We start from the raw sequence: 105517 nt of genomic DNA, 5'->3' as shown, positions 1-105517 counted from the left end.
AGAATTTACTTTAAGCTCGTGTGGCTTAAAGTGATTGAGCCCTTCAGTTTGCCTCCAGAGATAAAGTGATGGAACAGTCATCTGCTGGCGAAAACGGCAGATGCTGACCCCTCCCAAAATCCACCACTTCCCTTGTTCAGCTTATCTGATCCAAACCTGAGAGTTTAGAGAACTAAACAGGCAGAGAACCATGCACATCTCTTTGTACAGTTAGTTTTCTACAAATTTAGGTCACTGTTACAACAGCACCTCTGCTGGCAAGGAAGGGGACAGGAGTGCACAGCTATGATAAGCACAGAAAACCTTTTATTGGGAACCAGTCATTTAACCAAGTGGGCGTACAAGCACCACACCCTGAGTGAGGGGTACCACAGGAAACAAGCCCTTGTTTTCCTTGTACCAGCCACAGCCCTGAGAGAAAACAGATGTAGAAAACATCCTTACTAATTCACAGTTACTTGACTTTCTTGAAACCATTGAGTACGTTCCCACCCCTGTGTTTCGTCTTTACTTGTGCCAGAAGAAATTTCCATGGAGCCAGACTATTAACTATCTTACTATGCCCCAGCTAGTAAGCTGGCCTCATGAGTAATGCATACAAAACAAAACAAACAAAACTTGCATCTCACTCAGGTAGTGCCAGAAAAAGATTGAGATTGGACAACTTTTAAAAACAACAGAAATGTATTAAGGAAAACGTTCTAACAACTTAGATAGAACCTTATTCAATTTCATTTAAAACAGTGAAATATGAATACTATTAACTAATTAATTTTAACTGGTGATAATTATATTTAGTTAGTTAACTCAATTACATAGAAAGAGAGATGCATTCTAACAGTGTTGGTGTGCAGGATAGGACAAGGAACGTTCCAAGAACCCTGTCAGAAAAAATCCACATGATGAGAAACAGGAGACAAAGGAATTACCACAACAGATTTGATCTGTGGCCCAGTCTGCCTCAGATGACACAAGAACATAAAGCTTCGGAAGGTGAAAGAAATCCCAAAATAAACAAAACCACAAAGACATACTGGAGAATGAATTACCTCCATAAACTACAGTGTAATGTTTAAAAACACTCTCAAACAAAAAGATATCTTGTGTTCTTCATAGTATTTATTAGCAATAACTACTGGATGTGGGTAACAGATACAAACAGCTTCGTAACCTAACTAGCTGCTTGATTGATCGTGAACTCCTTCCTTAATCACTCTTGTGGCTGAGTTCCACTACATAACTATATACAGAAGTTTAACTGGCTTGAGCTGGCTAAAGAAGCAGTAGAAGACTTTTGATGCCGTTGTTAGAAAGGAATTTATCTAATACCATAAAGCTGGTTGCAAGGTCAGATGAAAAATCACTCCTTAAAAGAGCAACTATCAGCGTATTAGAAATGCATTTCAAGAGCAGTCAAATATTGGCTAAGAATGCATCAAATAAGATTAAGAAGTTCCCAAAATGTACTTTTTTTTTTTCCTCCAGTCAGATGAAAGCAAAAGGCTGGACTGCTTACCTCTCATTCTTGGACAACACAGCAGTCAGAAGAGTCATCACTGGGCAGTACAAGCCTAGGAAATTCCCAACCCATGAATATGTATGGACAACATTTGAAGAGTACTTCTTACATGTTTTATCAGCTGAATCAGTAGGGAAATCTGTATGTTTATCCTATGTGAAAGCTTCCATATGCATATATTTTCTTCTGAATATTGTTAAAAACTTCTTAGAAGATTCTCTGAAGCTAGGATTCCAAAGTTCCCATTTTCCCAACAAATGGAAACACTCAGTCCTCTGCACCACACCAGTTGTAGGGAAGCCATAAAAGGCCAGGTCTGTTCTCACATTCTTGGGCACAGTGTGAATCTCTGGGCTTTTTCCAGATCGTATCTTGTATCTGCATTTTCTGCCTCAGCCCATAATGCTAATCTGCAACTCATAGATGAAGGAAAAGTAGATTTCTGAGGGGAAGATAGCAGCCCTGTACAAAAACAAGAACCATATGCAGCTGTACGAAATTCATGCTGTCTGCCCTGCCTACTAGGCAGACTTTAGGGGGTCTTGGAGATGCTGAGAACCTTGAGGGAGGGTTCAGCACCTTCTGAATATAGACAGGTGAAGGTTTAAAGGTGAGGACAACACTATTAGAAGGAAGGTGGGAGGGTCCCCCAGTAAAACCCTTCTCTCCAAATTGGAAAGACAGGGATTTGATGGGTAGTCTGTATGATAAACAAGGAACTGGCTGCAAGATCATACCCAGACAATGAGGGTCAATGACTCAATGTCTAGATGGATATTAGTGACAAGTGGTATCTCTCAGAGGCCAGTATTAGGACCACTACCCTTTAATATCTTTATCAGTAACATCAACAGTGGGACCAAAGACAACCTCAGCAAGTTTGCAGATGACAACAAGCTGTGTAGTGTGGTTGACATGCCTGAGAGATGGAAGAGAGACCATCCAGAGAGACCTGCACAGGCTTTGAGAAGCCTAATGCAAGATCTTGCACCTGGGTTGAGGCAACCTTCACTACAAAAACAAGCTGAGGGATGAAAGGGTGAAGCCCAGTGCCCTGTCAAAAAGGACTTGGAGCAACCTACAAGTATCTAAAGGGGACGTAAGAAAGAAGGGGATGTACTCATTAGCAGAATCTGTTATGACAGGACAAGGGGAAATGGTTTTAGACTAAAAGAGGAAGATTTAGACTGGACGTAAGGGAGAGTTCTTTACAACAGGGGTGATGAGGCACAGGCACTGGTGGAGATGGTGGAGGATGCTCCATTCCTGGAAATATTTGAGGTCTCACAGCATGGGACTCTGATCCAACTGTAGGTGTCCCTGTTCATTGGGTGAGACGATCTTTGAAGTTCCCTTCCAACTCAAAGGATTCTGATTCCAGGGCATTGACAAAGCGGTCCTTACCCAAGAGGCATTGCTTCCAGCTTGCTGGGTGAGACTCAGGACTGTGTGTGAGCTCAGGTAGCTGGAGGGCACACAGTACAAACAGGTTCCCTGCACTTTCCACATGTTATTTATGACTAGGCAGGCCTGCCCCAGCACTTGATTTCGATTTCTTAAACACCTTTGACATCTTCACACTGTACCTCTCTGCGACTTTAATCACACAACGGCCACACCACCTGACACCGCCCGGTACAGCTCCCTGACCACACCGCGAAGCTCCGAGAAAGCGGCAGCCCGTGTCCCAAGACGTCCTCTGCCCTCCCAAACGGGAGCCTGCAGCCGTCCAACAGCCTGCCCCCACGCAGCTGTCACTGGGGCACCACCCTCCCTCCCCCTCCGTGTCCCACTCACGTGGCAGCTCCCGCACGCGGCCTCCGCCACCGCTCCGGGCTCCGGCGAAGGGCCCCGTCCTCAGGAGAGCGCAACCGGCGGCCAATCGCGGCGACCAATGGGAACACGCCGTGTTGGGAGGTACGCGGGCACACCAGCAACCGCCGACGCCGGTCGCCGTTGCTATGGAAACGAGGACGCCCGGCTGGAGCAGCGACCCGGCCCGGCGGCACAAAAACCACAAGGAGGCGAAATACTGTTCAGTCGATTTTTATTGCTTTTGCCAACATTCTGAAACGTTACAAAAGATAATTTTATTCTACCAAGTAATTAAAAACAACAAAGGCTGAATCTTTCACTTTGAAAACAAGTCTGAAGGTTGGCGTTTTATATACAAACTGAAGATGGGTTCATTTGGAACAACGTCTCGTTCGGGATTTCGTTACGAAGTAAGGGAGCGTCACTGCGATTAGAAAAAAAAGCAGTCATAAAAAGTGGAACTGCCGTACACAGAATGCGACAGCGCCTGCGAGCGTGGGCACTGAGATGGGAGCATGGTTCAGCTGCAGCTGGGTGCTGAACCCCGGAAGACAGGGGCCATATTGCAAAGGGTGTGCCTCGCCCCGACAGTCGGTGCGTACAAAAGTACTGGTTTTCAAGCTCGTTGTTCCAAATGGATGCCTACAGGTACTAAAAATCAGTATGAAAATGTCTTTTAGGTGAATGTCAATGCCAACTAAGAAGTTCCTGTAAGTTCTCCCCTAAGAAAAAAAGTTACGAAATAAAATGGACTTAAAACTCTAAGCAGTCTGCTTTGTATTCACAGCACTTGCATCGACTCAAAGCCGTATGCTTCTAGTCTTAAAATTTGCTGTAAAATAAATTACTGCTGGTATTAACAAAGTATCTCACATGGTCATACTGTACTTGATCGTGAGTTTTACCTACGTGAGTAATTAAAACATTACTAATCACATAAAGCAGAAAAGAAAAATAAAATCACTGTGATGCCCATCTAAGAGGCTATGCTGTGAATTGAAAATCATGAGCCATTTATCTTACGATTTATAGAACATATGTACAAGATAATCCTTAAAACTCTGCAGGCTCTGTGACATGACACCAGTTTGTCACAGGAGTATTTTACAGAAGCTGAACCCGCCTGACATGGGGCAGGAACTAGGAAACTACCACATAAAGACAAAGATGCAAGTGGAGCAAATGAAAAGTTATGAGAAAGCTTTCATTACATATAGAAAAAAAGGCCTATACATTTGGTTGAAAAACCCTAACAGGGCACCAAATTCTACACTAACAGCTTTACCACAACGAACTTGGCAATTTGGAACATTTCACTAAACAGCAATATATTCTGTTTCAGCTGCAAAATTAATGTAGGAAGGTATAATGAACTTGGGCATATGTAAACAGTATGAAAGCATGCCATTGTAACACGTGAGAAGTTACACCAAGTTTTGTAGAATTTAATTTAAACAAGACTGTATGTTAAGTGAAATATTTTAGATGATAATTTAAATGGAGCGGTCAAAATTAAGACCCACGCTTTATGTAAACATTCATATTTATAAATAAATTAGAAAAAGGGAAAATAAAAGACTGGGGACTTCCTGAGGTGGCTCTGCAGCCAGATACACAGTAGCACTAAGCTCCATTCCGGGAAACCAAGGCATCTAAAAATAAAAAAGTGCAGGACTGTTCATTTACCTCTAACTGCTGGAATGGAAATATATTGGCTTAATTTTTATAGGGCTTAGCCCCTATGAAAGAATCAGTGCACAGTTACTATCACTGCTCTTTTGCACCCATTAAGGCAAAACTTATCTACATACTGTCCACGATATCCCTAGCTTTACTTTAATACTATGCACAATTTTAAAGCAAAAGAGGTGTACAATGAGCAGTAAGTTACTTAACTCTAAGTTACCCATGGGTTTTTATGCACTCAATACCAAGTTGTCTTCTATTCACATGGGGAAAAAAATTGCAAGCAGAACATGCTACTAACAAAGAACACTGGAACTAAAGGTCACTGTAAACTGCTTTGCAAGTCATGGCATTTCTGGCACTGATAAAAATATCTACAGAACTAGAATTAAAGAAATACTGCAATTAGACTTGTGGGCTTGGGGTTTCCTTGCTGTTTTTAAAACTTCACAAGAAAAATGCCTACTTCCTGCAATAACAGCCATTCCTTAACCCTTCAGAAGCAGAAGCCAGATAAAAGTTGTATAGCACCAGGGAACCCTGATTTCTGGCACTGAAGAGTTAAAAACCTAAGAGGCTTATAATGAACTCCTGATGTTGGAAACAATCACAGGGCTCTGAATGTGATATATAAAATACTAAGTAGAACGGTACAAAAGGAGCGTAGTATTGTGGATAACACTATGTAAACTGCTCAAAATAGTATTTTCCTTCTCAGATTCCACCAGTAGCTAGCTAACAGCCAGTAACCCATGAGCAGATGTGCTGCTGTTTGTTTGTTTTTTTTCTTTTAGATAATGCTAACAGTTTTGGGCAACCATCTGCCATATTTTCACTGCATCTCACTTACACTAGAGGGAAAACAGCTATTTCCTGAAAGAGCACACATTCAAGCTAAGGCACGAGCTACGCTGTGATCTAAGGATAAACAGACATCATCCTATAGAGGTCATACACAGTATGAGTCAAATTAGCAATGCAGACCTCACTTTCTTTCCCAGTGACCTGAGAGCCTTTGTCATGAGAATTTGGGTAGGATCATTCATATCTGCTGTATGTTATTAAATATTTTTCAGTATACTGCCTTATCAATCCAGTCAAATGGAGAGAACAAAAAAAAATGAACTATTATTACATGATGTATAACGGGAGCAGTTAACAGCCCGTATAACTTAACTCTTACTCCAACTGATGGGTTTATTTTTGTAATATACAATTATCTTTTGTCCCATTGTCACTTGTCTGAAGAACACCAGGATCCCACCTCAGGTGGTACTTTCAGATGAACTCTATCTTCCTCCAAAATCTGCTCCTCATGCATTCATTGAAAATTTTTACCACATGGTCAACAGTAAAACTCAAAAGATTTACCAGAACAGAATTAAGCTAACAGCATGTTCTAGTTTGAACTGCGCACAGATTCTAATTAAAGCCTTTAAAATGCATCCAGAAAGGGCTGGTAGAATGTAAAAAAACATTTCAGAAATTAAAGCCAAAAAACACAGGCATAAGGCAAAAAAATATATATATTAGTAATGGAAACTGCAGCAGGTAAGTGATCAAGATTTTCATTTACACATAGAATTCTCATCATCTCAGATTTTACACTGCTAAACACTAAACCTCAAAAATGTAAGTACAATAAATGCACTTTTTAAATCAACGTATCTTTAATCAATGAGCTTCCAAAACCCCATTTACTTCAATAAACAAATATTTCCTTTTTCAATTATTCTAACACATTAAAATTTTATACTAATTAAAATAAATAAAATGCTTAAAATAAGTTGGTGTGCTATCATATATGCCCTTTACAATGAAGAGAATCAGAACTGTACACAGAAATATCACAATTTGTAATCTATAAAATAATACTGATCATAAACCTATTATTGAATTAAACTATGGCTAATTTAATCAAATATATAATAAATTTTAAAAACGAACTGAGTAAGAAAGATTATTTGGTAAGGACATGAAATACTTCCAAGTGTCAGTTTTAGAGGTGAGTAAATCAGTTTTTCAAAGTCATTGGAAAGTGTAAATAAAACAGGTGAAGAAATCAAGAGTACTAGTGTAGCAAGCGTAACTTCCTACAGAACAAATTGCTGCCTGTAAATTCAATTTATACTGTGTAAACATAGAGATTCCAGAATGGCAAATACTGACTTGGGACTGTAGAGTTACTAAAATCATATGGCTACTGGATGACCACGAAAAATCAGGGGCATATTTAAAAGCAGCAGAACAGGATATTTACATATATTTCAAATATTATTTAGCCATCTGACTTAGGGCTCTAGGCCTCCTCTGTAAAATATGAGTGACAGAATCCAAAACACATTAGCATGTAGTGGAGACAGAAAACACAGTAGTTCATGTTAACAGTACATTAATATTTGATCTGTGAAATCATAAAAATAAAAAAAGTATACCCTGCAAAAACAAGCAGTAATTTCCCGCATGGACAACAAACTTCTGTAGCACATTATAAACAGAGGTATTGCAAAATTCTAAGCAATGTGGACCAGTAATCATCAGCAAAAGCTGATTTAACTTTTATGCGTATATTGATTATTGAAGATAATATCCATTTATTGCAATATTCCTATTTAAAATGAAAATAAAATTCCCAATAAAATAAATAGCTGAAGTGTGATTCCCACTCATCTGATTTGTAGGAATATCTCCTAATGTGAGGATATCTACAGTTCCCTAAACAATGGCAAAATTAAATACATGCTACTCCTTAAATTGGAAATCACACTTCAATGGTATAGTAACCTACAGCGATATATATACACACACACAAATACACACAGTTCCCCTTGGTTCAATTCTATAAAGATGTTTCAGCATCCACGTATTTCACAACAGGTGAATCTTCCACATTTATTTTCACACTTTCTGGTTTCTCAGGGCTGTTGAAAGTAGAGATGATCATTGAAGATATTTTATTTAAGATATTGCTCATTTTACTCAAGGCTTGTTAACAAACATTTTACACTCAAGAGTTAAGACAGTACTTGCAAGTATATTTCATATCCAATAAAAATTGTATCTGAGCCAGTTTAATTTGTAAAAATCTATACTAAGTTGGGCAAAATTCTAAAACCACCAACTCAGTGGAAGATCCAAGCAGCACTGAAAATGCTGTACTTACCTTTTATTCCCACTGGCACTTGTAATATTCAGGACCAAACAATTCCCATGCTCAATTAGAGTGTATATAAGCTTATAGATGCCCTAAACCCATCAGAGCAGCATACAACTGCATTACACAAATTAAAAGCAGCATCAAAATAGCAATCATTATTGATTACTTAACAAAACAATACCTTTAGACATTGATTTCAGAGCAGAGAGCAAAACTAAGCTCAAAATCAAGTTCCTTGAAAGTGACTTATCAATTTATAAACAACATATACTCATTTTCTGATATATACTTCAATAAATACAGTAATTAGCTACCAAACACATTACAAAAGTTAGAAAACATGTGAGTAATTATAGCTACCTCAGGTTAGCTCTGGTTACTTTGGCATTCTCAGTACTCATGGAAAGAGCCTTCCACTGTGCAGTTTTGGCCATTTCATCTGATATGTTTACAATTGAGGGATCAACGCTAAAGAACAAACATACTTTGTCATTAGTATTCAATGCCTTTCAATGACACCATACTCGTCACTCATAAATTACATCAGTTGTGCCTTCTCTCAATATTTACACAGCCACAAGTTGAATTCATCACTTACCACAGTACTTCAACAAAAACTTCAAAGTGTAATAATTCACTGGTGCTACCTTAATCTCATAGTATCTTAAAACAGTTCGTCATGGATAGTCATACTCTGTTAGTGGTATCTCATTCCTAAATTATCACTTATTTCAGAAAATTATCTTGCATATTTATAAATAATAAAATGAATCATACAGCTCTGCTAGGGCAGTCATACATCAGAACTACTTTAAGCTGCTTCCAGTAAATAACCAATTGCAAAAAAGTAAACTTTAATAGAATTCTGGAATTAATAACTCAGTTTAGATTAAGAAGTAGCAAAAATTTAAGTGTCTTGAATTTCCCCTCCCCCTCCTTAAATCTCATAGGCAGTAAGCTTTCAAAATCTTTTTTTGGCCTTTGCCTTTCACACATTTACAGGTAAAACAGACTTAAACATCCCTACAGACAACACAAGCTTCAGAATCTACTGCAGATGTATAAGACTACATCAAATAACCACAGAAGCATTTCAAAGCCTACTTTTCACTGGGAATCCCCACGAGTTGCAATACAGTGAAATACGTACTAAAGATGCATGCAGATAATTGATGAATTTGTAGTTGAATTGATGAGAGCAATTAGTAATTGCTCCATTAAAAAGAAAAATCTTCAATATATTCTTCATTTGAGTTGCTGAAGATGGACTGAGCCTGCTTTTAGAGCAGACAACAGGACTCAGCGGGGATATATGTCTAAACTGAACATCCGTCTGTTCCCAAGCCAGTTTAGATGTTATACTAAAGGATATGGTTTAGTGGAAAAATACTGGTCATAGGTAGACAGTTGTACTAGGTGATTTTAGGAGGTCTTTTCCAACCTTGGTGATTCTATGATTGAATTAGGGTAGACCCAACACCTAATATTTAATCTAGGAATTTTTAGTATTAGACAGACAAAAACAAGTTGGCATGCTATTTGTCTGTCACAACTTACAGGTGTGTTGTTCAGCTGTAAAATACCCCACAACTAGCCAGAACACATCTCTCATAAAAGAGACACATACTGAGGCAGAACACCTTCCAGTGCTGTGAAATTCCAGTACTTTCTTTCCTGGAAGAGAGCTGATAACCCTGCTGCCCTCACATGTGCATTCAGAAAATAACCTTCTTCTTCAGAAAGACTGCCTGCAAAACAATTTTGTTTTTTAGGTCACAGAAATTAGCATTCTCTTAAATAAACCACTGAAGTACTACTGCACACTTTGGCTACTACTGAAAAATCCAAGTGGCTGGTAAACATGTGGCTCAACTGATGCTATTAGTTGCTTAATACTAAATATTTCATGCACAGGAGCACACAAGTATTCCACAAAAACTGACCAAGGAAGCTTCTTCACCTTGAGAACAGCTGGTCGAAATTGAGTCATCAGATCTGTTCAAGATGGTCATGTAAATTTGTAATTAAAGATGTTGCTTCGATCAAAAAAATAAAACCCAGAAAAACACTACCATAGCACCATAGGATATACCTTAGTACTTGCTAATCAAGGCTGAGTTACTAGCTTGGGGAAAAACATTAAGGCCATGCATGACCAATTGAATATGAAGTAATAGATAGAAACACTTCTTAGAAGAACAACATATTACTATACCTGTATTTTAGAGTTTTTACCGGAAAATTCAAAACATTTCCTTCTCCATACTGAAGGTGTACGCTTTCATTGTCCTCTGTCTGAAGCATTCTCTCTGCCTCCTGTAAATTTTAAGTAAACAGGAAATTTTTCATGCAGAAGAAGTTCTCACACTGACAATGTGCTTCCGCAGGGTTATAGGGCAAAACGCTTCCCTGTAGGTACTGCAGCTGAAAGCACAACATCTAGCTAAGATCATAACGTGTTTAAGATTAAGAAATTCAGCTAGTTGGTGTACAGCCAGTTGATACTTTTACTGAGAAGTTATATACCTACTGTGCAATTATACATTAATATATTATCATCAACTAGCAGGTGGTTTTAACTATCATTCTGAATACACACACAAGGAGAAGGTTCTTTGTACAGTGAAGTTTTGCTACTACTTTAATCAAAGATGCCTACTTCACTGTTTTTCCTTCCCAACCATCCATATCTACCTTCAGGCTGATGAATGACAAAGGTAATAACATGCTGTGCTAAGAACCACTTTGTTCTACTTTGCTTGCTGAATTTTCAAAGAAGAGTCACCATTCATAATAACATTGAAATAGTGACGTATCCTTAACAGCCCGTAACTGTTGCTCAATCAATAAGTTTTATTAGTAAAGGATATCAAAACACATATTTGGGTAAAAGAATTTTAAGTGCCACTAAATGTTTTCTATTAATTTACAACATCTTCAGTTTAAGCATTTTTATACTTACTGCTTTCTCTTTCTTCTTTTTGTCATCTTCTTTCTTCTTTTTACTTTCTGGCATAAGATCATCCAGCCAGCTAAGCTCTCTTTTGGTAAAACATAAATCCATGAGCTTGCGAATGAACACTAACGCTAAAACCTTAAGAGAACCATAAAAGAAATCACTGATATTAAACTACTGAAATAAATAAATACAATCACACACTTTCAGTGCATTCCGTCTTTTTATCTGTAGCCTTTTCTCCTAGTACCTGTTTTATCTTACTAACAAGTTAGATCATTTCCCCTTTTGTAGCTTTTCACAGCCAAATTGCTTACTTTCAAGAGCTATCATGTTTCAGAAGTGAACAGCTACTGAAGTTTGTTTCTTTTTCAGTCCCTTCCCTCATATGGTAGCAAACACATTCTGAAGAGATGTTGGGTGATGCAAACTCCCTTGATAAATGATTAACTTGTAGAGCAGGTCACTTACCATCATAGGGAAAACAACAGCAGCTGCAGAGGCTTTGATCACCCACAGAAGAACTAGACAAGTGAGTTGAATAACTGTAAAGATATGGACCTTCCAGAGTGGTACATAACGCAGATATATCAGGTCAGGTTGATGCTTGGCAGGCATTCCAAACAATTTTATACGGTCAAAAAACTGCATTGAAATATAAAATCATCTTTCAGTTAATGATTTTCTTCCTCTCCAGAAGGAAATATTTATAAAAAAAAACATTTCTAGGAGATTCTAGAAACAAATTAATTCTAATTAAAACACTAACAAAGATCCCTAAAAGTTCAAGAGGCTGAGGTCTCCATTGCTTGTTTTCCTCTAAAATATCAAACTGGTAATATTTGAGAGTATTTCAGAAAATTCACAATTCAGCTACACTACTGAAGGAATAAAAGCAAAATAACAGAAGACAGTGGTAAGAACAAATACTGAACATGCTATTTTCAAAACTATCCTACATCCTACTCAGACAATATTAGTTAACTTTATTGATTCTGATGTGAAATAACATCTTATGTTTTCCTTTTCATTTAAACAAACAAACAAAAAATTGTTCCACAAAGTCAGATTTTACCTGAATGCCTTTTAATGAAGACACTCCCATGTAAAGAAAGACACCATACAAAACTGGCATTGGAATGAACTGCAGAGAAAAAAGAACATCAGTCACTTGTAGATGTGACACATCTTAGCAGTTCATATTTGCAAAATTATTTTTAATATGTATTTTACTCACATGAAAATCTACAAAGGCTGAGGCTCTATTTATAGAGAGAATAAATGCAGCATTGAAAAGCAAAATAAGCTGGGAGCTGCAGAGGGACCTGTGTCATTTCCATTTCAGCTAATATAGCTGTCATCAGCATTTAAAAATAAGTTCAGACTTGACCATCTTGACATTAAATTACATTTTCTAGGTTGCATCCAGTCTTCCTATTAATACTAAAAACACTGGTTTAAGTTGCTACTTGATAGGAACTATACTGAGATCACCAACTTCAGGAAAATGTATTATGAAGTTTAATTTTTTTCCTTGCTAACACAGTATTTCCAGAGCATGTGAAACAAAATAAACCATAACTATCAATTTCCCCAGCGCTAAACTTTACTCCAGTGATATAAAAACCGATATCCAGTAATATAAAGATCAATATAAAACTTATTAAGCTAGTAAACTCGTCCACTGACAACTTTTTTCAGTGGCATCTGCATCAAACATCTGCAGCCTACACAAAGCAAATGAAGCTTACTTTGCTCCCAAATTGATTGAAATTCGGAGTAAAGGAACCTTAATAGAAACTGCTGCCATCAAGCCTGAACAAAAGCTGTCAGTGAAACATTTAAATACGGTGGAATAAAAATATGCCTTAGGGATTAATTACTGTGCGTACATGTATTAGATAGCATCATTACCATGAGCTATATAATTTGACATGCTAGTACTTCATTAGCATTAACTTCTACTGAATTAAATCAGCATACATTCACGCATGGAGCAAAAGTACAGCGGTCTGTAGTTCAAGGTATTGTCATCCTTTCTTCTTGTGAACAATAACAGTCACTCACAGTGAAAAAGAAAAGTTATTTCACTGAGTGAACTGTAGTAATCCCATTCATATTACCCTTGATCCCATAACAAATGCAAGTTTTACTTTCCAAGAATCAGCTGCTAAAAAGAGGGATAAACACTAGGGTTCAGCAAATAGCACCTTCAGCTTTTAAGCAATAATAAATCCATTTTAACATTCCCGATTTTGATTCTGATAAGTTTCCATTTTACAGCTGAGCTCCTAGAAGTTTTTCTACCAGAGATTGTTTGACCAAAATATTTGTTTATGAATATCACTTTTTTGTTTTCGACCCCCAGGGTCTTTAACTTGCACAAATGGCCAGCTATTATGTATAATTACAAATTGTAATTTGTGATTCTAATTAACTAAACTATAGCCATATGTTCACAGGTTTATTTCCTACCACCACCTGTTCTTAAACAGCTTAGAATCAACCTGTTTGTGAAATGAGTTGTGACCGGCCTTTGAAGAGACTTTTACAACACTCTCTAAAGATATTAGCAGTTCTGCACTTTATGGCATAACTGCTATTTTGTCATTAAAAAGGTAGTTGTGTTTACTTTTTTTTCCCTCTTCTAACTATTGGAGTTGGCACAATGGAAGCTAACTGAACTGATAATAATTTAGAGAAAGTGTACACTGAAGCCCTAACTTGACATGCAGAATCTCTATTTTACCTCTAATACACAATGCTCTATAAGATAGCCTTTACATTTTAGACCTCAAAAGCAGCTTAAAAAGGTAAAAAATAAAGAAAAGTAGGCAATGTCATTTCTGATTACTGTTCCTTATACTCGATTTCTGCTTCTTTGGCCACAGTATATTACTTCAGCTCAAGTAACTTTATCACACTCTTCTCTCCATTTTTACACTCAAATAAGAATTACTGAACTATTTTGGGTAACACAGACTTGGGAAACTAAAAAAAACCACTAGCAAGAAAATTACGCAACATGGACAAAGGCTGCTTTCTTCTCTGCTCACTATACTTCTAAGCTTGTTCCATTTTCCCACTTCTCCTTCCACTGGTTATTTCTATTCAATCAACACCTGATGTTAAAAACATAATTTGACAACAGCCCTAGACACATATTACTTGATGTAATAAGATCTGCTAATATTACAAAATGCTGTATCACAACAAGAAAATCAAAAGCACAAAGAAAATCAAAGCATTTGCATAAAACTCCTACCTTTAACACGGAAGTCATGAATACTGACAGCCCCATCAGGACAAAAATCATCAATCCTGTCACTCGCTGCTCCCGGATTCCCAAAAACTTTGGTTGCTCTCCTGGTGCAGAACACTCAGATTCAACTTTCAGGCTGTTGACATGACTTATAGACAGGACAGTTGCTGCGACAAACCACGGTAAACCCATGATGGAACACACTCCCAACATAATACCAACCATGAACAGATCAAGATGATAACCACAGCCTTTCTGTGAAACCAAGCAAAGAAATTTGATAAATTTTCTATTTATATCATGTGAGATATATAACTTACTTGGTAAATAGCATTTATGCAAAAGTTAGAGATTTTTTAAATTGCCTGCAAAATTATAATCACTCTACATTAGTCAATATGCCCATTTACTTAGTAGATGTTAGGTTTGTTTTGCAGACTTGCAGCATGAATCTAATTTTAAATAAAAGTGATTTATACAATACTAGAGTTTTCTGAAAATGGATAGACTTTCACCTTCAGCTTATGCTCTTTTCTGTTTATAATAACAGCTGTTATTTGTTGATCCATGAAAATGAGAATGGTACAGAGTAAAGCAGGAATAGCAGCTACCAGGAGCGTCCACCAAGGATTGCCTCCAAGAGGGTCTATGAACCATCCTCGGTCTTTATGCGTGGGCTGGAAAAAATAAACAAATATTCAGTAAAAAAAGGATGGATTTCATTGCTACTACAAACATTACCTGCAATGAACATGTAAACAGCCTCTTGAATATGAGCTTCAATATTTTTTTTTTGTTTTTTAACCCAGTGGCTTTGACCAGAAGACTGCCTAACTGTTAAATACAGACATGATATGGAAAAATAAGATTCCATTCATACCATTCCTTGTTTTCTGCACATTTGCAGTAAAGATTATATACTTTTCAATAATACTATAGCACAAAGCAGTGTTTTGTCAGGAGAGACGCTATTCAGAACAGAAAGGAGAGATTAGTTAAACTACAATGCAAGTCAAAAAGTTAAATTCCTGTTTCTGTTTAATACCACTGTTCTATTGTCTATGAAACTGAAAGCATTTAAAGGGTTGTTTTTTTTTTAAGGCTGTATTTCTTACTTCAAATTTCTCTGGAACGTGAAGCTTAGGAGATGGCACTCCTACAAGATAGTCAATCAAAACCATGATTACAATTGTCAGGAATACTGCGAAGTCACTGATGGTAGAACGAACCTATAAAGAAAAGGCCCACGTTAACACTTGTTGTTTCATCATTAAAATACACATCAACAGAAAATCTTCCCTAGGAATAATGAAAACTATTCATATTATACATGCAATGTTCTGTGACGTAGTATTTTAATTTTAAATTTAAGCTGCCAGCCAGCATAGCATGAATTTGAAAGTGGTAAGTATTGTATACAAACGTTCATCTGATAATCCCATTAAAGTTATCTATAACAAGAAGCAGATTGCTTCACATAAATTCCTTCCTCAATCTTTCTGTCCTCTCAGTCCAGTTGAGAGGAGGGATCATCACAGCTAGTTTCTCACAGCTTAATTTAGTAAAACTGGACTATTCTGAAATCAACAATAGTACATCTGACTTAATTTGTAGGGGAGGGATATTTTTAATGAATTCAGGTTATCGAAGGTGACTTCGTTGAGCATTAGGAACACACATTAGCTTGTACATTAGGTACAAGCTGTACATTAGCTTGTACATTAGGTACAAGCTTGTACATTAGGTACAAGCTGAAGTTCAAAGAGTATCTATCCACTTTATTTTGCCTAGTAGAAACATAATACTGTATAAATCTTTCCTTACCAATTCCCTTTTCTATCTTAGAGGAAATAAGTTACTCTCTCAAAACAAAGTTTTGAAGCAAAATAAACAAATTAAACCTTACTAAGCTATGTTAATGTATTCTATATTAATGTATTTATCACAAAATAACAGTCATCTCCATTAGGAATTACCTTAGTTGGAAAATAGCGTTTGGTCTTGAACTGCTTAAGGAAAGAGGAGAGGAAAAACGTTGTAAAGAATAGTATGACAGACCAGAAGAGAACATCGGGAATATATGGTCCATGATGTCCACAAGCTGACCCTTGAAACACACCATGAAATTCTAAACATTCCTGTAAAGAGAGAAAATCCTTCAATTTCTGAATCTTAAGTCATTTAATATACTCAAACTCGTAACCTGCCAAAAACTTAAAAACCTTCTTTTGGGGGTTGTGGTATTTCTTTTCTCCATCACTATCTCATCCTAAAATGACAAAAAAAATAGTCTATTCCAGCAGAGTCACAGTAACAATTACTCATTTTTTCAGGATCTCAGAAAGTCCCGTGTAACCTTTTTTCTTCTTTTTCTTCTTTTTTTTAAACAACATTCACCTCATTTCTGTTCTATTTTTCAGTGCATCAAGAGACTGAATATGTCAGTTAAGGCTGAGAACTACGTTTAAGAAAAGCAGACTATCCAACATCAACTTTAAGTTGCCAAACATAAAAATGAGATCTCCTCACAGTTTCTCCCACCTGTACTCTTGAGTTTCATCCTGATATGATTAAAGGAAAAATAGGTTCCTCAAAAATTAGATTAACTTGAATGACAAAAACAAAAAATATATATATAATATAGCGGAAAATAGCTTAAATAACAGAACTGAGTGAAAAACTCAAGTCATTCTTACCAAAAGGCTCACTGAAAGGCAAAGGGAAGAATTAAAAGCAGACACAGAGCACGAGGAAAGATCAAGCCATCAAAGAATACAGCTGGAAATAACATTTTGACAGCCTAGTTTTTAAAAAGACTTATTTATGAGAATAAATATTGTGTCTATGTAAAGATTCTAACAACTATTTTTGATTATGAGCACCACAACATTTTGGATCAGTTCTGACTCAATAAGAAAAATAAAATTCTTCAGGATAAAGCAAAATTTATTTTATATTTCATTTATTTATATAAGTTTTAAATACTACATTCATGAGTTACTGCCTTTCTGGGTAATCACAATAGACTCGTAGTCATTGGTAGCATGCAGAAAACACTACAGCTAAAATTCTAAGTATTAAAAGCCTCTGTTATACATTTTTTGCTGTGCAAAACACATCCTAGTTTCAGTGTAAGTTCAGACATCAGTAGATTTCAATTCAGACATCAGTAGAGCCCATACAAACATATTTACTGCCATTTTAAATATCTTGAGAAGGCCTAAAGAGGCATGCCAGGTAGTAAAGACAACACAAAACCTACAGCCAATGCAATTTATTCAAAATGTAGGAGTAGACCAGTTGCCAGGATATGAAAAGTGCCTGTAGACCTCTGTGTTTAGGTGACTGATTGCATCCAAGGGATTAATCCGATGCGGCTGTATGTAAAATATCCAGCTCAGAAAGTAACACTTTCAAGCTTATTCTTGCAAATGTGTTTTATTTTCACCTTCAATTTTCAAAGTTATTAGTTTCATCCAATAAAATTTTAAGTAGGTTCTCACACAATTCTATACCAACATCTAACATGAATTCAAGGCATGTATCTGCTAGCACATTTTAACTTCCAATTTCTACCTTTGCGTATTCTTAAAAATATTTATCCATCCTTTCCAAGAACTATAAGGAAATTAATTCCTGTTTATTCCGCTCATCATATTCATCTGCACTTCAGGAAGAAGTCTGCTCTGCCACCAGTATCCATGCAGCTATCTCAAGCAACTGTTTATGATAGTAGAAGTTACTGTCATGAAATCAATTATCCAGAACAGTATAATGACTGCTTAGCACTATGGGTACAATAAAAGAACTATGAATTTTTAAAGAAACCAATCGTTGCTGATAGTGAAAAGGTAACCAGACAAGAAATATTAATTAACATAAGTAATTATATATTGTGAGATTTAGTTTTTGTGTGTGCATGCATGTATAAAAACAAAGCGATAGATACAGTTACAGATATGTGCCTTTTAGATACTCACAGTTACTGTAAGGTTACTCCATGCAATAGTTTCCACAGATTTATTCATCTTCCCCCAAGCCTTCAAGGTTTCATTGCTGGGGTTCTGAGGCTCAGAACATATGCATCTGAAGGCAAAAAAGGGAAAAAATAAAAACTCACAGTGATATGCTTTTAAGTGCTGTCTCATTTTCAGCTGGGATGGAGTTCTTTTCTTCAGTGTCTGGTATGACGCTATGCTTTGGTTCTAGGAGAAAAACAACACTGACGACACTCTTACAGTTGCTGCTAAGCAGTGCTTACAGAGCTGAGGCCATTCACAGAAAAGAGCCCAAGGAGCTGGGGACAGAAGGGAGGCGGGAACAGAATTAGGACAGCTGACTTAAATCAGCCAAAAGGATATCCCATACCATACTGGATCATGTGGAAAGTTTTCAAGGCAGGGGAGGGAAAGAAAAAAAATGTGCCTCAATCGGAAGGACCTCGGCCCCTTGAGAGCAGCACTGGGGATGGGGGCTTTTGTATCACAATTCCTATGCCCACTGCAGGCACAGATTGAGTGCTGCACATAAATAACACATACACCAATAGCCAGAGTTTATCTAAATGTTTTATGACAGAAGCAAAGCACAAGTTTCCTTCTAATATGAAATGAATTATGATTACAGGTGGGGAGATGGTAAAGAGGTGTTGAGAGTCACAAAGAGGCAACTGCACAAGAGGTTTTACAGATTGGACAAAAACTCAATCTGTATCTTTTAAAGAATTAGAAGAAGCAAGACAGTGACTTAACTATACAGTTATGCCAGTTTTTAAACAGACTATCACCTGAAAAAGTGAACATTCATCATTCACGTACTGTGAAAGAGCCATCATTAGGACTTTTTATTTTAACATACTATTTAAAATACAATGAATGAAATAATTAAGAAAAATTCAAATATCACCTTACAGCAACTCTGGAACAAAATATACTGTTAGCTGACAATTAATTATGCGCTGACAGTGAATCAGCTTTGACTGTGATTTGGTTTAAACTATGTGAACTGTTTTGTTTTTTCCCAATGGTTAGCTGGATCTCCTTCTGTCAAGTGTTAGCTCTTGATTTTATCACATTTCATAAAACCATATTTTAGGCTTGAAAGACGTACAACAAAGCAGCAGATGATCAAAAATAAAAATAAGCTGCACATGGTATGACAGCTACTTAATGACGATTTCAACAGTGTAAGTGAACACTTTAATTCAGAAACAGGACAGCTGTACACTGAAAAGTAGATAAAATGCACAACTCCCACATCAATATAATATGAATAAAAAAGGTACATCTAAATAGCTGGCTCACTGTATTCCTTAAATAAATTGACAGCTTTACTTCTAATCATTAAGAAGAAATAGTAGCTCTACTAAGGCATGAAATTATATAAGTGGCTATATTTTTGCAATTTTTCTCCACTCCCTTATTAAAAAAAAAAAAGGCATTCAAAGACAGTCAAATATCCTTCATAATTGCAATAAAAAGCAATAGTGTTTAAATATGTTAACTCCACATTTTAGCACAGCTCCACGCCTCTGCCACCCAGAAACAATCCCCACCCAGGTGACGGAAGCCATCATGATTTCCTGAAGTGGCAAGGCAAAACTCCTGTCCAGGTAATGGAACCTAAACTGACCTTTAATCGAGTTGCAGATAAATCAGGCACTGTCACAGCTCCTCATTCCCTTTTAACCACCCATAGCTAACAGAAATTTCAATTCCACAGCACCCTGAATAGAATTTTTCCGAGATTTCTCATGCTCCTGCCACCCCCAGCATTCCTCTTACCCTACCACTAAGAGGCACACACTGCAGTTTCATAAATGATATGCCACTATACTATACACACTTTCCTTACATATTGTACCACCAGATATGAACTGATACTTACGAATACAAAGTCAGTCTGTCCAAATTATTGTGCATATTGAAGGCATACACTTCTCCCAAATGAAAAAGCTTTTCCAGTGCTTCATAAATAAATATGATGCATATAAGTGCTGCAAAAGCTTCCTCAGTAAATCGAGTGATGTAACAGACAAGGCTGCTGGCATCTGTTGCTACAAGCACTATGCATAAAAATGCAGTCCATAGACCAATGCTAGTACGTAGGGAGAGGTAGGAAAGCCCGTAATCCCTGTATAAAAGAAATTAAAATGATATAATTAACTGAATCTAAAATCACTTATCGTATTCTATTTGAAAATGGATACTGAGGCCAAGCTCTGCAGGTGTTCACAACTTTTCTCATCTCTGATGCTGGTTCTGAAGAAAGCTGAAACTTTTATCTTCCCCTGGTGCTGAACAACACTGCAGAGTATCTCTAAGACTGAGGGTACAACTACCTTTCCCAGGAAGCATCATGAGGATGTTCTCTCCAGAACTACTTGGACAGTTCTTCCCCAAGGGCAGATCAATCCCCATCTACCATTCCAGAATCTAAGCCAACATCCACATACACAAAAAAAAAAAAGTTCTGACAAAGTCCCACCCCCTTCACCACTGATTTTCTCACAAAGTGCCTCACAGCTTTGCCAAACCACATGCACTGCTCAGTTTTTTGCTGCTGCCTTTACACCTTCACGGTCACCTACTTTCAAAACACTTCCTTTCAGTTACAGCTATGCAACAGTCTCTTAAGTTACACAGTTCATCAAGGTAATGCCAATGTCACTACTTACCTGCAAAATTTAAATAATATTTTTTCAAATACTAGAACTGGTCCGGTACTCCCCAAAATAGTAAGAGGTTGCCCAGCAAAGAGTGAATAGGCAATCCCAGTTAACGAGGCTCCAAAGAGAGATTCTATTGCACTCTGTTCAGGGGAAAAGAAACCGCTTTAACTATGCTGCCTTTCAGGTTAGCATGTAGTATCACATCTGTATAAATACACTTTTAAGATGCATTTACATAGAAACAAGACATGATGTAAAAATATTACAATTAATATTAATGTTTGAGACACTGTTAACACTTTTTTGCAGTAACAATACCAAGGACAAAAGGTTTGGAAAGCTTCATTCTTGAGAAATATAAAGCCATCCAAAACCAGGAGAACAAGTTACTAGTCCTGCTTACTAAGGAGGAAAAACATAGCAACAAGTACTATCAACTGAAAAACAAAATTACTCAACATGTAGTGTATGGGAAAAGTTCTCTGTCTGTAAAAAAAAAATATATATATGAATGTAAATATATATACATATTAGAACACACCTGTACTAAAACATGACACAGTGTGCTGCATCAAACCTGCATCAGTCAGCCAAGCATTACAAAACAAAACAACAAAACAAAACTGACAAGGTGGTGCAGGGAAAATTACTGAGCGATATTGGTTTCTGTATACATGACACCATAAATAGATGAGCTGTAAACCAATGTCCCACCTGGTAATGCATTTCTTTTAACTGAAGAAAGATATGTATTTCAGTTCTTCATTTGCATGTTTTATCACAATATTCATTATTAGCAGAAAATGTTGTAATGCACCTCAAGAGAAGGGCAAGGCCTGCTAGCACCTAAAACAATGCTGTTTTAAAATATCTAACTCTTATCACTTAGAACTATTACAAGTCATTAATTACAAATTAAAGGCTTTATTGCGGAATTTCCATGCATTTGCTATTTTGTATGTACGTGAGTTTAAGAAAACAAAAATTATGCAGACTTCAGCCCAGTTCAGAAAAGCATCTAAACTAGGTCAAAGGAGTTTGCTGAACTAGGGCTATTAAAAATGAAAAAGCATGCATCCTTTTTTCATTACACTAGAAAAACATATATATAAATACAGTCTCTTATTTAGCTATTGCCTCTGAATTACTGCCTTTGGCATAGTCAATGCATTAACCTGGGGGCTGTCAGTCAAGGTGGCAGGGAGAGGAGTACTGTGGAGGTGATGACCTCTGGGAATGTGAGGAAAGGTTTCAAACACAAACTGTGTACCTTACAGTGTCAGCTACTGTGCTTGAACATGTGTGTGCAGTTACTAAGTTTTATATTCAGTGATGCACACCAAGTATCTGAAGGCAGGAACAAACCCGCAAACAATTCCAGTTAGCTAAAAGAAAGAAGGTATTTAAGAATCAAGTTTTAAAAGGAGAATATATTCATAACTATTATGAGGTACATTCATAAATTACATCAACATTTAGATAATCACAAGAAAATCCATCCCTACATTTACAGTGGCAGAAACAACAACTACAGAAGTAAATTACATTTTTTTTTCTGTGCACTATCAGCTTGGAGAAATACATCAATAAACAAACATTCAAGTAAGCAGCATTACTTGAAAGTTATAGAAGTTAACTAAATTTTAATCGAGTACAAGTTTGAAATTTGGTCTAAGTACTGTGAAGAATTTTATAGCATTGTAAGCTTTACCAGAATTTTAAATTTGTAAAGGGACATTTCTGAATTTATCCTTTCCTTTCCCCAAAAGGACAATCTTTGCAATAGATTTAGAAACAGAAAATACACTTCAGACTAGTTTACTCACATGCTGTTTAACATAAACTATAAGTTATTAACATTGCTGATTGAAGTACTCTTTCCTCATTTCAAAACCTAAAGTACAACCAGACACTTCAGTTAAAAAGGTGTTGGTGTTACTACCAAATGTATAATTTGGTATACTACCAAATGTAGCAGTACCAGAAATTTATGGTTAATATCCAAGTCACTTCCAGTAAAGAGTATTTTCCGCTCTTTGAAGTTCTCTCTTTTATTTTTATCGATAACATACCACAAGTGAAAGTAAACACATCCCCTGTCCGTTGCTTAAAAACAGAATTGACTGCTACCCATAATACTGTAGGCATTATCATCCTCATAGGCCTACTACTCAAGGCCAGTACAGATTCTGGGCTATCCACCTTGAGCCTCTAACTTTGCCTAAAGTAGGCCTAGTGGGATGGTGCACCTTTACTGCTATTCATTAATTTTATTGAAGTAGACAAAAAGAAGGCAATGCCTTTTCTCAATTCATGAAGATACTCATCCAATAAGGCAGGATAAACATTTTTTAATTTTATTTCATAATTTTATTTTACCTCCACTGTGCATCTTCTCCTGTTCACATGGGTTCCCCACATTTTCCACAGCAATTACCTTTTGGGGAAGATCTGCTTTGGGGCAGGCTAATCAAGTGCTGTGGGTAAATTCTTCAAATACAGGTGTAAGTAAACGAGACAAATGCACACAGTGACTTGCCTCTGAAGGTCTAAAAGCCTGGCCACTACCATTTTTTTTTGTACTCACTATTCTGCCTTGTGTAGCTTCTCCCAGGAGCCCTCCAAAAGTGATTACAGGAGACATACAGGCACAGTATAGGAAAAGAATCGAGGCCAGGCACTGCAGGCTTAATGCATCCTTGAAGTCACTCAAGAAAAAAGGTGCTTTCCTTTGGATGTCAAGTATCAAACCACCAAAAAGCCTAAATAGGTGAGATGAAACTCGTCAAACTGTACACTAAAGGATTCTAGCTAGTTCAAAGCTATGGGCTACACAAGACTGCCAGTGCCTATTGCCAGCACAAATTAGCACTTTCATAATCCAGATTAAATCATAATACAGATTAAATATACATGATAATCTTATCTATTCCAATTCAGTATTTTTCCAAAATATAATCAAACAGGTCATCCGCATTTTTAAAAGCTGGCTAGGTATGCATATAATGGGCTAGATACTGAAAAGTTATCTTTACAAATATCTTTACCTATGTAATGTTTAACGGTTAACCTGGTTTATGATCCTCAGAACAAGAAACAGGAATTAGATGCTAAATCTCAACCAAGACCACTGCATTGATACATTTCAATATCAATACTCCAATTGGTAGATGTAGCTGTTTTTGATCCAAATTCTCTACGTAAGTATGGTTAAGTTATAAAGATAATAAACCTGAATTTATTCAACAGCAAGAAATTTGGGAGTATGGAGGTATTTCTAGATGGTACAAATACAAAAACAAATTTAAAAACAAAACATTAGCGGAACTGAGAAAGTTAATAGCAAGAAATCAAAAGGGCATTTTGCTTTTTTTTTTTTTTTAATCCAAGAAAAAATAGTAAAATTTATATCCTCAAAAAACTGAACTTATTTTTCTTTTTTAGGAATTCTACTTTTTTTAAGGCTTTTGTAAATCACAATAGTTTTAACTAGAGATAATTCTGTGAATAGAAATCATTCAGCTCCATATACTGTACACAAAAAGGAAAGAAATGAGTATAATGAAGCCAAAATGGTTCTTCTTGCAATGGTAGGAGAAAGATGCAAATTATTGGGAAGTTTATCATTTTGAGGATAACGACTTTTCACATCTTTTCCAGATCATTTCAGTTAGTACAATTACTCATATGACATGAGGTGAAGTCTTATCCAGATGTATTTCCAGCATTCACAATTTTTGGGGGGAAGTACTTCCAAACTAATAGAGAATAGTAGAACCCAAAAATTTCTTCCATTTTATTTCAGATTTAAAAGAAACGTAATCAGAACAGTATCTTTTTCCACCACTTTAAATTTCTTGTTGTTTGACTTCACACATGTTCAATAAAACACATTTGCATTAATGGAAATTTTTAGTACCTAGCCCAATATTTAAAACTGTATATTCCTACTGTGATTATGATAATAGCATGCTCTCGATTATTTTAAGTTTAAAAAAAAAAAATCAATGCTTAAAATTCAGTTAAATTAGGCAGCATCTTATATGAAATCCTTCACAAACGTGTTGAGAAACATTGCCACAGGCTTGAAAAAGCTTCAAGCATATTTCCATTTATAGGCAAGAACGCAACACTTGAAAAGGAAAATGGATGCATACTATATTTTTTTCTGTCAAATCTCATCATTAAAGGCTGTGAAGATTTATCACTTCTATTTCTTTGTGGTAGCTAGTATTTAGGGAAGAGAACACACCTTCCAGTTCTCTCAAGTTCAGGTCCAGCATGATGACCTTCTTCTTTGAGAGTCTCTCCTGTAGGAGTAGATCCATTTGGAAACTTAGGTATCTTCCTTTTCTCCTACAACAACAAAACCCAACACAAACATACTTGAAGAAGACTGCCTTTGAAATAAAAGCATTTTAAATACAGTATTTTAAATACAGTATTGAGAAACTCCACATCTTCCAAATCTTTTTCCTATTTCCAGCTGGTCATCAGTTCTTCATTTGCCAAACCCACTATTTATTAAATACAGATGACCAGAGCTGTACACAAGTCCCAAAAAGATCTTACTAACGTCTTACACAATGGTGCAAATCTTCCCTTCCTACAACAATTATCTCCCCTGAGATATGATGAAACAAAGTCTGCCCTTTCAAAACACAGTAAAGGCTCAGCCATGTGGCCTAGAAATCACAGCTGCTTTCCCCTCAATCATTTCCAGAGCAGAAGCCTCCAGCTAGTATCAGAAACTGACCCTTTTTCCCCATTTTATTTATTTACTTGCCTGAGAAGGAACACTTTTTGGTGGCTCAATTCGTATAGATGGATCCCATTCTCCTGGAGGTAGTACTGTCACTTGGTCTAAAAATTCATCAATTCCTGATAATAAATCATTTCTGTCTTTAGCTTTATAGGCAACATCATGGAAAACCTACGGAGAGAAAGCATCCAACTATCATCTTTTATTTCTTTTACTCTCTGAATGAGAAGAAACACTTTTAAGGAACACTTAATAAAAAAAGAGGGGGAATTTCTAAAGCATCCTCAGTAGTAAGATGTGCATACTTTTACATTAAGGACAATGTTTCATCCTCAAAACAAAAATTTCTGATATTAAAATAATAACATTCAATATTCAGTACATCAAATTAGTGCCAAATTGCCCTAAAATTATGCCCTGCAGTCACTTCACTGTACTGAGCTAAATAAGGACAAAGCAAAAAAACCTAACAACCAAAAATGTATTAACAAGCTTTAAAACAAAACCACAAATTTTTCTTCAGAATTTTATTTGTAAATCTTCCAGCTTAATTCATCCTTAAAATCCTCCTCAGAGGCACAAGTAGCCAATTTTTTTACTGTTCTAAAAATAAACAACCAAACCTCACCTAATCTATACTGTTTCACAGGCTGCTAAAGACAAACTCCCTACTTTACATGGAGAAAAGAAATGCTAGTTTTGCTATTAAAAACTGTTTGCAGAAGACGATCCTAAATTGTATCCGCACATACTGAAGCACAGATTTATTTCCACAGACCAAACCATTAAGATTTCCAACAGTAAATTAGATATATTAAAGCCTTTTTAGGTGCTCTATGTCTTTTTTAGCTACTCAATATTTTTTCAGTGATCTACAATATTCCTGAATATCAGGCCACATAAAAATCAGAAGCTGCAACTAAAGCATGCTCAACAAACACTGTATTATGGACTAGTTGCCCACTGTAAAATGACCAGCCTGGCTTAAATTTCCAAACTTAATTTTTTTTGAAAGTGAAGAATTATTAGGAATATTTAGCTTTAATGTTGCTCAATTCAGTAGATGGCGCTCAATGCAAAATGAGAACTAAAACATCCTGATTTTGCTCAGTAAGATTGAGTCCTGACTCTCCTGTGCACTTTAAAACTGTCCATCAGGGCTCAAAGCATGTGGCTACAAATTCCTAGTAAAACTCTCATATTAATTATTCAATCTTGCTTTGAAAAAAAATACCCGTTATGACTCAAATGAATGCACTCAAATTTTGTCTTAAAGATTGGTAACAGCACTCTTATCAGATGTAGTTCTATTTAATAGCATTATTTTTAATATGAAAATAAAATACATTAATAAAACTGAAGACAACTTTCCTGAAACACATTAAGCAATTCTACAAGAAAAGCAGGAGGAAAAAAGCATTTTACTGCCGTTCACTGACACAATTTTTTACTATTCTTCATTTAACCAGTTTGACTTCCTCTCTTTAAAACTCCACCCCCTACTATGTTTATTGACAGTGCCTGAGTCTTTAACTACAGATGTTTAAAATACATCACCCACATCATCTGTCATAAGTGTTGCTATTGATCTTCCAATTTCATGATACTGTGGAGCTTTGCCTGCTGGTCCCAGCAATAAAAACAAAAACCTGTAGAGAAATCAGCCAACACAAATTGAGATGACTCATGTGAATATGCTCAGAGGTTTCGTTCAAACTAATGTTTCAAGAAAATCTGCTAGTGAAACAGAAATGTCTTCTTTACCATTTCAGATCTTATAGACTGCCACAAAACCAAGGAAAGACTACAAAGTCAATACTGAAACTCAAATATAGAACAAAATTTACTTTGAAGCCTCAATTATAAGCTTTCAACTTCTTACAATAAATAAATAAATAAATATTAATTGCAAAAGGTTGAATGTACATATTTACTGTAAGAAGATGAGTATATATATATATATATATTATATATATATATATATATATATATATATATATATATACATACACACATAAAAATAAGAGTAAAAATCCACAGACTACAGTCCAATGAATATTTATTCTGCCATTCCCACTGGCAAAGAGCCCACAGCCATGTCCTCAGAGCTTTAGTTCTAGCTTTCCTGATGATCTCCTCCTAAATGGGAGTCAAATTCCTCTCTATTTCTTAAAAGATGCACCATAAAATGGACTCTCAAATGTATTTCAAGCAACACTTGAGACATAACTCAGTCATATCCTGGGTCCTGAGTCAGTGGAAAGGAAGGGATTCTACATTTTGGACTACATCTACCTAAAAAGTTGAAAGTGACATTTTATGAGGGAAATCTAATCTGGGGGTGATACACACCACACATACCAAATAAGCTCCATTTCCAGTCACAGTAATCAGACCATCACTAGCAGGATTATTTATTTTAAACAGGGCTACTGCTTAAAAGTTCGAAAGGATATAAGAAAAAAAAACGGTAAGCTTCAGTAAATCTTTTTACTATATTCCATGAAAACAGTGAAGACAAACATGTACTTGGACAATTTTTAAAATAAATAAATAAATGAATAAACCTGTATACTTACAGATTTTTCTCAAACATTATACTGCTCTATGCAACAATGCATCAATATGCACAGAAAATGAGTACTTAATTTTTTTCCACTAGAGCTGCTAAAATCTTAAGTTAACAACTAGTTACAGTGTTAGAGATAAGACCAGATTCTCAAAAAGGATAGCCTGAGATTTTGTATGTATTCTACTCGATATCTTAAATGTTATTAACTTGTAGTGCAAGTTTACTCATGTAAAAAGTAAAGCCAGACTTTCCAGGTATTTATTTACCGTGTAGGTACCGGAACCTCTGTGAGGCCTGAGAGAAGCACAGCAGGAGAGAGCCTCACAAAAGCAATAATAGGTCTTTCTAAAAAATCCACTTCTCCCACTAACACATTTGATGCTTCTGCTCCTGAAGGAATTTTCCTCATGAAGTTCATATCAACCTAGTCACATGAAAATTAAACAGATGTTTACTTTCTTGCATTTATTAACATAAACTCTGTAACATAATTTTTAGCTTACCACTATTTACTAGACATATAAGCTACAAAGAAAAATACAAAAGCAAAAGAAATATTTTAAAATATGGAAAAGACAGACATATGCATATCAGCCCGCCAGCCATTAATAATGAATTGTTTTGTATTAATGAATTGTTTTGTATAAGGTACAATTACTACTTCCTACTATATTCTATAAGACTTCAGACTGCATAACCACCTTTCTAAGATTACTGATGAAAACATTTCCTGATAGGACATACTTAACAAATTAAGCATAATTAACTACAAGAGTTCATGTAATTACTCATAGTTTCTGGAATGCAGTTAGTTATTTCACAGTTACATATTTGAAATATATTAGGAAGTTGTAATTTTGAAAAAGTATTTGTATGTTTACATTTCATCCACAAAAAAATGACATTTGAAAGATCTAAGCTTTGATTTCTGCATATAATTTTAGAATAGCACATGAACTCTTTTGCCCACACTCATACATGCACAAGCACCAATTACACTGCCACCTAGAGAACTTACAGATGGCCTCTTGAGTCCCACACCAAGTGTGCCACAACTACAGTGCCAGGAGACTGACTCCTGCCCAACAGGAGACAAGGCAGGTGTACAGAAGGACAGGCCAAGCAAAAACACAAAAATTGTGACAGAGGAGCAGGAATAAATGGCACCTGCTTTGATCAGATGAGAACTACAGTGTAAGTTTCCTTTGCTTAAGCATAATTCTTTAACATGGCAAATCAGTTTTCTTACTGTTACACAATACAGATGACGTTACAGACTGACTTTTACAGTAATGGCCGTAAGGCAACTTACCCGGCAAATTTTAATTATCAAAGAGGCATGGAATGAATTTAAAGTAGTACAAAAGATTTGATTCAGAATGTGATATTATATACTTCTAGTGATTAATATGAACAGTAACTTCTCTATAGCAAACTCTAAACAAAGAATGAATTCGCTTTAAGAGCCCTGTGCCTGCCCCCAAATAAAAGCACCTAGGAGAACATACTTCCACATTATCTATTAAATTGTTTTTATAAACATTTATAGCAGACCTGAAAACACCACCTTCTACATGAGAAAGTACAGAGGCTGCATTTATTAATTATCAAAATATCAATCACCGACCACCAAAGTAAAAGTTGAGTTCCACAGAATTACAAAATATTTGACATATATAGTCTATGCCACATTCTGATACTACACACAACTTGCATATAACTAACACTGCAGTAAGAGCTAATGCATTCTTTTGCTACATAGCTCTTGGGCTAAAAGCAAACACATTTAATATGACTTACCTTACTAAAATCAACAGTGCTGTTTTCTCTGCTTCCACCCGTCCCAGTACCTTTAACATCTCCACTCTTCCCATTGTCCAAATTTCCAGGTGCTGACTGAGGAGATGCTAACAGCCCTAAATTCAAATAAAGGAGATAAGTTCAAAATGGCATTGAAAGAAAACCAAGAATGCAACGCTATTAAAACTAAATGTGCCAGCTCACTTAAAGCAAATGTGCAAGTTATTCACAGTGCTCTACATTAGTATCAAAAATGCAATATTAACAATTCACTATGCTCTCAAAATAACAATACAAATAAAATAAATAAAAAATAAACACTGCCTTAGGCAATATGATGGCCATTTGTAGAGCCGTCATTAGAAAGTAAGAGAGACTCTGAGTATAGAAAAGTGTAACAAATGTTGACATTGTAACTGTAACCACCCAGTAGTTGTTAGACAGCATCTCCGCTATATTTAGAAGTCCATAAATACCAAACAAACACCTGTTACCTACAACCTTGCTGTGGAGTAGGTATTCCAATTGTAAAAAGATAGGCAAGCCTCAGGCTACAACTTTAAGAAGCAGTACCCCATTTGTTAACTAAACCTGTACAAGCAATTAGCACACTACATACAAACCCTGACTTCAATCTGCACAGCAAAGCTCTTAGTATTAACCCAACCAGATGACTACTGTACTAAATTGTCTCTCTAGCACATTAGCTGAAGAGTCATGTACAGTGAAAATAATTGTACAGCATCCCTCTGATACCTACACCAAGACACAACAATTTTGCACAGATGCTAAGCTAACACCAAATTGCATGTTCAGTGAAGGGTGCAAAAATAAAGTGACCCAAGCGTTCTAATATACATTTCACATTACCATGGTCAACCCCACATAAGTAGCACTTAAACTGGTCTGAGGATGCACAACTAAACCTAAATCCTATCTTTTGGATTACAGTTTTCCTTTGTTCAGATTAATGTGCATTAGAAGCACATTCTGCATTAACTATCTAAACTAGACGTTTCAGATGTGTGTTACGCTTGCTTTAACATGCTTCCAAAACAATAAGTCAACAAAGCCTAAAGCCTAAGGCTTGTATTTTATACAGAAAGTTTGTATTTAGATCAATCATCACTCCAGTCAAAATAAAGCCAAAGTCCTCACTGGCTACCTTCTGGCTAATGCACAGTTGCTTCCCTCCACGCTTACTATTTAGCAACTTAACGATACTTAACATTTCAATTTACAACTGAATTCGTTTTATTAGCTCCCCAAATTTATTTCTGAAAAACTCTTTCAAAGTGCCATCATCAATCAAAAACATGCAAGTCCAAGCCTTCAGCACTAATTTTCAATTCCATATCTTATATAAGTTTAAGTGGTGTGGTCAGTTTTTCCTGAAGCAAAAAAGCAAATGAAGTTAATAAGCTATAATTTCCTTTGTGAAATCTAACCATGCACAAGTAATTAGTTAACATTATAAATACTACATTCAGTTAGCTCAACTGATAATAATCACTTACTACCCTTATTCTCTGAGTTCAACACCTAAGCATGACTATTCCAACATGATTATGCCTGTACAGATGACAGTTAATAAGCAGTGGGTTAAAAAATAAAGGTAAATAGGTAAAAGCCTTCTTAATTATTTTCATTGAGCAGACTTCTGTAAAAGATGTTCTGAACATTATTTTATAAAGTCTTACAACAATTGGCAGTGAATTAAGAGATCTCATGTAACAAGCTCCTTTGCTGTTACTCACAGAGATTTAAAAAGTTTAATGACGCTAGTGAATTAAGTGCTCATCTTTAGCTCTGACACAGTTGCCCTCCCAGCTCATCCTACATAATTCATTATGTGAGTGTTCCAAAGACTGAAAAAATAAAGCTGTTCTTGATAGAAGACAAAAAAAAAAAAGGAATTTTAAAGAGAACCTTTTCCCTGGTTCGTTTTCTATAAACTGATGACTGGTTGATAAAAATCAAGTGTCAGTTTGAAAGTGTGCCTACCTTCCTGCCTTTTACAGTAAATTGCATGAATTTCAGCATCCTTCCAGCTATTTACAAATGAGTAAAGAAATTAAAACTGACTACCACAAGGACAGAAGAATGCTGAAAAGAAGAAAGCCATCTATTAGAAAATTAAAGCACTTTATTGAGAGGACGCAAACTCAAGTTAATCATCAAAATGTGGAAAAAATATGCAGGCTGCAGAATTACAGACCATGATCCCTAATGGAATGAACTTACAGAACTAGAGAAGTGTTTTTTTCTGACAAGGAAGATTATTTTCTCTTCAAAGTTCCCTTCTGAGCCTGTCTCACAGGACAGTTCAGTTACAGGCCAGAAATCATAGTCTGAGAATGTCTTCAAAAGCATCTGAAAGGAAAACATCTCTGTGTGCTCAGATGATGTCTCAATTTACAAACTGGGGGCAGGAAGAAAACCAAACAAAAGCAAAAATATTCCATCATTACTGGTCTTCATCTTTCTCTGGAAAGACACTTTATTTATGGACTAACTGGGAAATCATCCCTTTCAGATTTTTCAATTATGAGAAACAACCCCTTGTGGGACAAAAAAGCAACCTGAATGTGACTTGGATATTCTGGTGGAAAGCTTCAATAGTGATAGTAATAGCATCAAGTATTCAATCTTCATTTCTTTTCCTCCTCTTGGGTTCTTGAGATCTTGGGTCTGACATTCCTGTCAGATGAGCAGAAAATAAGAGAACTGAAAACTAATTACATCTGTTACTTTACTTCTGTTTTTTAATTATCTTAGAAAGGTCATCCATAAGAGAGGTTGGTCTTCGTGTGAATTCTCTTTATTTCCCTTAAGGGAGGCAGAGAGAGGTTTTTGTTCACGGTTCTGAACTGAAGTAAGGTTAGAAGTCTCTACCCAAGATTGTATGTCTGCAAAATAGCCTACTCTATCTGAATGATACTTAGACTAAATATATCCAAACAATGAAACAAATCGTATTTTTCAAATATAGTTTCTGCACAGCAGCAGAACAGGTGGAACGAAGTCCCAATAATTTTTCAATCTAATTACTAAATAAGAAAAGAAAGCAAGAAAAACTTCCCTGATGAAAGACTTGGGTGAAATCAGCTTTTGTTATTGTTTGTTTTAAATACACATAGAAACAAAGCAGAAAAACCTTAAAGCTAGATTATGGCAGGAAAAAATTCTTGATGGAACAAAAAAAATGCAGCAGAAGCTTGAAAGCTTAAATGCAAGGTCATGCCTCTAAAAAACAAGATTTATCCAAGAGAATGCTGAAGTCTCTATGTAGATGACAATTTTGCCAAAAGCAAAGCAAGTATTATATTAAGCAGAGAAAGATAATAGTAAGCTAATAAATTACTGAGCTCTGCCCTACAAATGTTCTGAACTAACATTACCTTATTGTTGCATATCAAACAACAAAACAATGTCGGATGTTGAAACACTTCACTATTGGAAAGCTACCTGGAAGCAGGTATGGATGAACTGAATCTGCCAGTTAGTTCAAACTACTACCATTTATAACGGTTCTGTTTTTTAAAAGCATAAAAGGAAAGATAAACCTGCTCAAAGATTTCATGACAGAACTAACCCATGAGTAAGATTCACTATTGCATTCTTCCTAATCATTTTTCTCTAATAATTCACTATGACTTAGGCTGTAGCTAGATCTGGATATCAATCACTTGTGTAAGTAAAACATTATCCGCTGACAAAAATACAATAAAAACAAAATCTGGCATGGTCTGTAAGTGAGTGAAAGAAAAAGGCCACTATTTTATGATATTTTGCTTACATGTTATATTTTAAAATCATCTTCCTTTTCAACTATACCAGTGAAGGTTAAACAATTTTTTTGCGAGCTTTCATTGAAAAGCTAAAAAGTTAGAAGTGCTGAATAAGAAAACAGTCACAAGTGAGAAGAAATAAAACATGCAGGTAGGAGTAACCGTTATCACAATCGCTTGTGCCCAAGTTAGGTGCCAAAAACATCACAATGCGAGTGATCCTGATGCAGAAAGCATCACACGTGGACAGCTTAAACTTTGACAGTTGCCTGGTGTTTTGCCAACATTCTCCTCTGTCTTCTCTTCCTGGCTTTCCTGCACTTCTAAGTCCTCCTCAGGTGGGTGGATAATTACTGAAGGAATATCCTTGCCCTGAAGTGGACTTGGCTGGACACTTGTGGTTGGCGGGTGGCTGCAGGTAGGACTGGAGGGTGGTGTGTTTTGAGGGGTAGTTACAGGGGTTGTACACCTTGAGGTTGCCGGGGTTCCAGCTCTTGAAGAGGGAAGAAGGTAATTGAGAAGAACTGACAAACGGTTTTCTCCTCTCAGGGAAATATTTGAGGCAGAGAGACCTCTTCGCAAAGAGTGGCGGGAGGCTGAAAGGCCTTCCCCTGAGATAAAACAAATGAAACACCATGAGGCTTACAACAGGGAAATACTAAATAAGAGAAACAAATACGGATTAACAATTTACATAGTAAATTGCAAGCTTTATGGGCCAAAAGTGTCATACTCATGCAAAGTAAGGCAAGTTAAGAGCAGGTCTGATTTTAGACATCAGAAAAGTCAGAAGTTGCTCATAAGCACTAATCAGAACACCAGAGATATGTGGGAGAAGATATTGTTTTAAGTCAGTGAGAGATTTTTTTTTAATATAAGAACAGAAGTTGAAAAACGGTATTTCTTGAAACTGACTCTTAACGTTTCCTAGACCTTATTCCAAATCACACAGAAGCTAATTCTAATACCATAAAAAAATCATTAGCAGTTAATACATTACAAGAGTTCACAATTAATTGCATTCATTATATATAAAGAATTGATATTTTTCTTACGAAAATATTTTTTAAAAGACCATGGTCAAATCATCAAGTCATGTTACATGCAACTGTCTTCCAACAAAGGTCTCGTTTGAATTGTAAGTTTTCTAGCCAGACGTAGTCCCAACACATTGTCTTAAAGAGGCCATAAAGAGGAATGTACATGGTTCCTTCCCCATTTTTTTTTGCTGAGACTTACCAAATATCCCCAATTTGCCTAAAACCAAACACATCTTTCCAAAGTTCACTTTCACTTTTCTTCCCCTATCCAGTCTCCACTGGACTCCTCCCCACTATTTTCACGTTAAAGAGAATGTTCTTGTCATAGTTACTTCAAGATTTCAGTTTGTAATGGATGCTAGTTCTTTCTAAAGCAGGAATAGAGACCATATCTTCATACTTACATCAAAATGTTTAGTTCTATTCACAACAATGACAAAAAAAAAAAAAGTAAAAAAAACACTTTTCCTGGGATGAAAATTGCCTTGAGAACAGAAACAATTACTTCTCCTACAATCCATGAAATCAAAGCCATGCTCTTTTTACATAAGATGCCATCAAGCAAAAACAAAAAAGCTAGACATATTTAGTCTCACATTTGTACTAGGCACTGTACAGAGACCAATACACTGGACAACTCCAGAACAACTTGCAAGACAGAGGTACAGAAACTATACCTAGGTAAATGTCACACACATTCCCCTGCAGCATGGAAATGTTGGTCCTACAGATACAAACAATTTAAAATAAGAACTAAAGTCTTAAATTTGTGCTACTAAAATGGCAGTACAGTGAAGTCAGGAGGACCAATAAAGCAAATTGGTTGAATTTTATCTGTATTAATCACTAAGGATAACAACTACACTAGATTTGTCAGAATGTTCAAACTGTGAACATCAGATATCCTAAAACTAAACATGCACATGTATAAGGTGCCTAAAAATTATTATGCACGAGTGTTTGTTTCACCAGTTTAGAAGAAAGTGACTACATGACAACAGAGGAAAAGTTAATGAGAATATGAAAACATTAACACTGGTGATATAGCTATGGATGGATAAAAGGATGGACAAAACCAAGTTCATATTTGAAAATTTCACATGTGCTAAACAAAGTTGGAAGAGTCAGAACTTCTATGGAAGAAATTACACTTTCAATCAGTCACATCTCCCTTCTAGAAAAAAATAATTCTGAAACTATCAGTGAAAAGTATGCATCATATACCCTCTAGCTAAGAACATGCATCAGAAAGTTTGGGTGAGAGAACACTCCACATACATACAGAACCTGGATCCAGTCCACCACTTAACTAAGCAGAGCTTATGGTCTAAGAAATGAGACATTTCCAACAACTGGAAAAGAACTTTTTTTACAAGGAGTGACTCACAAATCAGAGTTATGTTTTCACTGTACTAACAAATATAGCTTGAAATTTGACATGGCTTAGTTAATGCAAAGCATAAAAACAAAAAACAAAAAAGAGATGGAAACAAGCCATAAAAACAAAAGTAAATTGTTCTGCAGTTTAAAGTCTCTAAAAATACCTCTCCTATGTGTTTTTGTCCTCCCCCAGTTAAATCATTCTATATAAAACATGGCAAGAGCAGTGTTCTTGATAAAAGTAATTTCTTCACCATCAGAATAGCAAGCTCTCTCACCATGTAATCAACAGTGAATTTTAAGTCAGTAACTGTCAGCATCACTGAACCCACAACATGACCACAAAGCAAAATCTCTTGCATAAAATGAATAAACAAGCAGGAGATACCTGACAAGCATATGAAACAATGCTGAAGTTCCTCAAACATTATACATTTTATTCAAGCGTACTCTAAAAAGCATTAGGGCCCATGTGCTCCTATTTCTACACTTCAAAATACTAATGCATGCTACATATACAGGCAGGAGTGAAGCATTCGAGTGAATTCAAAAATATACAGAAACATCATTCATAGCTACACATGGCATTCACTGTTACTATTAGTTCACTGCTTAACAAGAAAACACTTATCTGCAATTATCAGCTGAATTTTCCTTCATCTCCCAGTGAAAAGATTATGTAACAGGTTAGAACAAATTGGACACTACAGCTTATCTCACCATTTCGTTCAAGCAAGTGAGGGTCAGAATGTTTCTTGCCTATATCTGCGAAAGACCGAACCAAGGGAATCCGATTGCTGAACTTTTTCTCATTCTGATGATGGTGCCTTTTTAGAAGCGCCTCTCTCACATTCTCCCGTATGGATTCATCCAGCTGGCCAGAAGCAATCATGTTGTCTAAAACCATATCTAGAGAACAGTAACAACAGAAAAACAAATTTTTATATATGTGGCTATTCTTTCACACACCCAAACGCTGTAGTTGCACCAAATCATACAAAAAAACAGAAACTGCATGATAAACTGAAATGCCTTTTCAGCATCAATGCCAACTTCAAGAATCCACAGGAAATTTTCAAAGATGTCATTAAACAAGTAAGTAAAACAGGGGATGTAGACCGAAAAATACTATTTACTAGCAGTGTCACTTTAAAAAATAAGTTAGCTAATATTTTATCATTTAACTTTCAATTGCAATTCCCTTTTAAAGAAATACCTGTGCATTCAACTGAAAGTGGACATACAAAGAAAGAATGCAGAACAGGCATCTTAAAGTATTAACCTGGTGTTCCCCATTTTAAAAGTATACATCTACACTAGAAGTAAAGTTGTAAGATAACGGGATGAATTCTCTAACTTCAGTCACTTTGAGAAGATTCGAGTTTCTGTGGCTGTTTACCTCATGTCATGTGATGCGCATACTTTAAAAAAGGAAACGTAAAATGAAAGCCAGCTGTATCATCTAAAACTGATTAACCAAATGACAAACAGTATCACGTTTCAAAGGTGCATATCATCAATGTGCTCTTGTCAATGAAAGTCTGCTGTGATCTTGTAGTTATTTTTATTTAGAAACACACACACCTGCGCAAAACAACAGTGCCCTACGTGATGCTCAACTTTTCAACATATTTTTCTGTTCTTAACTTGTGCATCAATAAACTGCATTGATAAACCCCCTAACTGCATAGAACTTTTCACAGTGAAAAAAAGTGATGGCTCAGAATGCTTTACAAGCAAAATTATATGCAATAAAGTCTCTGCCAGTACAGTACAAACTTCTTTGGGAATCACTGGTAACACAGTCCTTTGCTACGGCTTCTCAAAAGAAACTCCTGTTTGAGGGAGAACTATGAGCAACTGTTAGGCATTCCTAATTCAGGGAACTGAGACAAAACATTTATAGTCTTGTGAAGGTTAATAATCCTTGGCAGAGTATACTTTCATAATGGCACTAAACATGAAGTTCAAACAAATTAATGCAATCTCTTCATACGCTCCGGATCCTCCTAAAATATCTGCTACTAAAACAAATAGTGCTGTTTACACAGAATTAAGCAGTAACTATCTTTCTCATAAACTAACATTGCTGCTATAATTAATTAAAAAAACACACCTCAATTAATGATTGAAATATTGCTTTTACAAACCATGCGTGCTTTCCTTAGCAAGTCAGGAAAATAGGAAAGAAACACCAATTTCCTAAGAGAAATCTGAATTCTTAAAAGAAAAAATTCAAGCCATGTCAACTTAATGTCAAAACACCTTGTCCTTCACAAACATGTTGGGGAGCCCTAAGCCTAGCTAGCATGATTTCTGAGCAGGCATTCTACTATGTGGCACCTGTACAAGAGATACCAAGAAGATCAGGTAAAACTAGCTCATTCAAAGCTAGGCATTCAGGCTAAACAAGAGTAACATTGATTAAAAAAAAAGCTTTCCAAGCTGATTTTATAGTACTCAAAATGACCATGTGGTTAGTGAAGCCATTCAACATAGTAGGTCATACATTTAATTTATTTCTACTCACATCTTACAAAGGCGAAAAAATAACAAATGTGCAACACTCAACTGCACTAATGGCATCAAGTTAACATCAGCCAAGTTATGATTAATAATTATGGTACTAAAGTGTACAAGTAAGTTCTAAAATGCTCTGGAAAATATTTACACCTCATCTGTAGACACAAAGAACATATTCAGGAGTTAGAACAAAGGTAAATTCTGGATCTCATCCTAAAAACATGTAAATAAAGGAGGAGCTACTCAACCAGCAGTGTTCCTTCTAAGTGAAAATCCAGCTTTTTATAACCAGATGAAAAAAGCTGCAGAAAGTGTGCACATACCTATTTCTTCAATAGTGTATTTTCAAGAATATAGAAAAAAGCATTTAAAGTAGAGATTAAAATGTAAAGCATTTCAAGAAAGGTTTTGCTTCAACCTGCTATCTCATCTAGCGTGTTAGCTCTCATGTCCAACATGACCGTCCCATTAAGAATACAGCTTCGCAGTTCAAAGAGACTGTGTAGAGACAGAGTTGCTACATAAGGCTTGCTCCACCGATCACCACCATCTTCTACATCCTCTTCAAATTTTAGCCACCTGAAATGAATACACATACAAATATTTATATTTCTCCTGGAAAACAGGCAACTTAGCAAGTCCTTTCCTCTGTGGCTCTGAGCAACACTGAAGAGGGAGATCCATCAGCACATACTGACTCTCATTTCTGAGACAGCTGAGCAGGTTAATGGTTAGAACACTTATCCAGCTCTTTGCCCATGCTCAGCTGTTTTAGTTCTAGTCCATTTTGTTTCACCATGTTTGAACGATACCCATGTATTCATAAATTCATAAGAACAGTGTAGGATCGTGTTATGTTACTTGATCTGCTTCCTACTTTGTCTGCATTCTAGGATTAGAAAGCTGTCTGAAAGGCATTGTATACAATGTTCAATTCTACAGTGACAAGACATTCAAGAGTTAAGTAGCATTGATGTTTAACTATTAATTGTCCTTTATTCTAAATAATAGGTATGATAGAAGCTGAACTTCTGAAAAAGCCAGAATATAATAAAGTGATTGGAAGTATCGCATCTGGAAGAGTGTATATTACAACACTTGTAGAAGGAGAAAAAAAAATTAACTGTGGCCTCCTACAATGCATGCACGCAACCTTTCAAAACAAACTAATTAAGTTTTAAAAAGCTTCCTAAGAAGAACATATGCAAATACCCAATATTATTCAGTTTTTATTAAAAAAAAAGCCACCAACTTAGCAACAATAATAGAGCAATGATTTCTGAGACAGTAAATTCTGTGCTACATGGTTGAATATCTGTATTAATAAACACCCTTTGTGAACTTGCAGCAGTGAAAATTCATGGTCATATGGGAAGCCATATTAATTTTTCCAGAATTAGACAATAAAAGTTTTTGTCTTCTGAGAGCGAATGGAAAAACTCCTACAACTCAAGAAAATTCCAACCCAGATCTAGTTTTCAGTTCTTTAAAATAAAAACATTAGAAGATGCACCTTGAAACAACCTACTTTTAGCTTACCTAGCAGTTTCTTTCCATTCATACTCTTCTCCATCCCTGAAGCAAAGTTCATCCATTTCAGTGAAGAGATCATGAGGAATGTGTTCATCATCATCTTCAGTACCCAAGATAAACTGCACTCGTTGGGATGGCGTGTCTTGAAGAAAAAGAGAAACTCAACAACCAAAATAACTCACACTTCTATCATTGAAGAAATGAAGTGTAACAGTTACATTTCCCAGCCCTAGCAAGTAACACGCAGCACAAAATTCTCTTGAAGATAATCTTCTAGATTCAGATGTAAGATCTGAAGCACTAATAAACTCAGAACTAATTTTTGCTTTTGCAATGTTGTCATCATCGAATAACCCATTTTTGAAAAAAGCTCTTGAAAATATTAATAATATCTGTGAGTATCTACAGCAGATTTTCTCTGCCCCAGATTTAATATATTCAAAGAAATCCATCAAGACTAAATCTGAGAAGGCAGTTACTATCAGACAACTGGAAGACTCAAATATTCTAAGATCATGGATCAAGTTACCATGGCAAATGCTCCCTCATAGCTCTAATCCACACTTTTGAAAAGTATTGAGTGACAGAGGAAATATAAGATCACAAAATCTGAGAAATGCAGTCTAGTGCAAGTAACCAATATTATTATGCTAAAGAGTATTAATTACCCAGTCTAACCTATTCAATGCAGGCTGTTTGGGACTTCAGGTGTCTAAACAACTTCACGATTATATAAAACACAGCCAACAAAATGTTTTCCTGACTGGAGATAAGAAACGCAAAATTACAGTAAGAATAAAAGAAATAGCGTGAACAATGCTTGAGCACAAAGTAACTATTACAAGCTTATTTTCAAGAGGCACAAAATACTCCAGAAGAATTTCTTACCATATGATGGAGATTCTCTGCCATCCTCTCTATCAGCTTCTTTTTCTTTTTTTCTTCTGTGATGTCTATGCCCACGATGTCTATGCCGTCGACGACCTTGCTTTCCAAATGGGACATGAACACCAATATACACAGCTCTGTGGCCTGTCAAAGAAAGTTCAGGAGAAAACAATTATACAAAAAAAAAAAAAAAAAAGACCTCCTGCCCAAAATTTAGAATCGTCATCAAAAAGACACAGAATTTGACAAAGTCAAGAAGAAATCCAAAACTACTTGGCAAAACTGTTTATTGAATTACTGTTGCCATTTGCTTTCTATCCCTCCCCATAAAGGAACTGGTGTTACACTCATTTCCTAAGTAAACTGGGTAAGAATAAACTGTGGCCCAATTCAAGATCTCAGTCATGAAGTACATAATATAGAAACATGGGACTTTATCTACTATTATCATAAAAGTAGCTATCTGATAAACACCAGGGAACTAGAAGCACAGTAGAAGAAATCACAAGACACTTAGTTACTGAAAATCATCATATAAACTTCGTTAAGAAGTTTATAAGCCATAGCTTGTAACTCAGGAGTTTTCTCTCATTGTCAATATTCCTAAATATCATATGACACACTTAGGTGAACCTGATGTTTAAATATACCATTAATCTAGTATGAGGAAGGTAACAGAAACATATACAAATTTGCAATATATAATATTGTATATAATATATATAATAATAATAAAATAACATGTATAATAATAAAATATATAATAATATATAAAATAACATATACAAATATACAAATTTACACCCAAAATGTTACACAATTTACACAAAGTTCTTTGTGTTGTTTTTTTTCCTCTTCTCCTTTTTTGATTCTAGAATCTTTTAATAATTTTTCATACCATATCCTCAAAGTAGTGCAAACAGCTCTTTAAAACATTTACTTTCAACATCTCTTTTCTTTTAAGCTTTGTTCATTAAGGCAACACTAGCACCAACAGCCTGGCAGAAGATATCAATCAGATTGCTTTGAACAAACTACTGCCATGTTTATTGTAATATAGTTGGCATATACAGTAATCTTTTCAATTTGTTCTTAAACAATCTCAGGAAGAATCACATTAATGATAAGCATGGAGGTTAACACTACTTTGTTTTATATTGTAGAAGAGTCATTACAGAAAGCTGACATTAGCAAAAGGAAAAGGAAGTGGTTTTCCACTACTCAGAGAAACATAAATTCAGCAAATTTACAGAAGTCAAGCAAGTACCCAGGAGTTGTAAATATACACATACATGCATGTATGCATATATATAAATATTATAAACATTGAAGAATCTGGCCATTACAGAGCTTTGAAAAGGTAATAAAAAAATGTGGCAGTATGCCAAATTTGCCTCCCAAAAAACAGCACCTCTAAGCCCTCCCCAAAATATGAATTTTTTTCATAATACATTTTAAACAGTATTTTCACGGTACTGTACAAAAGAGAAGGCGAACACCAAACAAAAAAAAATTATGAACAAATTCAGTGTTTGTTTTATCTGCTGAAGCCTGCTTTCCAAATTATGGGACCTGACTCTTGATGCAATTTGAACACTATGCTTTAATTAGAGCTGACTGACTGGGACCAAATTGGAAATGAAGCATATTAAAAAATGTGTTTCCATTAAGAGTGGAAAATTGATTAAAGTGTTGATGGATTTATTACTCCTATTTATAGAAAGAGAATCTTTCTTGAGTTTCCTACAAAAAGCTGATCCTCCACCCTCCCTAATAACTGCATGAGAGGTTAATTTCAGAGCAATTATCACCAATGGGATAGCTGAATGTTAAAACAGACAATAGTTCATTGATGTTTGCTACTCAACTTTTAGGTTATCACAGAGACACAGAAAGAACCTTCCAATGGCTTATACTACCCTTCAGCCCTCACTGTCCACAAGCCACTTGTGTGAATTTCCTCATGCAGATGCTGTTTGGAACAAGAATATCTTCTCCAATTACTTTTGTACCTGTTTTGTACCTGTACAGTGATCTAGCACCTATATCCGCAGCTGTATTTCAGGACTAACATGAAACACAGACAAGCCAGATGACTTTCAGTAAAGTAAAATGCATCACAATCCAATGTGATTCTATCAGTATTACTTAAAGAGAAGAAAAAGTGAAAAAAACCTCTAAATTTATTTACTTATAGGAAAATGGGAAGTCCAATACACTAATCAAGTTTGGCTGTTGAAGGCAAGTGGTTGTTGGTTTTTTTTTGTTTTATTTAAACCACGGACACACATAAGCAAAGAAATCTCTACTACTACCTATAAAATCTAAAAATGCTACTGTTGGATGCTGCCAAGTATATTAACACCAAAAGGCAGGGTAAAACTGCCCAAGAATTACACAAGTTTAACCTTTATTCTAACTTGACAAAAAAGAGCACTAAAAAGTCCCTGAACATAAAGACAGTTGTTTTGAGTAGGCCTGTGTTCCTTTGGTTTCATTATTTAGGTAGCAGTAATTAAAGCTGGAAAATGAACATCTGTATTTCCAATAAATTAAAACAAAGAAATCAACAACATTTTTCTCCTTCATTCCCAATGAACTGGGCAACATGGCTTACAGATCCCTTCATCCAGGCTTAAAAAATAAAAAAAATAATTAAAAAATCCAGCAACAGAATTAAACTCTAAAAGGCCAGAATTCATATTATTGGCATCCATGTTACTTTAAACAGAACACAATCTTTTATCTAAATATTATTTTTAAAAGCTTAAAAGGTACAACTGCTTGACCTTCAAAGCTTAACTCACACAAACACATCTGTACCATAGTACCACTCCCAAGCAAAGCTTGTTAAAGAATTACATTAAACCTATCATCAATAGAATTAGTACACTGTCTGATACTAAATTTAGTGATATAGAACTCGAGAGATAATTGTTCATTTTAATCTAACATGACTTTATCCAAGCTTAGCTGTTCAAATCCACCAAGGGTATTTACTATTAAGGCCCTTATCCCTGCGAAACAAATTTAAATATTAGAAGTTTGCTGCACATCTCAATTAGATACTCTTATTCTGCAAGTCAGTTTATATAAAGTCCTATAAAATGACAGAACAAAACCCACTGTGCTTCATTTCCTGATTCCTATACAGAGCCCTAAGAAAATGGTGACTGAAGACTTCTGAAGTCAAAAACATACATCCAGAATGCTCTGATGTGGCAAATGTGTACATACACTTCCATACAGGAATTCCTTTTTTCTAACCATCACTGATAAATAGATGACTTTCAAGCTTCATACAAAGGAAAACATTCTTCCTCATGTTACCAAGGAAAACCAAGTTTATAACTATGTGAAAAGAAACACTATACATTCTCAAATCTTGATCCTTAGAAATTTGAACTGCAGAGATGCTAATTAATGTTGCATGAGTCATCTGAAGACTCACTAGCTGGTACCAAATCTAAAAGCAGGAACAACTTCAAAGTTGAAGCTATCTTTTTGATCAAGTTGCTCAGGACGACAGTCAAGTTTTGAGAATATGAAATGACAGATACTCTACAGTCTCTGTGGGCCACCCATTCCAACACATGATCAAATCCTCTACGAAAACAGTGTCATGATGCAGAAGCTGCACTTCCCATTTTGCATCTTCGTATCTGTTCCCCCTTCACTGTGCATCTCTGGCAAGAGACTCACTCCACCGTCTCCATAAGCTCCGTATAGTCAGTTGATGGTAAAGACTTTATAAAAGAAATTGCTATTTGTCAAGATCTTCAGATAAGAAACTGGAAAGATCATTTATTTTACAGAGAAGCCTGTTTGTGTGTGATCATCATGGTTTTCCAAGCATCAATTTTCTAAGAGTGTTATTATAACCAAAGGGTCTTTTTCTGTGTTTTGTTAAAATAATTACTTTACAGAGATTATAATTTCCCTTGAGAACAAAATATCTGAAATCAATTTTTTTCTCAACAGATTTATATAAAGGAATAAAATAAATTATTCTACAAAGGGTTATATGCCCTAGCTAGAGGCCACAGTGCAATATATTTTAGAAGCTAGGCCCTATTCTGAAATCTGCTGTTGCTCCTAGTAATTAAAGAATCTGAGAATATGCTCTTTGTACTGAAATATCCAGGCAGATAGAACTGAAAAGCATAACTGAAAACTTTTGTATGCACAGCATATGGTAAAGCATCTCAGTAAGAAAGAGTGTTTTCTCACTACACAATGAAAGCCTGCATCACATTATGCTGACTGGCAGAAGCAATAAATACCACAACTCTCATTACTCACAGAAGTGGTTTTCTTCTTGTAGATTCAAAATCCAATTTGAGTTGGTAGCAGCAGTCAGAAGAGAAAAGCACTCTGAATGTTTAGTGTTTGACTTAACAGTATTTAAGAACGCACTGTCAGTAATTACATCAGACGTGCAGGTAGCAACAGTAATGGGAAAAGCCTAGTGCCAGCTGACAAAGCTGCACGGGGATTCCAGTACTGCATGTCCGCAGGTCTATCCTAAGGCTTTGTGGCCTGAAGTCAGCACCCATCTCTGTAGCCAAGGGAAGGATCCAGCACTGGGTGTCTGAGGGAACTGCCTGCCCTCACACCACACATCCAAACCAGGCCACAGCTGGGTATGATGCTCTGAGCTCAAGGGCCTCCTCCAGGCTGCCTCTGTAGCAACACTCAGAAAGAAGAATACAGAGTAGAAAACTCAAATTAAATTCACACAAAAGTTTCATTAAGTACAATGGCTGGCCTTCCCAAAGATGCCAAGCTCTGTAAGGACATTGGCTTACACAGTCAAAATACACTCTTGTTACTGATCTGACTACACTCCTCTATCTTGTACAAGTGCTGCACAACATCTTTAAATGAACGAACTTGCTTCCCAAGCACATCTATTTCCTGATCTTTGTAAGGTAAGAAAAACATTACGGAGGGAATCTTGTCCCATACAAAGGTTATACTCTCTGAGGAAAAGCTTTCACAGTTGCTTTACAAAATAAGTATTCAGAAATCGAACTTAAACATCACACTTCACAAGTTTCAAACTGGTTTGACAAGTTAACTTTAAATGAATTTCAAATGGAGTCATCTACTCAACAGGAATTCTGAGATCAAGCTACAAATGCAGCCAATTTTTAGAACAGCTGATTTTAAAAGGACTAAAAGCAGTAAACATTATGAAAAACCATCAAGAAACAATAGGCTGCAGAATAGTACAGTCTCCTGTTTCTTCTGCCTCACTTCAAAAATCTTTACTTGAGCAATCTGGGGCCATAAAGTCCATTTCAAAGTTTTAAGTTTCAATTGTACTGTTAGATAAAACTTCCCTTTCATGACTCTAATGCTCAAGTAACATTTTTAAATGTTTCAGATTATGAAAATGACAAAAATTAGCTTTTCACAAAATCTGTGACACTTGTGTTCTTACTGGATATATAAAAATGTTCTCTCACATACAGTAAGTTCGCAAATAAAGACATAAATACACACCTTATGCCAAAAACTTTTAAATGGGATTGCTCACATCTTGATTTATTTTACTTTAAATATATATTTTAAATCTTTATGCTACGTAAAAGGCATTGTCTTGTCTTTAACAGAATCTTTCTTAAATATATATTTGTTTTAAGAAGAAACACTAAAATTTGCACAAGTGTGTTGAGATGATGCAGTAGTCATTTGCCAGGAACATGAATTTCAGAGCATGGTAGTTAATGCTTCTTTTTCAATTCACCTCCTGTTAAGATACTATCAGTAGTTCTCACAATGATTTTTTGTTGTTTTTTCATAAATAAATCAACAAACAAAACTTCTTGCCTCAAGTAACTTCAAGAGCTCCAGTAACACACAAGTAAATTCTCATATTTTCAGTTTGGCAGAATAAGAAGCAGATTCCCCAAAAGGATGCTCTAGAAATTAGAAATAACTCTCTGCCTTGAGAAACAACATGAACACTGAAAACTGTGTCTAGTCAATTTGGGTGCTCTAATGAGCTTTCTGTCTATATATTAAGGTTACCACATTTCCTTCTTAAAAGTCAGTCTGAAAATAGTTGGTAACATTTGTTATGGGCTTTGTAATTAGTACTGTAAATAACAGTATGCTTTAAGAAAGTTGAGGAAAAATATTCTCTCTGCATAGAAGTTTGAATAGTAATTGAACAGTAAAACAAGTCATGTGAAACTTGACTGTAGACTGTAAAATGCAGAACTCCCACAGCAAAAATATAACTGCAAATTTCAGCACACGTGACAAAGGTGTGATGCAACCTAACATTTCCTTAATCAAGACTGCATTAAAAGTCATAACACAAAAAGATCCTTGATGTTTGTGACTTACAGAGAAGAGTTAAAGACACGCAACATTTATTTCTGAACAAAATGGACAGAACTTATTTTGTACCAAGTGCCTGCATTACTGGTGCAAGTCAATATTTTTGCTGATGTTGCATAAGAATCAGAGGATGACTAACATTCCTGACTAGACCTGTACTTAAACAGACTTTTTTGCTTGCTTGCATTCAGATAAATTTAAGCATTAAAATTCAAGAATATCACAGGAGAAGATGGATGAAATGTGATCTGCAAGAATCATTAATGATCATGCTTAATTTTTGTTTTTATAAGTGGTTTCACACCACTGTACTTCACTTTGATCACATAAAACAGTACAGCTTCACAAAAAATAGCATTTCAAAACCCACTGTCCCCCTCACTCCAATCAAATAGGGCTCTTCTCTAGATCGTTAAGTCTTTTAAAGGTTGAAACATTTACTCCACAGTTTGAGGACCATGAAGAAACATGCTCTGTGCTGCCTGTCTAAATTAACCAGCCTGCTATTCAGAACACGACAATGTAAATTCTAAGCATACTTTCTATAAGGGCCAAGAGCTGCAACACTGTAATGTCTTACATTTACCACTCCTTTACCTGTTCTGCTAAAACATTTCACATCAACTATTCACGGGTTTTTCAACATTTGTAATTTCGATGCATCTAAAAGGCAGAATAATATTAAACCTACCACCTAAATTTAAAAAATTAAAATAAAAAAAAAACCACACACCAACATAGCAGTACATTCCACTACAAATTACAGCATAAGTTCTCTTAGTTCCCCAAAGCCCTTTTATAGCACTGACACAATTTATAATTGTTCCCAGCACATTAAGCTGCAAAACATTAGCAGAGAAAGTTTTCCACTTAGATACACAATATTCACTTCTAGAGGGGGAAAAAACTGCAGGATTATTCATCTACTTATCAACTAAGATTAACAGAAAAGCACAGCTGTTTTCTTAAAGGAAAAATACGGCTTTAAGCCATCCAGGTATCAGAGCTAATAGGGTCACTTGAAATGTAAACACTACTTACACCTGCCACAGGATAGCGTTAGAGTAGCTAGTAAATCATCTTAACTCTTGAAAGCTGCTTCTCGGATTTGTGCCACAGAATACTATTCTGCTGAGACGGACACTCAACCTCAGATTTTCTTCTGGAACAAAACCTGTTATGTGTAAACTCCTTATCTTTGCTATGCCTGTAACTTGCCTTCTGTTATTCTCAGCAGACATCTTTTTTCCATTAAGCTAGATCTGGTCTATGCATTCAAAAAATCTACCTGAAAAACCACATTTGAGAAGACCTAATAGTATCAAGCCAAACATACCAACTCAGGTTTAAGAAAGCTTTCCTTAAATATGGTTCTTAAACAGGGTAGTTTTGGAGGGTTTGGGCTGTTTTTTGTGGTGGTTTTCATTTAGTTTCATTTGGGTTTTTTCCAGAGACAGGATGAAGTACCACTGCCATTACTATTCTAGCCTCACTTCCTTCTGCCCTTACTTTGTTATTTTCATTATATTCATTCTTTGCAGCTCAGGGAGTTTAACATCAAGCTAAGAACTTTAAAGGTTCTTTAAAGAACCTTTTTTATGCTGTTTTAAAATGGTAATCTCCTTTCCAGTTCTTATAAAGTAAAAAATACAGCTTCAATTTGAAGTGTTACCTTCGTTTAGTACTGATTTAATCCAATCATTATGGCAGTTTACTGTTTTGACCCATTTCTCTTTTAGAAGAACAGTTAGGAAACAAGTAGCCACATTTAACCTTTCTAACATAAATTTTATCTAACGTTCACTCTGGATACGCACCACACTTTCCCAGCAACCACAGAGTACAGAACCCTATCTCCAAGATTTATTTTTGTTTTCAGCAACTAGACTTCTTTCCATTAAAATTTAATGTCAAAATTACCAGAAAATTGTTATCCCATGCTGACAGGACCAAAAACCATTGCTTTACTGCTAAGTTATACCTTTCTGTGGCATCAAATCAACCAGCACCATTCTGTAGTGGCTTTAAAGCTGTTTGATATACCGTAATTGCTGCCTCTCAAGGTTTGGTGCTTCGAACCATAGCTGAACTGTATCGACTGTTTGCTGTCCCTACTTGAATATGAACCAATGCACATTACTGGAGAGGTTCCAAATTTCTAAAACTCCTTTTCAAGCCACTAGGAGAATTGGATTGCAACACCTTCAGGTCATGAAACACGTTATTTAACATTACCATCTTTCCAAGACTACAAGAAAATTTTCACAAGTTTGTAATGAAAAATAATACTACCTGGAGTTTTCTACTGCTTACAGACAATAATTCTATTTCTATCCTTGTCAGATTTTAATTCCAAAACTAAAAACAAAGCATCCCCAAACCTTCATGTCCAGTCTCATCAACATAGCTTACAATTAGTGATCCCGTAACAAACAGCTCACATACATTTATCATCTAAAACATCCCAAATCTAAATTACTTCTTTTGGTAAATCTCAGAGAAGTACACTACTCAAATAACTGTTCTTATATGAAAAGAAAAACTTATTATTCTTCCTTAGGAACAGTTACCACTGATAGAAGCCAAAAAGTACACAGTCTCTGCCTTTCCCCATTCTATCATAGAAAAAAAGGGCCAATTTTCTCACAAATCATATCTAATGACAAAAAGATTTTAATAGAACTGTGGGAATAATGCACCTACCTTAAGATTCAGATTTGTGATAATCTTACTGGAATACATTTTTCTTGTCAGACAACACTCCTTATTAGTTATTTGCTTAATCTCCGCACTGCCAGCACAGAAAATTACACCAGGCCACTCCAAAGAGAGGGTGAGATAGACAAAAAAAGAGGACAAGGCTGCACAGCTAATAGCAAGGAGAGGATAGGGATAATGCATCTCTCTCCTCCTTATCATTGCTACTGACTCAAGTGCTCATGAAACACAAACCTTGGTTTAACTTTTATTTATTCTTTGGCCACATGAAACACAGGATATTTTCAGTCAGCAGCGCAACTGCTGAAATTGCCTCAAGCAGCCTTAACCTGCCTCCCCACCCCTGCCCTGTACCCCTTGCAGGGCTGTGCTGGCTGCAACATTCTTGTGCCTGTGCTATCAGGGAGACTGGGGAAGTGATCTGGTTGCTCATTTTTTCCCATGCCATTCCTCCGCTGAGGCATTCCAGCTGTTGGGTGTGCTGACAAACTGCTCCAGCTGAATGTCTGCCTCCACTTAACCCCTGCCTCTCTGCGAAACACACATACTTTTTTGGGGGTCTCATCCCAGAAAAAAGCAAGAAAAGAAGATGAAGGAGGACACAGCTTAAATCTGCACCAAAGATTTAACTGCAAAAACAGACATGGCAGTGGTTTCACAGTAGCTTAACTCTATGTGAAGTGGCATTGTTGCCGTCTCCACCTCTGTACCTCTCAACCTTATATCACACTTCCTCCTCTCAATATTGGCAGACATCCATCTGCAAATTGGGCGAATTGGTTTAGGGTGCTCAACTCATGAGATCCTTCTCATTTGTCTTTGAAACGGCTGCTTCTTTTTCTGCTGGCTTAACATATTTAACAAGGTTTATTGTACAGCTGGACAGAAAGTGTCAGTTCAAGACAATGCAGAAAGAGAGAAGGAAAGAAAGCAAGAATATGACTGCAGCAACACAATCACTACAAACCGTCTCACTGGACCATAGTAAAAGAAAACGTGACAACAACCTAAAAATCAACTGTTATCCACTAGAAACTGCTGCCATAACATCTGTCTGGTATTCTGAAGCAGCAAGTCAATACTTTCAGGAAATACTACTTAATGCAACTACTGATGGTATTCTGGCATCTCACAAATGTTAAAGCTTTAGATCATAGGTAAACAAATAAGAATTAATACAATGCATCTCCCCTTGCTTTTTCAGCTTGCATCACTAACTGGCATGCATGAAGTTTTATGCCAATCTACTTCCTTCTCAAGCCAGCAAGAAACTGATTCTTAGGAAAAGCATCTAATTTCGCACTTTCCAGTAAAAAATGGACTCAATATATTTCCTTCTTTGTTGCCCTAAATGCATGATTTGGCATTAAAAAAATGGAAATTAAATAGTGTTTCATAATACTTCAACTGATTGCAGACTAACAAACACACAAATCAGTATGGAACTAAAATATTGACCATCTAAACACATTCAGTGCTTAAAAGCATATGACCACAGTCACGAAGACAGTAAACTTTCAGATGAGAAAACAAAATATATTCCTCAAGATTCCTCTTCTGTGAGTTTTGACATCATTCAGGCTGGGAAACAACCTGCCAAGAATAATCATTTATCCAAAACAACATTCTGATTGACAGCCTCATAAGCAAACCTTTCTCTTGGAAAACTTGATAAATGTTTTTAAAGTATTTTTTCTTGTGACAGATTCAAAGAACACTGAGGATTTACTAGTATGTGCAGAGACCAAGAACAGCATAGGTCACCTGCAGTTCCCAGGTTTTACTCCTGAACTCCATGCCAGCCTTAAAACTCAGCTTCCTTTTAGCAATACTGACTGCACTTGAAGGAAAATATGTACCTTATCTTCAGACCAAAAAAAAAAAAAGCAGAAGACTCCCACAAACTTACTCTCTAGTTCTTCTTTCTCAAAGTTTGTATTGATAGTTGAGCTGATTTTGCCCATATCCACAACAGCTTCTTCATCATGACCCTGAAGAAAGAAAACATAAGTTTAAGTTAAGAATAGACAAACACTACTAACTTTTCCTAAATTCCTAAATATACTCTTCAGTTCTGAAGCTGTTGGCCAAAGCGATCTAAAAGAATAAAAGTTCACCCCTTAGAATCTGAGAAAGAAAATCAAACTGAATAACTACCCATTCCTCAAGAAAAAACTATTCAGTATTGAAGGAAAATGTCTTACTGTTGGTAGAAAATAACAAATATCTATATGAATAAAGCTAGAAAACTGCATATCATAAAATAATGAAGCAAAATATGGTAGTTATTTGTGTAAAGACAAAAGGAAGGACAATTCAAAAATTCTTCACTATTATTTACTTTTACAAAAAAATAATTGTTACTGTACTTTAAGAGATGTTCCTCCACGTTTAAAAATGGAATCAACTGCCTAGGCAAAAGAATGGGACAAAATTTGCAACGAATTCCAGCCAGCATCACAATAAAGGTAAAGAAGAGGTGAGGGACACGACCCAACAGCTTAACAGCCTCAAGAAAAAAAGAAGGGAACCCTCAGAGCAAATGCTGTCTACAGAAATGTAAAACCATTCAAACTAATGCCAGTGAACAGAATTCAAAGCTGGAAAACCAAACCCACAGATATACTGAAGATCATGGCATTTCCCTTTGCAAGGCTGTTGATCTCCTCTTATCAAGAATCAAGAATCAAGACATACATTCCAGGAGTGTAATAATTTTTTAGTTTAGTTTTACTTTTTTTTTTTTTCCTTCCCTTTCTTAAGTAGATCTTCACCAAAATGGCTGGCAGTTTTTAAAAAGTTACAGAAGTTCACATTCATAGACTCGTCTGGTTAGGGAACTAACCCCACATTAGATTTCCTGGCATAGATAAGGAGCTTTCATGAACCAAAGGTAATATAATGAGATAAATAACTCAAGCGTCTCCAGACCAAAGATCCAAATAATGAACCCTTTGCCCAGCTTTCAGCAGTTCGTTTGTATGCTATAACTCTACCCAATTCGTGCTGCTTACCTACAAAGTTAAGCAATAGAAGTTGTGCCATCTTTTCAAGCTCCTTTACTACTGAAATGCTACCACCCATAACACGAAAGCATGTATTTAAAACAGATACAGACTCCAGGATAAGTATCTGCGAATGATGCTTCTTATCCCACATAGCACTGAAGAGAACATGGTTAATGCAGGCCTCTCACACACTGCTTTCGATCCAGTCTTTATAGTGAGCAGTAGGTATCTCAACCTCAACTCAGAACCTGAAATTCACCTTTTCCCAGCAGTTTGTATTTCAGAGAAAGCAGCTCACTAAGCACCCTGCTGGCAGAACCAGCTGCCTGTGGCCCTGCTGCCCGCCCTAAGGGCAGGGTTTGGCCATGCACCTCACTACCTGTAATACAAGGCTACCCAACAGAGAATGCTGTTCTGTGATATTCCCACTCCCCTGCACAAACACTTTTTTCCTCCTCCCAAACCAGATTTATCAGTCATGAAACTTAATGTAAAAAGTTGAACCATTTTTATTTTTTTTTATAATTGATTTTGTTTTCCAACTCACTAACTTGACTTTACTTGAGGACATGAGACAGCTTGATCCACCACAAGGCATCAGGCTGCTCTTCATCGCCATAAGCATCCCAGAGGCAAATTTACACCGCTCAACTCAAGATCTGTGATTCTGGTTTTGCACTGTAAAAATGCAAGCTAAATCACAAGTCTTAAAAGGACTGGGAACCCAAACAGTGTTGATATTCACCGAAATTTTGACCTTTGAGTTACTCAACAGCACTGTGCTTTAAGTGTAGAACAGGTTTGTCTTCTCACAGGGAAGTGCTGAGGATGAATATCATACACCGTATAGCAGCTGAAAGCCAAAACACACTGTATCACCCCACTCACCACCCCCAAAAACAACCAAACACACAACTCTTCAGTCCCTCTAGAGCAGGTACTACTACATTATATCACTCACACAAAAACAAATCCACATCACTGAGTAATAGGACGAATAGAATAAAGACTATAAAGGCAAACTATGCCCCAGCACACATAGGAAAAATGGTACTTTCAGATGAGATTTCAAATGGACTCCACAAGCTCCTTCCATTTATGGAAAGGTAACAAAAGCAGTTATACCAAATGAAAAAGGAAAGCAGCTGGCATCATGTAAATAAGCAATACGTAGAATAAGGAGTAGCGTAAGACAGGACAATCTCATGAAAACTAAAACAAGGATTCTGTCCCTGTAAGACTGGGGGTGTCAAGAAGGGTGTTACACAGTTTCTTTCTGTCACTTCAGCAACACTGCAAAGGCAGAGATGTCAGATAAATCAAAACTCCTCCACAGTCTGAACCACTAGAGACAAGAAATTTCAGGAGAGTAAACCAAAGCTTTATCTGGAGCGCAAATCTGTGGAACTATTACAAGGACAGAAACTGTTAATTTTAATTATTAATTAAGAAATGGTAGAGGTTCAGAATGTGTCACAGTATTAAGATCACAGGGGTGAGAGGCATTCTTGCCTCCTACACACCAAAAAAAGATTAAAGAGCAATCCAGGAGATGCCTCCACAATGCAATCCAACCTCTGCCATCTCTTTGGTAACAATTCTGAAGGTAGGGGAGAAACAGCTCCAGTGGGAGGTCTTAGCTCTTGATTTTACTGAAGATGTGCTTTCCAGTACAACTCTGGGAAAAAAAATATTAACATAAAAAAAGCCAGTAACAAAAAACTCTACAGGCAAGCACAGCAACATTAAAATGCTTAAGTTACCAATCTGTTGGGGCACCAAATAAATACAGAAAAATATCTAACTGCACTGGTACATTCATAACACTACACAGGAAGTATCAAGTGTAACTACGTTCCCATTTATCTTAGTAACACAAAACAGAAAAGCGTACGTCTGTAGTACACACCACTTCACTGAATCTGATATACAAGCAAAGCCAGCACATTTCCAGAAAACTCTGAAGCTAGAAATGAAAATAAAGATAATTTAGACGATTAGTAATAAAGTTTGAGATCCTTGCATCCATACAGCCTGCTAAAATATCAAATACATAACTTTTTTTTCCTCCTCAGTTTCTCTTTAAGGAGGCTCAAAAGTTTACCGAAGTTTTCTATCAATACAGGAAGACAAGACTTCTCTCTACCTCATCACACAGACCAATGCATACGGAAAGAAAACTACACAGGCTGCATAAAATTCACAAGCAAGAAAAGACTTATTTTCTAGCAATGTTTTCAAACTGTACTTGTTGAATCTCATATACTGAGATGTTAATATTTATCCTTTCCTTTTAGCAAGATACCCACTTTCTTCATACAGATGCAGCCTTCAAAACCACACCGTGTGAAAGTAATGTCTTGTGAGATTAGATTACAGAAAGGCATGCGTGCCCTTGCAAACCATTCTATCACTATCTCAAAGTACTCAATATATGCAAAGACTTTTCTAAGAATAAACCATTAGCAACCACAAATATCATACATGAAAAAGTATATCATTTATAGCCTTTGTTTAGAAAGGCACAAAGAACCATTTTAATGGAACTGCGTTGCCAATAGCAAGTCCTACGATACTTTGGCCTTAGGTCAAATAAAAAAAGAAAAATTCAAACTGACTCCAAGCTTCAGCATTTTCCTTGCTAAAAATAAAGTCTGTAGGGCATAGGTTTCCAGTAATTATAGAAGATCTACCACGTCAGTTTAAGGAAAGAGTGAGAAAAAAATTTCAGTTGGTGAATCAAAATGCATTCCCATTTCAGTTATCTGTTACTTCCTAAACTGTTTAGAAAGTAAAAAAGTACAAAGAAAGGTGGGAGCATTCACAGTTTGTCAGCTTCCCCTTCTTAGTGTCTCTTTAGGTGCCTATCTTAGCAAGCATTCTTCTGCAGTTTATCACTGATTCCATGCAAAACTTCACGCACAATGATCCCACAGTTGCTCAGAGACAGCTGATGAAGATAAGCTAAAGTAAAATTTAAAACTCACTTCTAACACATGTAACTTCTAACTGAAGAGACAGAACAATTGAGATGAGAAGGGGTAGCGCAAGCAGATCCCCGTGTTGGCCTCCCAGCTTTTTCCACCACCCCATCTGCCCTCCCAAACGTGTCTTCATTTTGTGTAGTACACTTTCATATCTAAATATCAACACTACCTGTTTCATAACAGTAAAAGTCAGTCATACATTGCACAAAGCATGAAGGAAAACACTCCAGTTTGCAAGGATTAAGCTGTCAGCCTCCAGCAGCATGTGTCAGTTGCTATCTAGCACAAATATGACGCACTGACTATGAAATGTAAAGGAAACTTTCCACTACCATCTGCACATGCTCTTCCTGCCACACAGCACTCTTGCCCCCCTGCCTCACAGTCAGAACAGGCTTCAGAGGGCACATGGAAGCAGTTACTCAAAAGTGCTAAGGGATATAGCTTACTAGCATCAGTTTTAAGGTACTTACAATGTAGTTCCACTCACATTCCGGTGATAAACAGAGATGCAGATGACTGATCCAGTTAACTTTTGAAATGTAAATAAACAAACTAATAATGTAACAAACTAACTGTGTTGAGAATCACGAAGTTGGAAAAGACCACTAAGATCATCCAGTCCAACCACCAACCTGTCACCACCATACCCACTAACCATGTCCATCAGAACAGTCTGAGTTCAACCATAACTTTGCTAAGACAATGCTCATCTGCTTCACTTACATCCCCTCAACCGAAGCTCTCTAACACAGCACAACTAATTAATTGCAGCACCAGAAGAAAGCACTGCTATTGATGAGAAGAAGGGCACAGGAGGCGATACACAAACACACACAGTAAAAATTATTTCCAGTGGATCTGGAAATGTTTTACCTTTTTGTCAACTCATACATACAATTCCATGCTACCAGGAATCCTCACTGCAGAATTTCAACTAGATGCATTTGCCAAAGGGAGAAGAGGGTGTGAGAATGTCATCTCCCCCTGTCCTTGGCCCCAAGTTCAAAGCTCCTCATTTTGATGTTGCTCTACTTCAGCTGCCTACACCATCACATCAGACCCACATGCTGTGCTGATGGCAGCCCCTATCAAGATCCCCACAGGTGCACTGTATTTCCAGGCCTCCCTTTGTTGGACCTGTATTCAGAAAATTGATAATACCAAGGTTCCAGCATAAAAATAAAATAAAATGAAATAAAAGCTGCCAATATTTCTCTGCTTTAATAAACCTTAAGCTAAATAAAGAAATGAAAAACTTTATTTTGACCACACATCTAGCAAAGAAAAAAAAATAGAAACTACAAAACCCATTTTTGTACCTGTTTTCCAGATGTGTGTGTAAATGTGTATACATGTAAAAATGCAGAACAAGACTTAATAGGGAAGTACATACATATGCATAGTTTTGTCAAACTGCTACTGCAAACATTCAGAATAATTAAGAATTGGCAGGGTAATTCACGATGTGTTTCCTAAACGGATTATTTCAGAAGTCCATGTTTCTGTTCTAAGCACACAATACTCCATGCAGTTAGAAATTAAAATATATTTCCATTTCAGAGAATGCACATACAGCCTCTTATCCAGCCATTCAGTCTCCCAGAACCACAAGGTAATAAGCAGCAATACTTCAGGGAAAGAAAAATTAAAAGTTAAAAATTAAAATCAGATACAATCAGTACCTCCTAGCTTTACAGAAGAAATAAAGTAATGAGAGCAAGCCTGGAAGTATACTTAAGGTAAGAAGCCTGAGAATTAGTATTTTTGCTAATGCCACCAATGACTTCTCGTAAGAGTCTGATACCAGTCACTGCCTCTGGCATGCACCAGCACCAGGTCTGTGTCCCAGCTCTCCCCTGCTACCTCACTGAGCAGCAGTCAGCCTTTGGCAAAGGACTTTTGACCTGGTTCCCCTGCAGGAAACCAGCAACAGCAGCACTTGAGAAGTTCTAAATAGACTGTTTTACTTCTGTCAGATCAATTCCCCTTTAAATCAGAGGTAAGATGAGATGACAGTGGGGAGGAGGGCAGGCATCTCCAGTTGTTGGCACCTTGAAGGACACACAGGATGTGAAAATCAAAGTTCTTTCTAAACAGTAATAAGTGAAGGCATAAGTAAGAACAAAACCAGTAAATTTCACAAACAGAATACTGGCCAGTTTTAAAATAGAAACCATACTGTATTGATGGGTTTCCTTTGGTCCTACTTGCCACATTCTCATTTACTGAGGAACAGCTGTTTTCTTGATATTTTCTTGTCCCATTATCACAGCAGTAGCAATTTCCCAAGCACTACAGGAAAGACAATCCAGCTCCAGGGCCTTGGGTCCTCCAGCTCCTCCTTCCTGCGGGTCTTATCTGTGGTTATCCCACTGCTGTTACACAACTATCTTCACAAGTCAATGGGAATCCCTCCCAAGCAAAGCAATATTCAGAGCCACACAGGGAAGCTGCGCACCTAGATTTCAGTAAGACCACCGCTATAGCAAAAGAGGTTAGTAATATTTAAAGAAGTTTTTCTAGCCTACTAATCCTCTAATTATCTACTCAGCTTATCCTACTAAATACTGAACTCTGACCAATCAGCTTCTAGAATTCTCACAAAAAGCACAGATACTACACAAACCTTCAGTTTGGATAAATAAGTTCAACAGACATCAAAAGAATTGAGCTGACTCTCCTGAGGCTGTTTTATTTTTTCAAAACTGCACGTGGGAGAGAGTAAGGAAAGAAGTGTACTCATGCTAATCTAAAAATAGCTACCATTTTTGGAAGAAAAAGAAAAAAGCAGCTCTAAAAGTGTTAATATTTTAATATATCTTTCTTCCTGCACAGTTCAACATATGAACTAGTTATTTATAAACATTAAAAGTAGTATTATTTCAGTGGTTTTAGCAAACATTAATCCGGTCACTCTGCCTGGGCACCACAACGTTCAAGAGAAGCTCTGGCTCTGACCAATCACACAGTAGTCTTTATGCCATAACCACAAGGCCATTTACTAATCACAGTGCAAAACAAAGTTAGAAGAGAAAAAAGAGGCATAAACATTTAGACAAGGTTGGTCACAATAGTGACTAGCCTTCAGTTATAACATCCTGAAGCAGTTTGTCAAAAACAGGGCTAGAATGAATTCAAGGAAATTGAATGGCTCAATTAATATCACAGTAAAAAAATAAAAAAGATTAAAATGCAAGAGAAAAAAAATAACTAAAATGAGAAACCCATCTGAATTCAACCCAGGTGCTCTGTGAGCTAGGAAATTCACTACTGCACACAAAGTTAGCAAATAATGTCACCACTCCAACAGAAGGTGTCAAGTTGCATATCTAACAGCCTAGTTGTCATTTTACAAAGTACATTCTATCACTGCCTCACAGCAGTGGGTTTCATTCAAAAATACGTGGCTCCTTTCAGTTCAATTATTTCTAAAATTACAGTTTTTTAAAAAAAATCATTTGCTTAACAGTCAAATAATGACAGGATATAAATACCAACAAAATGCAAAAGTGCAGTCATTGTGGTGTACGCACACCCTTCAAGCTTTCCATCAGCTTTAACCACTGCCCACCCCCTACCAACACGTACATCTGAGACAGCCCTGTGCTGACTTCAAAGCTGCACCACAACGAAAATCAAAACCCAACTGCTGCACAAAAGAGCCCAGCAAACAAGAGCACCACAATTAGAAGTATGCTGATACGTGTAAAGGAAATGCTTGTTACATTCGTAGAGAAAGACAGAAAATTCAGCAGTCTTCTCATAAAACCTGCATTAAATAATTGAAGGGTTTTTAAAGGTTTATGGCTCTGGAAAATTCCACCCCGTAGATGTTAGCTTCCAGGGAACTGTAAAGTAGCAATCCCCATTACCTGCTGCACTGCAGGTAAATATTAGCGATAAAGACTGCCTATAAGAGAACAAAGCAAAGTTCATAACACTGGCAATAACGTTCACTGCTTCACTGCAGAAATCCCCACAAACAGGGTTTTACAGCCATGCTGCTCGAGTCAGAAGAAAACACCCAGGAACATCTGACTTCTAACAGAACTCATTGCATTCGCTGCCCTGGCATTCTGGGGGGGAGGAGAGGTGGGAGTGGTGGCATGAAGAGGAAAAAATCAATTCACTATTTCAGAAATAGAAACTTCCCTGCTACACTTGCACAGAATTGCTCAAAGCCACAGTTGGTAACCTTCAGAATAAGGAAAACTGACTCAAAACAACACACACAATACAATCCACTCACAAAATCCAGTAATACTCATTTGAGTATGCCAATCTTCTTTCAGTATTAAGCCAGTTACTACACACAAAAAAAACCCCTCCAGCTGCATAGAAACACCGCTGCTTCCAGTTTGTCTTTCTCCCATCACACCTTTCCTTCACTGCCACCCTGAGAGAGGAGAGACCTGCACCCAAACCCACTCACACCACTCAGGAGCCCCGCGCTGCTGTTTACGTACATGTTGCGCTCTCTTCCCCGGCGGAGCTCCTTCCATGCTACCCACAGTGCCCTGTGCAGCGCTCCTGGAGCTCGGCAGCCGCACACAGACAGCGGCACGTAACAGGACTAACGCACGTACTGGACTCACGGGAGGGCTCAGGGAAGCAGCTCCCGTCCCACAGCCAATCGCGCCCTCGCAGGCCTCCCATCTCCCAGGACACTGAGGGTCACAGAGCAGCAGAAGGAGCACGGCGGTGCGTCTCTGATTCCTGCTCAGAGAATACCAAAAAAGGAGCTGAAATGGAGCTCGGGACTTTGCATTTTCTGCAGCAGCCACAGCTGAGGACAGCTCCAAGGTTATATGTTCACTCCAATCCAAGTCTTCATTAGCACTATGAAATGAAATGCACCTCGGTTCCCAGAAGTCAAAACATCTGCTAAGCACGTTTATAGCCATCCATGTCATTGACCCTTCACTGAGCATTCATTCCAAAGCAGGATTTGTTTTCTGTTATTATTTTTTATATATATATAAGCCATATATTCTCAATTTGCAGAATGAACTAGGAGTTACTAAAAAATCCTTGTGCAGTTTGCTCCCATTTCTGTAAAGAGATGTTCACTAGACGTATGTGTGTGTGCCTTTCCTCCTCCAAGCTGCTGAAGACCCTCTTTGCTGCTACACAAATGATTATACTGCTCATCTATGAAGAACAAAGGTAATGAAGGGAGCAGACATCCATGCTCCTAGTTAGGACTTCTCAGCTGAGCATCCCCAACCACACCTATGCTGTCCTGGACACACAGCACAGACATACACAGATCTTCAGCTACTCTGCTAGTGACATGGCTATGCTGAGCTGTACTGTGGGGTGCCTCTCCCACATTTTAAAGCAGTCTTTCTTAGCAAAAGCCTGTACTAAAATTATTTTAATTTCTACAGAGAGTGAAAAGTAGCCTTCCACCTCGCCCAGAGGAAACCTATCTACTCCTTTGGGGCAGAATACACCTTTTTTTTTTTTTTTTTGGGTGAATGGATGAGCCAATAGAGGTGTTGGGGCACACCTTTAGTTTTGGAATTCTGTTAAACAGAAAGAACACTTACTTGGTTTGGGAACTTAAAAAAAAAAGAAAAGAAAAAAGAAAAATATTGAAGGAGTTTACTGAGATTTTTATTTTTCTTTTGGTCTATAGTCAAACTGTTCCTAGTTAATAGTCACTGTCTTGGAATAAAGTAAAAAACACTCCGAATATTTCTTCCTTTAAAAATAGACAACCAAGAACGTACACATGTAGACCCATGCTCAAAACCCAACGCTGTAAAGATTAAACAAGTCATTTTCAAACAGACTCAAGTTTTCATCTTTTAAGCCTCATTCCAAAACGGTTTGCGGATAAAAGTCTGCTCTCATCTAGAAGTAAATACAACGCTTTACTTCAGATGGGAAGTTAATGCAGTAACTCACAACTACAACTGTCTCAACATGCTTAACTACAGAAAGAACTGTTCTGAAACAAACTGTAGCCAACTACATTCAAAATTATCCTGTCTTTGACCATGTTCAGTAGCAACAACGTGAGAACTTAGAGCTCAATTATTTGTGCTACGAGCAACCTTCCAACCACATATTTGATGTTCCATATGACTCTCGACAAAGTGTGTATTTGTAGCTATCGTAAGCATTTTGTCCATCAGTCTTTCCTCCTAATTTTTACTCTCTTTACCAGTCCAGTCTTGTTGTGAAGTGCCAGCAACCTGCTTTCCTGGGCTTCTGCAGCATCTCCAGGGCTGTGCTCTCAGCACAGACTCACACACTGCTGTCACACCTTGCAGATGGATATGTGCACAAGGAAAAGGTGAGCTTGTTTGCCTGCAAGGAGGCCACAATGACATACATACATACCTAACCTCAGAAATTGGCAGATCTAGGATAAGGTTTGTATTGATACTTTAAATACTTCCTCCCTCAGAAACACTGTTTTGAGTTCCACCCAACTCAGCCCTTCCCTATAGAAATAAGTTACACAAGGCCAACTCTACAATATTTCTGAATGCAGCCTATCCATGAAAGAGCACCACCTTCCCCTTTCCAGCTGTGTCAAGTACCACTAAACATGGTTTTGTTCAGCTCCTTTATTATACTAATATACCTATACTAAGATGAATTTTCTATAATACAAATTAAATGTTACTCCTCTTAGCAGACATTATTCTCTTAGCAAGGGAAAACAGAACACTTGGTAGGCAGTGGCTCATCAATTAACAAAATGAAATTGCCCATAAGAATAAGGGCTTGGCTGCATACAAGCATATTTTAGAACACAACTTCCACAAAACAGCTAGTTCACAAGAGGTGCACCTACGCAGCACGCTTCAGCTTGCTTTGCTTCTTATAGGCACGTACAAACCATCTGTGTGTTTACAAAACCAAAGCAGCATTCTGCACTGATGCTCTCTAGTGTGCTGCCCCACTGGTGAACTCTGGGATTTCTCAGGCTGCAGTAAGCCACTGGGACTGAAAGCATCAGGCAGGTTGGGAGCTGAACTCTCTTGTAATGTTACACAATCACGAACTGTTGGAAGAGCTGCGATTCTAGTGCCTAGGGGACAATGCTGAAGGTAGTAGCTTCAATAGACACCAACGGTGACATTACTAGGTACTTCACTGCACAGATTATTTTGTTACTTATCCTGCAGTTCTGATCTGCATACATCAGGATGAAGTTTTTTAAAAAAAAAATGTCACATTTTAGAGTATGTACTTTCTGTCTCAAAAACATCCCCTTGTAGAGAATGATGGAAGAAATGCCTGTTCAAGCAACTCTATCAAGAATTTTGCTTCCACACGTATGAACAAGTAGTCCCCATGCAAATAGCATTAATCTAGCTAGTGCTTTGAGGGTTTTTTTTCATTTTGTTTTGTTTTCCTGGCAAAAGAAGGATGATATCCAAATTCAAAGCTACTCACTGTACAACTACAACACATCTCTCATCAGTTGCTTTTACATAAATTTGTCTCTAGGCCTTTTGGCAGCATTTTTGACAGATATTCTAGTTTTCCCTATCTTTAAGAAGTCTTAGATCACCACCTAAATCAACAAGAAGTAAGCACCAGGGCTTTTTCAACACCATTAAGACAATCTAACCAAGTTCATATGTTTGTATGTTCTACAGTCACTTGTACAAACATGAAAGATTCATCCCCTAGAGTAATAAATGGCACAGAATCAACACTAGATGAGTCCAGATATGAAGCAACATAATATGGGACAGATAAAATTAACTGGTTTGCACTGACATTATTTGAAGTACACACATCTTATCCTGACAGTAGATTCTTGGGCAGGGAAAGAAGAATAAAAAAGAGGTCCATGTTTTAAGTTATGACACTCCCCAAATTTTATCAAATCAAAGTGTACCCACATAGAACAGTTCCTGTTCAAAATCAAACATCAGCAGATAACAAAATATTATTCTAGGATCATTGTAAAATTTGACTGATTATTCACCTACACATTTCTCTTGACAGAGAAGTAGATCATAAACTTCCCACGAATCTGACACCTAACTCTTCACCTTCAGTTTTCCCTGTCTCTTGAATTCTCCTTTATTCACGTAATTGCATCCCAAACAAATACCTATGTGATAATTCACTGATAACACATTCACTCTTACACTGATGAAGGTAAAGCAATGATTAAGAGACTCTGGCACAGAAAGAGGTAGGAGTTCCAGCAATCCATGTGTATTTTATTAGCAAAGAGGAAAGTAACAGAAAGCTGCAATTCCCTTTCTTGCAATAGTGCTGGCAGTCGTGGGAGCCAACAACATACCAAGCCAGGTTACCCAGCAGAAAGCAAGCCCTAATAAGATTTTGCCCTTCAGCTGTGAAGCCACTGCTGCCAAGTTGGCCAGGTGGCAGAAGAGCAGGACCACGGGGGGTATTTCTAGCTGAGACAGACATAACCTGTAGAGGAGCCCTATTCTACTGTTGGGTAAAATCAACTCGACCCCTGATCAGCTTGGGTAAAACCAACAGTTCAACGAAAAATGTTTAAGGGAAAAAAAATCTGACAAAAATCTAAAAAATGAGCTACAAAAGAAAACCTACACCTCTTTTGAATCCACTCCATCCTTTTTCTCAATACCATTAAAACAAGATTTCTTAATACTTCATTACAACGTTACTTTCTTTCTTGGGTAATCACGTAGAAGAATCTATACAGTAGCACTTACAAGACAGATGCACACATCACTCTGTTGAAGAGCAAAAACTAATGCTGTAGGACTGTTACTGAAAACTCATGACTCGAGGGGCTATTTAATGAAAAAGGTCTAATGCATCCAACAGGTAAATTATTTGCTATCTGATTTGTTTAACAAACCCTTGTAATTCTCTACTTCAGACAACATTACCATTTAAACTGAGTTCTAACCAGTCTGCTACCAAAAAAAGGTGCTTCCTGAAAAAAGTTGCCCAAACCATGAAGAAACACTTTTATTCATTTTGGAAAAAGCAATATAAGCTATCTGCCTTGTTACAGCAGTAAGACCACAGCTCCATGCAGCTTAATCACTGTGCCACCATCCAGTGGCAAATATGAACTTCAAAAAGACAGATTTCAAGTCAAATTGGAAAATGGAACAGAATCTACATAAGCTTTTATGCTGATTTCTGGAAGACAGGCAATTATCTAGTTTTGCATAAGGTCTATTTGATTTACCACAGCTTTCTTATATAGCAAATTTGAACTTCCAGAACAAGCCTGCTCCAGGCCTATGCTTTCCGAGATGCAACCATAGCAATTCTGATCCAGCTCTATGAACTCTTAAGCTTCCATATATGAAACTACACCCTTTAGTGCATACTTTCCTCCTGCATCCTCTTCCCAAACTGGAGTTTCAAAATCTTCCAGATGTCCTTATGAACACAAGCAATCCCACTGAAAATCAAAACTAAAATGCTAAGTCAATTACACAGTAAATCGAACATTAAAGAAATATATAAAAAACATAATTCAGACTGGAGATCTAAATAAAACAACTTCCATCAATATGACTCAAATATACTACATTAAAAATGGCTTCAGGCACTTTGGCCCAGACATTTGTAATTCACTATCTTCGAGTCAATATGGAAGTTTTAAATATTGTGGGGATAAAATGCAAGAGTTTAACCACATAATGGCAACTGCATGTCACAGCCAAGTCAAATTTCTACTAACATCAGACAAGGAAGAGCAGATAACAAAAATATTGCATGGCATTTCTAACGACTCAGATACACCAGATCTCCAAAACATGTACTTATTTCTGAAACTATCAAATCTGTAGAGAAACCTATCTGCACAGAAGCAAACACTTGCTTTTACTATGACATACAAAAAAAGGTAAACTACAGTGTACAGCAACGGGGACATGTCACTTTAACAAGTAAATTTTATGCCATCAGACAAGTTAATTACACATGCACAAATATAAATGCTTAACAGTGGTGGTAGGCTTTTTTTTGGGGGGGGGTGGAGGGGACAGAGAAAAGGGGTAGTAAGGGTATTTACAGTGACATCTTCACTTTTATTTAGTAAGTTATACGAAATGAAATTTGAGATATGAAAAGCAACATGTAAGAGTAGAAATACTGAAACCTTCCCACTCAAAGCCAAACACAAGTAGAGAAATATTTAAACAGAAAAAAATTTGAATATTCCTGACTTCTGGGCAAATCCCCATGTCTATAATAGTAATGTTTTCATTTGCCTAGATTATAACCATATAATAAGCAACCTCCTACTCTTTTGTTTTTTTTAGACACAAGTTGCTGTGTGCTAGCCTTAATCAAATGAGGCTGGATCTTAATGGCAACATGGCACTCATCTTTAGCAGAAAACAGTACCCTTTTACTGAAATTTAAATAATCTTTGAATAAATTAGATATTTTGTGCAAGAAGACGTAATAGCTTTTGGTGACCAGAATGTGTATTGCAAAGCTTTTCACTGGGATGCATTTCATTTAAATAAAAGCAGATTTCATATTCTGATTTTAGGAACCATTTCCAGACTTCCTCAAAAGCAGGCTTCTGAAAGATCTCTCTTTGAAATTTGAATGTTTTCTTCCTTGAGCATAAAAAACAAAATCGATATAAAAAAAGAATATAAAGAATAATACATGTATTTGAAGCTTGTTTCAATTTCTGACTGATCCCATAGGATAACTGGATTTATTTCTTTTATAGCATGTAATGTTGTTAGCAGCCTGTACACATTCATACACACATATGCTCTCCTAATCAGCACTGTCACTAATGCATTGCACAATGGAGGTATTGGTACCACAATGCCAGACTCTGAGAACCACTGCGTCAGCACGCTTCACCTCTAGTCTGGGTCTTAGTTTGAATTTAGAAGGTAAGTCCACATGGCTAAAAGCTCTGAAAGAATTAAGTAGCATTAGGAGACAAAGATAGATGTGCAGGCTTAGAAGACACCATTAGGAGCATTCAAAAATTGTTTATAACATGAAGGGTGGAGGAAAAGGGTGGATGAGAGTTCAGAAGTTTCCTGGAACTCACCCCTTTCCTTTTTCTTTAAATCATCATTTGCCTACTTTTATAACCGTACATCCTTATTGACATTTTACTGTGGAATATAATACTGCTTTAAAGCTTATTCAAATAAACGAACAAAAGAAATCCAGTTAACTACTCAAATATTTTCTAGATGTTGCAAATTAACCTGACTAGACCAGAACCTTATCAAGACACTTACCAAACAATGGATTTAATAGAAAACACAAATACAGGAAACATCTATGCTTACACTGCTAAAAATCAAGTATCCTTAACCTTTTATACCCTTTCTAAAGCTCTGACTCAAATACACATTCTCAATTCTTATTTTCGTCACCAAGATTTTGTGGACCAAAAGCAACAAAGATGCAACATGAAATATCCTCTCCATAAGTAGTTTATATTGGAACTTTATGAAACTACAGGAGAAAAATATATAAATACTTTTAAAGAAAACAAAAACCACAGCTGATTCTCAGAATTTTCTAAAGAAGAGATCAAATCCAGAAGCCTCTGCTTACGTGTAATTCCATTACTAACAAATAAAATTCTGACATATAAGCATTCAGAATCTCTGTATCAAGGAGTCTGAATGCTGAACACTAAGGTGATAAAAAAGCCACTGAAGGAGGGCAGCAATTAAATTATTAATTGTTACAAGTCATATCTAGCAGATATGATAACAGATACTAACAGATCTAAGAACATAACTGTCCCATCCTATACTTGTCAATTAGAAACCACTTTACAAACGCATTGTGAGCAGTCCTTGAAGTATACACTATACCACAATAACAAACTGACTAAAAAAAAAAGTATTAGCAGTAAGGATTTAAAACCAACCATCAGCTGGAAGGGAAGACAAATAGCACTGTGCTCCAGACTTGTCAGTTCTGCAGTAGCTATATGCTGGATTACCCCTTTCTGTGTTTCTGTCTTGCTCATTGCTATCTAGTTACTAAAGAAAGAAAGCAGGCACTTCACTAGGACCTTAGCAATCCATTTGAAAGTGAACCAGCGGAGTAACACGGTAACATTATACACCTTTAAAGAACTCAGTGTTCAGACATATACAAAGCAGTATGCAACACCTAAGTAGAGCTGCAAGCACCCTCTTTACAACTTAAACAGAGTGGCACTTGTCAGCAGCTACCAATAGAAACTCTTCACTGCTGTAACACAAGTCACTGTGGTATGGGGAGTCACCTTGCAGGTATGGGGAGAAAACACCAATTTTTTTCAGAGTCCCAAACCATTTTCTAGGAGAAACATTCCATGGAACTCTTCCCACATTGCTGCACACAGATTCACTGCTCACAGAGAACAGTATATTCAGTGACAACCTAATTCCTTTGAGGCCATCTGTCAACAGATCAGGTTAAGGATAAAAGCCAAAGTTCTTTCTAACAAAGAAAAGCATTAGATATTTTATGCCAAAGATGGAAACCAAAACAAACAGGAGAAAGTGAGAAAACGTCCCTTGTCAAGGCATACTCAAAACTCACTTCTGTTCCTAGCTGTTACGTGTGAATTTCCAGTGGAATCCATGAGAATCACCCTAGCCACAAAAGGCCACAGAAGGACACATGCAAGCACCCCATCATCTGTTATCTCTTTTCACAAGTCTTTTTCTTGATCATTATCTTATTTTAATGGTTTCCATATAAGCAACAGGAGATTGAAAGCAATTCCTCAATTGTTCCCCTCATCTTCCCTCCTGTACTTCACTTCAGGAATACTACTGGATTGAGAAAATGTTTATCATAATTATCACATAATTCATAGATTCATAGATACATTAGGTTGGAAAGGACCTACAAAATCATCTAGTCCAACCATCCTCCTATCACTATCCCTACCCAACTACTAAATCAAATCCCTTAGCATCTCATCTAAACGCTTCTTGAACAGCGCTAGGGATGGTGCCTCAACCACCTCCCTAGGCAGGCCATTCCAGTGCCTGACCACTCTTTCAGAGAAAAAATGTTTCCTCAGGTCTAATCTAAATCTTCCCCGGCGCAACTTGTGGCCATTCCCTCTCGTCCTGTCATTATTTATCAGGAAGAAGAGGCCCACCTCCTCCTCACCACAACCTCCCTTCAGGAAGTGGTAGAGTGCAATAAGGTCTCTGAGCCTCCTCTTCTCCAGACTAAACAATCCCAGCTCCCTCAGCCGCTCCTCATAAGATTGTAATTGTAGGGGCTGGAAGGAACCTCTAGAGATTGTCTAGTCCAACCCCCTGCCAAAGCAGCTCCCTAGCCCTGATTGCACAGGTAAGCATCCAGGTAGGTGTTGAACATCTCCAGAAAAGGAGACTCCACCACCTCTCTGGGCAGCCTGTGCCAGTGATGTCAGCCTCACTTTAAAGAGATTCTCATGCATATTTGTGTGTAACTTTCTATACCCCAGTTTGCAGCCATTCCCCCTTGTCCTATTACTACACACCACTGAGAAGAGTCCAGCCTCGTCCCTCTGCCTCCCACTCCTTAGATATTTATAGAGGTGGATCAGGTCCCCTCTGAGTCTTCTTTTTTCAAGGCTGAACAGACCCAGGTCTCTCAGTCTTTACTCACAAGAGATGTGCTGCAGGCCCTATATCATCTTTGTGGCCTTCTGCTAGACTTTTTCCAGGAAATCTTTTTTGTACTGGGGAGCCCAGAACAATCAACGATGCTAGTGAAACGGTAGACTTGCACAACACAATTTTAAAAAGTGATGTTTGTATTTTGTAGTGACACTTGAGACAAAGGCAGCTTCTCATGTCTTTGCCTCAATCCTGTTTTATACTGCCAAACAACTGAAGGAAGAAACATGTTCTCCATACCATAACATTGCCTTAATATTCACATTTTTGTGCCGTATCACCACATATAATCTTGATCTTCAAGGCTTCAAAACAAGTAGCTGCAATGCAAAAGTCACAAGACCCAACACATACTTCCAAGATGAGATATTATTTATTCTTAAGTGAAAACCCATGCAAGTTGCACGCATACATCACGCTTCTTGAAACAAGCACGAATACAAATACAAAACATTCCTCCTGTCACTTCTCCAAGCACTCAGTCCCACTGCCTTCCCCAGCCAGAACTGAGCTTGGGCTCCCAATAGCACCTTTCCCAGCTCTGACACCTGCACTGCTGTTTAGATCTCTTGCCAGCTCTACAGCATCTAGAACAAACTAATGTCTACAGACATTGACATCTTTCTCTAGTAGCCATTTCTGAAAACGGGTGTATTTTTGCTTGGTTCCCTGGTGCCTCTGCTGCCAAGTTCACACTTCAGCTCTGGTTTCCCAAGCACCAGGAAGTGGCATTTGTGACTTTCCCCTAATTGCAGTAGCCTCTTATGGCAACAGATCAGACTGCAGCCCCAATCACTTGACCTGAACCACCTAATCAGTGGTTATCAAGCCCTTACAGACCTCTTCCAAGGGTAACTGGCAAAAAATAAAAATAAACTAAAAATAAAGCTTCTTGTAAGAAGTTGAAGTTGATTACCTGTGAATGCATTAATCTTACTATAGAATTTTGAAGTCTTGACTTATTCTCCTCCCTCTCTCTGACAAGAAACTCAACCACACTGTCACTTGATAAGGACAAGCAGGGAAACGTCCATGCCTTGTACATACTGAAGAATACTATAATCTGGATGAAGTCCACCTGGTTTGATAGCTACTGTTAGCATACAAATTCTTATCTTGGATAGTCTTCAGGACTGGTACTTTGTAATCAGACACCTGGCCCACTGGTACCATAGCACAAAGTGAACATCTTGTCATATAATTGTATGATTGTAACAGAGACTAATTAGTCACCCTATTTAGCAAAACAGCACGTTCTAAATTTTTGCTATATTCAGATTACATAACATTCCATAACCTAAATAAGTTATAATGAGTTGCACTATCACCAACTAGAAAAGCACACTGAAATTTCCTGTTTTCCTTTATTTCAAGATGTACAGGGCCAGCTCAAACCAGTACATGACAACTAGCCTGGTACATACAGACTAGCTAACACAGCAAGAACAGTTTACATGGCCAAGAGACCTCAAGGGACTCTGGACTAGCAATTGCATCTTTCTAGCAAGGCTGCCAATACTGGACTGGGGGTTCAGTATCAAGTTGCCCTTCAATGCAAAGAAAGAAGCAGCTCAACTGTCTTGCTACTGCTCACTAACACAGATCTCACTAGCTGTACATTACACTTATAATTACAACAGGTTGACTATAATTTACAGAGGTTTTTTTTCTCTGTTACAGATTGAAGTTTTTCATCTTCATACTGCCTTTGTAACTTGGATATGGGATTCACTTATTTAAGATACCCTCAAAATTGGCACATTATTCTCATTGAGTAGATGGGAAAATTTTGTTATGGCTTGCTTTAAGTCAGAAAACTACAAGGAAAAGCAGCATTAGTAGTAGTCAATTTGAGACGTGTAATGAATATTTAGCCTATTCTGTGCATCCAAAACATGGCATACAAGTAGTAGATATTTTCTTTTTTTCTATTCTATTTCGGTTTGAGGCACAAGAAGTTTCTTCAGTTCCTTATTTGTTTTTTTTGCTTTCACTTGGGTCTTTCTTCACAGCAGAAGTAACTTACACTCAAAAACTAAAAATCTCAGACTACCACCATTTGTTAACACCCAATGGAATACTACCACCTTATTTCTCAACTGCAAACCAACTGGTTACCTGTTAAGCAAGTATGCACTACACAAAAGTTGAGTTTTAAATTTCAAAGTTTAAACTTTGAATTGTATATAAATGGATCCCTGATTTAAGTTCATTTAAGCATGCCAAACGGTTAAGAACTGCTTAGTCATGGTGTTATTCAATAAAAAAAAAAAAAAAACCCACCATCAACTACCAACATTTAATTTGATCTCTTTCTTGGAGGTCAGATATTTATTTAATTCCACTGTTCTGAAGACCTGAATCTGTAATTTTAAAGTTTAAATTAATGCTCATCCTAATGACTTTAAGAAAAAGCAGTCAGCCTTGGAATAAACTGATCTTAAGCTGAAGCACTACCTCGACATATCTGGGTATGATGAAAGCCCCAAGAGGATTTATCCTTCCTATATGCTCATATACAGTAATATATTACAGTAAAAGCAAAGTTAACATAGCAGGGTTCACTACAAAGTAAGTACACCATACTGAAACTGGTTTTACTTCTAAAGAACTTAAACTGCAATCTCCATATAGCATCAGCAGTTAGATGGCAAGACTGACGCTAAGTAAAAAAAAGCCAGCTGATGTTCTTCCTTTTTTGACAAGCATACAATGGTAGTTTTGAAAGCTCAAGAATTCACACACACACACATAAAAGAAGTCAGAAAAGTTCTAATAATTTTCCTTGTTTATAATGCAGCTTTCTAATAACTCTTTTGAATATTTAATTTAAGCTGAAAATTGTCACTCCACCCTACCATTATGTAACTATTTGCAATTCAAACACGTATTAATGACAAAACATAAACATCTGCTTAAATTCCTTCTTGGTATCTGACAGTGGCAGGCAGGCCCAGCAATGTTAATAAAATCAAGCTGAAAAAAGGAAAGGATTGCTGCTGCTCTTGTGTTTTATCACTTCCTTAAGTGAGTCATAACAATCATCTGATGCTATCTGTTTATATTATTATATAAACAGTTTAAAAATGCATGGCTGGTGGAGTGCAGTTATTTGACAAACAGAAAATGAAGAAATTTACTATCAACAGCAACACCTACTGTGGCTATTCACTACAAAGTTTCTCACTTCCTTTTTCGTATGCTACGTCTGTCTGGAAATATGCTCAACATGTTAAATAAATGTGTATGCTTACACTCAAAATAAACATACACTTACATAGTAGTATATCCTCACAATAGTGAGGTACAAGCCAAAGAAGAAAAAATCATGCAAAACACAGTACTAAAACAAACAGTTTCAATATTTTTATTTTTTTATTTTTTTAATAGAAACAAAGAAGCAATAAATCTAACAATAGTCTAAATAATAATCCCACCTTATTGTTTAGCAAGCTAATTAAAGAACAGGCAATCAGTCCTTTGACTTCACAAATTAGTCAAAGAACCCACAAATGTATAATAGACTCTTGACTTGTTCCAGGGTAGCACTGAGAAGATAATTTGTAATGTTGTGGTCCAACAGCTTTGTTCTATCATGAACACATTCATTATCTTAACGTTAACAGAAAACATTCCTGCTGCTTTTTTTAAGCTTATTTTAATTGTCTTTGGAGATTACATAAAGACATCACATCTGAGTCCCAAAGCAAACACATACCACCTTGATGAAAAGACAAAAAAAAGAAACCTTTGAGAGAATACAACAGAAAACCAAAGCCTGGCAGATTAATAGGAAGAGGACAACATCCCTCAGAGAAGCTACAGTTGTGTACAAGTGAAGCAAATACTAAGGGTCATAGATATGGTAGTTTCAATGTAGCCACACAGTAAGTAGCCAAAATACACATCAAAAATAAAAGTATCGGTATCTTTCCAACAGTAATGGAAGCAAGAAAGGCTGTTATGGAAGTTATATGGAAAAAGTAACCAACAATGAAAATTACCACTCGTAATAGATGAGACTACTGCAGGAAATCGGATGGATTTTTGCACTCAGGCTCGAAATGGAGAAACTCAACCTCCTGAAACGCCTCAACCAGTCCAACTGCCCTTAACTTCATAGCAAAGTTAGGTATACAGAATAGCTTTCACTTGATTTCACAACACCACTTTCAATTTCACAAATTCACAGTACTCTCTACTGCATTGTTAATTATGTAACTTTGTTTTTCAAGGTTCCTCAACTGTATAGACTAAGTTTCCTAACTTTTCAACTAGGAAGGTTGAAACACAGAAGCAACTTGCCCCAGCAACACCTGCTACAGACATCAGCAACCACAGCAGTTTTCTTCTGGAAAACAGAACATTAATTTCATTTTACCTATAAATGAACATGAAGTTTGTTGACAGAATTAAATGAGCTCAGATAACAAAGAATGTCCAGTTCTCAATCCTTACATGCATTCAACCCATACACGCAGGGCCACAAAGATGATGAGGAGTCTAAGAAGCTCCATTATGAAGAACAGTTGTGAGACAAGGGACTCTTCAGCCGGGAGGAGACTGAGGGGGGATCTTATTAATGCTTGAAAATACCCAATGGACCGTGGTCAAGTGAGTAGGTAATTCACAGCAAGTATTATTACAGCTATAAGAAGACGTGCAAAAATAAAACTTCCAAGCATTGTGTGAGCATGAACAGATGTTTAGTGCTACACTCCTATACAAACAACTGAATCAGCATGCACCAGGTCTGAAATTTCCTAGTCTGACTACGTAAAATATATATATTTCTTATTTGAGGACTGAAATGATTGTGATCCAATTTTATTCCACTGCATCCTGTACAATATACAAATAGGAACAACAAAATAATCTAACAAAATGTACATACAGGTGTCCTAAGAGATTGAGGTGTTTAGTGGTTGCAAGTGTAACTTGTTTCAACTCAGCAAGAACATGATGTAACTAAAGACTTTCTTATTTTTAGCATTCCTTCTAGAGACAGAAGCAGTACAAAGTTTCCACCTATAACAAATTAAAGCTATAGATACTATAGAAGAGCAAATTTCTCTTCCCCCTACATGACAGCATTTAACAAATACCTCATTAAATACTTCAAGGTAGGGCAAAGAGATGTATATCACTATAAATACATGTGATCTGGCAAAAAAAAAGGTTTGTTGCATTGTTCTTCAATGAGCCAATCAATCTATACATAGGTATATACACACACATATATTCATGAACGTGGTGAAGTTTATTAGTTTAAAAACATTAGCACAGGCACAGATCATCTCCCAGCTAACAGAGGTGGCTGACAGATGTCAAAGCAGTCCACGCGGCATGGATACCAAGAGGCCAAAAACTCCTTACAGCTTGTGCAACAACAGGCACATTGCAAAATCCCTACTACAACCTGGAGCAATGACTCCTCACAGAAAACATTCCTCTTAGAAGCCCCTAAGAACTCCAGCAGGACAATGTCACTGTCCAAATTCTGTACTGCCAGGAGCAGCAGGTGCTCCTTCCAGGGGCCAATTAGCAGCAGCCTCATCTGTGGGAGATGAAGTAACTGCAGGACGGGAAGACAAACTGCACATAGTTAAAGATCAACAGCAAGTCCTTGCAGGTCTACTGCCTGATGGATGTTAGGATCTAGGATGTTTTGGAAAGATTGCCAAGGCTTATCCAGCTCTCAAAACATCACCCTTTGCTACTTACCCATGTAGTCACCAGCAATACTCCCAAAAAACAAACTTATTGTTGAGTGAACCTAGAGTAAATACTGCACTCCAGAGGCAAGAGTGAAAAGGCGCAGGTGGCATTCTCAGTCCTTCAAGGGAGAAGCAGAAAGCTCAAGGTAGACTGCATGCATCTACATGGTCACTCCTATGGCCAGCTTCTTCTCAGGACCCCCTGATGAAGAGGGCAAGATTACCTTTGCCACCAATCCTGTGAATAGAGCTCGGTGGAAAATGGTTGTCAGACTTCAGTGAAGACCTGGAGAATCCATAATGAAAAAGGCACTCATTCGCTCTGTGCTAACAGAGTGAGTTATAACTGTGATAACTGAGGGCTCATCTCAAGCACCTGCACACAAACAAACACAGCACGTGAAGTAACAGGCAGAACAGAGTAGAACATCACTGGAACTACAGTGACATTGGAACAACTGTTGCTGGAATGCAACAACAGATGGATGCAGGCTCTCGAAGAAAGCCAAGCTGGGAAGGTGACAAACAGGAGAACAGAATACAGCCTGCAGGAAGTTGTATAGGCCTGAATATGAGACAGCACGCATGAAAAGGCAACTTACAATGGAGATCAAATGTGAAAACAGTATATGGAAGGTAAAAACAGACAGGAGGAATACACAGACACCCAAATGTGCAGGGGAAGAATTAAACAAGCCACAGCAGAGCTGAATCTAGCAGTTCTTATTTAGAAGTTGAAACTAGCAGCAGACAAGGCGGGCAGTAAGGAGAGAGAACTGTTTGTTTGTTTGTTTTGTTTTTAACTGAAGTTAAAGAACAGAAACAGAAAGTATGTCTGTACAAGAAGGTTTTATGGCCCTAAGCATCTGTAGTACAGTCTTTTCTTATAAATGTTAAAGAATATCTGAAGATTTGGGGCTTCCAACTGCCAAATCAGTCTGATCAGTTAGCAGTAGATGTGATTTATTAGCTGTACTTGCTCATTCATAACCTTGTCTGAAAGAAAAAAAATAATTAGGAAAATCACACGTGCTTCAGCTTAGTATAACTTTTGAAATGCAAATGGGTGGTAAAAGACATATACCACCAAGACAGCCTGATTACAGATTCTCATGTCACATGATAACTCTACTCAGCTAATGAAACAGTCATGGTATTGACTTTTGTTGAAAAAAAATCTCAGCTTTCTCTAGAAAAGCAAATCTTAAAACATCCTTACCATAACTCAAGTATTTACAACCACTTAGCTGTCTTGATCCTCACCTAAAAACAGATCCAAATCAAGACACAGCCAGCATATGTCTAGTAGTCATTAGTCATGGAAAATACAAAGGAATCAGCCTAGCACATAAATGACTAGGAAAAATAAAATAATCTGTACTTTTCATTTTAGGGAAGCATAGTTTTCCAAAATATACACTGTCTATACATGTGCTCTTAGTACCCATATATTCTCATAGTGAAAAATGATGATGGGGAAAAAAAATCTTTCTGTCAGATTCTCAGGCAAATCTCCAGTTGTCCCTGCCTTAAAGCAGAACTCTGCATATATAGATCCCACAGTATTATAGCTGTACCAGAGGGAGGTAGTAGCATCAGGTAGGATAGATGGTCAAATTGCAGAATTCCAATAAATATCAGACAGTGGAATCAAGAGGCACAGTTGCACAAGTAAATCCCACATCCTCCCTTCACTATCTGTCTGCATGCTTTACCCACAGTAAGCTCCACTTTATTTGAAGGCAAATACCAGGAATTCTCTTAACTTGGGGCAATGGTTTGATGTTTGGAAACTTCTACTTCAGACTGCTTTCAGTAATAAAAAACTTCAAGCCTGTTTTGAAGTTTTGAAATATTTTGGTATTGGTCTTAACCATGCTGCCAATAGGACAAGTCTAGACACCTTTCAGCACAACTACATCTCGTGAAAAACAACAGTACTAGTAACTTTCAATGAGACGGAATAAAAAGCAGGCAAAAAATCACCAAAACTGAGTTAGAAGAAATTTCAAAATCCCTCACAGTTGAAATACTGTGAAAAAGAAGACATTTATACGCTGCAAAATAGCATAGTAAGAGAATTCAAAATGAAGATGTTAGTAAGGTCCTAGTCTTCAAAATGAGATTGCATTCACCAAGAAGAGCATTCAGAACAGAAACCTTGAAAGAGCTGGAGAAACTGAAGGTCTGTCAGGTAATGCTGCTAAGTATAAATGCAGGCTAGACACTGGTTACCTTACCAACAGGATCGAAGAATCAAACTCTAAGAAAACCATATGTTTTATAAAAATGGTTGCTGAAAGAAGACAGGAGGTGAGGCAACAAAGACAGCATTTGAAATGTTTCTGCTAAAATGAGACTTGCTGGAACTAATAAGCCAAGGTTTTTTTGAGGTTATGAAGCACACTATCACTGCCGAAAAGAGTAAGATCACTTGTGGCAATACATCCAACTAGGACAACCATACCAATGCATAGTTCTGAGTCAGTTTAGTTAAGACACTAGAGTAGGAAAAACAAAATCTCAGTTCTAGCTAAACTGCCCTTCCTGCACAGAAATCAAAAGAGCATCCAAGCTGAGAGATACAATCGTGTGGATGAATATTCTGAAACGTTACTTCAGGTATCACAAGGCATACAAAAGCTATAGGGCTCCATTCTTGTTACAGCAGGTAATTTACAAAGATAAACGTAATGCCCACGTAGCACAAGCATTCACTCTCCTTTATGCATTTATAAAAGTGGAACAGTCTTCCTGCTGCATAATCCTAACACCGCATTTGGAAGAACAAGATATTTGGGCTTATTTGCAATCAAATAATAAAATAACCACAGGCCGTAATCTAAATACAAAATGACTGAGCAGACTTAAAAAAAAAAAATTTAAGCTTATCTAAATATACATGTTGATATGCAAATAAAATGGCTCCATCTAGTGGTTAAAATACACATTTCCTTTGCCACAGAAACTGCAACAAATTTTAATTCCCTGTGAAAAAACAAACTCAGAGGGTGCCAATAACTAACACAGACTCTTGAACAGATAATCCTTTCTAATAACCAATGAGATATGCTGACAAGGTAGATTTGGGATGCTTGCATAATTGATGTTTATTGCCAGTAACAAAGAGATTCTAAGATGTCAGGATTTTTTTTTTTCCTATGCAAATTTAAAAACTAGTATTTTAATCATTCCACTTCCTGCTAACTGTGAATTGAGAAATACATATTTAAAAACATCTATCAAAGAATCAATAGTCATTTTTGTGTTCAGACATGTACTGATACAAAGAGCGGTGCACAACTTGTGGTGCACTTCTCCACCTGCTGATTTACAGAACCTTCAGTTCAATCTCCCTATTCACACATATCATTTCAAAACATCAGCTAGACAACTACCTTAATTTTAGTAAATGCTGTGAAATGTAAATATTCCTAAACTTTATCATTCCAGACTATGCCATACCAAATCCAAGCCAATATCTCAACTAAGTGAATATTACACTTCCTATACTCTGCAGCTCATTTTCAACAACAAATTAAATCTACAGCAATTATGCCTAATGAAAGCTCTCAAGTCTGGGGCAGCCATAGGTAACTTTCTAAGAACTCAAAAAGGCTGACAGCATACATAGGTAATAGCAGCTTACAGTGTTCCTATCCAGAAGCTATCACAAGCACTGCCTACAGGCCCATATGGTGCAAGCTGTCCAAGGCACACACCTTAACCAAACCTACAATATCCAAACATCATGATACAGAAAAGCAGACTGTCTGTCAAAGTCATAGACCAGTCAGCAAGGTCAACAGGTCAACAATACTCTTTCTGGCCAGGGTTATTTAGCAGGGACACCACATCAGTATAACTGCACTGGTTTAACTCCTGGAGAGCATGTGTTCAACCAGATGCCACAGACTCATGGGGGAGGAGAGCTTCCTGCACTGTGCTCAGTTATGCAGTACAGACATGCCCTCAGTTACCCTTGTCTAGCCATAAAGAGAACACAGCATCTCCAGCATATTCAAAAAAAATGTACATCTACCAGCATAATATTCTCCAGAGACCTGTCATTTGACTTACCATTACAAAAGTCACATGTCAAATGGGAAGACTAGCAATCACACCAAGAAAAAACTTCTGCTTCAGCTCATTTGTAAAACAGTCATACAAGACACGTGTAAAGCAGTCGATTCCATCAAATTTTGTTTTTCCTGCACTGATGGTACTCACATTCTTATGCACAAAGAACCACCTAGGTAAACCAAAACTTTGACCACTTTTTAGAAGGAACTGTTTCAATAACTACCTCGCTAAGACAAAGTTACCAGGCTATCTGAAATGCAGTAACTGTGACAAAAGCTTGATTCCAAAGCCACCTATTCCAATCCAGCTGCCACCAAACACCGGGTTCTCCCCAAAACACATCCATAGAAACGTATTTAAGGTTTTTCTTTATATATTTTATATTTTTTTATTATTAAACTGCAAAATTTTAGTTACCAACAGATTCTGACAAGATAGTCTACATCAATTTGTGTATATTTTTTATTTTAAGAGGCTCTGATTTTTGTTACCTTATATTGCTCTAAGTCTTCAAGAGTTTTGTCACAGATGAGAAAAGCTGGAGTAACAAACACTACCTTGCTGCATTAAAAAAAAAATCATTGGGATAAAGGAATGGACAGACTCCACTGCAGTAGCGATCAAAAACAGATATGCTACACTGAAAAGGAAAAAAATAAAATAAAATAAAAGGACACTAGCACAGCAGCCATTACTCAGCCATAAAGCACAGCCTACAACTTAGTGCATCATGTATAACATTAAAGGGGTCACTATCAAATACTTGAGCAAAAAAGTTTCCGCATTTTTTACTTGTCTAACCTGCCCTTCAGTCCACAAAATCTTGTGTATAAATCACATAGCAAATTTACCTGTAAAATCCCTACACTGAGTGAAGAACCACCTCCTTTTATTTGCTCAGATCCTAGCACCCACTGGCTTCATTTAACAGCGCATGCCTCTCTTCCCCCTCCACCTGCTCTCTCCATAGTAACTTTATAGAGCCTCAACATACCACTGTCCCATCTCCAAGTTATCACTACAAGGCTGGCAGCCCTAGCCTGTTCAGTCAGTTCTCATCTAAGATCTATTTCATATCTTACTGCTCTTCAGTGAATCGTTTCCAGTAACAATAAGGTGAATGGAGCACAGCGGCTTACTGTACATAAGATATGAAAAAACCATGGGTTTATTAAGTTGCTTGTCTTTTTCCTACTGTATTCCCTATTCCTACCAGGTACTCAGACCATCAGCTTGTCTCTGGTTGTAATAACTACAGCATGCATTTGTTTTACCTCCACCTGTTATACACATTACTGCCACCACACCATCTCCTCAAAATACCAACATCCTATGCACATGCTGGTTCTCATCTTTAGGACTGGACCTATAATATAAAACAAGCAAGGTTAAAAGGCATTTTACGCTGCTGACAATAACGACCCATGTGAGGGGCAAGGGTTGATGGACAAAGGTGTTCTTCCACCCAAGAAGCACCAAAGTTGCCTTTTATCTAACCATCTAACTTATCAAAAAGTGGAAGAAGAAAGAAAAGGAAGGAGCTACTTGTTTGCCTGTGCTTCTGCATTTCTAAGACCCAAGCACTTGATTCACACTTCCTACAGGGTTCCTGTCACCTTACAGAGATGTTTATTCCTGACAAAGTCTTGCACATGTAAGCAGTTTCAGCAAGCTCTGCTAGCAGTAACAGAGGCACAGGATTAGAAAAACTAGGCTGTACTGTCAAAAGCACTCATACCTGGGATTCAGCAGTGCTGTACTAAAGCTTCCATGCATATATTAGGGACGTGGTTTAGTGTGCATGGTGATGATGGATTGACAGTTGGACTAGAGGTCTTTTGCAACTTCAACAATTCTATATAATCTTACCTCTCACATAGAAAATCACAACTAATCCTGCGTTGCTATACTACGTAACTGCTAGAAGATCAGCATATATCTTGTTCTTTCTTTTAAGCCACATGCTTCATAGGTCATCCCTAGAAATTCTTTTTTCTTCCTACCTCTTACCAATCTTTCTGTCCTCCTCTCACCTTTCTGACCATTTCACTTAGTCTTGATTGCAGTCATCTCTCAAATACCCCTCTGCTCCTAGACCAGCTCCTACCTTGCTTCTGCTATTGCATAGAGACCAGCCTGGACCACTCCTCCGAGCACCTCAGTTCCCAGGGTCTACATAAAAAGCAACTGCAGCAGTGTAGCAGCTCCCGTGGCTGACCCGAAAGCTCCTCCTTAATTTCTGGTACAACAGACTTTAAGTGACTCCCGCTGAGACTGACAAAGATGCGCTGGGGCACATTGACTTTCATGAAGTCTGTAATCCTCTTTTCATTAGGATTCACCTGAGGGTAACTACTAGCATCTCTCACATTAATCCCATACACTGGAAGCCCTAAGGCTTTGCAATTGGCTCCACACAGCCTCAGATCTCCCTACTGGACAGGAGTGCTCTCCTGACAGCTGAGAAGTACCTCCTGCAGAGGCAAGGTAGCTTTAACATGGTTAAAAGCACCAGCTATTACTTTCACTGTGGATTTATCCTGGACTTAATTTAGTAGTTGGGTAGAGATAGTGATAGGAGGATGGTTGGACTAGATGATCTTATAGGTCCTTTCCAACCTTATGAACTTATGAACTTATGAACAAATTTGGAATATGCTATTCTGGCAGCAGCAACAAGCCAACGGAGCAATGGTCTGGAACAGATTTACAGAAGTGTTAAGAGATGTCCAATAACTTTGATTTCTAAAGCCATCACACAAAGCCATTATGAATACAGAGAAGATGCACGCCCTGGATCTTTGCGAGACAGAGTTCCCAGAGCTCTGCTACAACAAAGGAAAGGAACCGAGTACACTGATGTCACAGGAAGGCAGCACTTCATTCGAGTGCCGGTTTTGTCAAATGTGACTCAAGTCTCTCCTTGGAAGAGCAGTGGCAGATGAGAACCGGCCAGTTCCGTGCACTGTTTCTCTGTCGGTCACTGCCTTCTTTGTGCCACCGCCAACGCACATCTGTCCACTTCAGGCACTGAAAAGACGCTGCGGTGTGACACCTTTTCGGAAAGGGCCTCGAAGGAGGCTATCAAAGCGAGGGCTCAGAAACTCATTAACAAAATCCAGACCTTGAGTCATCTGAAGGGAAGGGAAATTACAACTGGGGAACCACATGTATTTTTCAGTAGCACAGGAAGTAAGGCAACAAATGTCTGCTTCGCCTCGCCACCGGCCCTGGAAGGAAGGAGCCCAAGCCCCGGCTCTCCATCCGCCCCCGGAGCCCCGCAGGCCCGCGCCCCGCAGGGATGGCGCCCGGCCCGGCCCCGCAGCACGCGGAGGGGCACTCCGCCGCGAGGAACACCGGGGGCAGGAGCGAGACACGAGCCGGGCGGGCGCCTCACAAAGGCCGGGGCCGGGCCGCTCGCGGCGGAACAAAGGCTACCGCCACCCCGGGAGGGGATGCAGTGCGCGGGGCGCCGCGCACGAGGTTGGCGGGCGGCACACCTGCGGCCCTCCGTCCCGCACCCAGGGGCGTCCCGGGCGCCCGGTACCAGCGGTGCCGCTTCCGCCTTCCCCCGCCGAGGGGCGGGAGACGGAGGAGGGGTCCACACCGCCCCCTCCTCCTCCTCCTCCTCCTCCTCCTCTTCCTCCTGCTCCCCAAAGCCCGCAGCCCCCGACCGCGCGCGGCCCTTTGTGCACACCCTCGCTCTCCCTACGTTACCGTTGTAAGCAACGGTCTCATCTGCTCGCCAGCCCGCTCCTCTTCCATCGCGGCCCCGCCGAGCTCGCCGCCAGCGGGACGAAAAACAGAAGACGGGCGGGGACCGGGCGCTGTTGCTGCTGCCTGCCGGGCGGGAGAAGGCACGCGGCACTGCTGCCCTCGGGACGGGGCGGCCGCGACTGCTCCGTTGCGCCGGGGGCCGAGCCCAGGCCGCCTCGCCGCGCCCCCTCCCCCCGCACGGCCGGCGGCGCCGCCAGCCAATGGCAGGCAGAGCAGCGCCTCGCGCGAAGGCGCCCCCGCCCGCCGCGGCCCCCTGGGGGCTGGCTGCGCGCTGAGGCCCGGGCGAGGCCGGGCGGAGCGGGGCGCGGCGGGTTGAGGGGGCGGCGCGGAGCGGAGCGGCGCCCTGCCAGCAGCCGCGTGGCCGCCGCGGTGCCGCCTCGGGGCCGTCCTTGGGGCTTTTGGGGCGTTTTAACATGTTCACATCATTATGGGGCTTCTCCCTGTCACCGCAACTGCCACAGTTTTTACGGGGGGTTGTAAGATGCAGCGCCTTTTCCTACTCCGAAGCCCTGCCAAGCGGGAGACAGCCGTTGTTGGTGCGGGACTTCTGGAACTGAGGTGTCAATGGATCTGTAGTGCCATAAACGCAGGAAGGTGCTGTGCACCAAGAGGGCAGAGGTCCTACATAGCTACAGAACATGTCCAGTGCAGCTCGTATACTACAGTACCTGAGGGATGCTGTAGGCTTAGCTCTGATTTGTTACACCACATGTGGAAATCTCAGGAAGAAAACAGTGACCTTCCCTGCAAACCTGGTCCCAGATGTCTTCTGAATGCACTGAACTCTGAGTAGATCACTGAGAGGCACAGAGATCACAATGTGATGGATGCGGGGTGAAAGACAGCAGGCTGAAACAGATGTCACAGTCGAGGCAGATCACGGCAAGGGAAAGACTCATCCTGTGTCTCAGACAGTCCCTCTCAGAGGGAGCTGAGAGCTGCTGGTCTTAGCAGAATCAGCAAATGCAAGGAATGCCCACATCAGCAAACACCATGACACACTGAGAGCACTATAAAAGGAGGCCCCATAGGGCCTGCAGATAGAAATGTACTCCTGGCTGTGTAGGCACACCAAGGTGTGCTGTGCTAGCACAAGGCACAGCACAACCTCAAGGGCCACACACTTTGGAGGTCAGCCACAAGTGAGCACATGGCCCTGAGCATGAACATCAGCTGTGCTCTTCGGTACTGCTCAGAAAAATGCCGGTAGGGATCAGTCTGATCCCTAAAAAAAACCTGGAGATTCCTTTGGATGTCATGGAAAGAGCAGCAGGCCCATGCTGCTAGATGCCTCAGGGCACAGGGGGACTCCAGGCATGAGGCTGGAATTCCCAACGCAGACAACTTGGAGGAAGCTTTCAGATGAATGACTTACCATGGGTCTATACCAGGTCACCATAACCTGTAGTTTGAGGAACATATAATTACTGGCAGCTATACCTGGCCAGTCGTGCAGACAAGATAAATGAAGGCACACTGAGTTTGAGCTCAGAGAGTTCAGATAGCACAAGAGAGAAGAATAAAGCACTTTGCTCAACCACAAAAAATACTGTCCATGCTGTGAAGTGCCATGACACACCTTCAGTGTAACTGCGACCCATTCTGTCCTTTCCTCTTCCACTAACAGGTGAACTGGCAGAGTTCCAGCTCAGACAGACTGCTGAAAATGATCCTGCACTAGAAACCATGGGCATAATGAGAATAAACTATAACCCCACAAGTCAGCCTTTTCAGTGCTACATCAGTGTCTTGAGAGACAGACCACAGAGGTCTTTCTTTGATACAAGCCATCTTCAGGAGTGCTACCTGGTTCTCTGAGGGCCAAACCCATAGGACAATGATACAGTAAGGACTTCCCATAATGTGCAACAAACTGCAGTGTTTGATGAGTCTCCTAAGGGGGCAGAAGACAAGAGTTTCTGAAAACTCAGCCAGAGTCAGAAGAATATTTAGCCCATCAAGAAGGAGTGTACTGACATGCCATCAGTTAGGTTTTGGCATAAGGGGATAGGGTTTTTTTAATTATCCTCTTGATCTGTTAAGCGTGTTTCTTCCTTTGGCAGAGAACAGGTGCTCTAGCACTCTTCTCCATGTCATCAGGGAATACCCAAATACAGTTCAAGTTGCAGAACAAAAAAAGTCCAGCATTCATTCACCGTACTTCCTTTGGCACTCTGTACTGAGAACAGCATCTCCAGGTGAACACCCTCTTCAATCATTTGCTGAGCTGAAAAACTAGTTTGCTCACTGCATTCCATCAGGTCACTGTATGTATAACTATAGCAGAAAAGGCCAACCTGGCATCCCTACGCCATGCTGCCTGAGTGAAAACAAAATGATGCCTCTGTTCACATGAAGTTGACCAGAACTTGGTAATGCCCAAAACCTTCATTTAGAAAAAATAAAATAAAACACTATTGAAATAGAAAGAAACCAGCTTTAAGCATGTAAGTGCAACTGTTACTGACATGCTGGATGTTGTCCAAAAGGAGCTGCACAGGGCTAGTATGCCACTGGAAGAGAATACTCAGTATTTTAATACAGTGTACCCTATCCACCAAAAGTGTTGTGGTGATGGTTTTCCTCAACTCTTCCTTCTTTCCCTCCCACCACCCCCACAGACATTCTTGGACATGGATGGAAGAGGCAGAAGTTGTTGGATAAGCCAACAACTGATTAGGAAACTGCCTGTCTCCTTAGGGCAGAGCCATCAGCATCAGCTTCACACCTTACACTCCTGCTGCATTTCCTGCCAACCATCGTGCACCTGCAGGGCTGAAAGGAAGTTAGGTGCTGGTACAAGCACTTCCTCCCATCCTGACATTAGCATCCCATTCACTGCCATCACCAACTGCACTGGTGTGTTTGCCACAGGAATTTACCACAGGCTTCATGAACCGGATGACAAGACCACGTCTGACAAGACCATTACGACAGCCATGACCACTGCCAACGCAAGCTCCTTCTCAGGGATTTTGTCTGTTAGTCAGGGTTGTTTCCACAGGCTAACAAAATATCATTAATGCAAACACTGACAATGGGGGGAAGTACCTGTTGCAGGTAATTGCAAGACACTATTTTGACAGCAGTAGTGCTCCTAACAAGAGCAGTAAGGTTGGTGAAGAAAGAAAATGCTGTAGAAGTCAGTATTCCATAGTTCCTGTTCCTTTTTTCCCTCTAGAAAGGAGAAACCATTTCCATGGCTAGAACGATGTCTCAGACTAAGAAACCACTAATGAGAAATAAGAGAGGTGCTGGAGGGGAAACAAGGAAGGAGGTCAGCCCTTCTTGCTAGAGCATCTGATGGTGGCAGGAAAAAAATACAAATTTGAGAAATGAAATCACTGTGTGAGGAGGAGAGTGATGCAATATACAAACGGTTCCTATAGCTGCACTAGGATTGAAAAAGCATTGAAAAAGGAGTAACAAAAGTCAAACAAAAGGGAGAAGGGCAAAGACAGACACAAACACTAGTACAAAGAATCACAGGTGTGGGAAAAATACCTGGGTGATATGAGAAGCCTGTCTCCGAGCAAATCAGTGCAAATAAAGATGCTGATCTTTGCGAAACTAGACGTATAAAAGTCAACTGTTGAGGGGGAGGAGGCAAGAAAGACACAAAAGTAGAAAGTGACATTTTGGCCAACTGCTCTGAATGAGAAAGAAAAGAGTCTAAGGGTCTAGGGAGAGAGGAATATAGCAAAAAAAAAAAAAACTAAGGAGTCTCAGGATTGAAAATTAAAAGTGAGATTGACCTCTGCCAGTGTACTTTCTACATTGCAATTTTAAAAACAAAACTTTCATAGTCAACTAAGTTGTGCATTCTTTACGTTCCAGATGCCTGTTTATCTGGTCCAAATTGTGAAAAGGCAAATACATTTGCAAATAAAGTAGAGGATGATGCATTTTGAATATCTGTGTCATAATATACTGAACACTCAAAAAAAAAATTATGAGTTGAAGGTGTCTAAAACTGGAGATGGTATGGAAGATTAACAGAAGCTCTCAATGTAACTCTCATTCAATGAATGCCACCATTTTTGTGTGTGTGTTGAATGCAGTAAGAGTGGTCTTGTAACTAAACAAAAAAAAAAAAAAAACTTAGACAACTGTGTAAATGAATACCTAAGAAGGTATATGAACAACAGGATCAAATAAAAACCGATAGCAACCTGCAAAATTTGAGACTAAATATTTATTGTATATTATTATGGTCAAGGAGAAGAGTTATTCTTTTTATCTTTGCAGAAGATTTATTGTTCTATGTGATTTTTAAATGCTTATGAGGAAATAATCACAGGCCTGAGGAGATCATAATCTAAAGATCAGGAAAAAAAACAGACTAGAGGACAAGTGCAGCATGTTTGAGGTGCACCATCATAATTAACAAATTCCAAAGATGAGGTATAATCAATACCTGTCCTTAAACCATCTTTGTTGTGATGCCCTCAAAAGCCATTTCAGTGTAAACAAAACAGTGATGTCACCATTATTACAGTCACTGACTTCAATCAGTACAGGTTTAGATGAGTAAAGTAGATTTGAAAGGCATACAGCAAGTCAAGACAGGTTACTGAGAAAATCACTTCCCTTCATTTTCTCTTCTCCTGTCTCTCATCTTTAAAAGATCAATTCTCCTTATGTTTCTTTGTTCTTCCACATAAAGATAAATACACGTTTTAAAACTAATGTTTGAGGAGTTATACTTCTCAATAACAACTTTTAGAGTAGGGAAATTTGTTTCAGTTTCAGTATATCTTTAAAAAACTGAACAGAAGAGAAAAGAAAAAAAAAAACTGCTGCTTAATCATTTTCAGGTATGTCACAATACTGAAATCATTACAGAGTCTTGACAATAGGAGTTTTACTGGCTTTTGTGAACAGAAATTGACCACTTTAGAATGTATGGCCACACAGTATATGAAAAGTCTCCAACAAACTACCAAACATACTCGCTGTGTTTCCAGCTATTTTTTTTTATCCCCTTTTAGTATTAGCTTTTCTCATAAATATCTAATGGCAACCCAAATAAGGATTTTGTCAATCAACAATAACAACAGAAGACTTTACAAAAAGTTTTCAGTTGTATTTCTATACATGTTGAAAAAATATATTTTTAACAAAAAATATATATATTTCTTCTCTCATCCTTCTCATGTGTAATACCTAAATGTAAGACATTTTAGCCTCTTATACTGAAAATCAATGAAATACATCCTCAGACTTAATCATATGTTTAGTTGTTCCTGGTTTAAGTTGACCACCTCAGCATCACTGTGTCCAACTTACCTGCAGAAGGGGCCTTCATGACATTCCACCTTCACGCTGTTTTGATCTATGGTAGCCATCATCTTTTACCTGTCTGTAGGACACAGAAAAGAATGGATGTTTCACTTAAAAGACAGCATTTGTGCAGTCTAGATGAAGTTTCTAGACAACAGTAGAATGAAAGTGCAGGGAATCCTTTTGAGACAGGACAGGGGCGATCTTGAGAAAGCAAGAAAGTACTTCACTTAGGCTAGACCTTGAAGTAGCCCTTAACAATGTTAGCATGTAAATGCCTGCAGCTGGAGAGAACTCTTCCAAGAAACTCTTTCAAATCCTGTGGTATAACCCATTTCACATCTGCACTTGTTCCTTGTTGTCTGTATAGATTCCCTCTGTAATATTTTAACCTCATGTATGCAGGCCTTCAAATCATCCAAAAAATTAGCACCTTTTATTATAGCAGTAGCTACCCTAAGGTTCCAAATTGAACTTTTAACCCTTTCCTCAGCCAAGGAAGAATATTAAAGGTTAGTCGGCTTATTTATTTATTTATTCCACGTGCACAGAAGAATGATAAAAAAATAAATACAGAAGATATTTATATATCTTTATATTCCAGGTAGTTGAGGTAAATTGTGCAATATGGGGCGCTAAATCTCATTTCCCATAAGGCTCTTTAGACAATCCTGTTCTTCCCACACAATTTCTCTTCCATCACCCCAGGGAGTTTAATCATAGCTGTTGTGATGAAAAGTCAACTTCTAAATGAGTTTGGACACCCTCTGGACTCAGTTCCAAAACGCCCAATTAACTACATGCCAATTATTTAAATACTAAATGTCTTCAGAGTTGTCATTTCTGCCTCACAACATCATACTACGAGGACTTCACCCAAGATCTGCTAAATATACCTTTAAAAATAGTTCTAACATCATCTGTATTAGCATCATTTTCCTTTCTTCCAATAATCAATGTAAATATAGAAGCTTTTTTTAAACACTTTATCAGTAGATCTATTCTTTACTCAGCATACTATCAACAGGTTAATTTTTGTTTCCAAAATACCATATGACTGGGCTAGAAAAAAATATTAATAGGCACTATAATTCTGTAACCACAACCATCCTGAAGTATCTTTGCTGTGTACAGAGTTTTCAAACCACTGTTATAGTGTTTGCTTTCTGACCATCAACTGAGATGGAATAAGTATCTAACTTCAGATACCTCTATATTTGAGATATCTCAGCTTTTGAGAAGTGGGGTGCATAGGGACAGATAATAGCTACTCATTAAAGTTACAGTCCTTTAATATTTAAATAAGTTATTATAGTAAATCAAATTACCATAAATATTATCTAATTATAGGTTGGAAATTAAGTGTTATACTGAGTATTATTGCATCTGTTCTACTTTGCCATTTCCAGCTTATACAGGGATACATACAGGGTGCTGTCTGTTTCTGTTTTCTCCCCAAGAGAAGAGTTGGGAAACCTTCATTATAGATGAGGAATTAAGCAAGAAGATCAGAGAGTTAGCGAGAAGGTTTCAGTAAGACAGGGAGGCAACTCTTTCACTTCCATCCTCCCAAGAGAGAAGAGATTTGAATGTTGTTTCTTGCAGAGCATAGGAAGGATCATGAAAAACGTGTTTGTTGCCGAAGGACGTGACTGATGCAAATGTGTTACATGTCCCACTAGACACAGCACTGTGATATTTTGGAGGAGGAAGTGGGTGGCCTACTTTGCTTCCTCCTTCACTTAAAGAGAGACTAGCTGCATTTATTATCATCCCCACTATCTCTGGTTTTCCAGCTCTGATAGAGGAACATGGATATAAGGAACACTTATTTACAAGGCAAATTCACAACTCATATTTTGTTTTGTTGTAATTAACTTTAAGATGACACTGCTGCTAATGAGCTGCATGTATTCCCTAGTGAAAATCAGATTAGGATTTACTGATGCTATAATCTCCTCATGAGTAGACAGCTGTCAAAGTCCCTCGTGTAAATGTGACTGCTATAAAGTTCAAGGCTCTTATCTGAGATTTCTAAAGAACATAGCAAATATCGTAACAATATATTACAATAAAATTTTAAAGTGAAAGGAAAAAGAATCGATGGCAAATTTGGCTGTGTTATTCAGGAGATGAAGGGATTGCAACAAAAATCCAGAGATTACTGTCTGAGTTTTTCTTAGCAAAGACAACTCCTCATAAATCACCAACAGGTAACACAAACAAATTACTGCTTTCCAGATCCTTGTGATCTGTTCTCTTCTCGTATCTTTTTTCTCAATGAGAACAACATTCATCCAATTGTTCAAAAAGGTGGCATGTCTGCAGAAAAGTCTGTGAATGTTAGATCACAAGTGTGCAGTTCCCTGAACCATTGTCCAACTGCACTCTTGTTCTCATCACTGAGGCCTCTTCCATGCTTCTTCTGTTTTCACTAAGGAAATCACCGTAGCACAAATCCCACCATTAGGCAACTTTGACCAAAGAAGATATGTGGGCTAGAGTGAGAAGATATGAGAATCATCAGCTGAGGAAAGCAAGGTACAGCACGATCTGTCCAAGTCCAGAATTGCCTGTACTCCGTGCAATTAGTAAATCTCTAGTAAATCTAGAAGATTTACTGAGTGAGCTGGCAGTGTGCTTAGAAGCACACTGAAAATGGAAAGTGCTACCTGCACTTTCTGTGCTATGTGACTTAAGTTCTTGTAATATTCATGAAAGTACTGAACTGTAAGTAAATGCTATCCAGGACAATTGTTCTGTCAACAAATGGAACACATGTTCCTGCAGCACTCTGGTAACTGAGCTGGAGTCAGATTACATCACATCAGCCAGCTGGGAAGCTAAGTTTTCCCTTGTGATTGTGAACCAAGTTGTTTTTGGCCAGATACAAATAGCTGTGTCCCTGACAGACATCTAGGCACTGAATTTCCAATTATGGAGAAGTTGCAACTAAGACTTTCCTATCTGAATTATGGACTTCACCTTAATTCAGCAGCTATTGCAAAACAATTTGCCTGTCAAGTTACAGACCGATTTGGAAAAATATATCTTGTAGAAGTTCATCCACAGTTTGCTATTTTGCATGCCCTTGTCTAGAAAAGAATTAAAACCGTTGCAGTGAGACCACCTGGATTTTCAGTATTAGTTAAATGTGACTACTCTACCTCAGATGTGCCTTTTATTTTTTTTCACTGATTGATACTAGTGGGGGAGGAGGTGAGATAGCAAACTGAAGTCTAACCACATGAAAACCTCAGACAGAAAAGATAAAAATGTTTCTTGAACTTTCTTCCTTTAAATTGGCAAAGCTAAAACTTTATCCAATGTCCCCTTCTTCTGGAATCAAATCTGGTTGTACTGACACCGTTGACTTCCAGGCAGATGCTGTCAAAATTCCTTTATTTGTACTATTTGTGTTTCAATTTTTGTTTGTTTCTTATTGCAAAAAGTTACTCTGCACAGCTCTACAAGTACATGGGAGATGCCACACTATCTTTCTGCTGCTGAAATGCTCTTTTATACTTTTCATGATGCTGCTTCTTTACTGAGATTTGTTTTAAAGGTATGTTATAGCTAGATAGTTTTACATTCCAGTCTGATAGCAAAAAAAGTCAGATTTGCTGAAAGACAGAAAGCACTTGTGATGATGCTGTTCACCTTCCATAGCAGAAGGTTACACACAAAATATTAACTCAGGAATTCATCAGGTGTGACTTTTTAAATCAGGTATTAGATAATTTATGAAATAAATAAGGAAAGAAAAAATACTTGGAAATAAGCAAAATAAAGAAGCCTATTATTAGGAAGAGATTTACAAGATGCTAATAATTACTTACATCTTCTAAACTGGACTACCTGTCCTGAAATGCTTTATAACTCTATATTAGTGAACAGATTGACAGGTATACCTAACGACTTACTGCGCATACTTAAAAATTTAAGAAGATCTAGGTTTTTTACTTAGTGCCTATGTAAGAATTTAGACTTCAAATAGGCAAACTTGGACAAAAATAAGATCCTCTCTTGAAACAAACTCAAGACCTCATTTCAAGTCAGCACTCTTACTGAACTCATGCTTACTTTGTTGACAGTTGCGTTCCCTAAAGTATTCCCAACATGAAGTACTAAACCTGTGTTCCTCCATCAGGTACCCATGGCATCATACAGGACATGTGCTTGGTTTGGGCTCATTGTTCAGAGTACCTGCAAGAAGAAATATAACATGGTAACAACTGCTGGATCAAATCATAGTTGTTTCTGTTCCATATTCCTTTTCTGATACCAGCCCAAACCAGAGGTTTAGTGAAAGAATATACATGTATGTAGGAAATAAAACCATTCTGTTATAATCTTTCCCTTGGCACATCCTCCCAGTTCTCAGTAGCCAGCACAGGGATCTCTTACTCTGAAGGCTGTCTCCAGACCACCTTGTCCAAGAACTGCCAATATACAAATTGATCATGACTTGTATTTGAATTGATTTTTGCTGAGCCAGCTGCCTTTTGTTTTCTTTTGTTTTTAAACTCACTGCCTTGTAACTGAAGAAGTGTATGCACTCCCAATTAAGATGTAAGAAACAGCCAATATCCATTTCTTATTAACTTTCCACATATCACACCTCATCTTGTGAACTTCTGTTGTTTCGTCCCTCTGATGAAGGGACTAGCTTTTCCTGGGGACTGATGGGACTTGGCCACTACAGATCCTCCTCTGCACCAAATTCAGTACGTAGCACTGAACCAGTTCCTACATCTCCAGCTGTGCTGTACTCCTAGGAACAGCTGTGCATGGTATTGAAACTGTGGATTTTTAATACTTACACAGCCATATCTTCTTTTTGCTTGCTATTCTTTTGCTAATAATTTCTAATGTTCCACCAGTTCTGCCCACCACTACACAATGAGTCATTTATTTGTTCATAGGATTACCCGAAGTGACATGACCATTATTTCCCTACCAGGAAGCAGTGTCTCAAGTTACATCAGCAGACTCACTGGTACAGGTGAATTTCCAGTCCCACCAATTTTGATACAAATTTTCAGACTGTCTTCTCTAACAAAACATGATAACGTTCAGTACAATCACTGAAGCACTTGTTCAAGCATTTCATGAATGGATATAAGAGGATTTATGAAACAAATTGTATTGTCACTTCTGGTACGAAAGAAGTTTCTATGGTAGGAAATTAAGAATGTTGCCACAAATACAAAATATCAGCAGTATTACCTAAAACATGCTAAGCTGAGGTGACTTTCACCAATATCGACTTTGATGATTTCTACCCATTATTTGAATGCATATTTGCTCTCATATTTAGTATATATCCATTTTCAAGATACTATTTGCGGCACGTAACTATCGTACAGTCTGTTCATCTGTTTTATTTGAACTTGAAAATTATTTGATTTTTTATTTTCATATTCATAATTCTAATACTCAAATATAGTCATAAATAAAGACACGTACTTAATATGTCTAAGAGAAAAACACCTTGGTCTGGAAGTAGAAGGCATAGAAAAAGGCAAATACTGTGTCTTCCATTCTCCTATTCTTCCTGGACAAAAAATACTCTTAAGTCTTCCTTACTAAAGATTTGCAGCTTTACAAATCATTTTGGCTACCCTGTCTTTACCACATTCATATCAATGTGCCTGTGTTACACCTTAAGCAATATTAGTACATCCTCTCAAAAGTATACATGAATAGAGTAGGAAAAACAAGCAACAAAAACAATGATATCTTCACGTAGACAAGACTGATTTGAATGCATTCTGCCTTCACTCTGAGCTGATCAGACATGAGGCCTTTCTGAACTGAGAACCATGTTTGTGCACTAACATGGCACTCTGATAGCTCTGATCACTTCTCAGAGAAACAGTCCATATAGGTATACCCTAAGACAGTTATCAATATTTTCTCTCTCCTCTTAGTATTTTAAGGAAAGCCAAGTCAAGAAACGTTCTTATTTTATTCCTTCCACATTTCTGGATCTAAATTAGAATTATTTAGCAAACTTTAGGAGACTCTTCCCAGTTTAGAACTGCCACTACCTTGCTGAACCACCACTGATTTGGTATTCCCCCTTATCTACCCATTAGCTTTTATTTTAACCTTTCATTTACATTATTCTGGCAAAGCGAAAGCACACAGTCACAACTCTTTTTATCTTCAGCTCTATGGTATGTTTATGAGTGCTTTTGGCAATTTCGCTCAAAATCAGTCCCAATTAAGTTGTAAGTAAAACATCCACTTACATCAGCAGATACAGAAATCAGGTTTGCACATTTAGTTTTGACTTAGTACAACTAGTTGTAATATACTTCATGTTCCCTCATTGCAAGGTACAATCAGAACATGAAGTCTTGCTATCACTATGCAAACTTACTGTTCTTTGTAATGTAAAATTATTATGATAGCTACAGAGAAACATGTTCCAGAACTCTAGCATAATAAAACTGTCTGTATAAACAAAGTTTCTAAGATTTGATTTCTCGGAGTAAATATACATGTCATATGATGACAATGTTAGGGCCCCTACTACTTACATTCTCCAAGACATTTCAGTATTACTGGTGTGTTGTATTTCAATAATAAATTTGCTCTCCACCTTCTTCTCAATTACAGTTTTATTTGAAAGAAAACCAAAACAATATTAAAAAATCACCATTTATATAATATTAACATCAGTTCAGCAAAGCTCTGCTCAAATCTTCCAGCTCAGGATATGGCTTTCTTTGTTTAAGCTTCTAAAGTAGGTCATATAGAAACCTATTAGAATCTATATCACACACTCAAAACCCTGTATAAACTCTAAGCTCTGCAATGTGTAACACAAACCAAAGATAGAAGGTTGTAGCTGGAAATAAAATGCCAAACATAATCTTCGTAATTTGCCAAGAAAACTGTAGATAAAAATAAAGCTTGGAGGTTAACTCTAATACTTGGCTGTAGGAAAGCTTACTTTGCTGAGGACTAGAGTTTAGAATAACTCCCTGAAGAACTCTGGCACTGCTCAGAGCCGACTGCAAGGACTTATGTTATTTAGAAAACAATTCCTTCCACAGTCAGAATAATTCGGAGAACATATCTGGCTTTCCCTCTTTTCAGTTTTTAGCTGAAGTAAAATCATTTTGCCTGTAGTATTTTTGGAGAAGCCCCATAGAGTGAATGAAAAGAACTCTGTCAAATAACAGCTTTGTGACAGCAATGATAAATTCCATCAGTGTCTCAGAGCAGAACAACAGTGATCAAACACTTCTGGCTGCTACATAACCAGAGGGAAAAGATTTTTCCTTCTAAAAAGCTACACCCAACATACCTCAAGTAGCTTATTATATCACTGCCCTCTCAAAATGTCAAGGCCAGGGACAAGTTGCAATCCTGCTGCTTAGTGCTACAACCAAGTTTTGAGTTCTGCCGCTGGCATATGGGAGTATGCCCAACAATTTATTTCCACCACTGAAGTACTCTGTTCAAAACTAGTCCCAGAAAACAAGATCATATGAGCTGTTTGCAGAGCTTGTAGCAATATGCTCATAAGTAGCAAGACTCCTTGCCTTGCACCTATTACTTCTCACCTCGCCTCTGAAGGCTGTTGTGTGGTCTCCTGGTTGGGTAGTTTTCTCTGAACCTGAGCTGCCTCAATCCTTCTCCCCTCTGCACGCTATCATTTCCTTCTCTTGTGCTAGCACTGCTGCTTCTGTGGTTGCATAGTGAGCCAGCTCAGGGAGTTAAAGAGGCTGAAAATCAATCCGAGTCAAGTTTTGACAGGCTTGGTCCCTCAAGGAGAGGACCTTGCACCCTCCAGTGTATCAGCTGCTGCAGAAATGCACCTTTAGTCTCATCTCCAGTTCAACCATCCCATCAGACTCTTCCGTCCCTCTCTTAAATCTTCAAACAAGAATCTTGTACTCTTCAGACTCTTCTGTCCCTCTCTTAAATCTTCAAACCAGAATCTTGTACTCTTCAGACTCTTCTGTCCCTCTCTTAAATCTTCAGACAAGAATCTTGTACTCTTCAGGCTCTTCTGTCCCTTTATTAAATCTTCAGACAAGAATCTTATGTTCTCCTCTTGCAGCTTCTTACATTTAGCAGAAGCTTTCCATCAGCATTCCCTTAGCTATCTGCTTCTTCCAATCTCTCTGCAATTAATGTGGGTGAAACTGTTGACCTGCCATGACAATATTCTATAAACATGGATCAAAAGCATCCCTTTGGTTTACTTATCCTGCCCATTTGCAAGATTTGTTTATGTGACTGTACTCTCTGAAGCACAGGCTGTGTCTGTGCTAGATACTGTACAAGTACAGAACAAAGCTGGAGACGTGATGTAATAAAAATGACAAAATGACATATCCTAGATCCAATAACGAGCAAAAGCAGTCATTCTCAGACAATGAGCTGTGCATATCAATAACAATACTCTCAGTGACCATACCTGTTGCTATTGCCAATACTTGTAGTGATTCATAGCAAAAAAAAAAAACAAAAACAAACCCTTGTGAAGTACAGAGCAGTTGTGTTACTGCTAGGCTGGACACTGCTACATAAACTAGCCATTATATATGCCCACTGTGTCTGAATTTCCATTGTCTAGCCTGAAGGAGGGAAACATATGGATTGTCATGATGCTCAGCAAAAAGCAATAGGGCTGCATGATGAAAGGGCACTCTAGAGACTGCAGCTGCCAGTGCCTTCAGCAGCAGCGGCAGTGTGCCCTAAGCCAGCAGGCTTTGCTGTACAAGGGATGCGTTGTGCTTTGCCTGAGCACCACAGAAAGCAGCTCTTCCTCTGTCCTCATCCCAGACACAGCTTCTAAACTTGAGTTCACTTTAACCCTGGTCTTAACAAAGTCAGTCCATACTTCCCAGCTTAGGTGGCAGCCCTGGCATGAGCTTTGGTGCCTCCCATGCCATTTCTGTTTCTACGTGAGTAGAATCAACCCTAGAGATTCCCCAGGAACTCCAGGCCCTCGGGATGAAAAGGGTGACTCAGCAGTAACACGTGCTTTTTTCAAGCAGTAAGGCTGGGGCAAGTCAAAGGCCCTTCCTTCTATCCTTGCTCCAGTCCTCAAGCAAGATGCATGCTATAAATCTTTGCCAACCCAAATTACCTTTGTTAACAGGTCCCAGCATGATTCCTGGTAACAAAGTCTAGACTGTGTTACTAAAATAAGACAGTAAAATAAGACAGCAGAAACCAAGTACTCTCTGAAGATACTCTGACAGTGGATTGCACAGGTACTAGAGGACTCATCCTGCTAAGAACAATCCCCAGCAACTGTCCCACGGTTCTTGAGGCAGCCACTTATTCGAGCTCCAGCACCCAGAAATCCCAGCCACCAGAGCCTTCATCCTGTCCTACAGCACCTATTTCCTATCTGCCTTGCCATGCAAAAGCTCCAGTTCAACATCTTACTGCTGCCTGGGAAAGGACTCCTGGATTTCTTAGCCTCTTGGCCTGTACTGACTCTTACAGCCCACCACAGGAAATACTATGTGGTCTCTCCAGCATGGAGAACAAAGCTGGACTTCGTTGGGAAACATGCTAAGCAAGAACACAGCAACTGCCCGACTAGCATACTGCCCATGCTCTCCTCTGGAGAAGAGAGGCTTAGCAAGGTGTTGGCACTCATGCTTTGTAATGTCAAGGAAGAGTCATGTCAGCATTGCCCAATGAAGAAGATTTAGAGGTTGCCCCTGACTGCAAATACACACTGCAAAGGGGTTACAGACTTTATTTACAACAAAAGAAATAGTGTTCTTACCTTGAACCCAGACTTTGAAAGGCACACAGAAAAAGGGTTCAGGTGACTAGATGGCACATGCATTTCTCACTAAGACTGAAATCTATATTCCCACTCCTTTTAAAGGCATCTGGTGTATAAAGTTGGCTAGGGAATAAGTGGTGGTGAGGGCCTGGCACAGGCTGTCCAGAGAAGCACTGGATGCTCCATTCCTGGAAGAGTTCAAGGTCAGGCTGGATGGAGCCCTGGGCAGCCTGAGCTGGTGAAGTGGCAACCGTGCCCATGACAAAGAGTTGGAGTTCAGTGATAATCAAGATACTCTCCACCTTAAGCCATTCTATGATTATATGAAATAACATGAAGTTTAAAGACCAACCATATCCAAAGGTGGTCCCAGCAGAGCAGACTGTAGCAATGGGCCAAATAGTTGCAGTGGGCAGGATGATAAGAGTGCATGGAAAGAGACCTGACACTGTGCCATATCACGTGACAGCCTGTCAGCCCATCTGCAGGGGGCACAGCAGCAAGCAGCTTCAGCTAGTACCTTCCACTTCCAGCTGGGGTAAGCACAGACCACACACAGCACCAGTTCCCATAGTGCAGCCTACAGGCTCTGGTAACGCAGCTTGGCATGTGCCCACACCCAAGCACATTTCTCAATCAATGCGTTTTGACAAGGTACTCAGTGGACAGCTTTCAGACATCTTGCAGAACGTAAGATAAAATTTTCCAGACACTTGCAAAAATAATGGCTGCTCAGCCCATGGATAACTCAGCACTCACAGGACCATGTAACTGCCCTCCTTATCTGTCTGTACTGTGCATAAACCAAACTTACTGATACAGAGGTAGTCAATATCTGCAAATATTCTTTCATTTTTATAAATATATTTTTAAGATAAATTAATATGTAAGTGTTTTTAGGTTTTGAAATTTATAGTTATTAAAGCAGTCTCTTTTTTACTTGTTACTATTAATTTTTTTTTGTTATTAAATCAAAATATGTTCAAGTACATCAAAATGTCACAGGTCAAATTAGCATCTTTTCTCTATATCTACATGGACTTTGACAAATATTTGAGCCGGTGCACAGACATCAGCATATTATAATACCATTCCACATAGTTTAAATTATCTTCCCCAGCCTCACCCAGTTTTACAGTGCTGAATGCGTTCTTGCAACTACAAAGGCTGTTTAAGCATTACCAATTAATATCCTGACCTCCTGTCCCTTCTACCCATTGCCACATTTCCCTATATATGTACAAAGTATGGTAAGATCACGTACAACAGGAATATAAAATCCCTGCCTATCGGAGGCCTGTCAAGCTGCCAAATTAACATCCTGTGCCTGTTTAGATAGCAGTTAAATCTGTCCTTGCTCCTATTCAAGGCATGGCTCTGCAGGCCAAGGAAGACCGAAAGGACGAAGCTCTTGCAGTTATTACTGACATTGTAATGGTAGCAGTACAAGCATATCAGTCTTAGGACATGTTTTTTCATAAGTTCATAAGTTCATAAGGTTGGAAAGGACCTATAAGATCATCTAGTCCAACCATCCTCCTATCACTATCTCTACCCAACTACTAAATTAAGTCCTTAAGCACCTCATCTAAACGCTTCTTGAACAGCGCTAGGGATGGTGCCTCAACCACCTCCCTAGGCAGGCCATTCCAGTGCCTGACCACTCTTTCAGAAAAGAAATGCTTCCTGAGGTCTAATCTAAATCTTCCCTGGCGCAACTTGTGGCCATTCCCTCTCGTCCTGTCATTACTTATCAGGGAGAAGAGGCCTACCCCTCCTCACCACAACCCCCCTTCAGGAAGTGGTAGAGTGCTATAAGGTCTCCTCTGAGCCTCCTCTTCTCCAGACTAAACAATCCCAGCTCCCTCAGCCGCTCCTCATAAGACTTGTGCTCCAGGCCCCTCACCAGTTTTGTTGCCCTTCTCTGAACACGCTCCAGGGCCTCAATGTCCTTCTTGTAGTGAGGGGCCCAAAACTGAACACAGTACTCGAGGTGCGGCCGCACCAGAGCTGAGTACAGGGGGATGATCACCTCCCTGCTCCTGCTGGCTACACTATTTCTAATACAGGCCAGGATGCTGTTGGCCTTCTTAGCCACCTGTGCACACTGCCGGCTCATGTTGAGCCGAGCATCAACCAACACCCCCAGGTCCTTTTCCTCTCTACATTCTTCAAGCCATTCTGCCCCAAGCCTATAGCATTGCATGGGGTTATTGTGGCCAAAGTGCAGGACCCGGCACTTGGTCTTATTGAACCTCATCCCATTTTGCTCAGCCCAGCTGTTCAGCCTATCCAAATCCCTCTGAAGGGCCTCCCTACCCTCAGGCAGTTTGACACATCCTCCCAGCTTTGTGTCATCTGCAAACTTACTGAGGGTACACTCAATTCCCTCATCTAGGTCATCAATAAAGATATTAAACAAGATGGGCCCCAAAACTGACCCTTGGGGGACACCACTCGTTACAGGACGCCAGCTGGACTTAACTCTTAAAAACATCTGCACTTCCCACCTGGGTGAAGTCCTTTCTTCCTCAGATATTCACAGAAAATCAGTGAATAATCAAGAGCTTTCCAGAATTTCAAGCTTCCAGGGCTTGATTAAAATGCAGCTTTTTACTGTATCAGAGAACTATCTCCTCCAAGTCTTAAGTTCCTATGCTACTCTGGATGGGATCTAGTCTTCCCATCAGTGTGTCATTCTCACACAGATCCAAAAGCACCCAACCCTAACTGTTCTTCCAATAAAGGCTGTCTTAAAAGAAAAATACAACTGCACTTAAAATGGAAAGGTGACAATGTGACAAAATTGAGAAGCAATGATGGGTTATTTTAAAATGCCACGACGTTTCTGGAATAGAAAAATATTATTGCAATATAACAATAAAAAACAAAAAAAACAGAATCTTGACCCTGACTACAGCATCTGCTGGACAAAGAGCGCAGCAAAAAGATGCTACAGATCAGTTAAGGATATTGGTAGGATGCTCTTCAAAGTTCCCTGTGCATGTTATATATGCAGTTTCTCATATTTATGACGTCATTAAAATTCCAAGCATCAACAGAATAGCCAAGCAGCTAAATGTCATTAGTGTTTCTAGCTTTTAGTGTCAGACCTGGCTTTAGCCTGTCCTTGGCCAAAACTAGTGGCAAGCATAAAGAAATTGAGCAGTTGGCCCGAGTTTCTCTGTTTGGGATTATCCTGAACACTATAGCCTCTCTCTTTCATTCTATTAGCAGAGATCAATTGTGTTCACTGTTCTGTGTTGTGTTACGCCGAAGTTTTTGGCTTGGAACTGCCAACATGATCCTGTGTCATACAAACCCCTGCTGCCACACTGAAGCCAACTTGCTGTTTACTGAATATTGTGCGTATAGCGTTTGCTTCATACACTATCTTACTGGAACAGCTTTGTGGAAATAGAAGTCATTTAACAACCCCTTATCAAAACTTTAGGTCAGGTTTAATCTTTCTGCTGTTCTTGCAAAGGGTATTATTTGTGAAATATGAATCTGACCAACCACAGATTTCTTTTTGTTTATTTCTACACCCATGAAAGCATTTACACTGATTTCTTTTCCTGCAAGTAGTCAGTCAAGTTTAACTATTTGCCAACTTAATCAGTAAATATGTTTGTAGCTGGGAAAATATACCTCCTGCTACCTCGTGATTAAATGTAATCATAATTAAATATGAATTTTAAAAAGTCTAATTGTTTTATGCAATAGATTATTTATATGTACTGTACCTGTTGAATATGCTAAGTAATATACATTTTGGATCTCATAAGTTAAAGGAACTACCATGTATGAACTCAGCACTCTTGAAGAACCAGTAATGGATGCACATGACATTTTAATGGAGGAGAAAGATTAATAAATAGCAGGCTTGGACTTCAGCTTTTTTCTATGAAGCGTATATTTGGCAATGCAGTAATGCTACTTTCAGTGAGTGAAGACCCACAAGCACAATGATAAAATCTATTAATTACAGAAAGAGAGAAAAGAGGCTGAGGGCTTTCCATAAAATACTTCGATTCCTGCTTTGATTTGATTCAGCTTTGTGTTTAGCTGTTGCCTAAGGAAAGCTCTCTGACTGAACACGTCACATCCACTGTTAGGTGCAGTTAACACACGTAGTAAATCCAATGCTTTTGTCAAACAGTTAGTTTAACAGAAAGTTACATCAAATCCCTAACTTGTTCAAAGGGTGGAAACACAAGTTATTATTTCCCTAGAGATAGAACATTCCAAATAAAATATTGTTTCTGCTCCTTGGACCAGAAAGAGGCTAATTTTGAAGTAACAGAGCCTCTTAGCATTTGGCCTTCTTGAGCAGATAGAAATGATGTGAAGAACTGTTATCTCTGTGCCTTAATTGAGGACTGTAAAAAGATCACAAGAATATCAGCTAAATACATAAGAACAAAAAGATTTGTTTGGGGTTTTTCTTTAATTATAAGTACATTTCTGACTTCTCTAAGTTTCTCTAGTACCACTAAAGGGAAAATTCCATTCATGAGAATTAGATTGACAGTCTTTGTATCCCACAAAAGAATCTCCCTTGCACATATTAGCTCATGTACCATTATGAATTGTATCTGCTCACAGCAGCACAGACAGCTATGGAAGCCATTTGATGTAAATGCTGCGATCGTTTAAGTCAGTCAGGCTTCACTGACTTCAGTGCACAAATTTCGGATTTACATAAGCACAAATAGGCAAAATCAAAACTGGAAACTGCACTTAGCAGAGTTTTCTCACAGTTAGCCCTACCCGCAGAAAGAATCATTTGGTCTTTTCCTTTAAACATATTTGATGTAAAAACTCTTTCTCTCTTCAACACAAACACACAGGTACTGCTAGAACGCTTTTCTGTCCCACTTCTCCTCTTTAGGAAAGAAAAAAGATGCAATTCTGTGTCAAAAAACCTGGTACAGGGTATCACTGTTGCCATAAACAGAGCTATCTCGTGTTGGCATAACTTCAACAGAATCCTTCTGCAGCCAGCTGTGCTCAGAGTGGATGCTTTTACCATGTCACATATTTATGCTCCAACAAGAAAACAAAGCCAAATAATGATTTAAAAAAATAGCTTAGCCCAGTGATGCTTTTAAAATTAGAGAGAGCAGGTAAAAACATGTTGCATTTACAGTAGTGCCAGAAATATCTCACACAAGTATATATGGCATCCACTCCTATTCCAGCCTCCTGGTGAGCTTCCCCCTGCATGCCTGTCAGCCACACAGAAACTGCTCCGAAGTGTATTGTTATTGTTAGTGGCATTCTACTCCGTATCTTTTAAGATGCCTAACTTTCTCAAATCCTTGGCTTAAAAAATATATCTTTGAAGATCCAACCCTAAGCTTCACTGAATATCAAGTGATGCAGTCTGATTCATTAAACACATATACGTAGAGGGTTTGAAGAAACATATCCAGAAATGCATCTTTTCCAAGTCACAATATACCAAATCTGCTTATCCACATCCCAAAATTTCCTGTAGCCAGAAACTGCATTAGTCATCCTTGCAAACAACAGGCATTTCAAAACAGCTTGCAGGTTGCAATTTATAATCAAGTGGCTCCTCTCTGGGAGCTGGTGAGCTAATGGGAGATGTCTGGGGCTTCCCTAAGTGGACACAATTTGCTGCATTCAAGTTGTGAGCCCAGGCCTCAGGAGACAAGTTCAGACAGCAAGCAGCTCATCTGGCAATCATCCCTGCCTGGAAGAGAGTAGTGGAGAAGGCAGCAGAAACCAGGTACCAAATAGATGAGTATTGAAAAGGATAGGCAGCTCCTGTCACAGCACTCACGTGTGTCCTACATGATAACCACGTGTACCTGGTTAGCTGATTGTGGCTTCCAAATGCATTGAGATTTCAGTAGGAATCCTAAATATATACTGTTCTGGGAAGTGGCAATTAGGAATTATTATTTATTTTTCCTTATCCTATGTTCACAGAGATTCTCATAGGATACAGATTTCCTCATTCTCCGAGACAAGATCCTGCTTTGCAGTCTGTATTGCTGAGACTCAAGATAAGCAGACAGCTGGCTTAACTGCATGATTGGAGGCTCCACGGACATGATGAAACCTTGCCCAGAGTCACAGCATCTAGCTGCATGTCAGCAAGCCCTTTTTGTTTTAAGTGGGCTCTGGTTTTTTGGGCACAGTCATAGAACACAGCTCCAGAAGGAGCCTCATCTAGAATCACAGAATACGCTGAGTGCCCTCACAGCCCAGAAAGCCAACTGTATCCTGGGCTGCAGGGCAAGGAAAGTGATCCTGCCACTCTGCTCTGCTCTGATGAGGCCTCACCTGGAGTACTGCATCCAGATGTGGAGTCCTCAGTACAGAAGAGACATGGACCTGTTGAACGCATCCAGGGGAGGGCCACAAGTGGTTCAAGGAATGGAACACCTCTTCTATGAAGACTAGCTGAGAGAGCTGGGGCTTTTCAGCCTGGAGAAGAGAAGCCTTTGGGGAGTCTTGAGAGTGACCTTTCAGTATCTAAAGGGGGGCTGTAAGGAAGAAGGGGACAGGCTCTTCAGCAGAGTCTGATGTGATAGGACAAGGAAAAATGATTTCAGACTAAAAGAGGGAAGATTTAGGCTAGGATATAAGGAAAAAGTATTTTACAGTGAGGGTGGTGAGGCTCAGGAATGGATTGCCCAAAGAGGTGGATGCCCCATCCGTGGAGATACTCAAGATCATGCTGGACAGGGCTCTGAACACCTGATCTAGCTGTGGATGTCCCTGTTCATTACAAGGGAGCTTGACTAGACGACCTGTAAGGGTCCCTTCCAACTCTATGGATTCTAATATTCTGTGATTTCAAAAGCAGTTATGTTTACACCATTTACAAA

General features: G+C 38.2%; 1 protein-coding gene across 1 annotated transcript; it reads right to left on the bottom strand.

The window, feature by feature from the left end:
• Positions 1-7104: 7104 nt before the first annotated feature.
• Positions 7105-83731, bottom strand: SLC4A7 (solute carrier family 4 member 7). Its single transcript, XM_065753697.1, has 26 exons — positions 83537-83731; positions 52333-52414; positions 41355-41498; positions 40473-40608; positions 39352-39512; positions 37131-37319; positions 34260-34601; positions 30200-30315; positions 28666-28823; positions 27389-27476; positions 25852-25998; positions 25318-25421; positions 23653-23827; positions 21072-21205; positions 20282-20527; positions 18376-18481; positions 16372-16533; positions 15511-15624; positions 14911-15072; positions 14399-14650; positions 12209-12277; positions 11605-11778; positions 11140-11271; positions 10393-10493; positions 8538-8645; positions 7105-7941 (listed from the first exon to the last, which is right to left on the bottom strand). Exons 1-26 carry the CDS (start codon positions 83582-83584, stop codon positions 7860-7862), a joined length of 3732 nt encoding a protein of 1243 aa, XP_065609769.1. The 5' UTR covers positions 83585-83731; the 3' UTR covers positions 7105-7859.
• Between the last annotated feature and the right edge of the window lie 21786 nt (positions 83732-105517).

The sequence above is a fragment of the Cyrtonyx montezumae genome, unplaced genomic scaffold (assembly GCF_038088225.1).
Source record: "Cyrtonyx montezumae isolate F1298 unplaced genomic scaffold, pur_monq_1.0 scaffold_8, whole genome shotgun sequence".
NCBI classification, from domain to species: domain Eukaryota; kingdom Metazoa; phylum Chordata; class Aves; order Galliformes; family Odontophoridae; genus Cyrtonyx; species Cyrtonyx montezumae.
Note: the sequence above shows the minus strand (reverse complement) of the source record. Positions and strands in the feature narration are given on the sequence as shown.

Coding starts and splice junctions, on each gene's coding strand:
- SLC4A7 (XM_065753697.1), bottom strand. CDS start 83,584: ATGGAAGAGGAGCGGGCTGGCGAGCAGATGAGACCGTTGCTTACAACG. Junction 41,499..52,332: donor TGAGAAAGAAGAACTAGAGA/GTAAGTTTGTGG, acceptor TTTCTTTGACAG/GCCACAGAGCTGTGTATATT. Junction 20,528..21,071: donor ATATTATTTAAATTTTGCAG/GTAAGTAGTGAC, acceptor TCTTTTATACAG/GGATTACGGGCTTTCCTACC.